General features: G+C 44.7%; 2 protein-coding genes and 2 pseudogenes across 8 annotated transcripts; 2 read left to right on the top strand and 2 right to left on the bottom strand.

The window, feature by feature from the left end:
• Nucleotides 1-28,820: 28,820 nt before the first annotated feature.
• On the top strand, nt 28,821-79,272 carry RAB4A (RAB4A, member RAS oncogene family). 2 transcript variants are annotated; one of them, XM_043477204.1, is made up of 8 exons: nt 28,821-29,140; nt 54,181-54,261; nt 56,297-56,411; nt 60,519-60,581; nt 61,658-61,812; nt 63,086-63,181; nt 66,552-66,684; nt 75,419-79,272. In XM_043477204.1, the coding sequence occupies exons 1-7, from the start codon at nt 29,110-29,112 to the stop codon at nt 66,665-66,667; spliced, it is 657 nt and encodes a 218-aa protein (XP_043333139.1). In that variant the 5' UTR covers nt 28,821-29,109; the 3' UTR covers nt 66,668-66,684; nt 75,419-79,272. The 2 variants fall into 2 exon arrangements, with proteins under 2 accessions (XP_043333139.1, XP_043333138.1); XM_043477203.1 differs by lacking the exon at nt 75,419-79,272 and adding an exon at nt 70,681-72,354 and having other exon boundaries at nt 28,853-29,140.
• Nucleotides 34,341-35,185, bottom strand: LOC122446707 (annotated as a pseudogene). Its single transcript, XR_006270982.1, has one exon. The product of XR_006270982.1 is annotated as a 40S ribosomal protein S6-like (transcript).
• On the bottom strand, nt 72,367-107,007 carry LOC122446706 (centriole, cilia and spindle associated protein). Of its 5 annotated transcripts, XR_006270981.1 has the most exons (5): nt 106,904-107,007; nt 106,015-106,419; nt 93,454-93,722; nt 86,211-92,218; nt 79,331-79,874 (listed from the first exon to the last, which is right to left on the bottom strand). XR_006270981.1 is itself a non-coding variant. In XM_043477199.1 (4 exons), the coding sequence occupies exons 2-4, from the start codon at nt 106,367-106,369 to the stop codon at nt 72,367-72,369; spliced, it is 753 nt and encodes a 250-aa protein (XP_043333134.1). In that variant the 5' UTR covers nt 106,370-106,419; nt 106,904-107,007. The 5 variants fall into 5 exon arrangements, 4 of the variants coding, with proteins under 4 accessions (XP_043333134.1, XP_043333136.1, XP_043333133.1 ...); XM_043477199.1 differs by lacking the exons at nt 79,331-79,874; nt 86,211-92,218 and adding an exon at nt 72,367-72,495; XM_043477201.1 differs by lacking the exon at nt 86,211-92,218 and having other exon boundaries at nt 79,319-79,874.
• An 8,102-nt stretch (nt 107,008-115,109) lies between these two features.
• Nucleotides 115,110-116,324, top strand: LOC122446709 (annotated as a pseudogene).
• The last annotated feature ends 27,855 nt before the right edge of the window (nt 116,325-144,179 follow it).

The raw sequence follows: 144,179 nt of genomic DNA, 5'->3' as shown, positions 1-144,179 counted from the left end.
TCTTGGCTCTCCTGGAAAAAGAAATCCAGCCTTAGAAATCTAAATCATCCAGAGATGCCCATGGAGCCTTTCCTGTCCTGCTTCTTATGACAGAAGAGATTCTGTTTCTGACACAGGGATGCCAGAGATGCACTGTGATCCATTGATTCGACTCAAGGGAGATGCTCAGGAGGCCAGGAGACTCCTCAACTTGCATTGTGGTTGGTGGGCTGTCCCGTCACTGTTTCCTCCAAACAGGAGGCTAGGGTTGGGACTTCCTTCAAAGGGTTTAGTGGCTGCCAACACCACCAACACGCGCTGCTCAGAGAAGGCACCTGGGCAATTTAGAGTTTTATTCTTTTATTATCAAAGTGGTAATTGAGGGGGCATTGTAAAATGGGGCTCTGATTAGGACTCTGAATTTATATTCCAGCTGGGGAAAAACACATGACAAACTGCAAAACTCTATGAGCTATTGAAATGAGTAAGAGACACATCATACCAAGAGTAATGGAAAGAGCAGCTGCTGGCAAACCCCAGACAAAGCAGAGGGCAGAGTGGGCAGGGGTCTTGGCCTTTTTGAGGGAGGATTGAGATGATTTGTGACAAGAAAAGGCAAAGGCATAGCTGTCAGGGGCACCTAACAAAGTGGGCTGAGATGGGAAGTGCACACAAAACCTACAGGTTTCTGAAGACACATGATCCACCCAGCAGGTGGGGAACTTTCCCTTGAGAAGGACAGAGAGGACGAGGTCATCAGTCATATGGGAGTCATTGGGCTCTTATGGAGGAGAATCAAGATATTGAAATCACCGTTTTACAGAGATTCATCTGGTATCAAAGAATAGACAGGATAGAAGACAGAAGAAAAACAGAAGGTCTCTAGGAAGCTCCCAGACCCTATGTCCTGAGGACCGCAGAGACAGGAAGAAGCAGCCAAGGTGACCGCTGCCCCACATCGCAAAGGGCAAGGCTCCGGGTCCAGGTGACCACAGCAGGCAGAGGGGAGGGAGGCATATGCACACACTGGGCTCTGTTTCCAAATAACTGGGTAGAACCTTCCATCGAAGCTTCTCTAGCTGCCACCACTGTCACATCCAAACTCTACCTGCACATTGGAATCTGCTCCTGCCAGTGGACTAAGCTCTGAGGCCCCTTGGGGCTGTTTTCATTAGAAAAAGTTTCAAGTGTTCTCACAGAGACCCCAAACATCAGAACTACAGGTAGACATGGATTTATCTCTCCTGTAATCATCCACATTTCATGCAAAGACAGGCACAATAAAGGACAAAAATGGTATGGACCTAACAGAAGAAGAATATTAAGAAGAGGTGGCAACAATACATAGAAGAACTATACAAAAAAGATTTTCATGACCCAGATAACCACGATGGTGTGATCTCTCACCTAGAGTCAGACATCCGGGAATGCGAAGTCAAGTGGGCCTTACAAAGCATCACTACGAACAAAGCTAGTGGAGGGGATGGAATTCTAGTTGAGCTATTTAAAATACTAAAAGATGATGCTGTGAAAGTACTGCACTCAATATGCCAGCAAATTTGGAAAACTCAGCAGTGGACACAGGCCTGGAAAAGGTCAGTTTTCATTCCAATCCCAAAGAAAGGCAATGCCAAAGAATGCTCAAACTACCGCACAATTGCACTCATCTCACATGCTAGTAAAGTAATGCTCAAAATTCTCCAAGCCAGGCTTCAACAGTATGTGAACCGTGAACTTTCAGAAGTTCAAGCTGGATTTAGAAAAGGCAGAGGAACCAGAGATCAAATTGTCAACATCCATTGGATCATTGAGAAAGCAAGAGAGTTCCAGAAAAACATCTGCTTTATTGACTATGCCAAAACCTTTGACTGTGTGGATCACAACAAACTGTGGAAAGTTCTGAAAGAGATGGGAATACCAGACCACCTGACCTGCCTCTGAGAAATCTGTATGCAGGTCAGGAAGCAACAGTTCTGGACATGGAACAACAGACTGGTTCCAAATAGGAAAAGGAGTATGTCAAGGCTGTATCTTATTTAACTTATATGCAGAGTACATCATGTGAAATGCTGGGCTGGATAAAGCACAAGCTGGAATCAAGATTGCCAGGAAAATATCAATAAACTCAGATATGCAGATGACACCATTCTCATGGCAGAAAGTGAAGAAGAACTAAAGAGTCTCTTGATGAAAGTGAAAGAGGAGAGTGAAAAAGTTGGCTTAAAGCCCAACATTCAGAAGACTAAGATCATGGCATCTGGTCCTATCACTTCATGACAAACAGATGGGGAAACAATGGAAACAGTGAGAGACTTTATTTTTCTGGGCTTCAAAATCACTGCAAATGGTGACTGCAGCCATGAAATTAAAAGACACTTGCTCTTTGGAAGAAAAGCTATGACCAACCTAGACAGCATATTAAAAAACAGAGACATTACTTTTCCAACAAATGTCTGTCTAGTCAAAGCTATGGTTTTTCCAATAGTCATGCGTGGATGGAGAGTTGGACTATAAAGAAAGCTGAGTGCCGAAGTATAGATGCTTTTGAACTGTGGTGTAGGAGAAGACTCTTGAGAGTCCCTTGAACTGCTAGGAGATCCAACCAGTCCATCCTAAAGGAAATCAGTCCTGAATATTCATTGGAAGGACTGATGCTGAAGCTGAAACTCCAGTACTTTGACCACCTGATCAGAAGAGCTGACTCATTGGAAAAGACCCTGATACTGGGAAAGATTGGAGGCAGGAGAAGGGGAGACAGAGGATGAGATGGTTGGATGGCACCACCAACTCGATGGACATGAGTTTTGAGTAGGCTCTGGGTGTTGGTGATGGACAGGGAAGCCTGGCATGCTGCGGTTCATGGGGTCACAAAGAGTCGGACACAAGTGAGGAACTGAACTGAACTGAATCATCCACGTGTGATGGCCCACGGTTGCCTGCATCGCAGACCAGCTCCCCCCTCCCCAGTGGCTCCACTGTCCCTGTGGTATTCTCTTCTTGGTTTTCCCCGAACTGGCTTGCTCCAGCCTCCATGGTCTCGGCAGCAGGATGGCGGAAGGTGTGGAAGGAGAGAGCACCATATCCTTTTAAGGAAATGACCTACAAGTTGCACCTACAAGTTTCACAGCCCTTTGGCCAGACCCAGTGTGTTGCCACATCCAGGGGCAGAGAATCTGGGAGATGGAGTCGGTGTCATGGGCAGCCTGGGTGAAAGTTCCATAACCGTGAAACAAGGGACAGATGGCTGTTGAGGGGTCACCTGCAGTTTCTGTTACAAAAGCACTTCACCTAAATTAATAAACCAGACCTTTCTGAGCAGTGTGGAAAGAATGGCCCAAGAAAGTGATGGGACCATTAACAGAAACAAGAGGAGTGAGGAGGGGCCAGCAAGACAAGTGAGATGATTAATTCGTGTGGGGATGTTGTTTGTTTTATTGAATTATGGTTGATTTACAATATTGCATTAGTTTCTGGTATACAACAAAGTGGTTCAGTAATACATAATTCTTTTTCAGATTTTTTTCCATTATAATTTATCTGACAAGATAGTCAGTATCCTTCCCTGTGCTACAGGAGAAACTTGTTGGTTATCTATTTTATGGAAGGTTGTATCTTCTTGTAGAAGCTTGTATCTCCTGATCCCACACTCCTAGTTTGTATTTCTCCACCTCCCTCTGTTGGTAACCATGTTTGTTTCCTATGTTTGTGAGTCTATTTCTGGTTTGCAAGAGAGTTCATGTATCAGAGTTTAGATTCCACATGTGAGTGATAAATCACATTTGTCTTTCTCTGCCTTACTTAGTAGGGTAAGCTCTAGGTGCATCCACGTTGCTATAAATGGCATTATTTCATTCTTGTCTGTGGCTCAGTAATACTCAATTATGCATATGTACCACCTCTTCTTTATTCCTCTGTCCATTCCTCCATCAATAGACAATTAGTTTGCTTCCGTGTCTTGGCTATTGTAAACAGTGCTGCTATGAACATGGGGGTGCATGTATCCTTTTGAATGTTTTCATTTTTTATGGATATATACCCAGGAGTGGGATTGCAGGATGATAGAATAGCTCTATTTTAGTTTTTTAAGGCACCTTCACACTGTTCTCCATAATGGCTGCACTAATTTACCTTACCACCAGCAGTATAGGAGGATTTCCTTTTCTCCACGTCTCACATGGGGTGTTCTAATGAACCTCCCCAGGGATACAGCTCCTACATTTGGAGACCTGGCCCTGGGTCTCAGGGATACAATGGGTTTGGAAACCCACAAGACAGTCATGATGGCAGAGACCATGAATGCCCTGCCCTAGGACTGAGAGATGAGCCTTCTAGAGGCCTGTCCAGCAGGCTCACAGCACTGTGGTGAGTTCCTAGATTGTCTCCAAAAAGACACCGTAAATCCTAGTCTCCATTACTGTTGCATGTTCCCAATGGCACTGGATCTTAACCTTGGGGGGAAAGAATCAGTATTTGAAACTCTGATGGATAATGACTCCTCCTTACTAAGCAAGCTGCTGCCTTCTTGATGTCAGTCCCTTGTTGTATGTGTACGTCTTGGTGGGAAAGAGACAAAGACAAAACAGAAGCACTGAGAATTTTCAAGCCACCTATGAAGCACCAGCTGCCTTTTCTTGTGGTCGCCAGCATTTTAAAGTTTCCCGAGTGTTTCATCCCCATGGCTCTGTCGACCCTTTTTAAGGTCTTTACACCAAAAAGTAGGATTAGTGTCAAATGGATGGATGCTATCACTTTCACTTGGCAGAAGAAAAGGATCTCTGGCTGGAATAAAGTTGGCCCCAGAATATAAAGTGGTCCCTGCTCCAGGCTGCTTAGCAAGATTCTAGCTGAACTGGGAGCCAGCAGCCCAGTGCTCTAGAAGGTCAATGTAAATGTCAAGTGCTAAGGGAATGTGTCAGATGTGGCAGAAAAGGGGGGCAGTTTTCTAACCCACAGATCTGCGGAAGGCTCTCAGAATCACAACTATAACAATGCTATTTTGTCTGGTGGCATTCTGTGCATCAAAAGATAAAGTTTATATTGAATTACAAGATCAGGAATGTCGTACAGGATGTTTGGATTTACCCTGTGTGCAGGGTAAACCAAGAGTAAAATGAAGTCAGGGTGATGCTTGGCAGTTTGCGTTTCTTGCCAGCCAGCAAGGTACAGTTAGCAGAGAAGTACGGTCATGCCCACTTTAGTAGCTCTGTGTACCTCTCAGGCAAATGTAGCAAAGAGGCACCTGATGCCTTTGCTTCCAGCACAGAAGGAAACTAAGACTGATGGAATACGTCATGCATGCGGGACACTTTACATATGCCACCTCATTTACCATCCCAACAATCCTAAGGAAGGGATTTTGTTACTCCTACTCTACAGATAGGGAATCCAAAGTTCTGAGAGGTTAAGTCACTCACCCAAGGTCACACAGCTAGTAAATTGTGTGGCCAAGATACAAGCCCAAGTCAGTCTTCACCCTGTAACTTGGGGAAAAAGGAGGTTTAAGAAGAGGGTCTTCCCTGGCAGTCCAGTGGTTAAGACACCACGTTCTAAATGCAGGGGAGCATGGGTTCAATCCCTGGTTGAGGAACAAAGATCCTGAAGGCAAAATAAAGAACAAACCATGCTGAATTTATTTCAGCTTAATATTTATGCCATGTCTTAAATAGGGCAGGATAAGACAAAACTTAGGAGTGACGTATTGGATACCACTTCATAGGATGAATGAGAAGTGGTAAAAACACATTGTCAAAAATAAATGTGCAGGATATACATGAAGAGGGGTACAGAGAAGGGTGAAATCATCATAAAGGGACTATACCAAGAATTTTTTACTAGGTAGTGTTGTATAAAATCCTGTACAGTGTTTCTATAAAATCTAATATCTATAGATTAGTAAGGTTAAAATCTATTTTAAAACTAAACTAAATAAGAACAGAAAAGTAAAAATACAATATGTGGCAGCATTCTAGCTTATTGAAAGAAATATGGAACCTACCAGGATGATTAAAAATAGAGGACTGAAAATACCAAATGTCAGTAAAAGTCTAAAGCAGCTGAACTCTCAGACACCACTTGGTCAGCAGTTAAACTGGGTCTTTTTAAAACTGTTTAACATTATCTACTAAAGCTGAACACACACCTGCACTCTAGCCCAGTAACTCCACTTCCAGGTAACCCAACACAACGCTTGTCTGCCAAACACCCAGGTGCTCATGGCAAGTCTGTCTGTGAGGCCAGTAACTGGGCAGAGCCCAGACGTCTCTTCAGCAGATGGACAGTTCCATCCCTTTGGCTTTAAAGCCATTCACTATTTCCTGCTGTTTCACTGGTCCAACTTTATCCTCCATTCCTTTTCCTTAAAAGCTCAAAGTTCCAAAAAGGCAAAGTACCTCAGTACAGGCCCCTGTGGGTGCTGCAGGGAAATGGTGCTGGACACCCTGGGGGTCATGCAGGCAAGGCAGCTGGGGTCAGAGGATGAAGGGTGCTGAAAGGACTTGGGAGTCACACTACTATATATAAAATATGAAATTAATAAGGGCCTATTGTATAGCACAGGGAACTCCACTCGATACTCTGTAATGACCTATGTGGGAACAGAATCTTAAAACCAGTGGATATATGTCAATATAGATGCATAACTGATTCACTTTGCTTTACAGCAGAAAGTAACCCAACATTGTCAATCAACTACACTCCAATAAAAATGTGAAAAAAGAACAAGAAGGCCTAGGGAGTCAGACAGACAATTCACTACCCTGGGAAGGTCTGCCTGTACTTACATTTCAAAGTGTAATAAAAACTGGATCCACCCACTTCTGTTCCAAAGGGCCATAACAATCCAAGGACACCAGTGTTTTGATTTAAAGAAAGAAGTGATTCACAAAAGGGCTAATAAACATATAATAATGTGCAAGCTCATCGATACTCAGAAAAGAAACAAACTCAAAGCCCAGCACAATGTTTTGCTTATCAATTTAGTAAAGAGTGTGTAAATGTTTTGACATGATGTGGTGGAAAGGTGGAGATAAGCCTCCCCACTCACAAGGGGAGGGAAGTGGGCAGAGGCACCTTGGTACTAACTGAACGCCTGAACTCACATACACACCTTGTCTTCTTTTCGAATCATCCAGGGAAATGACAGTGGATCCATGCAAAGCACAGGGTAATCTTGGTAGCAAACCTAATAGACCAACCACAGGAGGTCGATAAAATAAATTATGGTGTATCTATCCATTTTGAAATGCTGCAGGAAAATAATGACACAAAAACATATTCACAATATATCATTTGCAAAGTGTATTGAACATATACATAAATCTACGCATAGACACATGAACAGAAACACTCAAAGTCTGTACACCAAATTGGTGAGAATATGCAATGTTTAAACGTCCTTCCTTCTATGTTTTTTAAGTTTTCTAAAATGAACTACCATGTCTACTGGATTAAGAAGAACAATAAACATTATTATGTTCAATAATAGAGAGGAGTCAGCTGAGAACTGGATGCAGCCTCGTGGCTCCCGGGCAGGAAGGAGCCCACCCCACACCGGCTCCCACCCACCCACTTCCTCCTGCCCCTGGGCTTCTCCAGCCTCTGTGATGGGGGCTGGCGAGAGGGTAGGGAGCTTGTGACGCTCCTGGGCTCCTGGGGGAGGAGGAGTGAGATCCCGTCAATGTCTCCTGACCCTCCCCCCACACACATACACACACACACATGAACGCTCCCAGACGACTGGCCAGTCTTTGCAGGATTAATAGGTGAGGTCCCTAAGAGCTGAATCCGTGTAACTGAGCTGGCTGCCACCTCACCATCACACACGACATCGTTTCTAGGAAATACACTCCAGGTTCCAAAACACTGACTTAGTAGCAGTTTTTGGCAGCTGACACACGAGTAAACAGGAAAATGCCCAATTGCCTCTTCTGGCAACTGGGGCTTGTTCAGTGCCAGCCAACAATGATTCCTAGAGGAGGGCTGCCCTCAGAGGTTCCACCTCTTGCTACTGGCTCGGCAACCGTTAAGTGAGTCCCCGCTGCGTGACGGGGGAATCCACAGGTTCACTGCCCCTGGGTACGGGGTAGTCAGCTCTGCCAGGCCCCACGGAGACACCCGGAGGTGCTGAGGGTGACGTCACAGGACCCCACCGAGGCGGCTGTCTCAGGGGGCCATCAGACCCAGGGCAGTCAGGCTAGAAAGATAAGCATCGTGTGATATCACTGACATGTGGAATCCAAAACAACACAAATGAACATACCTGTGAAATGGAAATAAACTTACAGACAAAGAGAATGGACTTGCAGTTGCCAGGGGGAGGGCGTTGAGGGAGGAAAGGATTGGGAGTTTGGAGTTAGCAGATGAAACTCAAAGTATATACTACACTATATATAGTAATATAGCACAGGACACTAGACTCAACATCCTGTGATAATCCATAATGGAAAAGAACATGAAAAACAATATATATATATATGTATATACATATATAAAACCAAATCAGTTTGCTGTGCAACAGAAATTAAGCACAACATTCTAAATCTAAATAAATAAAAATATCAGAGCTATGTATAAAGTCATGTGTTCTTATAGCCACGCCGCTTTCACAGGGTACTTCAAATATATCCCTCTGCCCTTTTTCCTCAAGCGTCCTGACTTTACTGTTATTTATGTGTTTACTGTATTATTTTTATTTTTGGCTGTGGTGGGCCTAAAGTTGCTGCTCTCCAGTTGTAACTCTCTGGCTTAATTGCCCCATGGCACGTGGGATCTTCCTGGACCAGGGGTCAAACTTGTGTTCCCCGCACTGACAGGCAGATTCTTAACTGCTGGACCACCGGGGAAGTCCCCGTCAAGCTTCTTACAGCTACATTAAGGACCAGAGTCTGTAGCTCACGAATCTAGTTAATCAAAATGATTTGTTAAGCCCATTGATTGTCCAGAGTTCAGGTTTTATGAACAGAAGCCAACAGACTCTGGGCTATGGCAGCTCAGGGTAAGAGCCAGCCTCCCGATGACTTGGAAATTGGCGAGTTTGTAGGGTTCGCTCACCAACACCTATGAAGCAGGCAGAAATGAAGCTGAGTTTGGGGACAACACTGTCCTCAGGTCTAGGCCGTGGGGCTGCCCTACGAGTGGGTGACGGAGCTCAGCAGTAGGGCCAGGCCTCCCTCAGCAGCCACGCAGGCAAGTCTAGAAGGAAGACCAAGAAATGGGAGTGGAAACAAACTGCTTTTCTGTGCCAGAGTGCAGTGTTAAAGTTTTAGAGTATCCATTCCAAAAGCAAAACGTACAGTGATTTGACTGTTCTGGGCCCAGCTTTGCTGGGTGCCAGGGTGCTGAAAAGAGTACCCGGGGTTACAGCCCTGAAGAGACTGATGCTGCTTGGGACAAGCATTTACAGGACTACCAAAGACTATAGGGACACTTATTTACAGGGCAGGGAACATTTAAGATGAACTTTGAAGGATGTGTAGGGGTATGCCAGAAATAAAAAAGGGGAGCAAAGCCCTGGAGAGGTGAGCAGATGTGGAGGTGTGGGGGATCTGAGTGGAGTAAACAGAATATAATGGGGCTTAACGGGGGTTGCTATCACACGAGATGGGAAAGAGAAGGGTCAGATTATGGAATATTTTATGCATAATGCTAGGAAGCTTGTGTCAGTTCAGTTCAGTCGCTCAGTCGTGTCCGACTATTTGCGACCCCATGAATCGCAGCACGTCAGGCCTCCCTGTCCATCACCAACTCCCGGAGTTTACTCAAACTCATGCCCATCGAGTCGGTGATGCCATCCAACCATCTCATCCTCTGTCGTCCCCTTCTCCTCCTGCCCCCAATCCCTCCCAGCATCATGGTCTTTTCCAATGAGTCAACTCTTCGCATGAGGTGGCCAAAGTATTAGAGTTTCAGCTTCAGCATCAGTCCTTCCAATGAACACCCAGGACTGATCTCCTTTAGGATGGACTGGTTGGATCTCCTTGCAGGAAGCTTGTGTAGTCTGATCATAAAATAGAGATCTCCTGATGCTTTACTAGAGCCTTGCTTCTAAGCATCATCTGATCTCTTAAGGATGAAAAATGGCATTCTTATCTCATTTCTTTCTTCATCTTTTTAATCTCAACTGAGTGCTTTAACCATCATCATTTCTTGTTCTTTCTTACTCTGACATGAAGCTGCTCAACAATGGAATAATTCATTTCTTTATTTTTCAATATTGCCCTTTTGAAGATTTTAGGTTTTATAAGAATCTAAACACTCATGGCTATTGTTTCACAGGGGTAGCCTGTAGGTACTTCCAAAGCACAGCAGAGAGGCTAGTTTCCTGGGGACAAACGGGACTGCGTTAGATCTGATCCTAGGGCTCTGGCACCAGGGCACTGGGAGGGAGATTAAAATGCAGAGTTGGAAACTGAGCTGAAATCCACGTTAATATCAGCAGCGAGCCCAGCTGCACAGTCTCCACAAACCGTCTCCCACGACGCTGAGAATATATGTATTCACGGCACAGTAAGTATTGCCAGGCTTCATAACCCCCTTCCTCTCCACTCATCCCAGATAGCTGTGATACCAGCAGTATACAGCAGCCTCACATTTTATTTCTCTGACTCTGACCTCTTTTGACTCCTGAATCCACCTGCTTGCACAGCATCCCAATTCACACTTGACAGGTCTTGATCTCCGCATTCCTCCTGTGGCAGGATGTATTTCCCCAAAAGGGCAACAGGATATCCACCACCCCGTATACTCCTCTAGAATGTGATGCTGACACGCCCCATGGAGATCCAGGGTCCCTGTCCCCTGCCCTTGAGCTTGGCAGACCTCTATGACTCCGTCAAGCAATAGAGGAGAGTAGGAATGAGCCAAGGGACTTCGGGCTGGCGCATAAAATGCCACACCCTTCCACCTCATCTGAGTCTCACTCCTGGAGCCTGGCCTCCCGGCGGGGAGGGACGGAACACTGGTGCAGAAAGGCTAGGTGTGGGGGTTCCACCCAACAGCCCGTGTCAGCAGCAGGCGTGCCCGGAGCCTCGGCCCGCCCAGCCAGCACGCGAGCCGCCTCGCCCGCCAGGTCCCCGCTGAGCTCTGCCCGCACAGGAGGCTCGTGAGCAGAACTGAGTTCAGGATGGTCTGTCACTCAGCGATTGATTGCTAGAACCCCCAGTCCTGCTCCCTTCTCCCCGCCCACCCCAACCAGCAGCTTCTCTTTCTCAGATAATAGAAATGTTGTTTACCCCATGGCTCAGGCCAGTGCCTGGAGACACTGTTTGCTCACTTCTCACATCTAATCTATCAGCAGATTCAGTTGATTTTACCTTCAAAATACACCCAGAACCCATCTACTTCCCATTACTTCACTGCCCCTGCCCCACAAGCCTCTATCATCGTGGAGGATGGTGGCAACAGCCCCCGCTCTCCAGCATGTGGAACTACCCCCTCTTCTCCCAGAGAGGACACATTCCGTACTGACTTGTTATTTCCCTCGAGTTCTGTCTCCTCCAACATATAAGCGAGCTGCAGGGGGCAGGACCATGGCTTGGCGCGCTCCTGCAGCCCTGGGAACAGAACAGACCCGGAACTGACAGGCATACAGTGACCCCGACTCTGAACCCTGCAGCAGAGGGCACTGTCAGTCATAGGACATGAGTCAGCCAGAGGAGCCACCTTCGTTTCTGTCTCCTTAACTCAGATTTTTTTTTTGTAATGGACAATACAACCCAAATTGGCTTCTTTCCAAGATATGGTTTTAGATGAGCCATATCTCGGCTCTAGCATTTTCCTTGTCTCCAAAACAGGAAGAGTAAAACTCAGTTCTTGCGGGGGTCTTTGAAGGATGGGAAAGAGTGTGAGAAGTCCCCACCTACAGAGGACTGTGAGTGTGATGTTAGCACTGCTGCGGATATTAATAAAAGTAAGTGGCAATCAGATTGGGCCATGAAGGAGTTTTTATCCTGGGGGTCTGGGAGTCATGGAAGGATTTTAAACAGGAAGTCACCCAGTAGGATTTGTGTTTCACAGAGCTCTCTGTGGACCTTGGAGCCTCTCAAAACTCTCTCTGGGACATTCTGTGCTGTGGATGCTTGGGCTTCACTAGAGTGTCCCTCAGTGAGTCTGCGGCCCTGTTAAGGTCAGAACCACTGGGAAGGGAAGAAGGTGGTGAGGTAAGCAGGCAAGGGCGGTGGGAAGCATGAGGAGGTGCCAAGTCAGGAAATCATTCACGGGGACCTACAGAGACCACGTAGTAAGGGCCTGAGGCTTCCCATCAGCAGTCACGTGAGGGCGCCGCCCTGGCATCGAGCCCCAGCCCGTCTGAACTTCAGACGCTGCAGCCTCTCAGGAGACCCCAAACCAGAACTGTCTAGTTAAATTGCTCCAGATTCCCAAGTCACAGAATCTGTGTGCAGCAACACACTTATTGTATTAAGACACTAGTTTTGGTCTAATTCGTCACAGGGCAATAAATGACAGATCCCTTTAACTTCCTCCAACTCCATTCCTGGGCATCACTCCTTTGACTCATTTAATAATCCTGTCTTTATGATATTTCTGCACATGGACCAAGGCAAATGGACATCAGAGCCTAGCTCTTAGACTCTGCACTGCGCAACCTCCCAGCTTCCCTTCCATAACAATATAACATTTGCATCACACTCTAAAGCTTACAGATTGCATGGTCACACTTCATCTTCACAGGAAACTTAGGGTAAGGGAAACACTTGTATTTTCCCATTTCGTAGTTCAAAAAATTGACGCCCAGGGGAACTGAAATGATTTGTCCAAGGTGACAGAGGTAGTGAGTGGTAACAGGAATTCAAAACAGGTCTTCTGATTCCAATCCCAGCCTCTCTCTGTGTTAGTTTGCTGGGGCTGCCATAACAAAGTAGCATGAAGAGAATGGCTCAAAGCAGTAGAAAGGTATTCCCTCACAGATCCAGAGGCTGGAAGTCCAAACTCAAGGTGTCAGCAAAGTCCTCCTGGAAGCTCTGAGGGAAGATGTGCTTCACACCCTCCCGAGATCCTGGTGTTGGTGGCAGTCTTGCCCAGAAGTCCCCTGGCTGTGACTGCACCATCTAATCTCTGCCACCATCCTCACGTGACCCCAACTTACTCTGTGTCTCTGTTCTCTTCTTTTAAGGACACAGTGTTACTGGAGTAAGGGTCCACCCTAAAGACCTGATCTCACTTCTTAACTACATCTTAACTATACCTGCAAAGACCCTGTGTTCAAATAAAGTCCCATTCACAGGTACCAGGGCTTAGGTTTTCATCATATCTTTTGCAGGGACACAAATTAACCCAGAAAACCTTCATAGTTATTTTCTTGCCTAGTAGACAATCTACAGACAGTCACTGAACTGGGCCTAACCTGGGAATTCTTGGGATTCTCCTTGCCCTGAAGTGCAGCCTGGGAGAATTCACAAATGACCACGAGGGGGCACCCCTTGACCAGACAATAACTCTATAATATGTGTTGGTTTATTACTCTTTCATGAATTGTTTCTTAATTTTATTTCTTATATAGATAAATGGAACAAAATAGAAAGCCCAGAGATAAATTCACATACCTATGGACACCTTATCTTCGACAAAGGAGGCAAGGATATACAATGGAAAAAAGACAACCTCTTTAACAAGTGGTGCTAGGAAAACTGGTCAACCACTTGTGAAAGAATGAAACTAGAACACTTTCTAACACCATACACAAAAATAAACTCAAAATGGATTAAAGATCTAAATGTAAGACCAGAAACTATAAAACTCCTAGAGGAGAACATAGGCAAAACACTCTCTGGTGTAAATCACAGCAGGATCCTCTATGACCCACCTCCCAGAATGTTGGAAATAAAAGCAAAAATAAACAAATGGGACCTAATGAAACTTAAAAGCTTTTGCACAACAAACGAAACTATAAGCAAGGTGAAAAGACAGCCTTCAGAATGGGAGAAAATAATAGCAAACGAAGCAACAGACAAAGGATTAATCTCAAAAATATACAAGCAACTCCTGCAGCTCAATTCCAGAAAAATAAATGACCCAATCAAAAAATGGGCCAAAGAACTAAACAGACATTTCTCCAAAGAAGACAGACAGATGGCTAACAAACACATGAATAGATGCTCAACATCACTCATTATTAGAGAAATGCAAATCAAAACCACAATGAGGTACAATTTCACGCCAGTCAGAATAGCTGCTATCCAAAAGTCTACAAGCAACAAATGCTGAAGAGGGTGTGGAGAAAAGGGAACCCTCTTACACTGTTGGTGGGAATGCAAACTAGTACAGCTACTATGGAGAACAGTGTGGAGATTCCTTAAAAAACTGGAAATGGAACTGCCATATGACCCAGCAATCCCACTCCTGGGCATACACACCGAGGAAACCAGATCTGAAAGAGACACGTGCACCCCAATGTTCATCGCAGCACTATTTATAATAGCTAGGACATGGACGCAACCTAGATGCCCATCAGCAGATGAATGGATAAGGAAGCTGTGGTATATATACACCATGGAATATTACTCAGCCATTAAAAAGAATTCATTTGAATCAGTTCTAATGAGATGGATGAAACTGGAGCCCATTATACACAGTGAAGTAAGCCAGAAAGATAAACACCAATACAGTATATTAACGCATATGTATGGAATTTTAAAAGATGGTAACGATAACCCTATATGCAAAACAGAAAAAGAGACGCAGATGTACAGAACAAAGTTTTGGACTCTGTGGGATAAGGTGAGGGTGGGATGTTCTGAGAGAACAGCACTGAAACAAGCATACTATCAAGGGTGAAACAGATCACCAGCCCAGGTTGGATGCATGAGACAAGTGCTCAGGGCTGGTGCACTGGGAAGACCCAGAGGGATGGGATGGGGAGGGAGGCAGGAGGAGGAATCAGGAAGGGGAACACATGTAAATCCATGGCTGATTCATGTCAATATATGGCAAAAACCACTACAATATTGTAAAGTAATTAGCCTCCAACTAATAAAAATAAATGAAAAAAATTTTTATTTCTTAAATTAGGATCTTCCCATTTGATAGTCCAGAGAGATTCAAGGATTTACTGGTTTTCCAATTACAGGTTTCTGAGCAACTTTAAAACCCACCGCTCCCACATTTGGAGCCAAAAACTTGGAGACACCCTGTGCTGCCAGGCTCTTCAGGAAGAGGGTGTCTCCCTGGTACTTATTCGGGGCACTCCCTTGGGATGAGCTCAGTTAGAGGGGCCAGGAGCGCCCACTGACCCTAAGATTCAAGTGAGTACAAAAGTACATGGAGGAGCAGGAGGTCATCCCTCTAGGACTGGCTCAAGCTCCTATCTTGCTAAGGGAATTTCAACTCAGCGAAGATGCCCAAGAACAGAAGTGTGCTCTGGCCACTGCGTCCTCCCCCACCCGCCCCCTCACCCCACTCTCTTTCCTCATGTCCCACAGACTCGCTCCCAAGTCCATAACACACCAGGTCCCAGAAAGCCCTCAAGTTCCCCAGACCACATATCCAACAAAGAAAATCACCAGTTCCCTGAGGGTCAGTACTGAAGAAAGGCCCCTCATTACCCACATTCCATGTGCAGCTTGTAAGCTGAGCAAGAAAGGGCAGCAGGAAAACCCACAGAAGCAGCCTCAGAATAACTGTCCCTGAGTCCCAGCCCTGAGTGGTTCACCCATCCTGGAGATGCTGGCTTGCAGCCTTGGCACGGACTGGGGCTCCCCTGGGATGGTTTAAAGACTTGTCATGGTCTCCATGGGGCCTCCCTGGGGGCTCAGATGGCAAAGAATTCACCTGCAATGCAAGAGACCTGGGTTCAGTCCCTGGGTTGAGAAGATCCCCTGGAGAAGGAAATGGCTACCCACTCCAGTATACTTGCCTGGAGAATTCCATGGACAGAGGAGCCTGGCAGGCTACAGTCCTCGGGGATCGCAGAGTCAGACAGGACTGAGAGGCTAACACACTCACATAATCTCCACGGCCACTGTTCCTGTCCCCACACAGGTGGCACCAGCTTCCACTGACCCAGTCACTCATCCCACACACATTCGAGGGCATCTAAAAAGTGCCTGGACCCAGGGCCGGTGCTAGAGGGGGAAGGAAGGGAGCACAGCAGCGGTCACGTGGGTCCTCAGACACCCCTGGTCTGAGGCTCCAGACTCCCGGCCCAGTGACGCTGAGCCATTGCTCAATCACGGAGTCAGGAAACTAAAAGAAAGAAACTGAACAAATCGGGCTGTAAGAATGGAGATGGGCCATCTCAACAAAGGGGATCAGGGGAAGTCCTGAGTTTCAAGAGCCTCCTGAGGATGGTGAGAGAGCGAGGAGGGGGCCCTGCACGCCCACTGTCTCCCCACCTCTGACGGCTCACACGGCGTGGCTGCAGCCCTGGAGAGCTCTGCTGACTGCGAAGTGGGGGGAGCGGTCTTCAAGGGGAGAGAGCAGCCCCCCAAAATGGATAGCTTGAACTTTAGGCCACGGTGTATTTTCAGCTCTTCTATACTTCTAACCAGAGGACTACCTCCCTGCAAGACATCCTCACTTCCAGACAGGGTAGCCCCAACACCCACTGCATTTAAATACTCTACTTAGCCTCTGCCTGCTCCCTTGCGTGTCCCTTAGGCAGCTAGGGCCCAAGGCCTTCTGTATGGAAGCCCACCCCACCCAGCCCATACCAGGATTCCTCATGTGTAGGGACCACCTGTATCAGAAAACTGAGAAGTTGGTTAAAAAATACGCAGATCCCTGGGCCCTGATGCAGGACCAGTGAATCACAGGCCCTGGAGTTGGGATCCAGAATGTGTGTTCCCACCAGTCTCCTAAGTGTTTACAGTTTCAGACTCTGCAGAAGCAAGAAGACAGTGGGACCTACATACTGTGAACCCTCGTGCGGCACTTGGGTGATGAAAAGTGTTACTGATGGGTTGAATTGTGTCCCCACCCCCACACCCACATGTTGAAGTCCTAGCCCCTAGTTCCTCAGAAAGTGAACTTTTATTTTGGGTCAGGTTTGTTGCAGATGTTATCCATTGAGGTCATTGGGGTAGGCCCCAGGTGGTGCTAGCGGTAAAGAACCCCCCTGCCGATGCAGGAGACCTAAGAGATGCGGGTTCAGTCACTGGGTTGAGAAGACCGCGTGCAAAGGGCATGGCAACTGACTCCAGCACTCCTGCCTGGAGAATCCCACAGACAGAGGAGCCTGTCGGACGACAGCCTGTGGGGTCTCAAAGAACCAAACGTGACCGAAGTGACTTAGCACACATGCGGCAGTTTTAATTCTATGTGACGGGCGTCCTTAAAGAAAGGGAAAATTTGGACACAGATACACACACAGGGAACAGACCACATGAAAATGAAGATGGGGGGTGCCAATGACCACCAGAATCTGGGAGCAGCGGGAACAGATCCCCCTTCCCAGCCTCAAAGGGAGCCAACCCTGCCCACACCTTGATCTGGGTCATGTTGCTGCCAAGACTGGGGGACAGTAAACGTCTACTATTTAAGCCCCTGAGTCTATGGAATTAATACTTTGTCACAACAGCCCTGGAAAATTCATAGAGGAATAGAGGTGGTATTTGGCACAGTTTGGGTCCAAATAAATAGATGTGGAGACCAACAGAAAATTCCGAGTTTGGAGGAGGGAGGGCAGGCTGCAGATGGAGGATAAGGCAGGTGTCCTCACAGTGGGAAAATCTGCCCTCCCTGCCCCGCAGTTTCACAGAACACATTATATTTTCCCATAGGAAAGCCAGTAATTTTCTTCCAGAATTTCTTAAAAATCAGCCTAGAGAGGATTGGGAAAAAACATGAAAGAGCTTTTAGGGTGACATAAAGATTCTATATCATGATGGTTGTTGTTGGTTGTTCAGTCAGTTCAGTCCAGTTCAGTCGCTCAGTCGTGTCTGACTCTGCGACCCCATGGACCCCACGGCTTCCCTGTCCATCACCAGCTCCCGGAGCCTACTCAAACTCCTGCCCATTACGTCAGTGATGCCATCCAACCATCTCATCTTCTGTCGTCCCCTTCTCTTTCTGCCTCCAATCTTTCCCAGCGTCAGGGTCTTTTCAAATGAGTCAGCTCTTCACATCAGTAGGCTAAATTATTGGAATTTCAGCTTCAGCATCAATCCTTCCAATGAATATTCAGGATTGATTTCCTTTAGGATGGACTGGTTGAATCTCCTAGCAGTCCAAGGGACTCTCAAGAATCTTCTCCAACACCACAGTGCAAAAGCATCAATTCTTCAGCACTCAGCTTTCTTTATAGTCCAACTCTCACATTCACACATGACTACTGGAAAAACCATAGCTTTGACTAGATGGACCTTTGTTGGCAAAGTAATGTCTCTGCTTTTTAATATGCTGTCTAGGTTGGTCATAGCTTTTCTTCCAAAGAGCAAGTGTCTTTTAATTTCATGGCTGCAGTCACCATCTGCAGTGATTTTGGAGCCCCCCAAAATAAAGTCTCTCACTGTTTCCATTGTTTCCCCATCTGTTTGCCATGAAGTGATGGGACCAGATGCCATGATCTTAGTTTTCTGAATGTTGAGCTTTAAGCCAGATTTTTCACTCTCCTCTTTCACTTTCATCAAGAGGCTCTTTAGTTCATCTTCACTTTCTGCCATAAGGGTGTGTCATCTGCATATCTGAGTTTATTGATATTTTTCCTGGAAATCTTGATTCCAGCTTGTGCTTCATACAGCCTGGCATTTCACATGATGTACTCTGCATATAAGTTAAATAAGCAGGGTGACAAGATACAGCCTTGACATACTCCTTTCCCGATTTGGAATCAGTCTGTTGTTCCATGTCCAGTTCTGTTGCTTCTTGACCTGCATACAGATTTCTCAGAGGCAGGTCAGGTGGCCTGGTATTTCAATCTCTTTAAGGATTTTCCACAGTTTGTTGTGATCCACACAGTCAAAGGCTTTGGCATAGTCAATAAAGCAGAAGTAGATGTTTTTAAAGAACTCTTTTGCTTTTTCGATGATCCAACAGATGTTGGCAATTTGATCTCTGGTTCCTCTGCCTTTTCTAAATCCAGCTTGAACATCTGGAAGTTCACGGTTCATGTACTGTTGAAGCCTGGCTTGGAGAATTTTGAGCATTACTTTGCTAGCATGTGAGATGAATGCAATTGTGCGGTAGTTTGAGCATTCTTTGGCATTGCCTTTCTCTGGGATTGGAATGAAAACTGACCTTTTCCAGGCCTGTGTCCACTGCTGAGTTTTCCAAATTTGCTGGCATATTGAGTGCAGCACTTTCACAGCACCATTTTTTAGTATTTTAAATAGCTCAACTAGAATTCCATCCCCTCCACTAGCTTTGTTCATAGTGATGCTTTTTAAGGCCCACTTGACTTCACATTCCAGGATGTCTGGCTCTAGGTGAGTGACCACACCATCAGGGTTATCTGGATCATGAAGATCTTTTTTGTACAGTTCTTCTTTGTATTGCTGCCATCTCTTCTTAATATCTTCTTCTGTTAGGTACATACCATTTCTGTCCTTTATTGTGCTCATCTTTGCATGAAATGTTCCCTTGGTTGTTACATGACTGTATGAAATTTGTCAGGACTCATTGAATTCTATATAAAACTGGTGAATTTTGTTGCATGTAAATCATACCTCAGGAAAGCTGATTATTGGAGAAGGAAATGGCAACCCACTCCAGTAATCTTGCCTGGAAAATCCCATGGACACAGGAGCCTGGTGGGCTACAGTCCATAGCATTGTAAAGAGTTGGACACAACTTAGCATAAATGACAGTGATGATGACCTGGATAAAGCTGATGCTGAAGCTGAAGCTCCAGTACTTTGGTCACCTGATGCAAACAGCCAACTTATTGGAAAAGTCCCTTTTTCACTGGGAAAGACTGAGGGCAGAAGGAGAAGAGGAAGACAGTGGGTGAGATGGCTGGATGGCATCACCGATGCAATGGACATGAATTTGGGCAAACTTCAGGAGATGGTGAGGGACAGGGAGGCCTGGTGTGCTTCAGCCCCTGGGGTTATAAAGAGTCAACACAACTGGTCAACTGAACAACAAGAAAGCTGATAACAGCTTCCCAGGTGACGCTAGTAGTAAAGAACCCACCTGCCAATGCAGGAGACATAAGAGACGCAGGTTCAATCTCTGGGTTGGGAAGATCCCCTGAAGGAGGGCATGGCAACCCACTCCAGTATTCCTGCCTGGAGAATCCCTTGGACAAATGAACCTGGCGGGCTATAGTCCATGGGGTTGCAAAGAGTTGGACATGACTGAAGTGACTTAGCACACATGCACACAAAGCTGATTAAAGTAAAAATAAATCAGTCCAGAAAAGAAAATTCAGGTAAAATTAGTTTGGTGGTGATTGGGGAGAAAATCTGAAATAACAACATAACAAAAAATTTTTTTAAAAAGCACTTATTCTTGCAAACCATCTTTTAAGCAAGAAATCAGGCTACCAATAGGCCATGTGATTTGAAACATAGTATAGAAAGAGAGGGGCTTCCCTGGTGGCTGAGACAGTAAAGAATCTGCCTGCAATGCAGGGGACCTGGGCTCTTTCCCTTGGTCGGGAAGGTCTCCTGGAGAAGAAAATGGCAAACCACTCCAGTATCATCTATAGGGTCACAAAGAGTCGAACACATCTGAGCAACTAACACACATATGTATGCGTGCTAAGTCGCTTCAGTTGTTTCTGACTCTTTGCGACCCTATGGACCATAGCCTTCGAGGCTCCTTTGTCTGCGGGATTCTCAAAGCAAGATTACGGGAGTGAGTTGCTATGCCCTCCTCCAGAGGATCTTCTCAACCCAGGGATGGAACCTGTATCTCTTATGTCTCCTGCATTGGCAGGCAGGTTCTTTACTGCTAGCGCCACCAGGGAAGCCCCTAACACACACACACACACACACACACACACACACACACACAGAAAAGAAATAGAAAAATAGAATAAGTATAATTCCATGGTATTTTAATCAGAAAAATGGAAAGAAAAAAAGTTTTATAGTATACTCAGGCAGATAGTTAATCTGATATAGAAAATATAATAAAATGAGGAACAAGAAAATCTTCTTCTTCTGAAAAAAAAATTAAAAGAATTCATGAATAATCCCTGAATATAAATGTTATTAAATTCAGAAATAAGCAGAGAAGCACTACCATTAGAACTAATGGAAGATTCACTGGCAACTTTCAAATTAAAAGATGAAGGTGGGGAATAACCATGTCACTGAATTGTACCCACAGCTCCACCCTCAACTGAACACTGTCCACTGTGTACTCACATAGAGCATTTGCCATATAGCCTGGTCAGGGCAACAAGCCTGCGTGCTTCTAGGGGAAGTCCAAAGCCTTGAGCTTGGTCTTCAGTGTCTATTCTGTCTTGCAACCAGAAGTGCTCCCGTGAACTCTCTCCCTCTCACAGCTGCATACATTCAGCACGGTGGTGCCCAAGCAGAGCTGGATTGGCACGTCCTTGGCTACAAAGGAGGGTGACAAGAGCTGCCGGGCAGGCGTCGTGGGGGCCAAGAGACAGCCAGCACCCACACGGGGCGTTGTTCCTTAGGTTCCCCGACCTGAAACAGCTTAATGCCTTTTCAAGTCATGCTTCTGTGTTTTTGATTGCTTTTATACTGCATTTTTCCCTCTTACCCAGATTATAGAAAAAAGGAAGACATGTCTAGTTTAGTTTGGCTTTCAAGAAAAATCCCAACATTGATACATACTGGGGCAAAATATATACCCATTCAGACCTTTAATCCTGACCTGCAAAATGAGATGATACCTACCTTATGAGTTTGTTGTGAGCATTGGGCTCTATAATACATGTAAAGCACTTAGCACTACATCTGATGTTTAAGTCCTCAATAAGTAGCATTAGATGATACTTTCAAATGGCTTTCTTGCAGTCTTTCCATAATTACATGGTGGCATATAAAACACTGACTTTCAAATTTCCCATAAATCAACAAGTTTAAAATTAAGTTCATTATATTAAATTAATCCAAGTTAATAAAGAGCTTCTGAGTTTTATTCCAGTCATTCCTCATTCAACAGCTTTTTAATTATTGAAGCTATGTGACCAGTACTATTTTAGGTATGAGGACAGAACAGGGAATAAGACGAATGCATCCCCCTCCTTTACAGAGCTTACAGCCTAGAGGACAGCAGACAACATATTAATACTAATAAATGATGCACAGGGTAAATGCTGCGGTTGTGGGGGGGCAAAGTAGGAGATGTGTGAAGGACCGGGGAGGGGAGGAATCACTATTTGCATCTGAAAGTGAGGGCCCGAAGGTGAGGTGACATCTAAGCAGAAAACACGAAGATTCTGGAGATATAAGCATGGAGACGTCTGGGACAAGAGCATTCCAGGCAGAGGAAAGATCACTGCAAAGGCCCTGAGGCCAGAGAACGCCCTGTGTGTTCAAGCACAAGGAGAAGGCCTGTGTGAGCAGACCCAAGAGACCACTTGTGGGGGTGGCGGTGGGAGGAGAGCATCAGAGGAGAGGCAGACACAGAGCCCTGGCAAGTGTTGAGAGGAGGGTTCTGAGCAGAGAATGATCGCCCCCTAACCCCACCATTATCAGCTGCTCTAAAGGACTGTTTATGATTTGCTTCAGTTCAGTTCAGTCGCTCAGTCATGTCCAACTCTTTGTGACCCCATGAACTGCAGCACGCCAGGCCTCCCTGTCCATCACCAACTCAGGTCCATTAATCCAAATGAATAAAGAGCTTCTGAGTTTACTCAACTCATGTTTACTCAAACTCATGTCCATTGAGTTGGTGATGCCATTCAACCATCCCATCCTCTGTCATCCCATTCTTCTCCCACCTTCAATCTTTCCCAGCATCAGGGTCTTTTCAAATGAGTCAGTTCTTCGCATCAGGTGGCCAAAGTATCGGAGTTTCAGCTTCAGCATCAGTCCTTCCAATGAACACCCAGGACTGATCTCCTTTAGGATGGACTGGTTGGATCTCCTTGCAGTCCAAGGGACTCTCAAGAGTCTTCTCCAACACCACAGTTCAAAAGCATCAATTCTCTGGCGCTCAGCTTTCTTCACAGTCCAACTCTCACATCCATACATGATCACTGGAAAAAACCATAGCTTTGACTAGAAGAACCTTTGTTGGCAAAGTAATGTCTCTGCTTTTTAATAAGCTGTATGTTGTGCTTATCTACACTTTAATAGGCTTGCTGCAGCAGCTGTATAGAAAGTAGAAGGCAGGGAGGTCAGGAGAGACGCAGGGAGTCCAGTGAGGAGCAGAGGGCATGCGGGGAGGGCAGCACAGATGATAAAGGTGGAGCCCAGGGGACTTGGTGGGGATCAAATGCAGGCAGGCGCGACAGAGTGGAGTTGAGGACTACAAGGTTCTGTCCTGAGCAAACTGCCGTGTGCCGAGACAGGAAGGCCCACGGAGGGCACGGGTTTGTTGAGAACTTTGATGTTTCAGTTTTATTTTCTGGGTATTAAGAAACCTCATATGTGTTTAAGTGAGAGACACCAAGTAAGTGATTGTATACAAGAGGCAAGAGGAAGATCTGGAAGGATCAACTTGACAAGATATTTAAAGCCCTGCGACCGGATGAGATCAACTAATGAGGAAGCGAGTGAGGATAAGAGACCAAGTACTGAACACGGTACACACACACCCAAGACCCACTTCCAGAGATGAAACCACAATGTCTGAAATAGAAAATACCCTGGGTGGGGTTGACAGCAGATGAAACACTGCAAGAAAGATTAGTGACTTTAAAGACAGGGCAACAGAAATTACCCAAAATGGAACAGAAAGAAAGACTGGCCAGAAATGAACAGAGTAGCCACTAATGGAACAAATTCAAATATATGGGTGATCTGAGTCATCAGTGCAGAAGAAAGGGAGGGGCAGAAAGAAAACCTGAGGAAATAATGGCTGAAAAACTTCCAAATCTGATAAAAACTAGAAACACACACACACACATACCTAAAGAAGTTTAATGAAACTGGAGGACAAAAGCCATGAAGAAAACCACACCAAAGCACACTGTAGCATATCATAATCAAACTGCTTAAACCAGCAATGAAGATGAAATCGTAAGTATTGGCAGAGATAAAAGACACCTTGCCTACAAAGGTATAAAGATAAGAGTGACAGCAGACTTCTGACCAGAAACAACATAAGCCAGAGAATACTTTAATAAGGGGGAAAACACATCAATTTAGAAATCAAAATTTATCAAAAATATTCAAAAACAGAGATGAAATAAAGACTGTTTTAGATATACGCAAGCTGAAATAACTCACCACCAGCAGATCTGTGCTTAAGATCCGCTGGGCAAGTCCTGCAGGCAAAAGGGGAATCACAGCAGTGGAGATCTGCATTCTCACCAGGAACTGGGGAATCCTAGATATGCTACCTGTGGGCTAAGTATGAAATGCTTGCTTTTATTGTTGAACAAGGAATTTGCTGGAAAATGTGGTAAAACATACAGTGGAATATATAAGAAGGTGATTCTGACATGGGCTACAACATGGATGACCCTGGAAGACATGATTCTCAGTGAAATAAGCCAGTCACAAAAGGACAAATATGTGATTGCATTCACACGATGCAGTCAAATTTGTAGACAGAGAAATGGAATGGTCGTTGTCTGGGGTAGGGGGTAAGGGGAATGGGAGTCAGTGTTTAATGGGTACAGTTACATTTTTGCAAGATGGAAATAATATTGTGAATGAAGGATGTGATGGCTGAACACTGTAAATAGAGGTGACCCTTGAACACTGCAGATTTGAACTGCAGGGGTCTAATTATACATGGATTTTTTTTTCAATAAATATAGAGTGGACCCTCCATATGCATGGGTTTCACATCCACAGATTCCACCAACCACTGATTGAAATTTTCCTCTATGGTTGGTTGAATCTGTGGCTGTGGAACCACAGAAACAGAGGACCAACTGCACATCATTTTATCCAAAGGACTTGAGCATCCAAGGATTTGGGTATCCACAGGGGCTGCTGAGACCAATCCCCGACAGTCACAGAGGGCCTGAATGACTGAACTGTACTCTTCAAGTCAGATGGTTGAGATGGTCAATTTCATGAGAGGAACTTTATCACAGTTTTAAAAAGAGAGTAAACTGGCTGCTTAAAGCAAAAACAGTAACAACAACATCCATGGGGTGTATAAGAAATGTGAGGATAGAAGATGCACAGCACAGAGGGTGGGGAAGCTAGGGGTGAGCTGCTGGGAATGGAAGGTGGACAGTGATAAGGTAAAGAATTTACCATAAAATTGTTCTTTTCAGAAAATCTTTTATTTTTGGCTGTGCTGGGTCTTTGTTGTTACATGGTTTTTTCCCTAGTTGCAGCGAGCAGGGGCTACTCCCCAGCAGTGGTATGAGGGCTGCTCAATGCCGTGGCCTCTCCTGTTGCAGAGCAGGGGCTTTAGGTGCTCTGGCATCATTGGCTGTGGCTCCCGAGCTCTAGAGCGCAAGCTCGATAGCCGCTGCACACAGGCCCAGCTGCTCCTCGGCATGTGGGATCCTCCCAGACCAGGGCCTGAACCTGTGTCTCCTGTATTGGCAGGCGGACTCTAACACCAAGTGAACCCAAAGTGAAGTGACTGTTGCTCAGTCATACCTGGCGCTTGGTGACCCCACTGTACCCCGCCAGGCTCCTCTGTGCATGGGATTCTCCAGGCAAGAATACTGGGGTGGGTAGCCATTCCCTTCTCCCGGGGATCTTCCCGACCCAGGGATCGAACCCAGGGCTCCTGCATTACAGGCAGATTCTTCATCATCTGAGCCACCAGGGAAGCCCCAAGACCTAAAACAACCACTAAACTACCACTAGAGACCCTAAAACAACCACGAACATAATCTCACATGTACTTATTCCTAATAAGCAAAAAGCAGATGAAACAGAATCATTAAAAAATGCCTCTGTCCACCTTAAAGGGACATCCAAGTAGCAGTGACAACAGGTATACACAGACACCAAAAATCACTGAAGTGTGCAGTTTAAATGTCAGTTATACTTCAGTGCAATTGTTCAAAATAAAAGCAGAAAGAGCTTCCTGCACAGGTGAGAGTCCCAGGGGCGGAGGTGGCAAGGGAGGGCAGGGAAACGTCTCTCCACAGCCCTCTCTCTTCTCTCCCTCTGGAGCAAGAATGACATTGTGCTCTCCGCCTGAGCTGTAACCACACCACTTGCTTTGACCTGTGAAATGTCAATGAAAGCGATTCTGTCAGCTCCCAATCGGTCCTCACAAGCTACTCACGTGGCGCCATGTCTTTCTTCTGCCCCAGAGATGGTGGGAGTCCACGCACAGCTGAGCCTTGGGTCAGCCTGGGTCTGCCAACAGCACGCGGAGCCGAGTCTCTGCCAGGACGAGGGAGTGGGGCAGGCAGTCTGAGGGAGAGAGGGCCTTCACAGACATGTTGGGGCCTCTTTGTTACTGTAGCCAACTTAGCCCATGCTGACTGAATACCCCCTGACAGCACACACATCCCATTACAGAGGTAGTTCTGTTTGGCCCTAGAAGGCAAACCAGTCCAGCAGCTTCTGGTCTCCTCCACCTTCAAAATATGAGTTATATATGTCACAGGTGTCACCAGCCTGAGTGTTTAACTAAGGGACCTTTTCAAGCCTCCACCAACCTGTGCAGAACTTGGCACCTTCTCACAGTATCATCCAGATACTTCTGAGTCCCCAAACACTCAAACACAAGTTGGCTCCTGTTCTTCACCTCCAGTTAGCAAGGAAAGTTGCTGGGACACAGACTGTGACCAGTGCCTTCCGCCAAGCCTGACACTGCCAAGATGCCACGTCCTTTTGCTCCCAGTGTCACTGTCCCTGAAATGTCAGGGTCATGCAGGATTCTCACCCCTAGATCTTTCTAAGGCCTCTCCAGGGGATGAGGCCGCTGCTCCAGGTCCAGCCCTGTGCATAGGAGCCCATCTGTCCCGCTGTCCCCGCCCATGCGGGCTTCCGCCAGTCCTGGGGAACAGGACTTTTTGGGAGCCTGGCAGTCTCCAAAGCTCCTAATTGCTTGTTAAATGTGAGGCATGTCAGGGAACAAAAAGGAAAGTGCCAGCTGACCTGAGGAGGAGGTAGTATCCATTTTGGAAGAAATCCTTCTCCCTTCATTTCCCTCAGAAGTAGCTCCAGTGTGCCTTGGCTTATGGAAGCCTTCCCTGAGGAGAAAGGAGAGAAGAGCTGAAAAAAAACACAAATTAATTTTGTGGTAGTTTCCCTTACACACAATCATCAGTCCTCAGAATCAAAGCAGTCTCCAAGAACACTTAGGAGAAACAAAAGTTGCTGAGATGCAAATCACCTTTCACATTATTCAAGTAAGCCTGACTCCTTCAAACCTCAGTTCTTGAGTATTTCCCCTTCCAGTTGTGATGTTTGGCTTTATATTTGCAAACTAAAACAAAAATGGTTTTTCCAAAACAAACAGTCTTTCCTGAAGGCTCATCTAAGTATTCGTCTTCTAAGGAAAACTGCTCTCACTTTTGAAACAGTCATTTAATTTTTATTTCTGTCACCCTGTCCAGGTTTCACAGTTCATCAGGTCCAGTTTCAATAATTCGTTGATTTCTTTCTTGTCATCCACAGAAGTTCCTGACAAGAACACTTAGATGTAAAGAATGGGATCACCATCTTTCTTCTGAAATAGCTCTAAACAGAGGAAGACTACTATACTCAGCAGTGTAGATCAAACCTAACCTGAAGAAAGCAACAATGTGTTCCGGCCACTGAACCAGGGATACATACAAAATAATCCTAGAGAATTACAGTTCCTACCACATTGCTCAGCGGGGAGGGGGCGGGGGAAGGGCTCCTCTGTGATGTAGAAGCAGAGTATCTATTTTCTAGGAGAATCAGAGAGAGGAACCATGTAGAGCCAGACAGCCGCTGGGGAGGAGAGGAATGACCCTAGGGAAGGACTGATGCCAATTTGGAGGACATACTCAAATGGACTTGAATAAAATGTATTTTCTGGCATTGCCCCCACCATCCAAGTCACTTGGGAGCTTAGCCAGGGCATCCCCTCAGTATTCTGTGTCTTTTGAACAAGGTTGACTCTTATGCGATACCACGTGGTCCTGATCATGCTCCAATGGAGCACAATCCCATCCAAAAATCTCTTCCTGTTTATCCCTACATTGCCAACAGAAGGGGATTCTGAATTCAGCTGTGCTCCTTACATCAAAATATTCAACCAACGACTCCTACCCGTAGAAAATGCACCCGCGGCTGAGGGCCGAGAGATGCTTCCTGTCCAAAGGCCACACTCCCCTAAACTGGAGTGCAGAGGGGCGATGACTACAGTTTTCTAGGGACTCTTCGGAACAGGTACATCCTGAGATTGTGCCAGCTTTCCCCGAACGCCAGCTCAGCCTCACCGGCGAGGGCCCCGTAGGTGCAGGTGAGGAGTGAAAGCTCCGTCCCCGGCAGGTCAGCCTGCCTCCCAGCCGGCAGCGCTGGCCTCCCGCTGGACACCTGCGGCCACCGCCTCCTAGTTACACATTCCGCCCGACCCGGGTTGATTATTACAGCTCAGAGGAAGTCCTTCCTTGGCCGAGTGCCCCAGATGACAACGACCAAGTCTTTGCGGAGGCGGCCCGCCTCGCAAAGGACGGCCTTCCTCTCCAAGGCGGGCGCTCAGCCTCCTCTGTGAGGGAGCGGACCCTGCTGGCTCAGCCCCGGACCCCCCCAGCCCCTCCCTGTCACCCCCGGGCCTGCGGGCCGCCGGCTCCTCCCCACCCTTGCAGCCTCTGCAGGCCCGCCGCGCCCCTCCGGCCTCCCCGCGCGCCCCCGCCCCCGGCTCGGCGGCGCCCCTCGCCAGACCCGCCCCAGCAGTCCCGCGCGCGCGCGCCCAGCGAGGGCCGGGCCTCGCGGCCCCTCCGCCCCCGCCCGCCCCTCCGCGTCCCGACCGGCGGGGCGGGGCCGTGCGCCTGCGCGGAGCCCGCAGTCCGGCGGGGCCGCAGCCGCTGGGGGCCGGCAGTTGCCGTGGGGACCGCGGGCCCCTCCCTGCTCCGCTCCGCTGCCCCTCGCGTGCCCCACCGAGGCGCGGCCGACCCCTGGCCTCCCTGCGGCCGGTCCGGCGGAGCCGCAGCGGCGCCCCGCGAGAGGCGGAGCCGCTCCCAAGATGTCGCAGACGGCCATGTCCGAGACCTACGGTACGAGGCGGGGGGCGCGGGCCGGGGCCGGGGGCGCGGGCGGCGGGGTCCGGGGACCCGGATCCCAGTGCTGGGGCGCGGCCGCCCGAGGGTGGCCCGGCTCTGTGATCTGCTTCCCTGAGGGTCTGCTTGCTGCTTCTCCGCGTACTTGCCCGTGGGGTTTGCGTTTCTTGGTCTGCTCTTAGTTCAGGGTGTAGGGAAGCCCATTAGAGACTGCGATATTGTCCCCAGCGAGGGATGCGTAGGACTTGGGGCGACGCCTGCAGTTGAGTGTGTTCTTCGGCTCTTCCACGTTGAGCTTCCCTTGCTTCAAATCCCTTCCTTTGCACTGAAATTACAAGGACTTATGAAAACGCATTTCTTCCTTCGGAGACCTTTCAGGCTGTATGATAGCTGTTTATAAATGTGTCTTTGTAAGACTATAAACACCTCGGAAGCAGAGCCTATTCTGCTTGATCTTTGCTTCTTCTGTAGCACTCACACCCGAAGGTACCCAGCAGAGATTTTTTTTTTTTTTTTAATGAAAGCCTTCCCAATTCATAATCTGTCTGTTTTTGTCCTGCGTGGTAAAAATCAACAATAGAGTACATCTCTACTTTGTATCAAGGTTTACTAGTGTTTACCAGTCTGGAGTCACTCTCAGATGTGTGCATTCTCAGATTAAGTCTGATTTGGATTTTACAGCCCCAGGGAGGGGCTCGAGTTCAAAACCATTACCTCTAGTTAGATCCCTCATGTCTTCCGTGTGCCCGGGCGTCCGCCCCTTTCTGTCAACAGATAGGTGTGGGCCGGCTTTATGGGCTGCTGTGGTTTCCAACACTGCAAGGTACCCGCCTGCACTGCTCTGGCCTGGCAAGCTTACAGTCCATTGGGGGATGCAGTGTTAATCTACTTATGATACTAATGAATGTTAAAAACAAACCAACCCAGGCTGGAGTTCTGAAGGAATGTGGTCTCTGAAGGTATGTTAAAAAGAAACCTGACTCAGACCTGGGGCACGGAGGCGTTAACTGGTCTACAAGTGCCCAGGCCCTGAGGGATCCAGAATGCCTGTAAGAGGACTGTGGTCCCTCAAGCACTCAGGCATTTGCTCCACCTTCAGCCACTCCTATGCCTGCTACCTGCCCTGTTCTTGGTAAGGCTGGGAGCAAGACAGCTATTCCTAGAAGGTGTAGGAAGTCCAAAAGGACCCTGGCTTGTAAGGATCGGTGTCAGAGCTTCTGATGCTACTGCACTTACCACATCCACGTGGTCTGCCTCTCTGTAGAGAACCATAGTCAGATTTCCTAAAAAAAAAAAAAATCCCTTTCTCCAGCAAGTGTTGGTTATGCTTTTGCTTTTTCTTTATTTTCAAGTGCTCCTTTCCCCACACTTTTTTTTCCTCTCTGACCTGGAGAAGGAGCACATGGGCGCAGTGGGAAGTCCAAGTAAGAAACCAGGTGGGGTTATGAGTTAGGAGGCGGACTGGAAGATGCAGTTTCTATGTTTCTTCTGTCTCATGTGAAACATGCGTGCTAAGCTGCGTCAGTCGTGTCCGACTCTGCGCTTCTTGGACTGTAGCCCTCCAGGCTCCTCTGTGCATGGGATTCTCCAGGCAAGAATACTGGAGTGGGTTGCCATGCCCACTTCCAGGGATCTTCCCGACCCAGGGATAGAATCCACATCTTTTATGTCTCCTGCATTAACTGGCGGGTTCTTTACCACTAGCACCACCTGGGAAGCCCCCATATGAAACAGTGTTTGCGTGCTAAGTCACTTCAGCCATGTCCAACTCTGTGGGACCCTATGGACTGTAGCCCGCCAGGCTCCTCTGTCATTGGGATTCTCCAGTCAAGAATTCTGGAGTGGGTTGCCATTTCCTCTGAACTGGAGACACCATATTTTGTATGAAATGATAACCTTGATAAAATATGGTGTCGAGCATCACAGGTCAACTGATCAAATTCTGTTCATCAGGCTTTGACCTTTAGTACTCTTATTTCATGGTATCTTCCAAATATGTTTTACTTTTTACTAGTTGTAGTCCTTCCCTCTAATAGAGGAAATTAAGTGAAACACATAGAAAATTAGTTTTAGCAAGAGCAGGTGTGGTACTTTACAGTGCTAACCCAAAATATGTCACCCCAAACCAAGCTGTCACCTTCTCTTATCATTGGTGGGTTTGCACAGCATTGTCTCCCAGATGGAAAACAGTCCCCCTCCTTCCAGACGTTTGCCTGTTAGGTAGGTGGTTTGCCTAATCTTTAAACTTCTTTGCCTAAAGGAATGTTTGCCTCGTCTTTAAACTTCTTTGTACTCTGTGCTCACTTTCTTTCTTCTGGAAAAGGAATCTCTGTAGCTTGACAGGGGTATGATGAAAAATGAAGAGCTGTTGCTTACCAGTATCCTGTTAATGAATATACGTTCATGAGCTGTGTCTGCATGCCTTTTAGCTTATTAAGGCAGTATTTCACCTTCCAGTGACTAGTGTTCAACATTTTGCTGCACCAGAAGCACCAACCACATGAATACCATACCTTATATAATACTTTATGTAATATTGCAATACAACATTGAAATCTCAAACATACAGGTTTCTGACTGAAAGCTCCTGCTGATTATCCCTGAACTGAAACAGTGCTTCACAAATACTGTTAGATTCACAGCATTCTTAAAGGCCTGGCCAGTTGGTGTGGCTTGGGACTTCCCAAGGAGCTTGATTGGCTGATCACAGATTGGCTTTAGGTAATTCCTGATACCAAGATTTGTGAGACAAAAACTAACAAATCAGATATTAATATCAAGCAGTGATGTTCAGAAAGGAGCTAAAAAGTGTAAGTGGTATAGAAGGCGCTAGAAATTAAAAAAAAAAAAAAAGATTTAAGGGCTGATGCAGTTTGGAAGTGAGGGAAAAAATCTAAGCCAAATCTCTATACACACTGTAATTTATGCATTCTACCGTGACAGCAGTTTATGAAGCAAGAACACAAATTCTTGGTCCTGTACTAGCTTTATTACAGTATACTCTTAACATTTTTATTTTGTGCTTTAGTTTGAAAGTATTACAGCATTTACCATATAATTTTGAGAACTACCAGGATATTTTCTTTTTAAAATGTTTGACTGTATGCTGCTGTGGGTTGCATTGTATCCCCCAAAAGGTACGTTCAGGTCCTAAGCCCAGGCACCCTGTGAATGTGACCTTATTTGGAAACAGGGTCTTTACAGGTGTAATCAGGTTCAGATGAGGTCATGTCGGGTTAGGCTGAGCTCTCATGCATTGGAGTCCTTGTAAGATGAGAGGAATTTGGATGTGGACTCACTCAAGAAGGAATGTGGTATGAAGACAGGCTGAGGTTGAAGTGATGTAACCACAAGCCCAGGACCATCGAGAGTGGCCAGCAGCCCCCAGAAGCTAGGAAGAGGCAAGGAGGGAGCCCTTCCCTGGAGTCCTCAGAGGGGCTGACTGGCAGCTTGACTTTGGACTTCTAGCCTAGAACTGAGACTACGAACCAAGCGATCCAGTTTGTGGTGTTTTGTTGTGGCAGCCGTAGGAAGCCAATGCGTGGTAGTCACACTATGGTTCCAGGAGAGACTTAGGCTTGATAAGGCAAAGTGGAGTAAGCAGAATATTCTAGGCACAGGCCATGCGTCTTCAAATTCACCTTGGTTCCAGTGAAGTACGAGATGACTCGCTGTTAGGGAGATCACTTAAATTGCCTTTACTGTATTTTGTTAGGGCATATGGGAAAATGTCAACAGAGGAAGCACATGACCTCAGAATAAAGGGTGTTTCCCTAAATTGGATGAATTTGTCATTTTAAATGTTTGTATTTTTGTCACCATGGAAAATTGGTGAACAAAGACCAGAATTTGGGGAACACTGCCACCGTGGTTCTCAACTGCACGTGCCACAGCCCGCTGGTGTGTTAAAGACGCAAATTCTGGCTTTGCATATTCACTTCTGCACCTGCCCAGCTCCCTGGCCATGCAGGTGCTGTTGGTCTAAAGACCACAGTTGCATATCAGGGCACTATTCTGTGTGCTGCCTCCAGGCCATGGAATTTTGAAAACATTGATCTTTCAGAAATCAAAAGTTTATGAGAACTTTTCATGGTCATTCAAACTATAAGGCATTCCAGTCCTTGCTGTTACTTGCCTTTCTCTGAAGTCTCCTAAGTATTTCCAGCCACATCAGTCCTTCAAGCTAAATACCTTTGTTTTCAACTTCCTACCTACTTCTTCCCTATGGATGGCCTAGGGGTAGCCTGTCCTATGTCCCAAATCCAGCCGATTACCCACTGCTATTCCACAGACTCTTGTTTTCCCCATTTGCCTAGGAGATAATCTTAGCTCTGAATATTTTTTGGCATAAGAAGGAAGCCAAAGTTTGTTTTTTTCCTTTTCTCTTAAACCATCCTCTAGAAATTGCTCAGACCAATGTAATAGATTTTTTCCCCACTTCTAATAACCATTAGAATACTCGCCACTGAGAATAGTTTGAGGGAAAACTTTTGATTCCTATGTATCCTGTAACACTTGTCTTTGGATGTCACAGCTTTCCCTGCCAGTCTCATCTTAGTAATGGACTGAGTTCTGTGTGTTTGAAGAATACTTTTGCTTCTCTTTAGCTGTGACTATGAATCAAAATCTGAAGTGATGTGCAGGGTACTATCATTTAAAAGATGGATCAAGAAACAGATGTAGAGGATAGTGGACTTCAGCACGACACATAAGTCAAAGGACTCTGTCTCTACAAATTGTCTCCCTTGGTAATCCCCAGTGAGCTTTCTAAACAAAAATAAGTTTGCATTGAGAGAAATTTGGCCAATAAACAAACCCCTGATAATGAGAGATGTGATACCTGGAGGAATCACACTTGGTTGCTCTGCCACAGCCACATGCAGCCCTGCACTCAGAATGGTACCTACTTATGTGATGACATTTAGTGACCTTGGCCTTGTACGCTTTCTGTTTCTCTTATGTGCTAGGTTTTGGGCATTGAAGAAGTCTTAAAAAGTGGCTGATGTTTAGATATGGAGGGAAGGACACCATTTATAAAGCACTAATAATTTACGGATGAGAATATTATGTTATTAGTTAACTTTATTTGGCTGTGTCGGGGCCTAGTTGGGGCACACAGGCTTCGTTGCTCCTTGGCATGTGAGATCTTCCTGGACCAAGGATCAGACCAGTGTCCCCTGCATTGGCAGGTGGATTCTTTTTTTTTTTTTGATGTCTGATCTTATTTATTTGTTGCTCTTAGAACATCTCATTTTTGACTGGACTCAGACTTAGAAGTAGAAGCTCTCAGAGAGGACAGCCTCCGTCTCTTGGCAATCTGTTCCTGCCGTTTTTCTTTGGCCTCCTTCATTCTCTTGGCCAAAAGTTTAGCATATTCTGCAGCCTCTTCTTTGTTTTTCTTAGTACGCTGTTTCTTCAGAGCAATACGCCGGCGTTTGTGTTGCAGAACTCGTGGAGTCACGAGACGCTGAATCTTGGGTGCTTTAGTCCTAGGTTTCTTACCTTCTTTGTTTAGGGGCTTTCGCACAACATACTGGCGGACGTCATCTTCTTTAGAGAGATTGAAAAGTTTGCGGATTCTGCTAGCTCTTTTGGGACCCAGGCCACGAGGCACTGTAGTATCAGTGAGTCCAGGAATATCCTTCTCCCCTTTTTTCACGATGACCAAGTTGAGAACACTCAGATTGGCATCCACAATGCAACCCCGTACAGATTTGCGCTTTCTCTCTCCAGTCCTCCTTGGTCTGTAACAGGAATGCCCCTTACTCAGTAGCAGGCGAACTCAGCCATGGGTCAAGACACCCTGCTTCATGGGGAAACCCTGCTTATCGTTCCCGCCACTGATTCGGACCACATAACCCTTCCATTCTTCACCCAGAGCGTCAGCAGCAACTTCTGTGGCCATACGCTTCTCGTAGAAGGTACGAAGTTTTCGTTCATCGTCCACTTCAATGAGCTTCTGGCAGCCAGTGGCCGGGAAAGAGATGTTCAGCTTCATTCTGAAGTGGCCGACAGCCTCCGGGGCGCCACGAAAAAGAGCTGGCAGGTGGATTCTTAACCACTCGACTCCACGGAAGTTGAGAGAGGATGTACTTTAGAAGGAGGTTTATCATTTTTAAATATGAATTTTTAATCTTCCAGAAAAGAGACTGAGGACTTAAAAACACAGCATCTCCCTTCTTGGTTGTAATATTACAGTATTATTATGTGCGATGTGCTCACTTCATTACAGTTGTTTCTCTGGCTCACTTGCTTACATGGGTTATGACAGCTGTCCTCATAAAATAAACACTCTTTGCTGCCTGTGGGGACTTGGCAGATCTGTTTTGCAATTCAGTCAACTGTCAGTGGTGACAAAGCTCATCTCTTTTGAGATCAGACCACAGACTCTTTGAAAGTAGGGGATTGCTTGCGTGACTGTCTGTCCCGCATGCTGTGACCAGTCCCTGCAGGGAAGGCTGAATGAGCCTTTGCTTTGATTCTACTAGACAGGTGGTCTGTTTCCCTCTCCACTACAGAAGATGAGACAGAAGGCCAGGGTGAACAGAAAGCCAATTTGAAGATTAGTTTAATTCTTTTCCTTGTGGTAGAAGTCTACCAGTGTTTTACATTGTATGTGATATAAACGCAACTTGAATTAAGACGTCCCCTAAAGAGGTTACCCAGGCATTCTTTTTGTAAATAGACTTCCCTCAAGAAGTCACAGGTGAAATCAGCTGCCAGTGCCTTGGAACTGAGGGTGCTCAGGCACCTTTGCTGTGCTTCTTGGGTGCCAGCACTTGACCCCTGCCCAATTGAACGTAGAGAGAACACAACAAGTTAGGTGGCAGCTGACTGGCTTGGAGCTACGAGAGCCCAGAGGCAGGCCTTGGTGTGCCATCAGGCGCTTCAGGGAGCCGGGCGCCCTGCCCCAGAGCCTGGGGCACCCAGGCAGACCTCTCCCCACCGAAGGGATGGACCCCAGGTGACCTGAATCTGTGCTCACAAAATATTAAAATACCTAGCAGTTGGTAGTTATTAAATATGTATTTGTTGAATGTACTCCCCTGGTTTTATATCCATGTTTACTTAACCACCTTCTGTTTATAAATTGACTGTACATGACCAAAAATTAAAAAAAAAATTTTTTTTAATTATGCTTAAAAGAAAATTTCTGTTCAATATATGTAAATAATTAGCTCTTTTGGTGATTTTATCAAGTAGGTTTCCAACTGCAGGTGGCATGGATGATAAGAAAATGTGTTTTTGCAAATAGCTATAGATGAGGTTTCAGGGCTGCTTGATTGGGAAGCACAGTCATATTAGCAGGAACCTAAATTCTTAGCATCTCTCTCCTCTGACCCTGTTTCCTCTTCCCTCATTTCCTGGGTCATAAACGGCTACTGCTTGTAATCTGGTACCCTTCCTTGTTTACATCCACAGAAAAGAGTGCCTCCCCATGTTTGTGAAATAAAGTCCTTCCTTCCTATGTATTTGGGCCAAGTTAGGTCAAGTGCCTGCCCTGGACCAGTTACAGTCAGGTAATGTCTGGCTCTGATTGTCTTAACCCTGTGTTTCTGGCTTCCCAGGTGGCTCAATGGTAAAGAATCTGCTTGCCAGTGCAGGAAACAAAGGAGATGCAGGTTCGCTTCCTGGGTTGGGAAGATCCCCTGAGTTAGGAAATGACAACCCACCCCAGTATTCTTGCCTGGAAAATTCCAGAGGAATTGTCTGAGGAGGAAAATTCCTCAGACAGAGGAGCCTGAATGTTAGGCAGACATCTACTGCAGTAGCGCCTCTTAGTCTCCAAATAAATGTCAGCTGCAGTTCAGTTTGAACTTAATTTGTTCCATTAGTAATCTTACTGAAGTGGATGACAAACTTAGATGTCTCTTCTCCAGTATGGAAGCTGCCGCAGAGCTGTGGAAAGGGCATGGGCCCCGCCATGGGTGTGTACAGGTCAGAATCCCTGGTCTTCGTAGGAAGAGTGAAATTTTTCTTATTTTGCAGACACAATATACTTGCATTTAATCTTAGTTCTTACTGTCTTTGTGAACCTGATAGAAGTATTTGGTATTTTGAAGACTAACATTCACCTTCAGAACCATCTTGACCATGACAATACTTTCGAGGGGAAATGAAAGTCAGTTATTTGGTGACCATTGCTGTTTCCCCACTTTCCTTAAATTATCACCATGAGTAATTCTGTCATAAATACATAAGTAAACTAGGATACTATACCTGTCACATACCTTTATAAGAATGAAGTCCTTATTTTGGATTGTCTTTCTAATATTAAAATTCATAGAGACCTTCCTAGTCTAAACATCAATAAAACTTTATTGGTAAAATTGATATTAAAGTTTGTTATTACATAAACAAGTTCAATAAATATTCACAACTATAAAAAGCATTATAAGTTAAAACTGTCCCTCTCTGTATTTCTTCTTATATGTATTATTTAGTAATAAAGTAAATTTTCCCTAGTTACATTTCCCAAGAACAGTGTCATTTCTAGCAGTCATGTGACTAAAGTACCTTTCAGGTCAATATCGTTGAATAAGATTCTTCTCGTATTGACCTGTTACTGTTTCCCTTGTATTATGAAATCTTTCCTTTTATTAAGGAAGCCATGGGTATGTCAGCCTGAATTATAATCTTAATCTCTAGATAAAGGGTGAAATTAGAATAATCTACACAAAGTACTCTCTGTCCTCATTAGGTAAGGTAAACCCTGGGACCCACTTACAGGTGAGGGAACTAAGAGGCTAGGTGTCTGCTCAAGGTCCCAGAGCTGAAGGCAGCGGGGCTGGTGTTTGAACTCATTCTCAAAGGTAGTCAAGTTCTTACTCTGTTTTTCTTTCCCATACACAAATCTGTCTCCTCCTCATACTCTTTGATCAGTGATGACCCCCTGGATCGCACAGCTCTAGGGCGTGTTCTCCACAAACACTGGATATTTGATATGAATCAAAATCTAACTCTTAACTCAAGGCAGAATTGGGAAGTGGGTGCTAATGCTGGAAACCTCTCCCATTTGGGAGGGGTGCTTTCATAGATCTGTGTGATCTCTAAAGTTGCAGGTACTGTTATGTACTCAATGCTTGCTTCAAACTTGTGGTTTGGAGAGATACACTGTGTGAATCCTCAAATACAAAAATAACAGTTCAGCTTCTCCCTTTTTATTACCCTAGTTGTAGTGTTCTTTAAAACTTTTTGACAAACAACTTGCCTTTATTTCTTTAAACGATTGTTTCCTTTCAAATACCTCAATCAGATTTAACATTCTACTCCTTAAAGGATCCTAACTTGTTTCCTGGTTAAGGATAGTTGTTTTTTATTTAGTTCTCTTCATTTCTATCTACTTCACCAGCCACCAGCTTCCTTTTCTGAGTCATTTTCTACTTCAGGAGAATAATTTCTTTTCTTTTTTTAAAAAAATACTGTTACATCAAGTAGAAATCACCTAAAAACCTATGGTTTTGATGCTGGGTTGCTGGCTAGGCTTCCTCACCTGCTGAGGAACCTGGATGCACACCTCAGACCCGCAGTGTGGTGTCAGGTCCACACAGTACAGAGCCTGCCCTCCACCTGGAGCAGCACTGGGGGCCCGTGCCTCGGACGGGAACTCACAGCGTCACGGTCCTCTCTGCGGTCAGGTGGCTCAGGCACAGCCCAGCACCCGGGCCTGAGCCCGGCCGCCGTGTGTGTGTGTGCATGTCTGTGTGCGTGTGTGTGCATGCGTGTGTGTGTGCATGCATGTGTGTCTCTGTGTGTGTCTGTGTGTGTGTCTATGTGTGTGTATGTGTCTCTGTGTGTGTCTGTGTGTGCATGTCTGTGTGTGCATGCGTGTGTGTGTCTGTGTGTGTGCGTGTCTGTGTGTGTGTCTCTGTGCATGCATGTGTGTGTCTCTGTGTGAGCATTTGCATGTGTGTGCGCGCACGTGTGTGTGTCTCTGTGTGTCTGTGTGTGTGCGCGTGCGTGTGTGTGTGTGCATGTGTGTGTATGTCTCTGTGTGTGTGTCTGTGTGTGTGTGCGTGCATGTGTCTGTGCGTGTATGTGTGTGAGTGTGTGCGTGAGCGTGTGCATGTGTGTGTGTGTCTGTGTCTCTCCCTGCCACTTGCAGCTCACTGCTCTCCCACCGCCACACTGACCACCTGGCCTCAGCCAGCGCTCCGCTGGGGGTTCTGCTGCTCGACTCCTGCCCCCCAGTAGATCAGAGCTGTGTTTGAAGAACATGTGGTCTGATGTTCTGTGCCTTCCCAGCTCCTCCCCGTTGCTGTTCCCTGGCGTCCTTGCGACTGTTCCTTAACCGCGCCCCCCGCAACGTCCCCTATCCTGGGGTCCTGCTCGCCACCCCAACTCCTTGCCCAACCTGGGCAGCCGCAGGGCCCCCACGCAGGAGTCACTCGACAGCTCTGGCGTCTCGCTTCCTTGATGTCATCGCCAGTCCCCTCCCAAGCTTCCCTTCTGCCCCACTCCCAGGCTCTTAGCTCTCGCTCCCCCAGTTGCTCACTGGCTCGGGGCCCGTGCCCCTCCGGCCCCTTCTGTTCAGGAGGTGAGCCGCTGTCTCCAGCGATGCCGCCCGCAGCCCTGCCTTCCCTGGCCCCTCCTCGGCTGCCCTCGCCCCGGGGCCCCGGCCTGGCTCTCCACCAGCTGCCCTGCCTTCCCTGGCCCCTCCTCGGCTGCCCTCGCCCCGGGGCCCCGGCCTGGCTCTCCACCAGCTGCCCTGCCCGCTGCCGGTGGACAGCGCTCCGCTCCCACCGAGATCCTGCGGGCGGGTGGCCTTTGCCTCGGGCAGGGGGCTCGGTGGTGCCCGGCCACCCGCCCCCTCTGCTGGCCCTCTTGCTTTTCCTCTGCATCAGTTGTTTCCAGCCTTCCCTGTGATCTCCCTAAGCCCCAGGCTCCCCTCCGCTGGGTGACTGGGGGAGAAGGGGGCCGCACCGAGGAGCCTCCCTGCTCTCCCGCCCGTTCTCCGCCTGTGTCTGCCTCCACGCCTCACCTCCACGCTATTCCTGCTGCCTCTGTCCCAGCTGAGACTCAGCCCTGCCTTTTGCTCGGACCGCGTCTCTCAAGTCTCAGGGACGGGTGTCACCAGTCATCCCCTTTTCTTGTGGTCTCTTCTTGTCTGCTGGTGTCCACACCACCCCCTCACCTCACTGCCCCGGCTCTCCTTTCCATCCTACCTAAGCTTCTGGTGAGAGCTGCTCGTGACGTTTCTCTGCATCCTCTCGCTTCCCCGGCTCTCCTGCGGCCTCTCGCGGCCCCCACCTCAGGTCACCTGGCTCCCCTCGGGGTCGGGCCCTGGGCATTTCACGGCCGACCCTCCCGGCCTCCCTTCACACTCGGCCCTCACAGGCCCTGCCTCCCCAGAGCTCCTCCGCGGTCACAGGTGTAGGCTGTGAGTCTGCTTCTGCCACAGGGGTGCGTCCTCCGGACCTTCAGGCTTCCTTATCTCAGTCGCTGGTGTCAGAGGCCAGAAACCATTCTCAGATGACCCCACTGACCCAGGAAGTGAAATACATGGAGCCGATCCCGCAGTCAAGGCCATCTTCCACCTGTGCTTCCTTTCAGATCTTTGGGAACCTTAAAAGCAGAACCAGTGCTTCTGGGAGAAGCTAGGAAGGCAGAGGGCATCTGGTCTACCAGCATGACTGTCTCTGAAGGCCGGGGGCCAGCTGTTGGCTGTGCGGTGCTGTCTCTGAAGGCCGGGGGCCGGCTGTTGGCTGTGCGGTGCTGTCTCTGAAGGCCGGGGGCCGGCTGTTAGATATGCTGTCTCTGAAGGCCGGGGGCCGGCTGTTAGATGTGCTGTCTCTGAAGGCCGGGGGCCGGCTGTTAGATATGCTGTCTCTGAAGGCCGGGGGCCGGCTGTTAGATGTGCTGTCTCTGAAGGCCGGGGCCGGCTGTTGGCTGTGTGGCGCTCTCAGCGCCCCCTCTTGGCCCAGCGCCCTGCCACTGGCCGCCGTTGTCCCTGTGGCCACCGCCCTGCTGTAGCATGTGCTGCCAGCCTGCCGTGCTCCAGGAAATTGGAGATTGCTTGAAATGATCACTAAAACGAGTCAGTACATTCCAAATGAGGTTTCTCCCTGGGGTTACTTCCCTGGCTTTGTGTTAGCTGTTTCAGTGGAGGCCATTTTTTTCCTGATGTGAATTCGTCTGTGTTCCTCAATGACTGACTTTTGCCCAAGACTGATTTCTAATTATTCAATACCTTTCCTGTTATTTCATTCAACATTTATCATGCAAAATTAAAAATATAGGGGCTTCCCTGGCAGTTCAGTGATTAAAACTCTGAGCTTCCACTGCAGGGAACTAATATATCCTGCATGCCATGCAATATGCCCCCCCCCCAAAAAAAGTGCATTAGTAGCATATATCTATTTTAGATTTTCTGTTTTAGAATATGGTCTTTCCCCCACCCTACAGCTTAACTCATTCTGAGGAAACCCTCATCAGGTGAATATAATGATCATAAGTTGTATGCAGAAAATCTTTGTAATTTTGAGCAAAGTGACATCCACTGTAATAAAACAACATCAATCCCATTAAAGTGGACATAACTATTTAGTTCACACTTAGTTATCATATACAACCTAACAATGTATCTTATATCCCTCCATTAATTGCTCTGTAACACAGCTAGTTTTCTGTTCCTGGTGAGCCTTTTTGTAGCTGTTAGGCACTGTGCACTTCACATGTAAAACATACATGACCTGCAACATGTATGCCATCCAACTTCAAGCAAAGAAAGAGAAAAAAATCCCACAGATCGTAAAAACAAATTAATTGGTAAAATCAGCACGTTTTCTACTAAATCCATGGCTGTGTGCCTGGTGTGTTAAGAGACTTGCTGCTGTGATAAGCCACCCAACCTCATGCTCCAAGGGGAGAGCGTTTGTATGGGAAGGCACTCAGCTCTGAGAGAGGCTGTGAAATTCACATCCCGTTGTGCGCAGGAGGAACTTAGTAGAAACTCTTACTAAGTTGGATTCTTGTCACCTACAGGGAATGAACTGTTCCCCATTGTGGCGCTTGGTTGTGTTTGCATTACCCAAACACATGCATCCCCAGACTGGAAGACATAGGACACACACCCCGCGTCTCACCTGCTCCCTTCCCTCTGGGTATGACTTCTGTGAAGCCCACCCTTCAGTAGTCCTTTCAGTTTGGGATGTGCAGAGTAAACTTACAGAGTCATTGTCCTTTTGAGATCTTCATAGATTCATAGCCAGGTTTAAGAAAAATAGAAAATTTTCCCGTCCCCCCTGCAAAACTGTCCAAGGTAACCAGGATGTTGATGTTGCCATAACTGCTGATACATATCACTTCTATCAGCAGAAGTATCTCTCCTGTGCCCCCGAATACTCTTTCTCCCTGTCCCCATCCCTCCCTGTCCCCTGGCAACTACTAATCTTTTCATCTGTTTCAAGACTGTTTTGTAAATGGAATCATGTAGTGTAGAATCTTTGGGGATTGGCATTTTCACACAGCATAGTTCTCTGGAGATCCATCCAGCTTATTGCAGTATCAACGGTTCACTCCTTTTTATTGCCGAGTAGTGTTTCTTGATCTGCATGTATAATTTGTTTAACCAGTCACCTGTTGAAGAACATCTGGGCCCTTTTCAGTTTTTGCCTGTTATAAATAAAGCTTCTATAGACATTCATGTACAGGGTTTTGTGTGAACATAAGTCTTCATTTTTCTGGGTAAATGCCTGGAAGTTCAGTTGCTGAGTCATCTGGTGGTTGCGTGTTTAGTTTTTTGAGAAACTGTCAAGCTGTTTCCTAGATTCACTGTTCAATTTTATATTTCTTCCAGCAGTGTATGAGTGATCTAGTTTCTGTGCATCCTGGTCAACATTTGTTGTTGTCATTACTTTTTATTTAAGCCTTTCCTGATAGATGTGTAGTGACACATCATGATGGCTTTATTTACATTTCCCTAATTATTGGTTAATGATCTTAAACATATCTTCACATTCTTATTTTTCATTTGTATATTCTTTTAAGTGAAATGCCTCTTCATAATGTATGCCCATTTTCTAACTGGGTTTGATTTTTTAATTAATTAATTATTGAATTATAGTTCATTTACAATGTTGTGTTAGTTTCAGGCATCTAGCAAAGTGATTCATTTACATACTTTTTGCAGATTATTTTCCCTTCTGGGCTATTATAAGATATTGAATATAATTCCCTGTGCTGTATGGTAAATCCTTGTTGCTTATCTATTTTTTGTATAGAAGTTTGTTAATCTGATACTCTAAATTTATGCTTTCCCCCCACCTTTCCCCTTTGGTACTTAAAAGTTTGTTCTTTATGTTTGTGAGTCTGCTTCTGTCTTGTATATAGATTCATTTGTATTATTTTTTTAGGTTCCACATATAAGTGATATCACATAGTATCTGTCTCTAACTCACTAAGTATAATATTCTCTATGTTGCTGCAAAGGGCAATATTTCATTCTCTTTATGACTGAGGAATATTCTACTGTACATATATACCACATCTTTTTTTTTTTAATGTCCTCTTGGGTCAGTGATGCACCACTTCTGTGGACCTTTGTTTTATTTTTTAGCTACACCACGAGGCATGTGGGATCTTAGCTTCCAAACCAGGGATAGAACCCACACCCCCTGCATTGGGAGCACAAAGTCTTAACCAGGGAGCACCAGGGAGGTCCCTATACCACATCTTCTTAATCCAGTTGCCTGTTGATGGACACTTGGGTTGCTTCCATGTCGTGGCAATTGTACTTAATGCTTCCATGAATATTGGGGTGTATCTTTTCAAACTAGAGTTTTTTTGTCTTTTCTGGATATATACTCGGGAGTGGTATAGCCAGATCATATGGCAACTTGTTTTTAGTTTTTTAAGGAACTCTTCTCTGTAGTGGCTGCACCAATTTACGTTCCCACCAGACACATAGGAGGGTTCCCTCAACCGTCTCCAGCATTTGTTCTCTGTAGACTTTTTGTTGGTGGCCATTCTGACCAGAATGAGGTGGTACTTCATTGTGGTTCTGATTTGCATTTTCCTGATGATCAGTGATGCTGAGCATCTTTGCATGTGCCTGTTGGCCATCTGTTAGTCTTCTTTGGAGCAACGTTTATTTAGGCCTTCTGCCCATTTTTCAATCGGATTGTTCATTTTCTTTATATTGAGTTGGATGAGCTCTTTTGTATAGTCTGAAAATCAATCCCTGGTTGGTCTCATTATTTGCAAATATTTTCTCATTATTTGCAAATATTTGCAGCCGATAGGGTGTCTTTTCATTCTGCTAATAGTTTCTTTTCCTGTACCAAAGCTTCTTAGCTGATTAGGTCCCATTTGTCTATGTTTGCTTTTATTTCTTATTTCTAAGAAAATATTGCAACCATTTATGTCTGAGTTGGTGTTGATTCTTTTTTGAATGTCTATAGGATTCTCTAGTAGAACCATCCTGGCCTGAATATTCTTTTGTTTTAAAATTACCAATTCAGTTTCCTTAATATCGATATTTAAATTACTTACTTTACATTGGTGAGTTGTAGCGCTCTTTGTTTCCAAAGAATTGGCCTGTTGCCTGTGCTGCGGCCGTCAGATAAAGTGTGCGCCGTTGCTCCTTCGCTGGCCTGCTGGGTCTGGTGCTGCGCCCCGAGACTGGCTGTGTGCCCTCTCTCTGTTGCTCTTGTCAGTGTTTGGTACATAAATGAGTTAAAATGGCCCTGCATGTCGGTCCCTCTGTGGTTTTCTTCTTCATAACCGGCCGAGACGATAGTTCGAAGCCTGCCAGCACCAAACTCTGTTCTTCATGAGAGGGTAACAGGCAGGAAGGCCAGGGATCGCCAAACAGAGGAAATAGGCTGCAAGTGTTAGACATGTTTTTAATTTCTCTTCTAAGCGGCAGGAGGCAACACTTTTACAAGTGTCAGATTTTTTTCCTTCTCTATACAAAATTAAAAGGAGATTTCTTTTAAAATCCTGTGTTGCCATGATGACACCTGGTGTATTTACCCTAGACTCTGTCTTCAAGTTCCTCTTAAGAACTTTAAGATTGTGCTTAAGACTCAGAACCTATAAGGGCTCAACAAGCCAGTATGTTTTACCCATACATTGTTCTCCTAATCTATGTTAATGAGACCGTGTATCTGCCTGGAAACCTGCCTTTCTTCAAGATTCATGTCAACTGTTTTATGGCCCGGGATGACTCACCTAGTGCCAATGTTATCTCAAAATGCATGTTGTGGGTGAGAGGCCTGGTGCCGCTCTGAGTTTGGGGACATCTCCTTTCTTTAATTAACAGCCTGCTAATAGGTGTATAAAGTATGCTAAAGGCTAGCATGGGGCACGCTTTCTGCCCCCTTCTGATGTCTATGTCAGAAGCTTTCTCTATCTCTTTTATACTTTAATAAAGCTTTATTACACAAAAGCGCTGAGCGATCAAGGCTCGTCACTGGCCCCAGATTGATTCCTCTCCTCCAGAGGCCAAGAATCCCAGCGTCTTTCATGGCTCAGCAACAACCTTTTACTTATACACTCGGTTACTTTAAGTGTAGCCCCAATATGCATATTTTTAGCCATTCAGAGGCTGCCTGCTTTGAATACCCTGTGAAGCCACACACTCATCCACTCATCTTTGCTTAAACAAACTGGGGCTGTGACAGAGCTCCCGCAGGTGCTGCCAGCCCGGCTGCTGAGCAGCGTGACGTGGACACTGAGTTCCCTGGGGTGCGATGCTGGATGTCTGGGCGCCCCTGGGCCCTGTTCCCCCTTGGGAGACAGTAGGAAGGTCTCCTGTGATGAGGGGTTTCCCTCCCATGCACCCTGTCAAAGTGCTACCAAAGCAAAGCTGGTGTGTGCTGTGACCATCTCAAGGACCCCTCCTTTTCCTTGATCAACTTCCAAACCTTGAACTCATCAGTTATGCTAGACGTTTGTCAATTTTATTGGCCTTTTCAAGGAACCTGCTGTATCTTATAGATTTTCTTTGCCTTTCATTTCCCTGATGTCTGCCCTTTATTTCCTTCCTCTGTTTGCTTTACATTTATTTTGCCCTTCTCTTGCCAGGTTCTTCAGGATGGGTGCTTAGATAATTGATTGAGACTTTTCCTCTTTTCTAATATGTGCGTTCAGTGCTCTGAATTTTCCTTTCAGCACTGCTTTAGTTGTAATCCACAACTCTTGATGAGTTGTAGTTTCATTTCCTTTTGGTTCAGTGCATTTTTTGATTTCCCAGGAGACTTCCTCTTTAAATCATGGTTTATGTAGACATAGATTGGTTAGTATCCAAGTATTTGGAGATTTTCTTTGTTGTTCAGTCACTCAGTCATGTCCGACTCTTTGCATCACCATGGACTGCAGCACTCTAGGCTTTCCTGTCGTTTACTATCTCCCATAGCTTGCTCAAACTCATGTCCTTTGAGTCGGTGATGCCATCGAACCATCTCCTCTTCTGTCGTCCCCTTCTACTCCTGCCTTCAGTCTTTCCCAGCATCAGGGTCTTTTCTAATGAGTTGCCTCTTCGAATCAGGTGGCCACAGTATTGGAGCTACAGCTTCAGCATCAATCCTTACAATGAATGGAGATTTTCTTATTGTATATATATTTTGAATTTCTGTTTTCATTCCCTTGTGTTTGGAGAACACATTCTACATGATTTGTTTTATGGCCCAAGGTGTGGTCTATCTTGATACATGGGTCGTTGGAAAGAATGTGTCCTGCTCCATCCTGTTGGTTTTCCATGCTGAATTCTTCTCTATCTTTGCTGATTTTCTGTCTAGTTTTTCTATCAGTATTGAGAGAAAGGTGTTGATGTCTCTGCCACAATTTTGGTTTTGTCCATTTCTCTTTTTAGTTCTGTCAGGTTTTAGTTTAATGTGTTTTGTAGATCTGTTTTATGGTGCACACATTGAGGTTTCCTGTCTTATTGGTGGATTTTCCCTTTTATCGTTACAGTGACCATTTCTGTCTTTGGTCATTTTCTTTGCCCTGAAGACTATTGTATCTGATAATGATAATGATTTACTTTGATTAATATTTGCATGATAGATCTTTTTTCATCCTTTTACTTTCACTCTGCCTGAACATCATAACTGAAGTGAGTTTTTTGTAGGCAACTTGTAGTTGGGCTTTTTTTTCCTCTTTTCTGCCAATCTTTGTCTTTTAATTGGTATATTTATGTAGTTTATATTTAATGTAATTATTGATCTATTAGAATTTATTTTTGCCATTTTATATTTTTGATTTCTGTTCTATTTTTCATTTTTCTCTTTTCTTTTTCTAGTCTTACTGGGTTTATGTGACATTTTTTAGAATTCTTTTTGAATTACCTGTAATGTTTTTGAGTATATCTCTTTGCATAGCTTTTTTAGTGGTTGCTGTAGGTATTACATTATAGGTACATATTGCAGTCTACTTGTGTCCTTGTTTTACTAGTTCAAGCGAAGTGTAAAACCGTCCCTTCTCTTACAGGCATACCTTGTTTTATTGTGCTCCGCAGAGACTTTTTTTTTTTTTTTAAACAAATTGAAGGCTTGTGGCAATGCTACATTGAGCAAGTCTGTTGGCATCATTTTTCCAATAACATTTGCATACTTCTTGTTTCTGGGACATGTTTTGGTAATTCTCAAAATATTTTAGACTTTTATATTATTACTATACTTGTAACAGTGACCAGTGATCTTTGATGTTACTCTGGCAGAAGATTATGAGACTAAGACTTGCTGAAAGTTCAGTTAATGGTTAAGGTTTTTCACCAATAAAATACTTTTAATTAAAGTGTATGCATTTTTTAGACATAACGCTGTTGCACACTTAATAGGCTGAAAAATAGTATAAACATAACTTTATATGTACTATTTGTGTCACTCATTTTATTGTGATTTTTGCTTTGTTGCAGTTCACTAACTGGGACTGAACCACAGTATGTCTGAGTTGTACTTGTGCATACCATTACCCTCCCTCACTCATAACGGTCTTAAATATTTCCTCTTGTTATATTTAGAGTTACATCAAACGGTGTTAACCATTTTTGCTTAAACAGCAAAATGTGTTTGCCTATGTTGTTATTTACCATGTTCTTCCTTTGTATAATGTTCCACGATTATAATATTATAATTCCTTTTATCACTTCCTTTCAGGCTTTATTTATTTTATTTTTTGGGGGGGGCATGGCTTTTGAAACTGTAGTTCCCCCACCAGGGATTGAACCCTGGGCTCAGCAGTGGAAGCACTGAGTTCTGACCACTGGACTGCCAGGGAATTTCTTTCCTTTCAGTTTGTAGGACTTCCTTTAGCCATCTTCTAGGGTAGATATGTTGGTGGCAAATTCTGTTGGCTCCTTTTTTCCTCTAAGAGTGTCTCAGTCCTTCACTCTAGAAGGATATTTTTAGGATATAAGATTCTGGATGGAGCACTCTTTACTTTCAGCCCTTGAAAAATAGTGTGCCCCTTCAGGCCTCCATGGTTTCTGATGAGAAATGTGCTGTCCTTGGTATTGTTTTTTTCCCTGTAGGTAAGGTATCGTTTTTCTCTGGCTGCTTTCAAGATTTTTTTGTTATTTGTTTTAAGTTTAATTATGATGTGCCTTGGCATGAATGTATTCAGATTCTTGTTGGGAAGAATCTGGCTTCCCTGATAGCTCAGTTGGTAAAGAATTCGCCCCCAATGCGGGAGACCTGGGTTTGATCCCTGGGTTGGGAAGATCCCTAGAGAAGGGAAAGGCTTGCCCCCTGCAGCTTTCTGGCCTGGAGAATTCCATGGACTATACAGGTCGCAGAGTCAGACACAACTGAGCATCTTTCACTTTGACTTTGGAATAATCTAGCTTTTTGAACTGCCGTCTTGCTAAATTTAGAAAGTTTTCAGCCATTATTTCTTTTGAGTACTTTTTCAACCCTATCCTGTTTTCTCTCCTTCTGAGAGTCTGGTGACATGAAAGTTAGATTTTTTTTTTTTGGTAGTCTGAAAGGTCCATGAGGCCTATATCAGTACATTTTCAGTCTGTTTTCCCTTTGTTGTTCAGACTGGATATTTTCTATCAGTTTGATGCTCAGTTCATGCTTCCTCTACCCCATTTTGTTTTGAGCGCATCCACTGAGCCCCGTACTTCAGTTATTTTATGTTTTAATTCCAAAACATCCATTTGGTTCTTTTATGTGCTTGCTTTTTCTTTGATGATACTCTCTCTTTGGTGAAGAGTTCTGCCTTTCATGTGTTTCAAACATGTCTTACTGCTAGTTGAAACATTCATGAGGCTGCTTTAAAATCTTTGGCAGAGTTTCCACATGTTTCTGTCATCTTGGCATTGGAATCTGTTGATGTTCTTCCTTTGTTTGAGGTCTTCCTGGTTCTTGCTGTGATGAGGGGTTTTTTTCCGAAACAGGGACATGTTTGTATCATGTTGGAGACCCTTGATCTTAAAGTCTCGTGTAGCTCATCTCTGCTCCTAGCCGCCCTCGTTACCGCCAGGTCGAGGTGGAAGTCCAGGCTGCCGTCTGAGCGTCCGCGGACGTCCGGGCGGAGGGGCTGCTCCCTGTGCTGCCGAGTGGGGATGAGAGCTCTTGTGACCTGCGCCCTCTGCCCCCTACCGCTGCCGTGTCTCGCCTGGCGTGTGGTGGGGGCAAGGACAGCTCAGAGCTGGCTCGCAGCCCCGGCCCTGGTCTCTGAGACACCACCCTGCTGGTGCTGGGGGACCCTCATTACAGCCTCCAAAGGGTGGCTGTCCGGGTTCCCACCCATCCTTTGCTGGCGTGGGTAGGGTGAGACCTGGGGTGAGTTCTTCCTGTAGTGTTTGGAGTAGAGCAGTTTTGTGTTAAGTTTTCCGTCTTGCTAGGCTGGCCTTTCCTGGTCCTATGAGTAGAGAGACCAGGCTTTTGCTGGGGCTTCTTAAAATCTGCCTCCATTGGCTGTTAGCTTGTTCAGCTCTCTGCCTGGGAGAGAGGAGAGAAAAGGAGAAAACCCACGGAAAAACCCACTGTGTCATTCCCCAGGCCCCTGGGTCTCTGGCCAGCTTGTCACCTCCTCTACACTTTCCCAAGGCTCCTTTGGTTTCTTTTATGTGTGATGCCTAGGATCCTTGGTTGTACTGAGCAGGAGGAGTGAGGAAAAGTGCGTCTTTCTGCTCCCTCTTTTTGGAAGCAGAAGTCCTCCTTGGTGTTTAGGGTGATCATTGCATGTTGAATTCTGCATTAGACACTGTGTTGTTTCTGTGCTCCTCTCTCAGCACTGAAGACGATGACCTTTGATTAACCCCAAAGGAACCTAGTTTCTTCTAGGGAGTTTTCCCTTTCTTATTGATTGTTGTTACAGTTTAACATTGACTTTCTCTACCGCATTCTCTCTCGCGCTCTCTCTTTTTATTCCAAAATACATATCAGACTTGTGTTGGACCCTTTCTTTCAATTCTGCATTTTTCTTAAACTCTCACATTTTCTCTCTCTTCAGTTCTCTATTTTGCCTCATGGTAATTTTCTCCAGTCTCTATTCCAGTTCACTAATTTTCTCCTTAGTTTTGTTCATTCTGCTCTTTAACTTATCCATTGATTGTTTCTAATGACTGCAGCTTTTATTTTAGACACATTCCAGAAATTGATCTATTCTTTCAAATCATTTTATTCTTCACTTATGGATTCAATTCCTTTTTTATGGTATTAATCATGTTGAGTATATTTCATCACATTCCTTTTTTTTTTTTTTTTTTTGACCATGAGGCATGTAGGATCTTAGCCCCCCAGTCAGATCAAACCTGCATTCCCTGCATTGGAAGGCACAGTCTTAACCACTGGACCACCAGGGGAGTCCCTTACCAGGTTCTTTTTAAAATCAAATTCTTAAGGGTGTAATATCTTTGGACTGCTGACTCACTCATGATGGATTGTTTCCTGGAGTGTTTTGTTGTTTTAAATTGTGAGCTCATCTTCAGAGAAGCTATAAGTCCGGGACTCCTGAGTATCCTGGTTGGAGGATGTGTCCTTCCAGTGTGCTAAGTCCCTTCAGTTGGGTCCAAATTCTTTGCAACCCTATGGATTGTAGCCCTCCAGGCTCCTCTGTCCATGGGATTCTCCAGCCAAGAATACTGGAGTGGGTTGCCATGCCCTCCTCCAGGGTATTTTCCCAACCCAGGGATTGAACCTGAGTCTCTTATGTCTCCTGCATTGGCAGGCGGGTTCTTTACCGCTAGCATCACCTGGGAGCCAGTGTGATTCCAGAGTGATCTGCAGAGTGATCTGCTTTGCTTCTTCCAGGCATCCTGGTGACATCACTGTCTAGGGCCATTTTTACTGTTTTAAATTTCTTGACTTGGAGTTCCACCATCCACATGTGTTTTGGTTTTAATTTCAAACTCCTGTGGAGCCAGCTCATAATAAATTTTCAAAGGGGAATGGGTTTTTTTTTTTTTTTTTTTTTTTTGCTGAGAGGCCAGACAGAGTCAGAGAAGGCTCCTTGTCCCCCTGAGCTGGTGAGAGGATTTCCCAGCCTGTCCTCCACTTCAGGCCGAGCCTTGAAGAAAGTTCAGGTTGACCTCTGTCCTCCGTCCTTCACATGCGTACACTCTTGAACCCTGTCCCACATGTCTTAAGACCCAAAACTGACAGCCTTCCAGGGCCCCTATTGCTTTTTCCAGTCCTTCTTCCTGAAAGGTCAGCTGTAGAGTTTTTTTTAAATGTGATATGTTTTATCCAGCATTTCTAGATGTTTGACTCCAAAAGCATTTTCAGACAAAAAGGTTTTCTATTTTAAGTAAGAAAACTTACCTCTTTGAGCTACAAGATTCAGAGTGTGAAGAGTTTTCTGGAGAATTAAATATTTTCATATATGGAAATTGCACATCTTACTTGTCTTTTGTCCAGCAAGGTGAAATCAGTTGACATTGTTACCCTTTTACCTGTTGAGACTGTGGTGTAATCTGGAAAGCAGTTGCCGTGTGTGTGTGTGTGTGTGTGTGTGTGTGTGTGCGCGCGTGAGCGCGTGCACGCACACGCGCTTAGTTGCTCAGTCATGTCTGACTCTTTGCGACCCCATGGACTGTAGCCCACCAGGCTCCTCTGTCCAAATGAAGTCCATTTAAGCAGAACTTCCAAAGCAGAAAATAATAAGGGAACAAGCTTTAAGTCAAAGTCTGTGCTTAGACATGAGTTTTGTTCCAGGATTAGATGGATTAGTGAAACTCCTTTTGCTGTGTACATATGAAGCATGAGAAACACTCCCATTTGTGTTTGCAAATTACTTTCTCAAGACTTACTTTTGCCTACACGGTGGCAGCATTCTTACCTGGTTCTCATCTTCCTGTGGTTACAACTTATACAACAATGTATTGGGCTTTATTTCTCAGAGAGGACATTGAACAAAATTGAGAAATTTTAGTATTGTCATTTTAACTTGGATATTTTAATTTCTTGGGCTGTAAAAGCTGTTCAGTGCAAATGATCGGACCTGGCATGTTTTATTTTGTGTGTGTGATAAAATGCGCACATAACATGAGATTTGCCATTTTAAAGTCAGTGGCATTGAGTACATTCACATTCACTGTACAGCCATCACCACCATTCCTCCTCAGAACTTTTCCAGCTTTCCAGACCGATGCTCATAACCATTAAATGCTGACTGCACATTCCCTCTCCCCCAGCACTCCTACAACCACCATTCTACTTTCTGTCTCTCTGAGTTTGAGCACTCCAGGCCCCTTATGTGAATAGAATCTTCTGGTATGTCTTCTTTTGTGTCCTCTTATTTCACTTAGCACAGTGTGAAAATTCATCCATACTGTAGCATGTATCAGAATTTTCCTTCCTTTTCAAGGCTGAATAATATCCAAAGTTTATATGTACCACATTCTGTTTACTCTATCTGTTAATGGGTAGTTAGGTTGCTTGCATCTTTTGGCTGCTGTGAATAGTGCTGTCATGAACGTGAGTGTGGCATGCTTCTAAAACAGTCAGTGAGATGCATAAAAATGTATTTGTAAATGCTAACAATCCTAATAGCACTGTCTTATAAGTTTAAATGCCTGTAAATATGAGAGGTGGAATAGGCTTCATCTTTGAGTGATAATGAATGTAGTTCTTAGGAACAGGGCTGGGCCAAGCACAAGCTAAGAAATGGACTGCTTGGGCTTAGCTGGGGGAGAGAAGGAGCCAGGGCTGGGAGTGTGTGGTCAGGTCTAAAATGGGAGTGTGGAGGTGATAGCATCAGAGGTGCAGCCACGGGAACCAGGAGCACAGAGCAGGGCCTTCAGAGCCGCTACAGGTGAGCCTTGCAGCCTGGGGGTGGGCAGAGGTGGGTGGCCATCAAAGCGTGAGGGTGGGAGCTGTGCTCGCAAGGCTAGGCTGAGAGAACTAGACTTCTTTGCCATCAGAAAAAGCAACATGAATCACCAGGGCAGTGTCAGGCTACTCGTGCCCCTCATTCTGACTCACAGGTTCCATGCTAGAAAGTTTCTCTTTACAGTTTATGCAAAATAAGATCCCAAATTAAATATATTCCTCTGTGTAAAGAAGTGAAGAGCTCTCCCTATATTGAATGAGACAAACTTCACACGTGGAATACTGACCAAATTGGGCAATACTGACCAGAAGCAGCCTTCCCATGAGCCCTGGGTGCGGGGACAGAGGCCAAGCCACAGAAGCAAGGGCGGGGAGAAGTTGGACCTGTTTTTTAAAAGAAGAAAGGAGTGAACTTCTCAAAGCCCATGAGTCTACCAAGTTTTTTCCTCTGTATAGAAAGCATTTGAAATTTCTAAGTGATTTTTTACTTCTCACTGGATATGCATATTTATTTGAATAGCAAAGAGAGATTTTAGTCACTTTTGTCATTATAGTTATTACATTTCAAACTTGCAGTATCAAAACAAATTATCCCCAGAGAAGTTAGAAAAGGCACTGGGTTAGCATGTAAGCCAGGTATTGAAAAGGTGGAAAGGTAAGTCAATATGTTTATTGCCATTTTCTCAAAATATTCAGTTACCTCTTTTTTCTGTGATGTTAACAACTACAGTCTCATTAAATTTTATAACTGTAGTCTTAAGTTCATAGCACCTGTTTTAATGTTACTGTTCACAGTCTCTTTTTGTGTTTCAGATTTTTTGTTTAAATTCTTGGTTATTGGAAATGCCGGAACTGGCAAGTCTTGCTTGCTTCATCAGTTTATTGAAAAAAAATGTAAGTGACATCATGTGGTCAGGGCTCCTTTTATGTCGTCTTCTGAGAGTGTGCTCCTACACAGATTTGTTTACGGCAAAACTTCTGAATATGTTTGCAGGAAGAAAGTTGTAGTTTACAGATATTTTTAAATGACAATAAAAGTTTATGTTATTAAATGTTTAGTAATCTGATTTTTATTTAGCACTTCAGTTTCATAGTGGGTCATTGTTCATCATGTAGTAAATTGTCCTGTACATTTTCCAGACACTAAAATACCTTATAATGCTGTGGAATTCCATTTCCTGACAGGGAGTGGCCCGATAACCCTAGTTGTACACTTTGGATAAAGTAGTGTTTGGTCCCCAGCGGCCTTGTGTTGTCGTTAAGGCAGCTGTTGTGATCAATCGTGTTTTACAGGTAAAGAAACAGGTAGTGATTGTAGATGTAAGACTCAAACCCAGGCCTTTTGCCCACAGAAATATCTTTTGCCATTGACTTGCCCCACGTTGTAAGAGAGGTTACATTTTGTATTCCGAACTATTGTAAAACATGGTAGGTTTGAAAGGCCCTTAAAATATACTGTTCTTTTATAATTATCGAAAGACTTGTGGAGAATGACCTGTCTATATTACTATAGTCAGGTGAAGGCACAAAAACAGAATTAATTTCATTTAATGAAGTTCATCCTAAATAAGGGTGTGTGAGATATGTTAGATGGTGGGTAAAATGCAGACAGAGGGTGTCCTGGGAAAGAACTCAAAGACTAAGACTCTAGGATGTTTTCTGCTGCTTCCATTTCCATCAACCAGGAGCTCATTGGAGTCTCTGTGTGGTGACGGAGACGCAGCGTGGCTTAGTCACAGAGCCAGTGCCCACTGCATTGACAAGCGTTCGTCTGCTGGGTGGGCCCAGGGTTCTGAACCAGCCACTCAGTCGTGTTGTTCCATCTTAGAAGAGAGCACGCTGGCCAGATGCCAGGCCGGGGCAGGCACTCCCCTCATACAGCCTTCCTTCGCTCCTCATGACCACAGTGGTGGTATTTCTCTCAAACGCGTGTTAACCTGGCTTTTAGCTGTCACCTTTGGAGGCGTTTCCCCCCAGGCTGGCCCAGTAGCTGGGTGCCGGTGAGTGTCCACACTGGCTCTGCATCGTCCAGGATGAGACAGGCTGCTGGACTCAACCTTCTCCTACCCCCAGGTCCCCAGCATGGAGGGAACACAGCTGTCAGATGATTTCTGTTGCAATTAAATTCTATCCTATGGTTATGAACCATAACCAGTCAATGGACTGTATAGCCAGGATGTTTGTTTTATTCCCTTTTTATCATCACAGATATTTTCTTTTATAGATAGCTTATTCCAGTTGGGTTTGGCAAACTACATATTTTGCCTGCATCCCTGCCCATTCAGACAGTATTGATTTTGCCAACAAATTCATTCCAAATGATTGCCACACACAATGCTGAAGTTCATGAAAATCGACAGCTGTAATAATGTGCATAGAGGTCTTGGTTTGGGGGGGTTTATTTGCATTTTTTTACTCTATCTTTTCCTCTTTTCCCCTTAATATTTGGTATCCATCGAGTTTCCTTCTTGGGCTACAGTGCTTTTCCTTCCCTTCACTTTTTTTGTTTAGAATATTTGTCCAAACAGTTGAAACCATCACTGGCCGAGTTGCAGCCTGTCACTGGGCAGGAAGCCTCTCAAGATGGTGCCCAGTATTTTGTGCAGTTATCATTCTTGAGAACCTTAGCAGTGGTCAGGTAGATATGGCCTCATGTGGCAGGGTCATCACGCGTTTAAAGCGTTGGCTTTAAAGTATAAGGCTTGTTTAGGGGTTTTGGGAAAAAACTTGATTGGCTCTTTGAGAACAGAAACTGTATGTATTCTATTTAAAGCAGTGAGCGCTTTTTATCATTTTACTTTTGGAGAAATGAATGGCATAAGTAAATTACATTCTGCATTGACTTAACTCTTGATTTGAATGTTACTTGTTTAAATTTATAAGCTTGTTACCTTAATGTCCTAAAATTAAATTTCTTTTTCTTTTGCAGTCAAAGATGACTCAAATCATACAATAGGAGTGGAATTTGGTTCAAAGATAATAAATGTTGGTGGTAAATATGTAAAGTTACAGATATGGGACACAGCAGGCCAAGAACGATTCAGGTAGCTTTTTCTCTAACTTAATAATAATATTTGAAAGTTTGGTTTGAAATAATCAATTATAGTCTGTTAATGTATATAATCCCCTCCTCCCCACCACAGGTTTTAGAAACGTCACCTGTGAAAGTGTTAAGACAAGCTAAAACTCTGTTTTTCTCCACTCAGCATTGATTTATGGAAGAATACGTTAGAACAGTGGTCCCACTCAGCATTGATTTATGGAAGAATACGTTAGAACAGTGGTCCCACTCAGCGTTGATTTATGGAAGAATACGTTAGAACAGTGGTCCCACTCAGCATTGATTTATGGAAGAATACGTTAGAACACTGGTCCCCAACCTTTCTGGCACCAGGGACTGGTTTCACAGAAGACAGTTTTTCCACAGACGAGGAGGGGGTATGGTTTAGGTGGTAATGTGAGAGATGGGAAGTGATGGGGAGTGGCAGATGCAACTTCCCTGGCTGGCCCAATTATCTCCTGCTATGTGCCCTGGGGGTTAGGGACTCCTGCCTTAGAATCACTTCCAAATGAACATTTTCTAATTTGGAGGATAATTTATTCTTTGAGACCTAGTGGCACATTAGGAGGGTGTAGCATTGCACATAAGGAATTTTTTAAAATCTCTTTGGGAGTTGGTTTTGCTTTACATTAAACAGTCCACAAAATATTCTCTCCTTAGCACTTTCGTTACACTCAAGTCATAATCAACATTTGGAATAACAACCGCCAGATCACTGCAGATAAGTTCCATGTTTGATATTCCATAACTACTGAAGTGGGCTCAGTGGTCAACAATCCACCTGCCAGTGCAGGAGGCGTGGGTTCGATCCCTGGGCCGGGAAGATCCCTGGGGGAGGAAATGGCACCCACTGCAGTATTCTTGCCTGGAAAATTCCATAGACAAAGGAGCCTGGCAGGCTGCAGTCCATGGGGTAACAAAAGAGTCAGACACAACTTAAACCCTAAACAACAAACAATAATTGCTAAAGCAGGGAAGTAAATTAATATTCTGGTTGTGTTTTTTGAGTCGATATACAAACAAGATATTCGTAGTTTCAAAATTCAGTTAAATAAAACTCAATCCCAGTGCAAGCATTTCACTTAAAGTCAGGTATAGTATTTTAAATGCTTAATAATTGTTTGCTTCAGAAAGTATCATAACTAGACTTCAGGCAAGAATACAAAGCTACAGTAATCAAAGCAGCTTGGTATTGCACCAAAACAGACATACGGATCAATAGAGCAGAACAGAGAATCCAGAAATAAATCCTCACAATTAATCTTCCACAAAGATGGCAAGAATATACAATGGAGAAAAGACAGTCTTGTCAATAAGTGGTGCTGGGAAAAGGGGACAGCTACATGTAAAAGAAGAAATTAGAACATTCTCTAACACTGTACACAAAAATAAACTCAAAATGGATTAAAGACCTAAATGTGAGACCAGATACTATAAAACTTCTACAGGAAAACAGAGGTAGAACACTCTCTGACATAAGTCACAGCATTTTTAATGGAAATAAAAGCAAAAATTTTAAAAATGGGACCTAATTAAAAGCTTTTGCACAGCAAAGGGAACCATAAACAAAACAAAAAGACAACCTACAGACTGGGAGAAAATACTTGCAGGTGATATGACTGACAAGGAATTACTAAATTCCAAAATACACAAACTCATATAGTTCAAAAAAAAAAAACCCGATCAAAAAAATGGGGAGAAAACCTAAATAGGCATTTCTCCAAAGAAGACATACAGATGGCCAACAGGCACGTGAAAAAATGTTCAGCACTGCTAATTATTAGAGAAATGCAAATCAAAATTACAATGAGATATTACCTCACACTTGTCAGAATGGCCATCACAAAAAATCTACAAACAGTAAATGCTGAAGAGGATGTGGAAAGGAAGGAACCTTCCTACGCTGCTGGCGGGAATGTAAGTTGGTGCAAACACTAAGGAGAACAATGTGGAGATTCCTGAAAAAACTAAAAGTAGAGGCCCATTCGGAGAAGGCAGTGGCACCCCACTCCAGTACTCTTGCCTGGAAAATCCCATGGATGGAGGAGCCTGGTAGGCTGCAGTCCATGAGGTCACTAAGAGACGGACACGACTGAGCGACTTCACTTTCACTTTTCCCTTTCATGCGTTGGAGAAGGAAATAGCAACCCACTCCAGTATTCTTGCCTGCAGAGTCCCAGGGATGGGGGAGCCTGGTGGGCTGCCGTCTATGGGGTCGCACAGAGTCAGACACGGCTGCAGCGACTTAGCAGCAGCAGCAGCAGCAGGGGCCCATTAGAGGGCAGGGGTAAGTGAGGCCAGGACTGGAAAGGTGGAAGTTAATTGAAAACTGCTGACCCTTATCTCTTCCCCCACCTCCTCTCAGTTACTGGCAGCCAGGTGTGTATTTCTCAGGCAGAGTAAACGATTCTTCTCCACAGAAAAATAGCTGCAAGGAAAAGGCTTAAAGGTACTAACATTTTGGTTTCTCCAGTGAAATAGCCCAATCTCTGTCCAGCCATCTCACAGTAGAGCCCCCAGCCCCACAAGTAAAGAGCATCTTTTACACTTTGGTATTCCTAGTTCTGAATATAAATGATCAATATAAATGATCTGTGGCTCGCCAGACAAGTGAAGAAGGTTTCCAAAAGAAAGAGCCCAAAATAAGTAAGAACTCTCAGGGAAGAGACAAAAACTAAAAACTACTATATCCTCACAGGTAAGAGCAAAGGTTGCATCAAGGAAATAAAAACAAAATTAAAATGTAAAAAGATAAATTATAATAATGTATTAAATAGAGTAATACTCTTCCAGAAAGTTAAACAGTAAACTCGAGGTGAGAAAGAGAAGAGAGCATGGAGAATCATCCAGAGTTAGTCCAGGAAGGCCAAGACCTGACCAGTGACACCTTCCTGAAGGCAGAGGAGGAGAGGAAACAATAAAAGCAACAGTTGAAAATTTTCCACTGAAGGAAATGAGAGTCTATAAAATTCTATCTTACACCAAACACAGATGAGGCCAGGGTCTGCCATGTGAAATCTCAGAACGCCAGGGGTGGGATGGAGATACCGGAGATGCTAAGAAGGAAAAGCAGGCACGTCTCAAGGATCAGTATGACCATTGCACTGGGCTGTCCAGCAGCAGCAGTTGAAAGCTGGAAGATAATTACAACCTTGACTTCAAAACTCAACATGAAAATTTTTTTCCAACCTAAAATTGTACGCTCAGCCAGACTCTCCATTAAGTATGAGAGGGAAATCAGAGTGTCTCCAGTGATGCAACTGGAGTGGGCTGTAACGCAGAGGGAGGGGGCAGGGGGTCCAGGCAGAGGGGGAGGGCAGGTGGCACTGGGTCATCTGTCCGTGCCGCTGCGTGGCCCAGACGGGCTGTGTCGTGGAGGAGGAGGAGGAAGAGGCACTGCTGAAGCAGCCAGGAGAAGTGTGGGTGCAAAAGAACCCCCTTTGGAAGAGTAGCAGGAGCACCCTGCTGCCTGCACCATGCTTGTTCAAGACGGGAGGTGCCAAAAGCACATTTTATTCTGCCCCTGGGAAAATCTCATGAACAGGGAAAGAGTCACGATTCAGGCAAGTGTTTACTGAAGGAAAACTCCCGGAGGTTGTGAGAATGGACGTGACATACCTGGGTGGACACTCGGTTCAGACTGGTGTGCCCCCAGGAGGGAGGGAGCATGAGCTGCACCGCCGGGCCTGGGGCAGGGCGTGCGATGGCCCGTGTCCTGGAAGACGTGGACCCGAGGCGAGCGGAGGAGCCACTGAGGGCCTCGTGCGCTGTAGCCTTGCTGCCTCCTTCTGCCTTTCCCCTACATGTTCTCAAAGGTCCCCTCAGTCCTGCAGGGCCTCCCCCACTCCATAGAGGGTCACACTCGTCCCCAGCCTTGTGGCCCCACCCCCTTATCACTACTGTGATACTGTTTTGGACACAGCAGCCCTTCCTGTCTGCTTTCAAATGTCTTTGTATCATTTCTCTTTAGAGCGGTATCTGTCACTGTATTGCAGTTGTCAAGGCAGAAAATGGGTGTTTTGTGTGGGAGGCTGCTGCTCATGAGCAAGGGCTCTGCTCCAGTGAAAGTAAAAGCCTGTAACTCTTCCAGGTCTGTGACGAGAAGCTACTACAGAGGTGCAGCGGGAGCACTGCTTGTCTACGACATCACCAGGTAATAACACCCCTACTCAGCCTGTGCTCCCCGGGGTCCGCACCTCCCCATAGGCGGCCGGTGCGTCAGCGGACAGCAGAGGTGGGACTCAGCAAGACCCCCCGCCCTTTTCCTGAGGGTCTTGCAGGTTTTCAGAGCAGCCCCTTTCACCCCTTTACCCTGTGAAACGTGTTCCCAAGTTTCAGATAGATAAAGCATCTCCAGTGTCATTGTGTTTCCTTAAGGTCCGCAGCTTGAAGCTTGGCACGTGGTAAATTGTTAGTAATTGTCCTCCATCAAGCACGGGCCATATGCTGGGATGGCCTGGGTCCACATCCTGGCTCCTGTCCCCAGGCAGTGTGAGCCCTCTGGACTTTAGTTTCCGTGTTTGTCCCACTGAGCCATGATGACCACACAGTACTTGTGAGGCTGTTGGGCGGTTAAATTGGTTCCTATAAAGCTCTTGGCCCAGCGTAAGGATCTGAGTGCATGGTCCTGCATGGAGCTGGCACCTTGGTGTCACAATTAAATTCAATTAAAAATTCAGTTCCTTGGTCGGTCCTTAGAATATACAAGGATTTTGTCCTTAGATAAATAAGAGCTGAACACAGTCCTGGAGGCAGACAGACCTGGTCACGTCCTGGCTCTGCATGTGTGACTTTGGACAACTTAACTAGTCTCTCTGGGCCTCAGGTTTCTCGTGTAAATGGGAGATGATAAGAGGGCGTCACAGAGAATCAGTGTGATAAATTCCTGTGAAACAGAGGACCATCATGTTGCACGGATTTGTTGAGTGACAGCAGTTAGCCTTAGGTCTTACTCGCATGTTGCATGGACCAAGACCCCAGCGCATACTGCACGCTGCTTGGGGAAGCAGCAGGTGGCAAGCTGTCCAACTCGCTGGGGCATCTCCCTGGAAACAAGGTGGAACACACCCTTAGCATGTGGTGTGCCCTTGGGGCGCCCAAGTCCTGAGTGCTTCGAAGGTCGTGGGCACTGCCCTGTGTGTAGAGGCGGTGTGAGTGGTGTGAGTGACTGGAAAGAGTTGCTAGCTTTATAAAATACATGTACTGTTCTCACAATCTTATATTACGCAGCCGAGAAACCTACAATGCGCTTACTAATTGGTTAACAGATGCCCGAATGCTCGCGAGCCAGAACATTGTCATCATCCTCTGCGGGAACAAGAAGGACTTGGACACTGATCGGGAAGTCACTTTCCTGGAGGCCTCCCGATTTGCTCAGGAAAATGGCAAGTGGCCTTTCACCTGTCACAGCTACTGGAGGTTTAAGATGAAGCTGTATTTGGGGAGTGTGGAACCTCCTATTGTTTTTTTATTATACATTTAGACATTTAGCATACTTTTAGCCTATTGCATTGTGCCTGCAGAGGTTCCTATGATGATAAAAGCTAATCTGTTTCATTCTGTGATGGTGTTTCAGTTTAGGGTCTTTAATATCACAGCTCTTGGTTTGAAGTGAAAATTATAACAATTTTTAAAGGCCCTAATCAGATGATGTTATCATTTTTAAAATGTAATTTGAAGTTAATTTGGTGAAATATTAGATCTAAATATAAGGTGAAGCAGTAGATGAGATACTGGACTTACTGGCTTTATTTTGCTTACATTAAATTTAAGTCATTTGGCTAAAGATGCCTTTGAAACTTGCTGAATTTTTATGTAGAATACATAAGTATGACACATAAAATGAATGATTCCTTATGGACAGCAGAGTGACGAGAATTCAGACATTTTAAAATAACTTTAATTTTTAGAACCAGTCAGGAAATAAAATATGCTAATAGCAACTTTCAACAGGAGTCTAGGACTGCCAACTTACACTCTCACAAACAGGTTTTCTGCTAAGAAAATAAGCATGCAATAACAACATAAGCCGTTATGAGTTTGTAAAGAAGCTGTTTAGAAGTATGTAAGCTTAGAATGTTAATGCTCAAAAGGAATTTCTCTATCATTTACATGCACCTCATTTTTGCTAAAAAGGAAACAGGTGTCTGGAGAGGTGGTGGTTTGCTCACAAAAGCAAGGAGAGCAGCCTTCCCCTGGGTGAGTGACCGCCTGGTGGAAAGCAGAGGGCTCGCTCGTGTACACGCTCTCGCTGTCAGGGACCACACGGCCTGTGGCCCCCGACGCCAGCACTTGCAGGCTGTGCTGTGGCGACGGAAAGGAAGCTGCTGCTTTGTCCTAGGTCAGCAGCTGGGTGCCTTCAGCCAGCCTGCTTCCCTGCCAGCATCCTGCTTGCTTAGTTTCTTCTTCAGCACATGTAAGTGCTGGCACACACTGCTAGTTACTTTTCAGAAGAGTTAGAGTTCTTTTAAGACTTAAAAAATATGTATGTATTGACATTTATTGATTTTATATTTGCAGAAATACCTGGTTTTAAGGACAAAATTCTCTTTTGTCTGCTATTCTAAGAGAATAGGATACTAAGCAGGTGGTTATGAGTTGAATAATTGTGATTATCTTCTAAGTATGGCTTCCTGTTTTGTTTGATGCTGGTTTTAGAGCTGATGTTTCTGGAGACAAGTGCGCTAACAGGGGAGAACGTGGAAGAGGCCTTTGTACAGTGTGCAAGGAAAATACTCAACAAAATTGAGTCAGGTGAGAGCTTTCCGTTAATAAACTTTCCGGGAGCACGTTTTCCTCTCTAGCTCGGTTGTGTCACTTTGCAGTATTTCCAGGAGTGATTTGGTCATGGAGTTTCCTCTCTCACCTGCCTACCTGCAGTGGCCTCTTACGGGTTTGAAGGTCTTGTCTGCAGTGGAGGTGGAAGCCCAGGCCTCCTTCACAGGGACTTCTTCAGCTCTGTGGTGGCAGGGAAGCAGCTGTGTGACGGGAAATGAGTTATGGGCACCTCGCCTAATGTTGCTGGTTGTAAATCGGGCATCGTGGAGAATTTATTTCTGAAGCTAACTGAGCATGTCACAGTAGTAACTGGTCTCATTATTGTTCTACTTGTTGCTTCAGTAAAAATAAGCTTAAAACAACCCTACTATAGGCAGCTGACACAATAATATGTAGTTGTCGTTTATTAGAGTTAATTTTTATTTAAATATCACCAAAATCACATGTGGACATTACATTTTTTTTTTGTTTTTTTTCTTTGGACATTACATTTTTAATTGATTCATTTAACTGAATGCCTTTGTCAGGTGCTGGGATACAAAAATAAATTGATCCCAACCCTTGCCCTCAAGAAACTGTCTTTCATGGGAAACAGTGAAAAGATAATTATAACAGGGTGTGGTGAGTACAGTGACGGAGAAGCCGCCAGATCTCGGGGCCACAGAAGGAAGGGGAGCCCTCTTGCTGAGGAGGTGATAGCCGGAAGGGCTTCTAGGAAGAGACGCTGACTGGGCTCAGGCTGTCAGTGTGAGGAGGAGGACGGGCCATGGGGTGGGAAGGAGGGCAGGCCATCAGAGGGCAGCACGGGTGAAGACTGGGGGGAGCTGCAGTTACTGGAGACTGCAGTGGGGACTGCAGGAGAGGAGATGAGGAGCGGCAGCAGCCAGGCCAGTGATCGTCACCCAGGCTCTGGACTTCACTCCGCGGGTGACTGGGTCTCCACCTTGGCTGGACGCAAGAGTCGCCTGGGATACATACACATTTGAATTCTAGGCCCCACCTCTGGAGATGCTGAATTAAAGCCTCAGCATCATCATTTTAAAAGCTGTCCCATGTGACTCTCATGTTCGTCCAAGATAGAGGACCACTGCTGTAGGGCTGGGAAGCCTTGTGATCGGGGAGGCAGAGAGTGATGTGGTCAGGCTGTGCCTGGAGACTCGTGGTGTGTGCAGGCGGTCACATCAGAGACGGACCAAAGGGAGCCCAGGGCTGATGGCCAGGATACCAACCACGCATGTTTGAGTGATTCAAGGAAAGATGCCCGATGAAAGCTGTAACAAGGATTGGAAGCAGAGATGAAGGGACATAGATGAATCTAAGAAACACATTGGCAGTGGCATCCTGGCTCAGATGCAGCAGGGCAGGGCCTTTTGACTTTGTGGGGTGTTGGGAGAGCAGGGGTCAGAAGAGAGGAGGAGCCACAGGGAGCTCCATGTCACAGCTGGGAGACTCAGCAGGAGAAGCCCGTCAGGGAATCAGGGTGGTTGTGCTTTGAAATGTTCCCTGGGTGGCATCACTGGAGCAGGCTCAGGGCGCCGTCCAGGGACCTGTGGGAAGAATCCAGCTGGCGGTGCCCACTTGGGAGCCGTCGGTCTATAGGACCAGGTGCAGCTGTGGAGGGAATGTGATCCTCCAGAGAGCAGTGCAGAGTGGGAAGAGCAGTGGCCCAGAACAAAGCCTTGGAGACGAAGAATGAAAGAGAGGAGGAGGGGAAAGGCCAGAGATGCAGGAAGATACCCAGGAACACGAGTGGCACTTCTGCCCACGTTCAGCCAAAAGGCTGTTCCTTATCAAATACAAGGGAGAAAAGTCTTGTCAGCTCAGACTTGAGCTGAAAAGTATCCAGTGGGGTGGGCAAGAGGAAGTCACCAGTCTTTGTTACCAGCAGAATGATGCAGGGAGGAGATGGAGCAATTGAGCACAGAGGAGATGAGGAAGCAGAGCCTGGCGCCTCCCTGGAGGAGGAGGCAGAGGGCTAATTTAACATGAGAGGTTTCAGGAATGGAAGAAGTCTTAGCACCTGTAAATGCTGAGGGAGAAGAGAGAGGAAGGTAAGGGAGAGAAGGTGAGAGGGGGACTGACAGAGAGGGTGCGGCAGGGAAGGTGGTGGGAGAGTGTCAGGGCCCAGACCTCTGGTCTCAGCAGATAGAGGGGTGCTCCATCCCTCTGTGGGCTTTTGGTCTGAAAACAGCAACTATAAAATAGTTACTCAACTTGGTACAGTACTGTTATTTTTTTTAAGAGTCTATAGCCTAAGTAGATAGCATTAAAATTGGCATTGTGTTGAGTACAATCAGGCTCAAGTTATTTAGATTACCTTCCCCTCCTTTGGTATCCACCCATGAAGACAGTGCATATAAGTTAACACACATAAAGCTTTCAAGATCTTTTTCGCCTAAAATCATCAAAATCATAATTACATCAAGTGAAAAAATATACAGATGTGTTAGAATTCTTCAGCAGTACTTTTTCATTGTAATCTTCTAAATAGGCAGTATATTCATATGGTTCAAAAACCTTTATTTTCTCTACCACTTTATACAGAAAGGTTAGCATACTATACATTCTGCACTTACTGTACCTACCAATCATTACAAATCAGTATTAGAGACTTCCACATACACATTATGCTAATGTATATATACATGCATAGTGTGTATGTATAATATTCAATTTTGTATATTACCATAATTTATCTAACCAGTCTGCTTTGGACATTTGAGTTGTTGCCAGATGTCACAAACAATGTTGCAGTAAATAGCCTTTTGTATATCATTTCACATGTGTGTGAGTGTATATGTAGGATAAATTCCCAGAAATGGAGTTGTTGGGTCAAAGAACATAGGCATTTGGAATTTATGTAGAGGCTGTCAGATTCCCCCTTTCAGGCTTGAAGCAGTTTATTATCCCACTAGTATGAATAAAGGTGTTTATTTCACTAAAGCCATGTCCACAGGGTGTATTATCATGTTTGTGTCTTTACCAGTCTCATAGTGAAGAATGGTATCTTTGTGGTTTCATTTCAATGCTTTTTGTATACATTATATATTCACATAATTCCAGATTCAAGTAAAGAGGATACAGTAAAAGTCACCCTCTGCTTCCCCCATCTCCTATCCCCTAGCATCTTGAGCTCTTTCTTGAAGTCAGCCACCATTACCAGTTTTTTATGTACCCATCCAAAGATATTTTTATGCCCATGCAAGCAAATATGTGTGTATTTTTCCTCTTTATTCAAAATAATGTTGTATATACACAGTGTTCTGCACTTTGCTGTTTTCACTTCATATATTTTGAGGATCACAGAAACATAAAAACTTTTTCTAAAGACTTGCTTGATCCTCAGGTGAGCTGGACCCAGAAAGAATGGGCTCGGGTATCCAGTACGGAGATGCGGCCTTGAGACAGCTGCGGTCCCCCCGCCGTGCGCAGGCCCCGAGCGCACAGGAGTGTGGCTGCTGAGGCAGCTCGGCGCACAGGTAGGCGCCCACGTTGCGGCAGTCCTGTCGCCCTCAGACCTGCCCTCTCTTTCCCACCCAGAGCCCACACGGGCTTCCCAGTGGAGGTTGTTGCTTTTTGGAGCTGCATTATGAAAAGGAGAGGTGATTGTATAATTAAAAGTTTATTCTCAGCCGTGGAATACACATTCTTCTCCAGCTCACATGGAGCACTTGTCAAAACAGACCACATCCTAGGCCATACAACACATTTAAAAGAACAGAAGGCATTCCGTGTCTTCTCTCAGAGCACAGTGGAGTAAAACTAGAAATCTGCAGTGGGACGATAACTGGGAAATCCAGAAATGTGAGCATTATGCAGCATACTTCTAAATAAGTGGGTCAAAGAGGAAGCCTCAAGAGAAATTTAATAGTACTTTGAACTAGATGAAAAAAACACAACTTATCAAAATTTGGGGGAGATTCAACACAAATAGTACTTAGAGTAAAATTTGTAGCATTGTATTAGAAAAGAAGAAAGATCTAAATGTAATCATATGTGTCCTCCATAAAAAAACTAGAAAAAGAAGAACACATTAAATCCAAAGTAGAAAGAAGAAAAGAAATAATAAAAATTAGATCAGGAAATCAATAGAAAAAAATTAGTGAAACCAAAGTTGGTTCTTTGAAAAAAATACAGTAAAGTCAATGACTCTAGCCAGGCCAAAAGAAAGAAAGAAAGAAACCAATATAAACTACTAATATCAGAAATGAAAGCAGGGACATCACTGCAGATTGTATGGACATTTAAAGGATAATAAAGGAACACTATGAACAACTCTGTGCCCACAAATTTGATAACATAGATGAAATAAACCAATTCTGTTTGCCAAAACTCATACAAGAAGAAACAGATAATCTGAATAAGGCCTATATCTGTTTTAAAGAACTTGAACCAATAACTAGTAACCTTCCAAAACAGAAAGTACCAGACCCACGTGGCTCCACTGGTGAATTCTACCAAACATTTAAAGAAGAGATCATACCAGGTCTCTGCAGTCTCGTTCACAGAACAAAAGCAGACAGAACACTTCCTAACTCATTCTGTGAGGCCAATGTTACCTTAATCCCAAAGCCAGACAGAGATGTTACAAGAAAAGAAAACTACAAACTATTATCTCCTGTAAACATAGATACAGAAATTCTCAACAAAATAGCAGATTGAACCCAACAATGTATAAAAAGAATTACATACTTCTAAGTGGGATTTATCCCAGATATACAAGGCTGGTTCAACATTCCAAAATCAATTAATGTAATTAATCATCACATCAACAGGGAACAAAAATCACATGATTTCATCAAAAGATGTGGAAAAATCAGTTGACAAGTTCCAATATCTTTTTGCGATGAGAACTCTCAGTAAACTAGGAATAGTGGGGAATCACCTCAACTTAGTAAAGTCTACCAAAACCTACTGCTAAAATTAGACCTAATGGTGAGAAAGTTGAACTTTCTTATCAATATCAGACACAAGGCAAGATTGTGCCCTCAGCAGTCCTTTTCAACATCAAACCAAAGTCCTAGCTGATGCAATAAGAAAAGGAAATAAAAGGTATACAGATTGGGAAGGAAGAAATTAACTAACTTTGTTGGCAGATGACATGATTAGATAGAAAATCCAAAAGGGTCCACAAACTCCCATATAAGTGATTGTATATTAATAGCACAGTTGCAAGATACGAGGTTAATATACAAAAGTCCATCACTTTTCTGTATGCCAGCAATGAACAAGTCCAATTTGAATTGAAAAACACAATACCATTTACGTTAGTTTCCCCAAAAAGGAAATGCTTAGGCAGAACTCTTAACAACATCTATATGAGGAGAACCAAACTGATTCTAAAGTTCATGTGGAGAAAAGACAAAAGACCCCTAATAGCCAACACTGTATTGAGGGAGAACAAAAATGAAGGACTTTCACTACCCAACCTCAAAGCACTGTAAAGCTATCGTATTAGTCAAGACAGTATGGTGTTGGTGAAATAAGAGATCAATGGGACAGAAGAGAGCCCAGAAATAGACCCACGCACTGATGTTTGACAGAGGAGCAAAGGCAGTACAGTGACGCAGAAATAGTCTTTTCAGCAAATGGAGCTGAAACAATTGGCCGCCCATATGCAGAAAATGAATCTAGACATCAGACCTTATACCCTTTACAAAAATTAGCTCAAAATGAATCATAGATCTAAATGTAAAATGCAAAATCTTAAAACTCTTAGAACACAAAATAAGAGAAAATGTAGATGTCCTTGAGTATGTTGATGATTTTTTAGATACAACACTAAAGACACAACCCATGAAAGAAATAATTAGTAAGCTGAACTTCATGAAAAGGAAAAACTTCTGCTCTACAAAAGACAGTGTCAACAGAATTAGACAAACTACACACCAGGAGAAAATGTTTACAAGAGATATATCTGATAACTGTTACTGTAATTATACAAAGAATTCTTAAAACTCAGTAGTAAGAAAGAAAACAAACCGAATTTAAAAATAGACCAAAGACCTTAACAGATACCTTGCCAAGGAAGGTATCCAGATGGCAGTAAATACAGGAAAAAATACTTCATAAATGAGCTGTCACTAGAAGCCTATTAGAATGGCCAGAATCTAAGACAGTGACAGCAGCAAATGCTGGTGAGGATGCAGAGCAATAGAAATTCTCGTTCATTGCTAGTAAGAGTACAAAATGGTGCAGCTACTTTGAAAGACAGTTTGACATTTTCTTATAAAACTAAGCATACTCTTACTATATAATCCAGCATTCTCACTGCTTGGTATGTACACAAAGTAGTTGAAAACTTATGTCCACACAAATGCCCACACATGGATGTTTATAGCAGCATTGTTCACAATGGCCAAAACTTGCAAACAAACGGGATGTACTTCCGAAGGCAAATGGGTTAACTATGGTCCATCCAGACCATGGAATATCATTCAGCACTGGAAAGGAATGAGCTATCAAGCCATGAAAAGACTTATAATGCATATAACTAAATGAAAGAAGAACCTTCAATGCATATAACTAAGTAAAAAGAAGCCAGTCGGGCTACATGCTGCCTGATTACAACTGTGTGACATTCTGAAAAAGGCAAACTATGGGGACAGTGAAAAGATTGGGGATGAGGGGGATGAGGGATGAATATATGTCTTCTTGTATTTGTCCAAACCCATAGAATCTACAAAAGTGAACTGTGGTTTAACTGTGGGTTTGGGTGATTGTTATGTGTCAGTGTAAGTTCATCAACTATAACAAATGTTATATGTTGATGTTGGGGATGTATGATGTATGGGGATGTTGATAATGGGGGAAGCTGTATATGTGTGAGAGTTGGGGGTGTTTGGGAACTGTATATAATTTTTTCCTCCTCAGTTTTATTGGGAACCTAAAACTGCACCAAAAAAAATAAATCTTAAGAAAAAAACCCAAAGCAACCACTGAAACAACACAACAAAGAGTTTTGGCAAATTTAAGTCAACATGGGAATTAAAATGGAATAAACACATAATTAAATAATCTGAAAGAAGACAGAAAAGGAAAAGGACATAGGACAAATGGGGAAAATATGAAACAAAATGCTAGAGTAAACCTTCCCAATTAAAAAAAAAATTAGATATTCTGCTTGAAATAATTTGTAGGAAATCCGTATGCTCTTGCTCAGAAAGAAAGGAAAGTTGATGGGAATGATTTGGGTTAGAGACTCTTCTGCCTTCATGTCAGTGACGAGTCCTTCTTGGGTTAGTTGAAGTTTAATCGAATGTGCCTCTCGCTAAGGCTCGTTTATAAAATTTGCAAATTGAGATTTTTAACTTTCTAAAGCTTCCTCTTTTTTATGTATAGTCAACATTATCCAATAGGCATAAGTAAGTTTAAATAAAAGTTGGAAGTATTCACTGGTTCCCTTTGTGACTTTAAGCTATGTTTGGACATTTATAATTATGCATATTTCTAAATCGTTCTTAATATTTTTTTAGGTATTCGTACAGTGGTATTTGGGACACAATTATTGAAGCTTGAAGAAGGTTTTTTTAACCACCATTTTTTTCTACTTTATATGGAAGTAGATCTTTGTGCAAAAAATAATAATAATAATTTGGGATGTTATGCAAACTAGTAGATGTGGCACAGCAAACTGTATAATAAATCCAGTTCGAAGGACGAGACCGTTAAATGTATACATGTATGTAAAAGTGTTCTGTTCCATATTCACCCTTTCACTCTGGTTTGGATCCTGGCTGTGTACTGTATATATGCTTGTCCAGCGCATCTCCACAGCATGGTATCTGATGTATGGTATGATAGAGCACTGCACTAAATGCAGTCTAATACTTTATTTTTTTTTAATCATCTGAACTAAAATCTGTTCATTGTGAGGTGTGCTTTGATCATTATGTTGGTTATATTGCACAGTTGATTATGTTTGTGACCTGATATTCAGAGATTCTGGCATTGATGGCCGATGCAATACTTGGTTAATTCCATTTACCACAGTCCACAAGGTATTACGTGAGCCACACTGGAAATACTAGATCAGAATTTACTCACATACTGAAATAAATCAGTAAATGAAATTTTCTCATGAACTTTACACTGTCTAGCACTCTGATTTTAAAGCATCTTCATCAGATCAGTTCAGGAAGTAGAGCTGAGCACCTGATGTGTTTCAGGCACTAAGGATGCTGGTACCTTTCACCAAACTTCCTAGGCAACGGATGCTACTCTCAGCATTGGTCAGTGCAATAGCTGAACCAGGGCTGTTTACCAGGTCTCAGTTTGCTGATCCATCTGGTCTTCCTGTTAGAAAACACATTTTTGCTACTGTGCTTTTTCTGGGATTCAGTATTGTAGCATCACTGCCTCCTTTTTAGTCTTTTATTGTTTTGCATTCATTTTAAGGACACCCACTAAAGTTAATATTAAAGGGACACCTCTAAGAAATTTCTGTACACTTTTGCTGAATACTTAAATGCCTTACAACAGTTATCAAGTTGACATGTTTTTAATTCACATGAGTTAATGTATATTGTATTACAAAGACGTGTTCTAATATTTTAAAATGTTTATGCAAAAATATATAATAGAACTTTTCTTTAAAGCTAAAATACAGTACTATTTAAAACTGAAAGGTTTAAGTAGTGTTCTTCACCTTACACGTGTTCTTCCACTGTGACTTTTAGCTCAGACTGGTAAATTTGATCACCTTTAAGGCAGAAGCTGCCTACTGCTTCTGTTGTTTTGTTTTAACCAATAGAACACAGCAGCACTACAAACTCTGGAAGAGACTTGGATAAAAATATCAAGTTGTAACTGTTTTAGATATTTTAATTTTGCTTCTTTATATCTTGAATATTTGATTTTTGAAAAGTCAGAATATAAAGCAAATTCTCAGACTGATCTGCTTCTAGGACCTCACTGGAAGAATGTTTCATTTAGTGTCTTGTTAACAGTGGGTTTGCAAGCTGCTCATTTTGGAACAGCTTTTTGCATGGGGTAGGAGCATGTCTGTTTGACCACATCAGTTTATGCAAAAGCAAAATTTTTTAAAAATAAGATAAATGTTGGTTTATAAGTGAGCCTGTTAATTTAAACCCCAGGTATTGCATATAATTCCACATACCTTGACCAATAAAATTTGCTGGAGAACCAAACCATGGTGGTTCTTAATAAAGGCCTCTAGGAAAAAAGGAAGAGGAGAGAACATTTGGTATTTGGCCCCTGGAGTGTTTTCTACCACCAGCCAATCCTCTGATTCTTCTGACACCAGATGGTTCTGTTCTGACATTGTCTACCTGGAAATGGCATCAGATCACACAAGTTAAAGCCTGAGTCAAGACCTACCACCACCCAAACCAACACATTTTAGACTCCAGTCACAGGTCCAGGGTGTCGCCTCTGCTTTTCACCAGCCGGCCCTAAACCTGAGGTTCCTGTGACCCACTCCTTGGGTTTGATTAATTTCTAGAGCAGCTCACAGAACTGAAACAGTTTCCTTATGAGCTTCTGGTGTATGCTAAGTCGCTTCAGTCGTGTCTGACTCTTTGCCACCCCATGGACTGTAGCCCACCAGGCTCCTCTGTCCATGGGATTCTTCAGGCAAGAATACTGGAGTGGGTTGCCATGCCCTCCTCCAGGGGAATCTTCCCAACCCAGAGATCAAACCCATGGCTCCTGCATTGCAGGCGGATTCTTTACCGCTAAGCCACTGGGGAAGCCCATGAGATGACTGGTTTGTTACAAAAGGTACATATGAACAGCAGATGAGGAGGCACATAGGGCCAGGCCTGGAAGGGTCCCAAGCACAAGAGCCTCTGTCCCCATGGAGTTTGGGGTGCCCCACCCTCCTGGCTCATGGCTGTGTTCCTGTTCACCAACCAAAAGGCTCCTCAAATCTTGTTAAGATTTTTTCTAGATCTTAATCTCTAGCACCCCCTTCTCTGAAGTCAGTGGGTGGAGCTAAAACTTCCTTAGATCTTTCTGGTGACCAGCTGACCCTGAACCTCTCTAGGGTGACCCTGAAGTCATTTCATTGGCATAAACTGTGCTCAAAAGGGACCCCTAAAACTCAGGAAATTCTTAATCTTTTAGGAGCTTTGTGTCAGGAACCAGAGATAAAGACCAAATATATCTAATAGTGAATGTTATGAAATGTGTCCATTTCCCACAATTTGTTAAGTTTGCAGGATGCCCTTAATTTACCTTTCTAGAAAAGCATTTTCTCAGTCTTCCTAGAAGATTCTACACTCCATTTAGACTTGAGATTTTATTTTTTCACAGTTCCAACATCTAAGTGAAAATGAAAACATTACAAATTGGGGTACTGTAATGGTTTTATTGAAAACATAATAATTGTGACTTATGTAAGAGTTCTTAAAATCTTAGGAACATTGATTCCTAACAGATCAATATTATTCAGAATGAAGAAAATGCTAAAATTAGTCATCTATATGATTTGCATTTCATACTGTGACACGGTAGATGGTACTTTATTTTCTGTCAAATTTGTCCTGTTTTTTTGCTTTTTTTTCAGAGGGGAAGGTTAGCCTTTAAAACACCTGTACATTTTAAGTAATTTTTTGTCCTAGTTATAAAGTGATTTTACTAATCAATTGAAGACAGTCCAGGTTTGTCCCAGTTGTCACTTGGTTGCTTCCTGATTATGTTTACTTCTTTAAGGAGTTGTTTTTAGAAATTTTTAGAGGGATTTATTTGAGAGCAGCCAACTGCCAGGTTCAGGAAGAACAAATAAGCTGTCAGCCATCACCCTCTGAAGGTAGAAACTAACTGCTGGAAAATAATGTGATCAGGGAGTCTTTTTTCTTTAAGAATAGAATATATGTTTCCTTTTTTTAATTTTTATTTTGAGGATTTTTGAACATACACAAGTACGAAGAAAATAGCTTATAGAACCACTACATCAACTAGTTTCCACAACTGTCTATTCATTATGCCAATCTTGCTTTATCTACCTTTGCCTCACTTTTTTTACACGGTAGTATTTGGAAACATCCAAAACCTCTGTCATTTCACCCAAAAATAGTTCAGCATACATCTCAACAAGAATATATTTTTTAAATTTTTTATTGTTGACATACCATTGGGAACTTCAGAAGAGATGCTATTACAAGTCAAGAATGGTTATGGTTTTTTTTTCTGGGAATTATATAAAGTTGTTTTTCTGGATGTACTGAAGAAGCAAGATACACATCCTTTATCCAGCATTACTAGAGGTGACTTCCCAGCATGTGGCTGATTGTCCTGGAAGTTCTGTCTCCGAGCCCGGAGGACAGTGTACCTTCAGGAGGGACGTGGGGCAGCCAGCCTGCAGCCACAGCCAGTGCAGCCTCAGCCGCGGGAGCCCTTGTCGGGCTGGCTGTTAGGACGCTCTCAGTATCACCCCTGCCACTGTCGTAATGCAAGGCCCTCTTAATTGATCCTCAGTGTGTCCCCATGAGGGAATGTACCGGACTTGATGCACACATCTATGGAACTTAACGCTAACCAAGTGTGACGTGGTTGAGTCTGCAGTAATGTCAGCTTGCTCCTTCACGCTAAAGGATGGGTGTTGTCCTTCACCTGTGGGAACTGGATGAAAAGTAGCCTGTGCTCTGAAAGCCCCCTTCTCTGATTTCTTGATGTCATGTGTAAATTTCATTTTAAAGGAAAACTAGCATTTGAAGGAAAATTTTAAGAAAAAATGCTAAATTTCTGAAAATGTCACATTCCAAAATACCATAGAAATAATTGGATTCATTAAATATTTATGGGCCAGCTAACTCTGTATGAGAGTAAAAATGCTGATTTCTGTATGTTGGGTGGGGAGCCCTGAAATCATTTTACACTGGTTAGGAAATTTTGTGATGTGATTATTTCTGGGTAAGTCTACAACATCTGAAAAGTCATCGTATTGGTTTCTGTGGTCATAAACATTGGTCATAGGCCCTCATGCTGTGCCTGTTTCCTGGGGAAAATGGTGCTTTTATAGGACACTCGTGTTTGAACGCCCCTTGATTTCTCATCACCTCTGTGCCTTTGTATGGACTGTGTTTTGTTATCCTCACCTATACTGCACGCTGCTGTTTGTCCAGGTCTTTCAGGCTGAAGCCCCCTGTCCTGACAGGTGCAGCTGGGTGCTGTCCCCAGCCCCGACCCCTGACGCCTGCAGACACACTGCTCCAGTTTCTGTCCTGACCTTTCCTTTGCTCTTGGTCACAGGGATCCGGGTACCGTCTTTGTCTTCTCTGCTGGGCTGAGATGTCCTTTGAAAAGGGTGCCTTCTGTGTGCCCCGGGCCTGGCACATAGAAGGGACTGAAGTGCTTGTGAAAAGAACAGATGATCGGAGTTCGGTTTGTTCCCAAGTCCTTCTAAAGTACATGGACGTCAAGCCTATCCACTGCAAGGTGCCTGTTTTACAAAGTCCCCTAAAAAGTGGTCATATGATCCCACTCAGTCCCTTCCTTCCTGGGAGGGAGCCTCTTAACTCCTAGAGCTCATTTTCAATTGACATCACCGAGATGGTGAAGTAGGAGGCCCCAGCCGCCATCCCCCCACCCACCCGCCCAAAGACCAACAATTAGCTATCTGCAAAGATAAACAGCTCTGAGAGAGCTCAAGAGTCTACTTAAGAAAATTCAGCAACTCAGTGGTACATAAACCTGAGAATAATGACACAGAAATGGAAGGAAAAAGAGCTTCGTTTTGTCTGCAGTCTCCCATCCCCTAGGCAGGCCCTGCTCAGCCCCAAGAGGAACCCCCCAGACTAGGAAGAGTTCCCCACCCCAGGAAAGGGCGTGGGCATGACCAGCTTCCCCAGCCTTTTGGGGCATCACACAAAGGACCTGTTGAGTTTATCCCACTCAGAGACCAGCAAAGCTGAGACAGAAGAGTGTCAGCCATGCAGCTGTTAACAACTCTGGTTCCCAGTGCCCTGGTCCACAGGCCTCTGCAGCTTTCCCCATGGGAATTCCAATCCCCAGCCATCTGCTACCTGCTCCCCACCCTCCCCTGGCCCCACCCAAGCCCAGGATCTGGACTGGCAGCCTACCCAGACCTCTGAAGCTACACGGTGCCAGATACCAGCCTAGGCCCCTGAGGTTGACCTCCCCTGCTAGATGCACACTTGTGACCTGCCCCTTCCAGCCGTGTACCTGCACACGCCCAGGCTGATCCCCATCGCCAGCTTCCACTGCTGGGTACATGCCTGTGGGAAGACGCTGCAGCCCTGGGGGAGCACACCACCTGCCTGACGGGCCTACACTTGGCCCAGACCCTTGCTACCGGCTCTGTTCCCCACCACCGTGTGTGTCTACAGCCAGCCCCTGCCACTACACGTGCACCTGCAGCGGGCCTCCCCAGCCAGATGTGTGCGTGCCTTGAGCTCCCGGTCATCACTGCTTCCTGCCCTGATCAGCGGGCCTCCCCAGCCAGGTGTGTGTGTGCCTCGAGCTCCAGGCCATCCCTGCTTCCTGCCCTGATCCCTAGATGCTGAACCTGGAGGTGCTGCTGGGGAACCCACCGGCCCTTGCAGACACTGCAGACCCCCCACAGTGCTTGTCAGGAACCACACAGTTGATGCTGTGACCCTCCATGACCTGAGTCAATGACACAGTATCCCTCCCACCCAGACACAAGCCTGCACTTGACACCCTGTACCACTGGGCCTGGGTCACAGCATGTTCCAGCACATCCCCACCTAAGGTGAAGGTCTTATACCAAAATCAGCTCATAAAGTTTGGGTGAGGTAACTGTATACACACCTATGCAAGACTTCAGGGATCACAGAGAATCAGGGAGTCATGAGACCAGCAAAGGAATATGGCAGACTTCCAGCAACTCTCCCTAAAGAAATGGGGATACATGAGTTGCCCAACAAAGAACTCAAAATAATTGTTCTAAAAATGCTCAGAGAGCTACAGGAGAACATAGATAAAACAGTTAACAAAATCATGAAAGCAAGAACAAAATGAGAAGTTTAATAGAAAGCATAAAGAAGAACCAAACAAATTTTGGAGCTGAAGAGTACAATGACTGAACTGAAGAACTTAATACAGAGCTTCAACAACAGACTAGATCAAGCAGAAGAAAGAATCGGTGAGCTTGAAGACAGAGCATTTGAAATTAACCAAACAGAAGGGGATGGGGGAAGGATGAAGAGAAATGAAAAGCTTACAGGACTTCTGAGACACCATCAAGAAACAGTCTGCACATCAGTGGAGCCCCAGGAGAAGAAGAGGGGGAGGGAGGGGGGCAGGAAGCTTGTTTGAATAAATGATGACTGAGAACTTCCCAAACCTGGGTAGGCATTGGGACATCCAAGTTTCAGTCTGAAACACTCTTCTCCAAGACACATTTTTAACAAAACTGTCTAAAATCATAACTCCCAGAGCAGCCTCTTCATTTGTGACTGTTGGCTTCAGTGCATAGTTATCCAGTTGTTTACATTCTAGGTCAACAGCCTTACTGTTTAATTTGGATCAGCATTTCTTGGAAACACTATCTGTACACTCTTAGTTGGCCTCTTGTTATGTGACAGCACAGCCTGTGGGCAAGCAGTTGTCCAGGATGCTGTGTTGTCTGCGCTGACCTGTACATGAGGCTGTGAGGGGCAGCTGAGGAGGTAATTGTCAATAAATGTCTGCTTTCAGGCCTAGACCCACTTAGCTATCCAAGACTTGCAGGATGGGTCATCAATGCTTGGGGTGAAATGTGTGAAACCTCTCAATTTTGTTAACACACACTCTGTTACAGTTGACAAGTCCTTGTGTTGAAGCAGAAGCCAGAGCTATAAAAACGAACTGCTGCTCTTTCAAAGCAGCAGTAGAGGAATGGCAAATAGTAGTTTCCCTACTCTAATTTTAAGATAAAATGGTTTCACCTGAAGCTTTTAAATTTGTTTTTCTATTTAGGTTGTGTATACTTGTTTTTAGCTGATTTTTCCAATGCTAGTCCTACCTGAGCTGTGAGAAGTCTACTTTTGCACTTGGAGAAATTCAGTACCCAAGTGCTGCTTTTGTTATTCACTGTGTCTCTGATCAAGGTATAGGATTTCGTGCCCACTTTTCTTTTCTTCCTTAAAAAAAAACAAAAAACAAAAAAAAAACCAGTTTATTGAGAAATTATGGGAGAATTTTTAGTTTAACACTCATTTTTCATATTGTCATTTGAAATGTCTTTAACTGAGACCTGAAGGGGCATGGCACTTTTTACACTTTAAAAGTGTTCTCACATGTAACATCTGATAGAACCTTCAAAACAGCCCTTTGCAGTGGCACAGAACAGAAGTAGGCCCATTTCACAGCCCAAGTGCCTGAGATGCGGAGACAGGGGCCACCACCCCGAGGACATGGACGGCAGGTCCAGGGGAAGCCCTGGACTCCCCCGGGCGGCACCGTCAGACAGAGCACTGGGTTTTCTGTTGACTGGAATCTTCTTTTTTTCCTTCAAAATTGATGGCAATTTCAAACACATGTTTATTGGAATTTCAAGAGCCATAAAACATTCTTTTTTAATTAATTTATTAGTTTTAATTGGAGGATAATTACAATGTTGTGATGGTTTTTGCCATACATCAGCATGATACAACAGGTATACATCAGTCGCCCCCACATCCTGATCCCCTCTCCCACGTCCCTCCACACCCTAACTGGTAAGAGCATTTTCCATGTTTAAAATGCCTTTAGTGCTAAGCCATTCGAGGTGGGAAACAAGTTGAAGCCATGCTTTAAAGAGAAGCTTGCAAGTTTGATAACTTGTTTTATCGTCCTTGCCTTCAACACATTGAAAATACCATCAATTGAAAATGCACGACTGAAAATGCATGCTGACTGGTTTTCAGAACGCTTGTGACAATGTTCTTGTGTTTTGTGGTGAAAGCTATATCGCGGTTGCTGTGGGTCAGATGTTACTCTAACGGTGAGGCCCTGCCTGAGGGCCTGTGCTGCGGCCATGGCCTTCCCGGCCTGGGGGTGGTCTCTGCCTCACAGCCCTCCCCGCTGCATGCACTGTGTGTGGTTACTGTGGCCGCATCCCTGTGCCGTCTGCCAATAAAGTCCTGCCGCCGGCCCTCATCTGAGCTGCCTCTCTTCTCTGCTTATTTAACTTGGTCCTTGAGCAAGAATAGAAGAAAAATGTCTCTACGCACTTATTTTTACTTGATTTGTAACCACCTGATTGTTCTACTCTGGCCTTCCTTTTTTAATTTCCAAGAGTAATGTTGGCTTTAAACACTGGTGGGTGACTTCAGACTTTTACCCAATTCAGTTACATTTTGGGATCCGTGTATTGACCTCAGCTTTAGGCCCAGTCTACTGTTTGTCCTCGGGGACGTCCCAGGGGGTGGTGTCTCACTCATTGTCAGAGCTATTCTCATGGGGGGACCTCACACCAGCAGAGTGCTTGACGGGGTGTGGGTATAAGTCTAGTTCATAGAAAACACCGTTGAAGGCACAGCCAGCAGTGTTGGGTGGGAACCGTCCCCGAGGGACCAGGCGCAGTGCCTGGCGCGGGGCCCCAGCAAGGTGGGGTGTTGAAGGGGGCTCTTGGCAGGAAGCAGGCATTCGGTCCCGACCCCCAGGGTTCCTCTCAAGGGGCAGAAGGCAGCATAGAGACAGAAGACTCTCCCTCCGCCCCATTCTTGTGAAGTCCTCGGTGATCTCAGGCCACAGTCAGCACCTAGATCATAAACCCAGTGAAGGATGGATTAACAGCGTGACACTTGTCACAAGTGCTTGTGCGCTTAGATGCTCACCGTGTCTGACTCTTTGTGACCCCACGGACTGCAGCCCACCAGGCTCCTCTGTCCATGGGGTTCTCCAGGCAAGAATGCTGGAATGGGTTGCCATTCTCTCTCCAGGGGATCTTCCTGACCCAGGGATTGAACCTGGGACTGCTGCCTTGCAGGTGGATTCTGTACCATCTGAGCCACCAGGGACGCCTAGTTGTCACAAGTAGTCACTCTTAACTAGTTCGATCTACCTCTCATAGTCAACATGGCCAATGTTTTGGCTTTAAATTGAAGCCACATTCACACCAAGATCCTAGGCAACAGGCATAGTGTCCCCTCCCCACAGGCCACCAGGCTTCCTGCCCCTGTGCAGATGTGAGCAGAGGAGATCTGCTGGACCTTCCTGATGCTGAAGACACCCCGCACTTCTCTTTCTTCATTGCATCCCCTGTAGGTAGCTCCTGATGGGCGGAGGGGGGTAGCATGTGAAGGCACCCCCTTCTGCTTGGGACGCTGCATTGTCATCAGCTCCCTGGGCCAAGGAATATGCCCGCGTATGGATGTGGGGGGAGCCTAGGAGTGGGGTTGCCCCTCAAAGATGTGCTCATCTTTAAGGGCCATAAAGCCAAACTGCCCTCCAGAGAGCTTGTGCCAGCCTACCCTCCTACTAATAGTGCGGGAGTGCTATGCCGTGCTTAGTCGCTCCATCGTGTCCAGCTCTTTGTGACCCCGTGGACTGCAGCCCACCAGACTCCTCTCTCTGAGGGGATTCTCCAGGCAAGAATGCTGGAGTGGATTGCCATGTCCTCCTCCAGGGGATCTTCCAACCTAGGGATCAAACCCAGGTCTCCAGCATTAAAGACAGATTCTTTACCTTCTGAGCCACGAGGGAAGCCCAGGAATACTGAAGTGGGTAGCCTGTCCCTTCTCCAGGGGATCTTCCTGACCCAGGAATTGAACCAGGGTGTCCTGCATTGCAGGCAGATTCTCTACCGGCAGAGCTACCGGGAAGCCCAATAGTGCAGGAGACCCAAACTTAAATTCATGCTGCTTACCAAAAAAAGCAGTGTTTTTCTTTTTTTTTCAATTAAGGTTTACATTTTGTCTTTATTCAATTTTAACCTTTGGCGGTCGTGAAGAAGGTATTGTTTAATCTATAAACAGCTGTCACAGGCTAGGAGTGCTGTCGTCATGCAGTGGACACCAGTCATTTCTGGGAAGTCAGTCCTGCTATAGGGGAAAGTGGAGCAGAGTTTGTGTGTCCAGAAGGGAACGCTTGAAAAACCAGCAGCCTGGCTCACCTCAGCAAGCCCTGGTTCTTCTGAAAAACTTGATAAGCTTCTATTGTTACTGTAATCAAGTTAAAAGTTTTATTCCTAGGAAAGGTTAGTCTATTTGGTGTCAATTCAGGGCTTATACCTCGCTACCCAACAATCTCCATGTTTTGAATATGGTAAAGAATCTGCCTGCCCGTGCAGGAGACTCGGGTTTGGTCCCTGGGTCAGGAAGATCCCCTGGAGAAGGAAATGGCAACCCACTCCAGTATTCTTGCCTGGAAAATCCCATGGACAGAGGAACCTGGCGGGCTACAGTCCGTGATGTTGCAAAAGAGTCGGACACAACTTAGAGACTAAACAACAACAAATGTTCAAGGTATGCTTCCAACCGGTTCAGGCCCAGGACAGGAGGCTGTGGTCCACGGCCCTACAGGCCCCAGCTGGCCCTGCTGTCAGCCTGGCTTAACCATCACAAGCTTGCTTTTCAGGGGGATGCATGGTTTCAAAGAGTGGGTATTTAGTTTTTGCTTTTATCTGTTTTCTCATATGTCAAAAGTCAAAGCAGTGAGGAAAGTCACCCAGGCTGCCTTGCCTCCCTTGGCTCCCCTCTTCCCCTGCACCTAATAGTGACCACTGGCTAGTCTGTGTATCCTTCCAGAGCCTCTTGACATGGATACAGATGTTATTCCTCCTAGCTGTCTTACACAAAAAAGCAACATGTTACACACATTGTCTGTTTCCATATGCATTGCATCTTGGAGTGAGCTTTCTCCTCACTGAAGGCTGCAGAATGTCCCATTGTGTGGATGTGCCATGTTTTCTTTAACCAGCTCCTTACTGATAAACAACTGTGTTGTTTCCAGTTCTCTGGTTCTCATGAGGTAATTCCAAAATATATGATTAATGACAGCATCATCAATTTCTATCTTCATTCACATTCATTAGAAAAGTAACATCATTCCTCCTAGTTCAGCCTCTTCTTATGCAGAGGCAAGAACAATTTACAAAATCAGGTGGAAGGGGGAAAAGAAATCCAGCAAGAAATATGAAAGACTTTTTCAATGAAAACTTTATTAAATAAATACATGAAGACCCAACTTAAATGGAGACATATTCTATTTGGGGATACAAAGACTCACTACTACTATAAAGATGTCAATCACCTCAAAATTAGTGAATTCAATACAGTTTAACAAAATTGCCAAATGGAATGTTAAAATAGAAATCAACAAGCTCATTCAAAAGTTCATATAGGAAAGAAAAGAACCCAGGAAAGTAAAGAACAAGGTAGGGGAGGGGAGACTTGCCATACCAAATATTAAAATGCACTGCAAAATTAAAACCTTTGAGCTCAGGTGTAGATCCACAGAGGACCAGCATCTAGAACCTTTCCCTTGTATCTGTTGCAGTTTACAAAAAAGTATGATGTGACATTTTAAGTCAGTAAGAGCTCTTCACTGGATGGTGTTAAGTCCTTTTTCTACCCATTTCATTGTTTTTTTCTAAAAAAACATTGATCTCAAATTCAAATTCACCAAAAATTAATTCTAGTTGGATTAAAGGTCTAAAAGCGAAAGGTGAGATTTTTTTTTTATTTTAAGACACTGGAAGAACATACAGAATTTTCATTAAGACCAAACAGTGAATCTTTCTGTAGGTGATGCTAAATACCTCACCTGTAAAGAAAGTGTTTGAGCTTTGACATCACAAATTAGTATTTCCTATACAACAAACAGAAGCAGAGGAGATTAAGAAGGTGGCAAGAATACACATAAGAACTATATTTAAAAAATCAATGACCTGGATAACCACAATGGTATGGTCACTTACCTAGAGCCAGACATCCAGGAGTCTGAAGTCAAGTGGGCCTTAGAAAGCATCACTATGAACAAAGCTAGTGGAGGTGATAGAATTCCAGCTGAGCTATTTCAAATCTTAAAAGATGCTGCTGCTAAAGTGCTGCACTCAATATGCCAGCAAATCTGGAAAACACAGCAGTGACCACAGTACTGGAAAAAGTCAGTTTTCATTCCAATCCCAAAGAAGTGGACAATGCCAAAGAATGTTCAAACTACCACACAACTGTACTCATTTCACATATTAGCAAGGTAATGCTCAAAATCCTTCAAGCTAGGCTTCAACAGTATGTATGTGAACCGAGAACTTCCAGATGTACAAGCTGGATTGAGAAAAGGCAGAGGAGCCAAAGATCAAATTGCCAACATCTGTTGAATCATAGAAAAGGCAAGGGAATTCCAGGAAAACATCTACTTCTGCCTCATTGACTACACTAAAGCCTTTGACTGCGTGGATCACAAGAAACTGGAAAGTTCTTAAAGAGATGGGAATACTAGACCACCTTACCTGCCTCCTGAGAAACCTATATGCAGGTCAAGAAGTAACAGAACCGGACATGGGACAACAGACTGGTTCAAAATTGGGAAAGGAGTATGTTGAGGCTGTATGTTGTCACCTGGCTTATTTAAGTTACATGCAGAGTGCATCATGAGAAATACATCTAACATGTGTTGGATGGATCACAAGCTGGAATCAAGATTGCCAGAAGAAATATCAACAACCTCAGATATGCAGATGATACCACCCTAATGGCAGAAAGTGAAGAGGAACTAAAGAGCTTCTTAAGGAAGGTGAAAGAGGAGAGTGGAAAAACGGGCTTAAAACTCAACATTCAAAAAACGAAGATCATGGTATCTGATCCCATCACTTCATGGCAAAAAGGTGGGGAAAAAATGGGAACAGTGACAGATTTTATTTTCTTGGGCTCCAAAATCACTGTGACTGCAATCATGAAATTAAAAGATGCTTGCTCCTTGGAAGAGTAGGTATGACAAAGCTAAGCAGTCAGTGTATTAAAAAGCAGAGACATCACTTTGCTGACAAGTTCTGAATAGTCAAAGCTATGGTTTTTCCAGTAGTCATGTACTTATATGAGAGTTGGACCATAAAGAAGGCCAAGGCCCAAAGAATTGATGCTTTCGGCCCAAAGAATTGATGCTTTCGAATTGTGGTGCTGGAGAAGACTCTTGAGAGTCCCTTGGACAGCAAAGAGATCAAACCAGTCAATTGTAAAGGAAATCAACCCTTAATATTCATCGGAAGTACTGATGCTATAGCTCCAATACTCTGGCTACCTGATGCAAAGAGCCAACTCATTGGAAAAGACCCTGATGCTGGGAAAGATTGAGGGCAAGAGGAGAGAGGAGCAACAGTCTTGATTGCTCCAGAGATGGTTGGATGGCATCACCAACTCAATAGACACGAGTTTGAGCAAACTCAGGGAGACAGTGAGGGACAGGGAATCCTGGTGTGCTACAGTCCATAAGCTCAAAAAGAGGAGGATACCACTTAGCTACTGAACAACAACAAAAGAAAGCATAAAGTTAGCATTGGGCTAAGTTTAGTGAAATTCAAATTCATATAACCACACTTTATTTCTGATATTGCTAATCTTTGGCTTGTTCTTTTTTGTCAAGCTTGCTAGAGGCTTATCAGTTTTATTGATCTTTTCAAAGAAACAGCTTTTGGCTTCATTTGTTTTTGTTCTCAATTTCCTTGATTTCTGCTCTTTTTCCTTCATTGAAGATGTGGTCTTGCTTTGCTTATTCTTTTCTAGTCTAAGATGGGAGCTTAGATTATTGCTGAGACCATCTTTCTTAACATAAGCTCTCAATGCTAATCAGTTCCTTCTAAGCACTGCTTTAACTGTGCCCAAAATTTTTAAAATGTTGTAATTTCATTTTTCTCCCATTTAAAATATCTTCTGATTTCTCTTTGAGATCATCTTTTTGGTGGATTATTTATGAGCAGGTTATTTAATTTCCAACTGATTGAGATTTTCTCTTCTTTACTGATTTCTAGTTTAATTCCATTATAATCAGAAACATGAGTTGTATGATTTTTAATGTAAGATTATTTTAATAACCAGGATATGGACTTGTCTTGATGAATGTTCCATGTGCATGTGAAAATTTTTTGTTCTTCTTTTTTTGGGTAGAGTGTTCTATAAATGTCAGAGTGAGTTGGTTAATGGTATTGTCTAGCCCTTCTAATAGCTTTACTAATTTTTTGTCTACTAGTTCTATTACTGATAGGTCTTTATAATTGTAAATTTGTCTAGTTCTCCTTTCAGGGGTCAGATGTGTTCCTTCATAATATTTTGCCTTAGGAAAATTTGCTTTGTATTTTTTTTAATAGAGTAATAATTTTTATTTTGTTGTATAATCCATATTAAAGACAGTGATTTAAATGGCTCCTGTGATGTATGGAGTATTCGATATATCAAAGGCCCTGAGTCCAGGCTATAAGAACCTTAGAACTTTATAAGATGATTCGCATGCATTTTTTAAAAACTATTTACTTTTTCCCTTTTACTGGAAGACCAGTTTATGGGACCACACTAGGAGGACAGAGGAAGGGGGAGTAAACCCGCCCATCGAGCCACCGCGTCTCCTGTGACAGTGCCGCTCTCCCCATGCGTGCAGAGAGCCCCAGCCCATCTTGCATCCTGTCAGCTTGTAGAGACGCTGTCTGCCACACTTCCCACAAGTCTGCCAGATTCTAGGGACATGCACAGCTCACTCTCACTGCGGCACAGATGCTCGTCTCTTGGGAAGCTCTGGTGTCGGGGTCTGAGTGAGAGCCCGCTGCTGTGTCTCCCCCACTGTAGCACTCTTCCGCCTCTGCCCAACTCTGACCCCAGGTGAGAAGAGGCTTCCACATATCAAGCAGTTTTTCAGCCTCAGCTAAGTGTCCTTCAGTTCAGCTCAATTCTGACAACGTACTTGGAGAGAGTGGCAGGTCCCACGAGTTAAGTGCTCAGCCCCATGAGCCTGCCCCCATCCCAACTGCAGATGCCAACCACAGGTCCAGGCTGTCACCCGTGCTTCTGAGCAACCACCTGTAAACTGGAGGTTCCCAGGACCCCCTCCTTGGGTTCAACTAATTTGCTAGAGCAGCTCACAGAAGTCAGAAAAACAACTTACTTACTTGATTACTGCTTTATTGTAGAGGATATAACTCATGAACACCCGGAGGGAAGCCATGTAGGGGCATGGTAGGGGGAAGGGTGCAGTTTCCTCTCTGGGCATGGTTCTCACATCTCCACACCTGTTCACCGACCAGAAAACTCCGTGAACCCTGGGCTTCTGGGTTTTACAGAGGCTTCAGCACATAGGTGAGAGTGATTAAGTCATTGGCCATTGGTGACTGACTCAATCTCCAGCCCCTCTCTCCTCCCTGGAGTCAAAGTCCCAACCCTTTCCTCCCAGTCAGTTTCCCTGGCAATCAGACAGCATTCTTAGGGCTGGCCAAAAGTCACTTCAAAATCTGTGTTGAAAAGGGGGCTTATGAATGACAAGGCACGCCTTCCACCTTTCTGGCTCTGGAGCTATTTCTGAGACTGAGAACAAATGACCAAATTCTAGAACTGCTGTTTTCATTCCCCATGCTCCCAGCCTCCTTTGGTATCACTTCTCTCCTGTCTGAATACATCCTTTGGCTGTTTCTTTAAAGCAGGTCTTCTGGCTATCAATTCTCTTAGTTTTCCTGCATCTGAGAATGTCTTCATTTCACCTTCATTCCTGAGGGATATTTCACTGGATACAGAATTCTAAGTTGACAGTTCTTTTCTTTCAGCACTTTAAGAAATGTGCCACTTACTTCTGGCCTCCATAGTTTCTGATGAAAAAAATGCATGGGCATATGAATTGTTCCCCTGTAGGTCATCTCTCACTTTTCCCAGGCTGCTTTCAAGATGTCTGTTAGTTTTCGACAGTTTATGATGTATCTGGGCTTGAATTTCTTAGGTTTATTCTGTTTCAGCTTCACTCAGCTCTCCTGGAAGAATTTTAGCCATCATTTCTGCAGATGATTTTAAAGCACTACACTCTCTTATCTTTCTATGATTCCTATAACACAACCTGGAAACTTTTCTTCAGCCCTTTTCTGTTGTTCAGATTGGATGATTTGTATTGATCTATTATCTTTTGTCATCTTCAACCTGTTACTGGGTCTATCCAGCAAGATTTTTTAAATTTCAGTTGGAGCATTTTTCAGTTCTAATATTGTCACTTGGTGTTCCTATTATCTATTTCTCTATTGATAATTTCTATTTTAATACTTATTTCAAGAGTGTGATTGTTCATTTGAATTTTTCAATAATAGCTTCCTTCAAGTCTATGATGGCAGCTACTGACTGCCTTTTTCCATGACAGCCGTTTTCATGGTTTCATATGCTGAGTAATTTGGAGTGCCTCATAGGGATTTTGAGTATTACATGATGAAACACAACCAAGTCCTATGGAGTATGCTGGCATTTTTGTTTTATCAAGTAATCAATCTGTTTAGGCTCAGGCCCCAAGTCCTGGGGTGCTTCTTCCAGTGCCAGTTCAGCCTTCAAAGCTTTTGCAGTGCTCTTTGGACCTGCCTCACACATACAGAATTTTGTGGTCCGTCTGAGACCCGAGGAGGGGTCTGCCCGGCGGCCCACTCTCAAAGGTGCTCGGCTGGCTAATTAGGATCGGGGGACAGTGTGAACAAGGAGAGCAGGTGAGGGAAAGATGGGGAGTTACAGAATATGTATAGCATTATTCCATATTTGTGAATAAAACAAACAAACAGTGTATATGTACCTCCAAGTGCCTGGAAAAAAGGTCTGGTTTCCTCTAAGAAGGGATGTAGAATATTGGTGAGGGGGTGGTGTTGAAAGGAACTTTGACTTTTTACTCTATACTTCTCTTTGAGTTAGGGCTTCTCTGGTGGCTCAGCAGAATCTGCTGCCAGTGTAGGAGACTTGGGTTTGATCCCTGGGTCAGGAAGGTCCCTAGAGAAGGAAATGGAAACCCACTCCAGTATTCTTGCTTGGGAAATCATATGGACAGAGGAGCCTGGTGGGCTATAGTGCATGGGTTCACAAAGAGTTGAATGCAACTAAACAACAAATCTCTTTAAGTTACTTTTGTCCATGCCCTATCCCTTTTGTAATTTTTAAAGCAATAAGGTATGTGGGAAAGACTGGGGGAAATGTGGAGTTTAATTCAAAGTGTATACACAGAAAGTATCTTTTCCTGGATGTAATACACCTTACTAAATATACCTTACTAAATATCTATCTAATGAAAAATACATTTAGGAGTCAATATAATCATTGAATTCTCTTCAACCATTAATGTACTAATCAGAATTACTGCCCACAAAACAGAAGCTTAGCCTGTAGTATTAATGAACTTTATTCACATTTTTCCAAGTAACTGCAATATTAAGTACAAGCTAAAAGCAACATACAGTTCTTAGAAAACACAGCCCCGAGTTCCCACCGCCTGAGCGCTGTGACTGTGGGTGCCCAGCCTTAGTACCTTCAGAATGTTAAAGTGAGTGCAGTGCTCAAAATACATACCCAGCACAGGGGGACAGCTCTTAAAAACAGTTCTGCTAATTATAAAGAAATCCAAAAAGAGCCCTCTAGTGTATCACGCAGGTGTCCTGACTTTCAAAATGGAGATAATGAAGGAGCGGCTTTCCAGGCTGGGAGGAAGCCTGGGCCTCAGCCCTGGACATGGCTCCTTTCACAGAATTTGGTACTAAGTGGACAGCTCCCTATTCAGCCTATTGCACAAAGTCCATTTCAAATATTATACATGGTCACACTTTTCGGATCACTTTTTAAATACTGTTTAACTGATCACAAGACTATGGTAAGGACCCATGAGTCAGGCTTTGGCAGTTTGATCCCAAACCAACTACAGAATCAGACTGTATAAATATTAGCACCATTTTTTAACTAGTCCAGTGAAATGTAAAACTGCCCACTAAGCTATTTTTCACTGAAGCAGTCAACAAGACAGTTGTTTTCACTTCTAACATATGCTTGGCCCCTCTTCCTCTTTGCCAGTAATACATTTGAACACTTTGATGAGCAAGTACTAACATTTCCGCTGATAGTTTATGTTCAGCACAGCCTCAGCACTCAAAAGCCACCTTTGTGTTATTTTAGCTGGGTCATGCAAACTCAGACAGCTAAAATGCACAACAGAAAGGGGGCTTTTGGGTGCTGAGGCTATGCTGGACATAAACTTTATCAGCGGAAATGTTAGCACTTGCTCATCAAAGTGTTCAAAGCTTTCAAATTACTAGTAATCTACATCTGATGAATCAACGACAAAGCTATTTCATAAAAAGCACCACAAATGTGTGCTTACATTAATTCAGATAAACTATACCCTATTTTACTTTTAGTAGACTTTAAAAGAAATGTATATAGGTACTTGGGAATTTTCTGGCAGTGGGGGAGTACAAGCATTTTGACACCTCATAAATAGAGCAGTCTTTTAGGTTTTAAAAGGAAGAAAAAGGACAGATTCCTAGTCTCATTCACCTCAGCCCAGCAGAAGTATTCCGGTGTTACTTAATATTCTATTATTGCTTTTAGTAAACACAGGAAATATGTTACAACAAGTTGTTTTAATTAAGAACTTAAAAGGTAAAATTTTAAAAAGAGACTCTTATGCAGCAGTTATTTCAATCTATATTTTAAATATCAGTGGATTCTCAGTTTCAAACTTTTCAACATGAAAGGCAATTTTAAATTACCTCACTATTTCATAAGTTGTCTCAAGGAATAAGAACATGATCACAATGACATTAGTGAGAAGGAAAAAGTAGGACATCAAGTTGTTACAACTTAAAAATTTTGTAGGTTCAAAAGGTCATCTTTACCCCTAAAGAGAAAGAACAAAATGAAACCCTAACCAACTAATGGCTTGGACACAGGAAGGGGACTCCTAGTCACTTCATATTGACTCATTCATTGTTCACGCACATTAAAAACACTTAAAAAAATCTTGTTCATTGGTCTTCTACTTAAAAGGGGGAAAATACTGGCCAATATCACCTTCTAGGTTCTTCCAGATCTGCATGTGGAGTTTGCAGTAGTAATTAAGCATATTAAATACAAGTCTGTGTTTTAAAGGAGAGAGTCGGGCTTGCTCAGGACCCTGAGGGGTCGGGTCTCTAAGGCAGTCCATCAGCATGGACCTGAGCTACTCCCCACTTCCTAAGACTGTCAGCTACAACGAACAGAACACTGGAGCTGGTGGTTGAAACTATACATGCAGGAAGTGGTTTTAAAGGAACAGTTTCCACCACCACATTACCACAGAAATTTCATCTTTAGGTACCTGCAGTGTTTAAGGACTATAATAACAGCAAGATTCACCAGAATCCCTAGCAAGGACATTTTGGACAACACACAGACCTTTCTCTTACCAAACATACATCATAGTGACTAGGAGGGCTCTCTATATATTCACCTCAAAATAACGCACACATTTTAAGTTTTTTTAAAAAGCTCATGATTCTTCAATATGAATTTGCAAAGCTTAATATGATTATGTAAGATGATACTGTGAAGATTTTATATGGAATGAAACATCTTTGTAGAAATCAACCATAATACTTCAAAGACCCAGAGTAAAAATATCAAGGAAATGCTCAAATGCATATCAAACACCAAATTTTCATTCATACATCTCTACATGGTAAGCTGGCAAAGTACTTTTTTCTCTCATCAGGAATTTAGCATTCATCCTTACTGTAGATTCCTACCTCTGCTAAATGGAAAAAATGTTTCTCAAAACCACTTTCTACCCCAGAAGCAAATGTCCTGGAGAGAAGGAAACACTTCATTGAAATGCTTGCATCTACGCCCATACACATAGCAGCATCCCCTCACATTAGCTTCTACACAAAACCTACCAGCTAGGAACCTATGAGGAATGTATTTCAACCAAAAGTCTGAACAATGTACATCATCAAGCCTTTGTTATTGGTAAGTTCCATGGAGGAGAAAAGTAGAGGTGACCCACATCTCTAATAGGTAGCTTAAAATCTGTCCCCCATCCCCAGTAAGACAATGTCAATTTACTAAGCGAAATTTTAGCTTTTAAATTCTAGTATCATTGCTAAACTCTTCTAGCAGAGGCAAAACTCCACAGTGGGTGAGTGCCAAAAGGCCAGATTGCAGCAAGTGACTGGTACCCCATTAAGTGTCCTTAAAAAATCTCAATAAAAAGTGACAGTCTTTGACTCAAAAGAAACTTCAGTACTACTTCTAAACATTTCATTTGGAATGCACTTGAACTAAACTATTAATAAGTGCCTAGATGACAATTTAAAGAGAAAGGATGACCCTCACCCAGTCCAGATAGTTCTTAAATATCACAGTCCACATGAAGTGATGCTTGAACTGAAACGCAAAAAAACATTTAACTGTTTAGGAACTACCAATGTTCTACAATGCTTTCACTATACATGGTATCAACAGTAGTGCTGAAATTCACTTTTAACTTGATGTTCTTTCCCAAAGCAAACTACACATAAGGAAAAGGAATCTTCTGTGGCAAGCTGGCGTGAGCTTGCCAGCTCTGGAATCTGAGGAGCTGTTCAGAACAGGAGGAAAACAGGCTTCACCTAACCTGAAGCTAAAAACTGAAGTTAAGCATCTGTCAGCCATTTAAAGGCATGTGGTGTCAGTATCTTAAAAGATTAAGATGCTTTAAAACAAAACCCTTAGAAGAATATCAAAGATTTAGGGAATTCTCATAAATAACCGAATGTCTATGGCTTCAGTTGTCACCCTGCTCCTGAGGCGGGTGACCAGGATTCATCAAAAGAGACAATCTTTTGGAAATTCCCCAAGAAAAACCTTGCATAATCAGTTGGTTTCTTAAACCTGTGTCCAGTTTCTTTTGGTAGTTTTTGTTTTGTTCTTTTCTTTCATTTACACTTTTAAAAAGAGGTTGTCCAAGCAACTGTTCCTTCCCTCAAGCTCTGGCAGAGTAGCATCTCATATACTCTGTCATCCATGGGTTCTCTGAGGAGGCAGGCTTGACCCGCCTATTTTTCTCCACATCAGCAGAGTGAGCCCGCTGCCTCTGAGCCGCCAGCCGCCTCTTCTCCACCTGCCTTCTGCTCTTGGCTCGCAGTGCCGATTCATGGATCTAAGGGGAGTCAGAATGAATGAACAGTGGCTTTGGCACTAACTTCCCAGAGTATTCACAATGAAGCTTCCTCCAGGTCACCTGGAGCAGGGCAGAGGCAAGTCAGTCTCACCATATTCAGGACTTCTGTGAATAAAAATTTCTCCAGAAGATCCATTTCCCTGAGTTCTCTCTTACCCATTGTCAGAAGTAAAGAAACTCGGCAACAGAAAATGTCCACCAGACTAAATTTCAGTTTAAATGGTAAGCAACTAATCTACACGTGCCTTGAGAAACTGGCTCTGGAAAAGGATTGGAACTCCTTAGCATTAAGCAAGAATAAGTATTCCATTGAAGGAACTTATATATTTTACAGCAAAATACTATCAAATTTCAAGATTTTACCACCTAAGATGTTTAATGAACCTCATTCAACTTAACTCCACAGGATTGCCAGAGGACAACTCTGTTGTCCTCAAACAGAGTTATTTGAGATAACTCTGTTATCTCAAATATCACTCCAAAGACCACCATCTGCTAGAGTTGAGAAGTCTGTTCAGTACGAGTTGAGAAGTCTGTTCAGTAAGACTTGGACCGTGGCACTTAATCACTGCATCTCTGCTTCTCTTCAGGCCCTCTTTGCTTTGGGCTGGTGGATGCCGTTGGCACTAACACAGTCATTGCTCTGTGACCCCACAGGTGAGGGGCCCTTGTCGGCCCTTTGACTAAACCTTGGGGGAGGGATGAGCAGGGGACATGCAATCACTCTAATTTAATCCAAAGAGAAAACAGGAGTCTAGATAGATGTGCAGAACCAAAGCAGATGCGATCTGATAGACAGACAGCAAGAAAGGGGCTGAGGCGCGAGATGCGAGTTATCAAGTCCAACAGAGCAGGAGCCTCTCAGGAGGCCAGACGCAAATCTAGACGGGCAGCTGCCAGCCCTGGCTATGCCCCTCGGCTGTACCTCCTGGGCCCCAGGAACTTGAAAGCCCCGCGTCCTGCCCCTTCTCCACCCGGCTCGGTGTCAGTAAAACCTTCCAGCTACCAGTTAACTCCCAGCAAAACCCCAGTCTCCAGGTAGCTAACATCCTGCATCCTGTTTGCGATCAGATGCCCAGTCCCGGGCTTTCCTTGGCCCACCTGAGACCTCCCACGTCCCAAAACATCACAGCAACCACAGTATGATGGCCAGTGCCAGCCAGGCCAACCCCACCCCCAGGGGAAAGCAGAGAAGCCCGTTCACCGGCACCTACCTCCCGCACGGGGGCAGAAGCGCAGACGTTGTGAGTTTTCTGGCTTCCTGTGTCCGTCTGTTTCTCTCCCCACCCATAGAGGGCAAACGGGTGCTTCTGTTCTTTTATCTTAGTGGATGACCTCTGAGGACTCTTGATGGCTCTCCTGCTTCCTCGGGCAGCTAAGGCACTTGGTGGTTGCTGAGGGTCAGGACCGCTGGCTGATTTTTCAGGGTCTCTCATCCTGATCTGTCGTTCAGGTTTCTCTTTTACATCTTTCACTGGCAGTGCTTTTTAAAAAAAGAGATAAAACAGGATGGATGCTTTAAATTCAGGTTTACATATAATTACACATAATTTAAATATTTGGGATGGAAATTCATAATGCCTAGTTAAGTCAGTAACTTTTTTACTTACAGCTCAATTCTACAAGTTTCACTTAAAATGGATGGACAGAAATAAATTAGTCTATCCTATTTTAAAATCAACAATAAATACACCAAGATTGAACCAAGCCTATTCAAAAGTAACAACCATCATTGGCATTCTGAGGTTATGAGTCTCAATTGAATACTAAAAGCTAAAAAGCTAGAAAACACCAGGGCCTACTGGCTTTCCCCATGATAAATCCAGTCATTTTACCATCTTGCTTCAGGGACAGATCTGGATTTGTGACAATCATTCATCAGCTGCAAAAGGTAAGTTTTTAAGTTACTCAACTGGAGTTTCGGGATTGTACTGCTTTGTGATGCTCCATGACTGTGGAAAATGCTCCTTTCAGCTCTCCCGAGCTCCTTATAAGAGCTGGCTGGTGACCTTAACATGAAAAGCCCTCCATCACAATAAGGAGCGGTTTCCATAGCTCCTCACCTCCATGTACAGCTGGGTGCATTCAGGGGGAGAGCTGGGAAGAGGGCTCTTATTCCTGACAACATGAACCAGGGCCCCTGGCCTACACAGTCCTAAATCTGTCAGCAAGGCTGGTAAAACTCTGGTGGGGAACAGACTGCCCACCTGAGGTGTACTCTGATATTCAGGACACACTCGAGAACATAGCCATTTCCCCTAATTACCCTTTATGACTGTCCAATCATTACTTCTATAACCATCTGTATAATCCTATATGATCTTATAATCTTATGTGATCTTACACAGGTTGTATTCCTTGTGTAAAGCCCGAGTGAGCCTACGTTTTCTGAGTAAGAGCCCCTTGTGCATCCAGGGCACCACCTTATAGACCCACTTGCTCCCGAGGCTCCAGAATTTGGCTCCAGACACAGTGCACATGTGTGAACCCTGACGCATCACCTGCATTTCTGTCTTCAGCAATGACCTTTATCTACCAAATCATTTCCTTTATTACTAAGCATTTTAAATAGACAGCATGCGTCCAGCCCTGGGGTTCAGCGCTTCACACTGCTGTGCACCATATCTGTAAACCCAGCACTCAGGCTATCTGGGGACACATGAGATGCCAGTCTTACACTAAATCCTGAGAACCCAAATCCCCCCATCACTCACTCTTCTGAGTGATGTGTCCACACCTCATCCTCTTTCCTCCCCTGGATTTAGGAAGAAGGGAAAGAGCCCATCAGGACCAAGACAATGGGAGGTAGAAGGGAGTCCAAGCCTGGCGTAGTTACAACACAGAGAGGGGGAAACAACTCCACTCATCTTCAGGGATTCATTTCCTTCTCTTCCTCTCCCAGCCCCCATATGTCTAACTCAGACCTTCCAGAGAGCATGTCCACAGGAGATGATAACAATTCGGTTCTCGGGACAAGCTGAAGCCAATCAAGGAGGGATTAGGAAAGAATTCCAGCAAGTGGGGAACTGGCTTCTACAAAGACATGAAGAGAAGAAAGAATAATTTAAAATGACAGGTACATAGTCTATGGATGAAGGCATGAGTGGGTAGCAGTGGGGAGATAAAGACCTTCTATGCCAAACACAGGAGTTTTATTTTTCCTAAAAATGAAGAAGAATCACTGAAGGATTTTAGGCTGAAAAATGCTATGGTCCTATCTGCATTTCAGGAATGAGGCGCCTAGCAACAAACATGCCCCAAAGAAGTGGGGGTAGAAAGGATGGAGAGTCCAGGGTAGTGGGTAACCCACAATGCTGGCAGGCGCAGAACAGGGAGAAAAGGCCCAGATAGCGCCCACCACCCCTGGCTGGTGCTCAGACTCACCTGGGCACCTGTGAACTGGGAGGTGGTACCCCGACCTCTCCAGAGAGCCCAGCCACAGAGGGCTGAATGGGCAGCTGAGTGGGTGATGCTGGGAGGCAAAGAGGAAGCTTGGGCCCCTACAGGGATTGGGAGTGGACGGTCACACTATCCTCAGAAGGCCATCAAAGATGGGGAAAGGGTATTTGACGACTCAGGTATAAGACACCCCTGGGACCACCAAGCAGGCCACAGCAGGACCCTTAATCAGAGGCCCAAAAGAGAACGTGGAATTGGAGAGAGTCATAAGCGGGCAGGTGGGGGCTGAGGCTCAGATGCAGAGCAGATCCCCCAGAAGGAACGCAGAGTCAGGGGAAGGGGAGCAGAGGTTGGCCCCCTGGGACACCAGCGCCTACTGAGCCAGTAGAAGGGATGAGGAGAGCCAGAGAGGGAGCCAGGGAAAGAACAGCCAGCAAAGTCCAGAAGCTTCCAGGAGAGAGGCTGGAGAAGGATGTTCAGAAAAGCACAGGGCAATTAACAGAGCCAAATTTTACAGAGAGGGCAGGAGAATGAGGACAAAACAACACTGGGCATTCTAGGGTTTAGGAGACACAAACGACCATGTGAACACAAACAGCTACAAGGGCACGCTGCAGGGCGCAGGGGATACGGCCAACACTCTACTCTAGACGGAAACTATGAGTCACCATGTTGGACACGAGGGCTTCCCTGAGAGCTCAGCTGGTAAAGAATCCGCCTGCAATGCAAGAGACCCCGGTTCAATTCCTGGGTGGGGAAGATCCACTGGAGAAGGGATAAGCTACCCACTCCAGTATACTTGGGCTTTCCTGGTGGCTCAGCTGGTAAAGAATCCACCTGCAATGCAAGAGATCTGGGTTTGATCCCTGGGTTGGGAAGATCCCCTGGAGAAGGGAAGGCTACCCACTCCAGTATTCTGGTCTGGAAAGTTCCATGTATAGTCTATGGGGTTGCAAAGAGTCGGACATGCCTGAGCAACTTTGACTTTCATGTTGTACACCTGAAACATATAAATCAAATATACCTCAATAAAAAAATCAGATGGTTAAGTTTTATGTTAGGTGTACTGTACCACAATTAAATAAAATAAAGCAACATAAGATAAAATATCTACACAAGTTTTTTAAAAGACAGACTTGGCTCTGGGCAGTCAGGCTGTCTCACATGACAGAGAGGAGCATAGGGGATGGGGAGAACCAGGTCACAGCAGGTTGCAGATCAGGGAGACCCCAATGATCTCCTCACCATGGATCACTGAAAGGTCTGACATTAAAAACAGTAGTATCCACCAGTACCCAACACAAGAAACTAAAATCCTCTCTAGGGAGCCTGGGTCTCAGATTATTCCTACAGATAATTTTCTAAACACAGCAGTGAGTGTCGTGGGGATAATGACCAGTCACACAGGAGACAAGACAGTAAGGAAGTCCAGCAGGAGCAAGAGACTTGGGAAAATGGGGTTATCACTGACAAACCATAAAACTAACATGTATTTAAAGAAGGAACACAAGCTCAAAAATATCTGTAGCAGGAGAAAAAAGATGGAAAACACAGAAGAGAGAGAACTTATCACTATAAAATTAATACTTATAAAACTCTTGAAACAGTGCCTGGTACAAGATAAGTGTATATACACTTCAAAATCCCATTCAAAGTTTTAAATAAAGTCATTTCCAGGCAAATAAAAACAGTGTCATCACCAATTATTGTGGAAGATTCTAATAGCACCTTTCTCAGTAACTGACAAAAATCAACTCAGCCTTGATTTAGGACTATGCTGTTCATTACAAAAGCCATGAAGCAGAGGTGACTTACATATAATTTTACATTAATCAAAATTAGCTAGAAACAAACTTTCACTCCCTCAGTTATACCAGAGTTCAAGTGCTCAAACATGTGGCTCATGGTTAGCATGTTTCACAGTCCAGACAGAGAAACTGCCCATCATTACAGGAAGTTTGACTTGAACAGACTGATACAGACTGGTACATACAGAATACTGCACCAAAACCACAGAATATACAATCTTATCAAGCACATGCAGAACATTTACAAGAATTTACCCAGCCAAAGCTATAAAGAAAATCTTAATAAAGTCACAAAACTGGAATCATACAGTATATAGTCTCTGACTCGTGTGCAATTAAGCTAGATCATGCTCATCCTCAGTCACTTGAGTCGTGTCCAACTCTTTGCAATCCTATGGACTATATAGTCTGCCAGGCTCCTCTGTCCACAGGATTCTCCAGGCAAGAATACTGGAGTGGGTTGCCATGCCCTCCTCCAGTGGATCTTCCCCACCCAGGAATCGAATCCCCTGCTTACAGATGGATTCTTTACCGCTGAGCCACCAGGGAAGCCCTAATTAAGCTATATACAACAGCAAAAATATCTTTTACAATCTCCAGCTATAGGAGGATCCCCTGGTGGTCCAGTAGTTAGAACTCCATGCTTTCACCACTGAGGGTCAGAGTTCAATCCCTGGTTAGAGAACTAAGATCCTGTAAGTCTCGTGGCATGGCCAATAAATAAATAAATAAAATCTCCAGTTATAAAATTAACATTTCTCTTTTTTTCTTAAATTGAACCACAATATGGTATTAGTTTTAGGTTACAGCCAAGTGATTCAGTTATATAAATATATTCTTTTAGGTTACTTTCTACTGTAGGTTATTATCAGATATTCAATATAGTTCCTTGTGCTATACAGTAAATCCTTGTTGCTTATCTGTTTTATATGTGGTAGTTTTTATCTGTTAATCACATACTCCTAATATATCCCTTTCCTTAAAAAATTTCTAAATAATGCATGGGTCAAAAACAAATCATATGATTTCACAAAAATGTAAGTGTTCTCCATGTCATTGAGCTATACACTTAAAAATTGTTAAAATGATAATTTGTGTAGTGTGTTTACCACCGTTTTTAAAAATAAAAAAGTAATGGCAATAGAGAGCATCAACCCATTCTTATTAGAAATATTTCTAAATTTTTTCATTAAGTATGATGCAGCTAAAGCAGTAATCAGAAGTAAATCTAGAGCCTTATATCAATATATCAAGAAGAAAAACAGGCAAGGGAAGAAAAAAAAATCAATGATAAGCAATCCATCTTAAAATGTTATAAAAAGGGCTTCCCTGGTGGCTCAGTGGTAAAGAATCCGCCTGCCAATGCAGGAGACATGGATTTAATCCCAGTCCAGGAAGCTCCCACACGCGACAGAGGAATGAAGCCGGTGCGCCAAGCTGCTGAGCCTGTGCTCTGGAGTCTGGGCACCACGATGCAGAGCCCGTGCGGGACAGCGACTGAAGCCTTCGCACCCTCGAGCCTGTGCTCCACGAGAGAAGCCACTGCAAGGAGAAGCCTGTGCTCCGAGAGAGAAGACACTGCAAGGAGAAGCCTGTGCTCCGAGAGAGAAGACACTGCAAGGAGAAGCCTGCACACTGCAGTGAAGAACAGCCCCACTCCGCAACTAGAGAAAAGCCCAGGCAGCAAAAAAGACCCTAGCACAGCCAAAAATAAATTTGAAAATAAAAAAAGAATATTAAAAAAATTATAAAAATAAGCACTAAAAAATGAAACTAAGGGGAAAAAATCATGAATTAATAAACACATAATAAACAAAATGGACATGGCCAAGGGTTAGCTTGGAACAAAAATTAACAGAATTCACAAACTTCTAGCAAGTCTAACAAAGAAAGAGGGTAAAAAATAAAAATAAGTAAAAATAGAGCGAGTGAAGCCGTCAGGTTAAATGTGCACTGGTGACCCGTGATCGTAGTCCTTTCCTCTTCAAACCCCACTACAGTGAAGGAAGAAAGGCCAAGGAGCAGAGGGAAAGGACAACGAGCAAGCAGGCAATGACACCAGACAGATTCTGGAAGGTGCAAAGTGATGAGGAGAGAGGAAAGACTCATGGGACTCAGCAGGATGATGCAAACTCCCTGCAGGAGAAGGGCCCACGGGACACAGTGGCGCCGTGCAGTAACCGGCATTGAGGCACCAGGCTTCCCAGAAGGCGAGGCCCAGCCTCAGTCAGCGCCCCAGGCCATGTGCTCCAATGACAGGTTAACAAGAACGCGCCTCGGCTGAGAACCAGGGTCCACACTGCCTGCCCGTGAAACTGGGCAGATGTTTGTGAGCAGAGAATGGGGTGAAAGAGGTGCCCCATGGCTCCTGGAAATAAGCCATGATGGGCAATACAGCAGCTGCCCAGCTCTCTCTCAGGAGTGCTCACCACTGGAGGCCGGCCTGCAAGAGATGAGGAGGGCCAGGCACACGAAGAGGTCGCCTGCAAGTGTCTAGCAGACAGCTGCAGTCAGCACGCAGCAGAGACAAGCCACGCCCTGTGCCCTAGCCAAGTTCTAATTCACAGAAACCATGAGCTCACAGGTGAGACCTGGAACCTGAAGTACTAGTTTCCAGGGTAAGCCTGGCGTGCAGCAATGGATACTCCCTCAACAGTCCTTCCTCTGGTCCTCAAGGCCGGTGGCTGACCCCCCCCCCCCCCCCCGCCCCCAGCCCAGGTCCCTAAAGGAGGAGGACCAGAGGGCAGCAGACACAGGAGAAGGGAGGGGGGCAGGATGAAAACAGGATGAGGTAAAGAACGCGGTCCCTCCTCCTCTCCCCCAGCTGTGCCCAGGATGCTGACAGGCAGGCTTGGGCCCCCCGGCAGGAGGACGGAGGAGCAGGGTCTGGCAGGCTGACACAAACAGGCAGGCACCGACGTGGGCAGCCCCCGGAAAAGCAGCAGAGTCCCCCCTACAATCACAGTCACAAGGTCCTCCACGCACAGCTCCCAGAAAGCCCTTCAAGCTTCCCTCTTAAAGAAGCAGACAGGCTAAGAGCAAGCATTCGAGTACCTCCTTTAATAAGAAAGAGACCAAAATATAGAGGAAAAAACTAGGCTTGGAATATAAGAGATCTCTCAAAGGATATTTATGGCTTGGGGAGGGTGGGGGGCAGGGGGGCTGGAGAGAGGAGTTAGAGAAAAGGATGCTATTTTTTGTTAATTTTTAAAAGAACATTTGGGACAAAAAAGCAATCTCTTTGAAATTAAAAACCAGAATGGAAGAATTTAAAATTTCAACAGAAAATTTAGAAGATAAAATTGAAGCATTCTCAAAACAAAACCAAAGTTCCAATTTAAAAAAATAAATAAATAAAAATATTAGGGTTTGCTCCAGGAGGCATACAAACCAGCTAAAAATAGCTATCAAGAAAAAAATGAATAGAAATTTTTTAAAAGTTTTTTTAAGTCTTTTTTGGCCTCTCTGCATGGCTTGTGGGATCTTAATTCCCTGACCAGGGATCAAACCCATACTCCTTGCAATGGCAGTATTGAGTCATAACCACTGGACCGCAAAGGAAGTCCCCAGAACAGAAATTATTTTAAACAGTACTAGAAAATATCACTGAACTGAAAGAAGTGTTTCTAGATTTAAAAGGCTCACCACGGGATTCCGCTAGCAGTCCAGTGGTTAACTCTGCACTCCCAATGCAGGGAGTATGGGTTCAATCCCTGGTCGGGAAACTATATCCCACATGCCATGAGGTGTGGCCTAAAATAAGTTTTTTTAAAAACCTAAATAAAAAGTCCCACCAAGTTATCAGCCCAATGAATGAAAAATAACACACAGTATTTTAGAATACCTAGGATAAAGGGACTGTCCTAAAACTTGAAAAAAGAAAAAGGTCACATATACAAAACAAGTGTCAGAATGACATGGCACTTCTCAACAATAAGACCAAAACCTAGGATTCAATATAATACCTTCAAATACTGAAATGTCTAACCTAGGAAGGCTCTATCTTGCCCAAATGGCAATCCAGCCTTGGATAAAGGCATTTTTAGACTTCAAGATGATTTTTACTTCCCTTTCAACATTTCTCAGGACTTAGAGAGGATGTGCTCCACCAAAAGGAAGGGAGATTGGAGGCTTCTAGAACAGGGATCAGATAAAGGAGGTAAGCAAAAGGAATACTCAGCTAACATGGACAGAAGTCCCAGCTTGACAGCAGTGTCAGACCTGGACAGCATAAAGTCTAAATTAAAACAAGAGAGTCAAGGGTTCCCCAAAATTATTTCCCCAAGGAAAATAATGCAACAAATAGAACACCAAATGTGCCTGGCATATAACACATTTTACAATCCCACTAGACTATTTCAGGCTAAATTATAAAAGAAAAAAGAGAAGCAAATATAAAAGTAAAGCAATAATTACCTCTAGGAAAAACATAAATAACAAAGAAAATATAATCAAAATGTACTGTATGGATTATCTGCAAATAATATTTACAGAGCCATGATCATGCAAATATAGAATAGTACTTAAATGAAATAGTCATATAGTTAATACTGTGGGACAAAAGAGGTGCTTGTGTATATCTAGGTGGGAGGAAGGGAGGGTTTGAGGAATGGCCAAGCTAAGATCTTAAACTAAATCATTTCCCATTATGGGATGTCAATATACAATTTTCAAAATAAAAAAGCCAACATTAGTCTGAATCATTGGCCACAGCACTGAAAAGAAAGGTAAAGAGTTACTCCAGGGAGCAAGGGGCATGGATGGTGAATGGACCAGGATTACTTTTTCATTTTAAGCGTATTTTAAAAAATTATGCATATGCATAACTGGTTTAAAACTAAAATTGAATTTAAAAGGAAATGTAAATATGAAGAAAAGAACTGGAGACATTCTAGACACTCTTGAAAGTGTGTTGGCTACAGAGAGAAGGCACTTCACAGTGAACAAGCATTCCCACACCCACAGCCCACACACAGGCGACTTCCCAACAGCTTTTTAGTACCATCTCTCAAATGAGAACAAGAAGCCAAGAATCATTAGACATTTGAGGAAAGTTGCTAACTTGAAGTACAGGATTACAAATTACATTAAAAAAAAAAAAAAAAATCCAGAGAGGGAGGGGAAACCTGTGCCAAAGAAACATGCAAAAACTAAAAATTCCTAGTCCTCAGCAGGACAAGTGAGGATACTATACATACAAATCAAGAACAGAATACTGTTTTTTTAAAGAGGATTAAAGAGAAGGAGAGAAGGAAGGAAAACCCAGAAAACAATTCAACAGGTTCTTAAGACAGATGGAATGGAGGCCAGGGTAGAAAATTAGATATGTTTGTGAAGTCTAACATCCAACTAAGGAGTTCAGAAAGAAAAGAGAAGAGAAAAAAATAGTAATAAGAAAACAATTCAAGAAAACTTCCCAGAATTACAAGATAGGAGTTTGACTGCAAGGACTCATGAAGCACATTAGAGGAAAACAGGCCTAGACAAGAGGAAAATTTTCAGAAAGAGAAGACCCTAGAAGCTTCCAGAGGAGGGAGCACGTTATCTATGAGGGATTAAGAGTGAGAACAACACGGGAGTGTAACAGCTACTTCACAAGTCCCAGTACCAGACAGCACCGCCTCTAGATTTTGTAGAGACAAAAACTTCCAACCTAGAATTTCATGCCTATTCACAAACTTGCTGAATTGTGAGGCTAGAATCTTTTGACATGCAAGATCTCAGAAAATTTAGCGTCTCACACACCCTTTCTCAGGAAGGTCAGGCAAGAAGATGATGGGAGAGCCACACAACAGAGGGTCCTACAGAGGGAAGGCAGGTGTCCCTGGGGTGGCAGCCAAGAGCCCTCCCAAGAGGCAACAAGGCAGCAGGCTGCCAGGACAGCGAGCAGGCCAGGTGGAAGTAGGTCAGAGGCCCCGAAGGGATGTCTTAAGATGGGGAGGGCGACAGTAATCCTGATGCGTTGGTGGCATTGCAACAGAAAGAAAAGGGAGTCACAGCAAACAATATGGGGCCGCTCTAAGCAACCTCGTCCACAGCCCTAACTGAATCTAACTAATTCTCTGACGACTACACCAGAGGGTGAGGATGCACCGCGTGTACCGGTTAGGAGGTCACTAAAAGGAATGAAGGGCTTCCCAGGTGGCTCAGTGGTAGCGAATGCACCTGCCAGTGCAGGACATGTGGGTTTGATCCCCGGGTCAGGAAGATCCCTTGGGAAGAGGAAATGGCAACCCACTCCAGTATTCCTGCCTGGGAAACCCCATTGACTGAGAAGCTTGGTGGGTTACGGTCCATGGAGCTGCAAACAGTCGGACACTGGGCAACTGAGCACGCACACAGAAAGAATGAGAGCCAGTAGATAGTACTAAAAATCCAATCAAAAATCAACAATCTCAATAAAAGCCATGTTGGAAAAGCAGACTTACACACCAAGGAAAAACCAGAGGACTGGGAAGGGGTCACCTAGGGAATAGGTAATTGGGATGGGGGAGGAGGGCTGCTGTATCTCCGTACTAAGCCATACATAACCATATGATTCTACGTGTACATATGGCTTCAGTTAAGACAGGAACTAAATGTTCATGTTTCAGAGAAACTCAAAAGAGTGCTCCTCATTCTGTCCACTTAAACACAAGGACTTTCAATCCTGCCAGACATAGGGATGAACAGAGGCTGTGATAGGCATGAGCAAAGCAAAAAGATCCTGGGATGGGGAGTCCTGAAAGAAGAAACACTTTTTCTTCCCAGATTCCTAAACCAGAAATATTAGCAAAGAAGAAATTACCTCAGCCAGCCCCTGGGAGGATTCAGTGTCTCTAAGGGAACCACAAAAATCATGAACTCTTACAAACACAAGCCCCATACTCCATACTACAATGCTGTCTAAAAACTGCATTTATATACACCTGGAAATAATTGACAGCTCTTTCATAAGCAATGAAGGGAAAGAACGAAGGAGAGAGAAAAGCTCATGCAGTCTGATAAAGTGCATCTCATAATTGAGCTAGTAGCTCAGTGCCCCATACCCTCCCCATCTTCTGTTATTCAAACTTCTAGCAAAGGTCAGGCAGAGAAGGCAATGGCACCCCACTCCAGTACTCCTGCCTGGAAAATCCCATGGATGGAGGAGCCTGTTAGGCTGCAGTCCATGGGGTCGCTAAGAGTTGGATACAACTGAGTGACTTCACGTTCACTTTTCACTTTCATGCATTGGAGAAGGAAATGGCAACCCACTCCAGTGCTCTTGCCTGGAGCATCCCAGGGACGGGGGAGCCTGGTGAGCTGCCGTCTATGGAGTCGCACAGAGTCAGACACGACTGAAGTGACTTAGCAGCAGCAAAGGTCAGGAATCAGTGGGAATTCATAAGTAACATGTGAGGATGGAGGGGCAGCCCTGCCACATGATGAACTGAGAACAGCTGGGAACAATATAACAAGACTCAACTTCCTCTCCTCCTCAGCATCTCACAGACAAGCGAGGATGAGAATCCTGAGAAAAGTCTGATCAGAGTACCACTGACAAGGTGGTAAACAAAAATAATCATCGATCATTGATTCTGAGCTTCTATTTCTTCGTCTATAAAATCCAGGTAAACGAGGTGAAAACTACGGTCCTACCTCTTAGAATTGTTTTTGAGTGTTGACTAAGAAAATATATACTTTAAGATCGGTGACTGAATGCATGACAAGCTCTCAGGCCATTTTAGTTATTTGGCTCACTGGGATCTCTTTAAAACTGAGTGACGTCGGGTGGTGCCTGGTCCAGGTTGGAGTAGAATAGAACCCCACGGGGTTCCTCCAGGCTGTATCTGGGGCATTCATTCAACTGGGCCCTGAGCACCAGCGCCCACTCGGCCCGCCTCACACTCCGAGAGCCCGCCTCTGCGATCCTCCGGCAGCAGAGAAGGTGCAGGGCCCCGCTGGGAGCAGCAGATGCACCACCCCCAAGAGCCATTTTCCAGCTGCCGCTCCTCAAGCTCACAGTAGCAGCTGGAGGAGAGGAGGCGAGCGAGCAGCCGACAGTACCCGGCATTTAGAAGGATTATCTCCCAGCAGCGGGGATTTATGCAACAGTCTGCGGAAACAAATACAAAATATTCCTAAGGGAAAGCGCGGTCAGGTCAGGGTGTTAACACAGAAAACAACAGCCCCAATCACAAGACAATGCGCTTAGTTAGTTCCCAACCTCTGGCGGTCTGATGAAAGCTGGGCTCCTCTCATAAAACAAATGAGCGTTTAGAAATAAATAGATGGGAGTTCAGTGGTCCAGAGGCCATCAAGGTTACCTGGTGAAAATCTGGACTTCGCCAGCGGCACGTCTACGGCGTTCACAGCTGGCTCAACCCAGAGACACACGTTACGGAAATACAGGGTGGGACGGCGGGGGCGGGGCCGCCACCTTCCTTATTTTGTCAAGGGTGGCGGAGAATACGCCACCCTACCAAAAATAGATTAAATAAAATCAAGAGCTCGCCGGGAGCCCTCGCTGCGAGAAACGGCTGCGCAGTTCAGGAGACGAGCGATCCCGCGAGCTGGCCCCTCGCCGCCCCCTCCCCGGCCCGGTACCTGGCGGCGCCGCGTCCTCCGCGTCCACGGCGTCCCTGGTCTCCGCGTCCCCCGCGGCCTCCACGCCCCGCTCCTCCGGCCCTACGCGCGCCTCAGGCTCCGCGGGCGGCGGCGGCGAGGCCGGGACGCACTGGGGTGCGGGGGCCCCGGTGCCCGACGACGCCGACGACGCCGAGTCGTCCGAGGCGCCGGCCTGGCCCCAGTCGTCCCAGAGCCAGGGCGCGTGCGCCTGCTCCAGCAGCCGGCGACCCAGGCGGTAGTGGCGCAGCGCACGGTAGCACGGCCCGTACTCGTCCCAGCGCGGCTCCTGGTAGCGCTTCATGTACTCGCTCTTCACGCCGCTCCCCGGGGACATGGTGCCCCGCGCCGGCCCCGAACGCCCAGCCTTCCGCGCCGCGCGGTCGCCTACGGAACCCACGACACGACACAGAGGCACGCCACACCCCTCCGCCAGCCCGGCCCGCCGCGACGTTTAAACCCAGCGCCCCGCCCGGACGGGGCGGGCTGGGGCGGAGCGTGGGAGGGAAAGATGGGGGAGGGGAGGGGGAGGGGGAGGGGCGCGGGGGCGGTGGGGCGGGGGCGGGGCGTGGGGCGGGGCGGAGGGAGCGCGCGGCCCGCCTGGGGAGGGGCGGAGACCTGGGGGGGCGGCCAGGGGGCCAGGGAGGGCCGGGCGGCCGGAGCTGCCGGGCTCGGGGGTCACCTGGGCGGGCGGCTCGCGAGCTCAGAAGCCAGAGGCCGCGGGAGCCCGCGGATGGGAGGGGAAGAGGCAGGCGTGGGCGCGGGGAGCCGGGCGGCCTCGGGGTCTTGGGCGCGGGGAGCAGGGCGGCCTCGGGGTCTTCGGAGCGCCCTCCGAGCGGGACGTGTGGGCAGGAGGGGCAGCCCCGCTTACCTCCTTCTTGTGCCTCCAGCCGCGCGCCTCCGGCGGGTCCTCGGCGCGAGTGGCGCAGCAGCCCAGATTCGCCCGCTCTCCCAGCGCTTTCCTGCCGAGCAAGATGTCGCTCCTGCAGCAGCCGGTAGGGGAAGGCGCCGCCTCAGCCCCGGGAGCAGTCGTCTCCCGCGCGCGCTCCCGGCCCCCGGCCCCCACCCCTCTCTCGGTGGGGGCGGCGACTTCGGCGCCGGGCGTGGGGTGGCCCGGCGACTCGGCTGGCCCAGCACCCTCGCCAGGTCCCCGCCCGCCCGAGGCGCCCACGAACCTTGTTGTGGGAGGCGCTGCCCGGGGCCCCCGCCGCATCCCGAGGCGTCGGGGAACGGAGCCGCCCACAAGCCCGCGACGCTGTGTTCTCTTCCCGACACTTGCCAGGGTCGCGCTTCCCAGAAACAGCCCCAAGTGCGCGCGTTGGCTCTTGCTTTCTGTCCTCTGCTCACAACACCTGTTACTCTGGCTTTTAACTCCTTTCACTGCTTTAGTGCAACTCCTTTCTTGTCTACACCCCGAACATTTTGTGAAGCTATTGGTTAAAACTGCCAAGCCACCCTCCCAGAGGCCCAGGTGCACCGAAAGCCTTGGCGGACTGGGTTGCGGTGTGCTAAGTATACAATGTTGCGCTGATTGTTACAGTTTCCAGAGTGGTCCCGTGCAGATACTTACCCTTTATGAAAAGGAGCCCGGATACATTAGTAACAGAAAGATGTGAAAGAAAAGAAGTTGGGGGAAGTCAAAACATTAGCAGTTAAAAAGCAGGCCTAGGTTCTGGCTTCCATACTGGATTTCCACCGACTCGCGTCTGTTCTCCCTTCTGCCTCCGCGTCCTGCCCCGCTCCCCATCATAACCAAAAGATCAATAGGTAGACACTGCCCAAACAGGACGAGTCAACCTGTTCTGAGAACTTGAAGGTAGTTGTCCAGAAGTCATTAACACTAATTGCTAACGGCAGTTTTCTGGAGAAACGCTTGTGATCTCCGCTGATGACACCCACACGGTGGCCCTGATTTCTCCCCTCCTCAACTTTATCTTCTATAGCTTGAAATATCCCAGGAACCTGCTAATGCATTTCTCTTTAAACTGGTTTCCCATGGCTGCAAACAAAAGAACCTTAATAAATATATTAATAACGTGGGGGGAATGACGATGTGTGGCTACATCAAAAATTCAGAACACAATCTGTTTCAGTTAGCCTTGGTTGCATAATTAAGCACCCTAAAACTTGTGGTTTAAAACAGAGATGTATTATTTCTCACAGTTCTATGGGTTGAAGTGAAGTGGCTCAGTCGTGTCCACTGTTTGGGACCCCATGGACTGTAGCCTACCAGGTTCCTCCATCCGTGGGATTTTCCAGGCAGGAATACTGGAGTGGGTTACCATTTCCTTCTCCAGGAGATCTTCCCAACCCAGGGATTGAATCCGGGTCTCCTGCATTGTAGGCAGATGCTTTACCATCTGAGCCACCAGGGAAGTCAGCTAGGCCATTCCAAAGCTGGTTTCACTCTGCTGGTTTAGACTCAAACAGTTGCATTCAGCTGGAGGGAGAACTGGTCTGGAAGGTTCAACATGGCTTTACTCACATGCCTGACACTGGGGCTGGCTGTGGGCTGGGCTGTCTTGATACCCTCCCTGTATTCTTGTCCTCCAGGAGGTTATCCTAGCTTCTTCACCTGGCCCTTTCTTCTAAGCGGTTAATAGCATAAGTTGGAAGGCCTCTGAAGGTCATATACATCTCTCCTGCTGCAAGCTAATGCTCAAATAAGTCCCAAGGCTAGCCCAGATTCAGAGAGCAAGAAACCCCACCTCTCCCTGAGAGGAGTAAATGCAAACTTAAGTTGCCAAGTGGTGTGCATACTGGATGGAAGAATTTGTGGCTGTATTTTACAATCACACAACCACGCACACACAGTATAGAAGGTATGACACCATTTTCTGTATAACTGAAAAATAGGGTTAGGAATGATTTTTTTGCTTTACATTTCTCTATTGTGCACATAGGTGCACGCCATTCATTCTAATTTTTTAAAGTATTATTATTCAGGGCTTACCACTTGGAAGTGACAAAAACCTGATTCAACTAGCTTAAACAGAAAGGGTATTGATTGGCTCTGGCAAGCCTAGACCCATGAATCCAGTCAATATCATCGGGACTCACTTCTCTCTCTTGGTCTCTGAGCCTTCCTCTGGGGGCTGGCCTTTTCTTCCACTACAGTGGACTTCCTCTTCACAGCTGGAGAAAGTGCAACTTGTACTCCAAGCTTGTGTTGTCTTAGCTGAGGACCACCAGCAACAGACAACTTCTTAGTATTCCAGTTATAGAGAAAGCTTCTTGGCAGTCGCCAGGGGTAGGAGGTGATATGACTGGCCAGGCATGGGTCATGTTTCCATGCCTGTGAGTGGGGATAGGGTGGGAGGCTGAAACTGACAGCCCCAGGAGACACAGGGAACAAGGAAGGGCTGGCTCCCCAGAGGAAGGAGCAGTAGGCAGACAAAACAACATATGTTCATCCATATATTCGTCTTTGTGTTTAAAAAAAAAAAAAAACAGGATGAGAAAGATCTAATTTGACAGCATGTGTGGGGAGAACCTTCTGGGACCTAGCTGACCATAAGTAAGATGCAACTGTTAAGACGTTGAATACAATCATAAGCAGTAGCCACAAAGTTGTATTTCTTTATCAGGGGCAGTAAACCTTTCCTGTAGAGAATCCTCTGTTCCCAGAGCACTGAAGGACTGCCTGTGTAGAAGACAGTGTTGTTTTGTTTTACAGATAGAAGTAGGACCGACAAGCAGAGATTAAAAGCTACAGCTGTGGCAAATATGGACCTGCAACTGGTTTCTGAAGCAAGAGGGAGACTTTAGGGCTGGCCTGTGGCGCTCACAGAAGAAAGAGCGTAGAAAACAGACAGACACCAAAGGGACATCAGAGGCCGGACAGCAGGGTCCCCAGAAGGACAGGAGAGGGCTTTGGTAGAAGGAACCTTCAGTGAGAGGCAGCCCTGAGTGGGTCCATCTACAAGAGAGAGCGGGAGCTGATAGAAAGGAAGGTCAATGCTAGACTCCGGAAAGGTCATAGAAAGATAATAGAGATTTGCTACCCAAATATACAGATTCCAGGTATGAAAACCTGCTAGTGACCAAGTCTGACAGCCTCACAGAGTGGTAAGCCCCGCAGGCTGGCCTCCTTCGGGGTGCTGGGCTGAACTTCCCAGCTCCCTGCCTCCAGAGTCCTGCATCCTGAGGCCCAGACACTGCCACTCCCTCCCCTCAGGGTGCCATCCCATCTGTGTCAATATCTGTATCCTTCTGAGCTAAGAGAGGCCATCTTCCGAGAACCCCCCAATTCACCCTTCCTTCCCCCTGAGGTGTTCTTTCCAGGCATGTGCCTCCTGCCTTTCCTGACCCCTCCCAGCCGGTGCTCCATCAGCTTTCATCTTCCCTTTTGTCTCTGGATTTTGCTTCTTTATCTATTTCCCTCTCCCTTGCCTTTTCCCTCACCTTCTGTCTCCAAACACAGACTTGGGAATCCACTATTCACTCTACCCTTTTTATAAACCCACCCCCCAGTGTAGAAGCTCACATGCTAATGTGCTAAGTCGCTTCAGTCATGTCCGATTCTTTGTGACCCTATGGGCTGTAGCCTGCCAGGTTCCTCTGTTCATGGGTTTCTCCGGGCAAGAGTACCTGAGTGGTGTGCTGTACCCTCCTCCAGGGGATCTTCCCAACCTAGGGATAGAACCCATCTCTTATGTCTCTTGCATCGGCAGGCAGATTCTTTAGCATGAGTGCCATTTGGGAAACCCCTGGATGCTACAGATGCTAGGTATTTTCCACAGCATCCTTTGCAGCTATAATGTAGGCCTGTGACCTGAAAGTGAAAGTCGCTCAGTCATGTCTGACTCTTTGTGACCCCATGGACTATACAGTCCATGGAATTCTCCAGGCCAGAATACTGGCCTTCTTCAGGGGATCTTCCCAACTCAGGGATCAAACAGGTTTCCCACATTGCCAGTCGATTCTTTACCAGCTGAGCCACAGGGGAAGCCCAAGAGTACTGGAGTGGGTAGCCTATCTCTTCTCCAGCGGATCTTCTTAACCCAGGAATTGAACATGGGTCTCCTGCATTGCAGGTGGATTCTTTACCAAATGAGCTATAAACTGCTAATCAGATACTCCTGCCCTAGGCTTGGAATCAGGGTCTGATGGTGCTGAGAAGCAAGGACCAAGAAGGTTTCTCTTTGGCTGAAATGCCAATTTCAGAGCCAGGTTCCTGGAGCAGTAGTGACCCCAGCACTTGGACAAATGCCTTTGTCCAGAGCCAACAGTGTCAGGGATGTAAGCTCCATTAGTCTCCACTGGTGTTCTTCCTCTCAGAGCCCCAAACCTGTTCCAGAGACTCTGGAAGCCACCCAAGCAGTGTTTAAATATTAATATATGTCTTTTCTCCTAAAATTAGCAGTGTTGATTTCTCTGAGCAAGCGCCCTGATGCACTGGACTGTCCTAATTCCTTCCTCCTCACTGACTGGTATCTGGTTTCTTTGGCAGCTTCCTATTCCTCCTCCTCTGTTTTCTTAAATGTGTCTATTTGTTTATTGAGAGGTGTGCTGGGTCGTTGCTGCTCTGGCTTCTCTCTAGTTGTGGTGTGCAGGCTTCTCATTGTGCTGTCCTCTGTTGTTGCAGGGTCTGGGCTCTGGGGCACACAAGCTTCAGTAGATGTGACTCCCCAGCTCTTGGGCACAGGCTCAGTAGCTGTGGTATATGGGCTTGGTTGCTCCATGGCACGTGGGATCTTCCCAGATCAGGGACCAAACTTGTGTCTGTTGCATTTGGCAGGCAGATTCTTTACCACTGAGCCACCAGAGAAGCCCTCCTCCTCCTCTTTTTAAAATTCAGGATTCCTCATTCTTTCTGCACCTCTCCCCACCTACATGCAGAGTAGTGATGCCTGTGTCTGCTATGGCATCAATGCCTCTGTGACCCCCAACCCCCAGGGCCAGACCACTGTGCAGCTCACTGGCCATTCCCCCTTGATGCACAGCTTGCCAAAAGCTCATATTCAGTGTTCATATTTACCATCTTACTCTCCCACCAAGCCCTTTGTCTCTGTTCCCCATTTCATTAATGGCATTTTTATTCTCCCAGTCATAGAATCAAAATGTCAGGGTCATCCTAGAGCCTTGGTGCCCACATGCTAGGCTAGGGTGATCTTGTCCATCAGACAGTGCCTCCTGAGTTCAACCCCCTTATCACGTTGGTCAGGGATGGGAGGCACAACTCAGGCATCGTGCCCCCTTCGTGGCCTTGCAGAGAACAAGGACCTGATCCAAACAAAGGGTCTGCAGCAAGGGCAGACCCAGCTGTGTCACCGCACCCTCAGCCCCACCCCCATGCATGACTGCCAAGGGAAGCCACTCCTGCGGCTCGGGATGGGATGGGGCTGTCAGAGCCACAGGCTGGTCCAGACTGCTGATTGTGGGCAGAGAAAAATCATACTTTTAAAAAATCATCAAATACAACTCAGTACTGTTTAACTGCCCTCTTTTTCTTCTTGTCTACAATGAAGGTAGTCAGGGACTACAATATAGAAAAATACATATGAACAGTTCCCTTTTTGTGGATAGGATCTGGGTGAAACATTTGTTTCACTGGATCAGTCCTGGTGGTCATAACCTTATGTCTGAACACCGTACCAGCAACAGAAAAAAATCAAGAATATGCATTGAAAACAACAAAATATTTAGCTTGAGTTCCTGCCAAGAAGCCTGGGGAAATACCCCCAGCTTGATAACCTGGAGCCTGTTCTTCAGAAGAGGATTCCCAAACAGCAAACCCCAACCTGTGTGCAAAACCGTCTGTCTATGCAACAGTGAGGTTGCCCAGACTCCTACTTATCTCTAGGGCTCTGGAGTTGTTCACTTCCTGAGAAGAGGAAAAGAGAGGTTCTGCGCCAGGACCCACTGACCGCAGACCCTGGCCTGGGCCCCCAGTTGACCTCTGGCCTGAGAGGCTACTCAGCCCTGGGCCGGCTCTCAGGTGAAGACGCATCTCAGTCTGATCAGGTCACTGTAACAAAGCATCACACACTGGGCAGCTTATAAACAACAGACCTTTATTTCTGACAGTCCTGGTCAAGCTGCCAGAATGGACAAGTTCTGGGGAGAATCTAGTTCATCCCTCACAGACTGTGTCCTCATATGGTAAGAAAAGGGGTGAGGGAGCTCTCCAGTATCTCTTATGATAGCAGAATCCCATTCATGGGGGCTCCACTGTCAGGACTGAATGGTCCTCCAAAGGCCTTACTCACCCCTTAGTATCATCACCTTGGGGGGTAGGTTTCACCATATGAACTAGTGAAACAAGGACATTCCGTCCATAGCAACCCCTTGCTGCCTCTTATCTTCTAAGGCCTTTCTGGAACAGCCCCCAGCTCCTCCCTCCCTCCCCCTCTCCACCCTTCCCCTTCCAGTTCTGCCTGTCTCCCATTCCTTGGTGTTCCCACTCTTGCTTCCATCTAACAAAGAAGCAAAAATATCCCCAATTACCTTGACTACTTGATAATAAGCCATCAAATCCAGAAACAGTGTGATTACCATGGCAATTTGTCAGAACATGGAATTCTGTGTGCAGCTCTCTGACAGCAGCAGGAACGCCTGTTTTGAGAGTGAGCCCAGACTCATATCCCGACTGTCTTGCTCTGTGTGGGAATGCTGAGCCCAGGACCACCTAGCTGTGTAAGTTTCTGAAGACACTCTTGGCCAGACTGCCTGTATTGCATCAGCCCATCACCATGCATGTAAGGATATCTGTCTTTCTCTGAGGCTTCAGAATTTTCATGAGAGGATGACATTCTTAGTTAAGCAGCACAGACTCCCTACATTTCAATCCCCACCCCTCTCCGCCCCGCCAGGTAACAGAGTCTCTAACTCTACCAGGCTGGGGAGCAGGAAAATATCTGTCCTGGAGGATTCCCTATTGAATATGCACTCTCTCCATGGCTCTAGAATTCCAAAATCTATGTTTTTTCCCCTGTATTCTAGCCAATTTAGTAGAAAACCATGTACTTCAAGAGCACCGCTCTGGCCCCTCACAGAACTGCTTTTTTGGAATTGCATCTGGACAGGAAACAGCCAGACAGAACTGTTGGATCTGGAAAGGGAGGTGACCTGGTCCTCACTTTGTGCATAATCCTCTGTGACAACCCATGGCAGAAAGTCATCTCAGTCTTTTATTGACAAGCTGACTAGTTTTTACATCTTGAACATTGGAAATTCTGATTTTTTTTTTCTTTGCTTCAGCTGCTATTAAGTATAGAGCCAAATTCGTGGTGCACTTTTGGGCATTAACGTACTGGGGCTGTATTCTTTTCCTTGCTCTAAATTCCTCTCTTACAGATTTGATCTTCTTGTATTTCAGAATCACATGTATTTCAGAAGCTGACTTAAAATTTTTTATTTTTGAAAATTGTTATTCTCCAAAATTCATGTAAAATGTGAACCTTTTAATTCAATGTGTTTTGCAGGAAATATGTAATATTTAATGAGATGTAATATGAGATTAAATATGTAATATGTAATGAGATCCTACACAGATCTCACACTGGTGTATAAGATACATGCTGCTGCTGCTGCTGCTGCTAAGTCACTTAAGTTGTGTCCGACTCTGTGCAACCTCATAGATGGCAGCCCACCAGGCTCCTCCATCCCTGGGATTCTCCAGGCAAGAATACTGGAGTGGGTTGCCATTTCCTTCTCCAATTCATGAAAGTGAAAAGTGAAAGTAAAGTCTCTCAGTCGTGTCCGACTCTTTGAGACCCCATGGACTGCAGCCCACCAGGCTCCTCCATCTATGGGATTCTCCAGGCAAGAGTACTGGAGTGGGTTGCCATTGCCTTCTCTGATAAGATACATAAGAGATATTAAATAGCTTAATTGGAAATCAGTATCTAAATACACTTGAATCCTGAATATAAATATATATATGTATATATATATCCATTTATACACATATATATGCATGCATAAATGAAACACTTTGCTATACACTTAACACAACATTGTATTAGGTTGGTACAAAAGTAATTGCAGTTTTGGACCCATGAATTTTAAGTCATTATAACTAGGCTCAAACACATTTTTATTCATCAAAATAGGAACCATTAAAATCAGCACATCTTGCATATGAGAAATAAGTTTGTTTATCCCTGCAGCATAAAAATCCATGCTTTAAGATTCGACAAACTCTTGGAAAGCATTTTCTGCCTCCTGCTGGTTGTGGAAGCATTTTCCCTGTGCATCCATGGGTGCTCCAGGCAGAAAGATCAACCGGCCACGACCTGAGCTGAAGAAGAAGCTGTTCAAATGACAGCAGATTTTGAACCAGGATCAGCGACTGAAGCACCGGGTGTCAGAGCTGTGAGCGTGTTTATGCAGTACCACCTCAAGAAGTGGGCATCCAGTGCCAGCATGACTCTGTCTGGGAAGAAGCACAGAAAACTCCAGCAGATCAGGCTTGCCTGGAAAGAGAAAGCAGCCATGGAAGTGGACTAGTGAACCACAGCCCAAACAAAAAAGAAGACAAAAGCTCCCTAGAATGTAGGCATGGAGGACTTTGAAGATTAAGAGCTAACTCTGAATCTTACCCTTCTACTGGATTCTTAGCTGGAGCCAGGAGGACTTGATGGTTGTTTTAGACTGGAGAAAGCATTGCTCCTTTTCAGTCTCCACATATTTCTCTTCCATGATGGCCTACTGCCCTGTCCTGAAGGGATGCATTGAGAAGAGTGTAGAAAAGAAAGATTGGAGAGGGAGTTCTAAGCAGTCAACTGCATTTGTAATAAAGCCCTAGCAATCTCACTGAGATGTGTGTGATTAAATGTAGGAATGGGGATGGGCCAGGAAAAGGGATGGTGAGCATGGAAACAACAGTTGGGAAACAGGACCCACAGTGCTTATTTGAGCAGAGGCAATAAGAGTTAACCTCTTGATGGCGCTGTCTCCCCAGTGAGTGATACTGCAACTTTCTATTTCTGACAAAAATAAAGATTATCATGGAGATGGCAGAGGAGGAAAGGTTCTTGATACCAGCCCTGCCACTTCCCTGTGTGACCAAAGTGGACAAGTGACTGTGATTGTCTTTGCTTCCTTTGCTGGATTATATTTTTAATAAAATGAACAGTCTTTATCACTAAAAAAAAAAAAGTTGTCAAGATGCTTGAAGAAGTGGTAGTCAGTTGAAAGCGGTCAGGTGAATACGGCAGATGGGGTAAAATTTCATAACCAATTCATTCAACTTTTGAAGGATTGGTTGTGTGACCTGTGGTCAGACAGTGTTGTGGAGAAGAATTGGGCCCATTCTGTTGACTAATGCTGGCTGCAGGCTTTGCAGTTTTCAGTGTATCTCCATCTATTAGCTGAGCATGCTTCTCAGATATAATGGTTTTGCTGGAATTCAGAAAGCTGTAGTGGATCAGATGGGCAGCAGACCAAACAGTGACCATGACCTCTTTTTGCTGCAAGTTTGGCTTTAGGAAGTGCTTTGGAGCTTCTTCTCAGTTCAGCCACTGAGTTGGTTGTTGCTGGTTGTATAAAATCTACTTTTTGTCCCATGTCACAAATTGATCAAACAATGGTTCATTGTTGTCCCATAGAACAAGAGAAGACAGCACATCAAAACAATGATGTTTTTATTTTCAGACAGCTCATGAGGTACCCACATACAAGTTTTTTCACCTTTCTTTCAAATGCCAAATGTCCATAGAATGGTCAACGTTGAGTTCTTGGGCAACTTCTTGTGTAGTTGTAAGGAGGCCAGCTTTGATGACTGCCCTCAATTGGTCGATGTCAATTTTTGATGACCAGTCACTGTGCTTCTCATCTTCAAGGCTCTTGTCTGCTTTGCAAAACTTCTTGAACCACCCCTGCACTATACATTCATTAGCAGTTCATGGGCCAAATGCTTTGTTGATGTTGCAAGTTGTCTCCATTGTTTTATGACCCATTTTGAACTTGAATTTTAAAAATTGCTTGAATTTACTTTTTGTCTAGCATCACTTCTATAGTCTGAAATAAATATAAAATAAACAACAATAAATCAATAGCAAAAAATAAAGTGAGGAATGGACATTAAAGTGATACAAAAATATTAAATATATATATATATATATATATATATATATATGTATGTATGTATTGTTGTTGTTTAGTTGCTAAGTTCTGTCTGATTCTTTTGCAACCCCATGGACTGTAGCCCACCAGGCTTCTCTGCCCATGGGATTTTCCAGGCAAGAATACTGGAGTGAGTTGCCATTTCCTTCTCCAGAGGATCTTTCTGACTCAGGGATTGAACCCACAACTCCTGCATTGGCAGGCAGATTCTTTACCACTGAGCCACTTGGGAAGTCCCATGTATGTGTGTGTGTGTATATATATAATTTTTGAATTGTGGATGAGTATAACAAACGACAAGTAGAATGGTAAAAATTAAAATAAACACTTTGTATTTCCACTCTTTACACAGCAGTGATAGCTTATGGTGAATGATGTCAGATTTGTGATCTCTGAAGAAGACGATTTAGCTTGGGGATGACCAGCTTTGATCATCCAAGGAACCAGGTTTGATCACCCAAGAGCTTTTGTATAGCAGAGTTGGACAGAGAAAGCTTCTGACACAGACATCAAATGGGGGGTGGAGAGTGTCCCCCTTCCTTACTAGTCTTAGCAAGGAGCTATATACTTTTTCAGTTGGTTGTTACAGTAAATAAAAAGAATGTCTCTAGGTTGTAAAGGTCTTAACAGGCCCACTCCCACAATTTACATTTTAAGATAACAGGATTAGAACTAACAATAGAAAGATCTTACCAGAAAAGCAAGAGAGTTCCAGGAAAACATATATTTCTGCTTTATTGACTATGCCAAAGCCTTTGACTGTAAGGATCACAAGAAAGTGTGGAAAATCTTGAAAGAGATAGGAATACCAGACCACCTGACCTGCCTCTTGAGAAACCTGAATGCAGGTCAGGAAGCAACAGTTAGAACTGGACATGGAACAACAGACTGGTTCCAAATAGGAAAAGGAGTACGTCAAGGCTGTATATTGTCACCCTGGTTGTCTAACTTATATGCAGAGTACATCATGAGAAACGCTGGGCTGGAAGAAGCACAAGCTGGAATCAAGATTGCCAGGAGAAATATCAATAACTTCAGATATGCAGATGACACCACCCTTATGGCAGAAAGTGAAGAAGAACTAAAGAGCCTCTTGATGAAAGTGAAAGAGGAAAGTGAAAAACTTGGCTTAAGGCTCAACATTCAGAAAACTAAGATTGTGGCATCCGGTCCCATCACTTCATGGCAAATAGATAGGGAAACAGTGGAAACAGTGACAGACTTTATTTTGGGGAGCTCCAAAAACACTGCAGATGGTGACTGCAGCCATGAGATTAAAAGATGCTTACTCCTTGGAAGAAAAGTTATGACCAACCTAGATAGCATATTAAGAAGCAGAGACATTACTTTACCAACAAAGGTCCATCTAGTCAATGCTATGGTTTTTCCAGTAGTCGTGAATGGATGTGAGAGTTGGACTATAAAGAAAGCTGAACGCTCAAGAATTGATGCTTTTGAACTGTGGTGTTGGAGAAGACTCTTGAGAGTCCCTTGGACTGCAAGGAGATCCAACCAGTCCATCCTAAAGGAGATCAGTCCTGGGTGTTCATTGGAAGGACTGATGTTGAAGCTGAAACTCCAATACTTTGACCACCTGAGGCGAAGAACTGATTCATTTCAAAAGACCCTGATGCTGGGAAAGATTGAAGGTGGGAGAAGGGGACGACAGAGGATGAGATGGTTGGATAGCATCACTGACTCAATGGACATGAGTTTGAGTCAACTCTAGGAGTTGGTGACGGACAGGGAGGCCTGGCATGCTGCAGTCCATGGGGTCGCAAAGAGTCGGACACGACTCTGCGACTGAACTGAACTGAACCAGACAGACACTGTAAGATGACAGGGTTACTCAGAAGTTTCTTAAGAAGGAGAAACATGTCCTCAATCAGGATACATTGTTGTTATATAATCACTGGCACAGAGTTGAAGGAAGAGCAGACCCTTGAGCAAGATGAGTTGTTTTGTTGTGTAATCATTAGCTCTGGGCTTAAAGAAGAAAAATTTGTCCTTTTCTTCTCTTGGAGAACCCCAGACCCCTTTCTCATCCCTGGGGATCCCGGACTTCTTTTCAACCTAAGAACTGACTCTCATTTTCCCCTTTTTCTTTTAGGACAATTATGTTGCCAAGGAAAAGGGGTGGTGTTTTCATTCCATAACTACTTCCTGCTGGCATGGGGCACTGTCCCTAAATTGTTGAGGCAGCATATTCCCCTAACCCTCATATTGAGAGTCTCTGACCCAGGGGCCCCAAGTAATAGTTGAAGGAGGCTGTGGCACTCTAGGAGCCTGGACAACCATTTGTAACTTAAAAGCTTTCTCAGGGTTAGAAACAAGTCCAGTTACACAGTTACAGATGCAGGAAGCAAACAGTAAAAACAAAACAGTTAGAATTGTTACGATTAAGACAGTTTTCCACCATGGGGGCTAGTTAACATTTCCCAAAGTGAGGCGACTGAGGCTTCGGGAGAATCCATAGCCTGAATCATCTTGTTCATGTGTTTAGTAAAGTGGGTAACATTAGCGCTCATATCTGATATATATGTACAGCACTGGGTGTGAATAATGGCACAAGTTCCTCCTTGTGCAGCCATTAGAATGTCTAAAGCCAATCTGTTTTGCAAAACCACCTTTCTAATTTGTATTTGTTCAGCATTAAGGGCTGAAATAGACTTTTTGAGAATCTTGTAAAGTCCGTTGAGTAAAGTTAGTCAGAGCATCAACTTGTAGCATAACCTCTGTAGTTCCCAGAGAGGGAAAGAATTGCAGCCAGATAATCGTACCAGTGAAATACATACCTGGTCCAGTGAGTTTTAAGGCGTGGCAGATTAGCAGGCTTCTCTGGAAACTGAAAACATGAAGTCATGAATAAAATCTAGACCTAGGGTGCATCTCCCTATCCAGCCAGGGGGAAGCCATGCCCATAGGTAAGAGCCACACATCCAGTGGGTCCTGTCTGGAGCAAGCCAGCATGACTGAGGGATCCAGTCCCAATTAGCGCCTGCCAGGCAAAAGGAGGACCTGAACTGGGGTTGGAACACATAGGAATGATTACACTGCTTGTTTCTTGGGGCAAAAATCCCAATTGTTTGTTATAATTAAGTTGTTGGCTCACTTCCGGGGATGGCTCTATTGGTTCCCAGCATATGGGGGTGTTAGATAGTAGGTGTCCCTTTCAGGAGTTAGCCATATGACCTCATTCCATATTTGATAAACATAAGAGAGAAAACCACCAGTTCTAGATCCATTTACCTACTTATGTGAAGCAAAATAGTCATTAAACCAAGATAATGTATAATGAAAGTTAAAAGTCAGACAATAAAGTATAAGGATTAGGTGCCATGCGGTGTAAAGAAACCATAGCCTCATTTATTATTCATAAATCTTGAACTAGTCTCCATTTATCATTTGACTTTTTTTTTACACTCAAAATAGGAGTGTTGCATGGGCTGTTACAGGGAATTAATAGCTTTTGTTTCTTTAAATTTTCAATGATGGGTTTTAACCCTTCCTTAACCTCAGGTTTCAGTGGATACTGCTTTTGATATGGAAATAGATGAGGGTCTTTAGCTTGACAAGGATAGGAACAGTATTTTGTGCTCGACCCACAGTTTTTCCATCAGTTCACACTCTAGGATTTACATTTTGTTCAAATAATGGGAGAGAGCAGGCTCCATACTATGAAAACAGAGGCCTGGACCTTGCTCAGTACATCCTACCCAGAAGGCATGAGGGAGAGACTCCAGCACAATCAGAAACTCATGAGAAACAGCGTAGAGTCCCAGTTACAGCTTAAAGGATGACTGAAATAGTGTTTGGCTCATCCAGACAGCCCCAGTAGAGGATCGGGAGGAAAGCAGGCTTCAGTGAGTACAGAGAAAGTTGCCCCAGTGTCCAAAAGAAAATCAACTGACTGGCCCCCCACAGTTATTAATACCCGGGGTTCCTCAGGTGTTATTAGGATGGGGACTCACGTGGGGACCTCCAGGCACCTTCAGTCCTGATTGTCCTGAGTGTCTGACCCCTGAGGCCCACGCCTCTGGGGGAAGTCTCTCCTCCAGTGTGGTCCTTTACAGACTGGACAGGGAGCGGGGCGGCTTCAATACCTGAGGGCAACCTCACTTGAGATGGCCCTCCTTTCCATCAGTAATAGCAATGCTGTCCCTTTTCACCTGGGTTCCTCTGGGCATTTTTGAGGCTATTTTAAAACGGACCTGAAAGCCATTGTTACGGCTTCAGTCTTCCTGGTCTTTTTCTGCCTCTCCTCCTCCTCCTCCCTCCCATAGTAAACTGAGCCAGTTGCAGCAGTTTATCTCAAGACTGATTTGGTCCGAATGCCTGTTTTAGTAGTTTACGGTGGATGTCTGGAGCTGACTGAGTGAGAAATCTCTTTTAAGATCATTCCTCCCTCTGTACTTTGGGGTCAATGTCAGTAAACTTGTGGAGAGCCTCCCATAGTCTCTGTTAGGAGTTTCCTTTTCTCCCAGTTCTATGTCAGCCAACTTAGCATAGTTTAAAGTCTTAGCATGTGCTTGCTCGAGTCCTTCAAGAGTACATCTGACAAAGAAGGCTCTGATCCCATCTTTGTTTAGCTATGTTATAGTCCCAGTCTAGCTCGGTTACGGGAACTGCTCAGCTCCCAGGAGGGAGGAGGGCTATTCTGTGTTCTCTCTTTCCACTTGTCTCACATTAAGTCATTCATCTCCAAAAGTAGTAGCTTCCCCCAAAACTCGAGCTCTTGAATCAGGAGTCAGCATCTGTCCCAAGACATATGTTACATCTCTCCAAGTAAGGTCATAAAGTAAAGTTAGTCCCATAAAGGCTTCTATGTACTTTTTGGATCCTCAACCACAATTGGGACTGTTTGAATTTCTACTGAGGCTGAGGCAACCCCTCCTGGAAGGGTGGCCTGATTCTCAGTCTGTTCAATTGGAAGCTCCAGATCCAGGGGCAAAGTAAGAGGACAGGAGGGAGCTGACTGTTTCACACCCAAATCTGCACAAGTCTGGCATGTCTCACAGAGAGAAAAAGAGCAACACATACGGCACGTCTACCCATTTCTCTTGTTTTCTACAGAACCAGTCTAATTATAAAACAATATTATAATTAAGATACCCTCCAACCAGCTAGCGTTCGCCTTCTTCCAAAGGATACTGTGGCCATTCAGTATCACAGAAGATCAGACATGTCTTTTTTAAACTCTGGGGATCAAACTTGTCCCAGTTTTTTTAAAAATACTTTTTAAAGGAGTAGTTCTTGGAACTGCTAGCTCCCATCTGTAAGAGAGAAAAAAGCAGCATCCACGGCCATGGCTTTTTTCCACCGGAGGTGTCCCTCCCTTCTTTAGATGAGGGTGGAGACACTTTCCAGCAAAGCTTTTCTTTCCTAGTCTGACTTAGTCTGTCCCTTACTGACACAGGCACCTTACTCATTCCCATCAGCCCGCTCGTTCTACCATTGAGGCAGGGCAGAGATGCACCAGGGGTAGACCTGGTGCATCCCAAATTGATTTCTAGTTTCTTACCACTAAGACCTTTGTTTGATTTGCCTTTTTCCTCTGATGCCACCCAGAGTGTAACAGAGTAACTTTCCAGAATATTTCCCAAGCTAGGGCTACAAGGAGAAGCTTCCGTGTTCTGTGTGCCCATGCACATTCCCGAGTACAGTCCTGACTGCAGTAAAAGTGGTGAGTCATAAAAGGATAAACAAAAAACCCAAGATGTCCCTCCTGAGTGTCGCCACACCAGTACATATGATAGTAAAAGAGGTGGTGAAGGGGCAACCAGCTAGGAAGAAGTGACCTCTGTCCTCATTCCCAAACATGCTCCTAGCAAGTGTGGGTTCCTCATGACTACCAAGTTTGGGGTCTAAGTAAAGGTGCATGGTAATGGCATGGATCACAAGTCTGTTGAAACTATGATCCAACAGATTAGGTTAGTAGTTCTAATTCCCCAGGCAGTTACAAAATGGTCAAAGACACCAGGTAAGGTGACTGAGAAAGGACAGCTTGGTCCACACACTTCACCCATTTCTGGCTGCTCCCCTTGCAGGGATGTTGGGTGTCTCTTGGCATTGGCAAGCTGGTATAAACCCCCGACAAGGTTCCCCTCTTGGGGCTGCCTTCAGTCATTATGAGGCACCACGAAACTGCAGAGCAGGGCTCAATGCTCACTTGGTACTTATTTCCGTACGTATCAGGCTCTCCGTCAGTCACATACACAGACACACCACAGAGTTAGTAAAGTAAAAGGACAAACATGTATACTAAAAGAACAGGTGAGCTAGAGCTCTGCGTGTCCTTACCTTGTCCTGAAGATCCCAGACAAGCCCCCAAGATGATAGCTTGCAGTGAATGATGTCGGATTCATGATCTCTGAAGAAGATACAGCTTCAGAACCAAGGACCAGCCTTGATCACTCAAGAACTTTTGTAGCAGTTTTATTAAAGTATAAAAAGGGACAGAGAAAGCTTCTGACATAGACATCAGAAGGGGGATGGAGAGTGTCCCCCTTCCTCACTAGTCTTACCAAGGGAGCTATATACTTTTTCAGTTTGTTATTACAGTAAATCAAAAGAATGTCTCAAGGTTGTAAAGGTGTTACCAGACCCATCCTACAATTTACATTTTAAGATAATGGGATTAGAACTAACAATAGAAAGATCTTACCAGACATACACTTTAAGATGACAGGATTAGTCAGAAGATTCTTAAGAAGGAGAAACATGTCCTCAAGCAGGATACATTGTTGTTATATAATCATTGGTACAGAGTTTAAGGAAAAACATATCCTTGAGCAAGATGAGTTGTTTTGTTGTATAATCATTAGCTCTGGGCTTAGAGAAAAAAAGTTTGTCCTTTTCTCCTCCTTGAGAATCTCAGACCCCTTTCTCCTCCTTGGAGACCCTGGACTTCTTATCAACCCACGTAAGAATTGCCTCTCGGTACCTGCTATTATTTTAAGGACTTGAGTGAAGGCAGGGCAAAAAGAGGTAACACAGACTTCCCATATAAACAGTCACCCCCTTCCCCCACGTAGCAGTCAGCTAGCAGTAAAGGTCATGATGCAGCTTGGTTGATGTCATCAGCCTCCTTTTCCAATGCAGCATTTGGGATACCCAGTTTTGAAATATTGTTATTGGATTAAAGATGTGATTTGGAAATCTTTTAATAGTGAGCATTTTTTCCCCACATTGCACAGCTTGTGGAATCTTAGTTCCTGCAGGCCATGACAGTGAACGTGCAGAGTCCTAACCACTGGGCTGCCAGGGAGGTCCCAAGTGGGCGTTTTTGAATGGAATGAAGACAGGTTGGTAACATCAGGGATCTCACCATCACGGGCCTTGACTTAGCTGCTAAATTCCAGTGGGATCCAATTCTATGCCCCCTGCTGAAAGCTTTCTGTGTGCCCAGCACTGTGATCAGGGGAGGAAACCTAAAAGACCTAAGTCCTGCTGTGGCCCAGCTGTGCTGAGGGCAGGATACATGAACAACTCAGGTTTCAGCCTCGAGACTCACTTGAAGTTCAGTGGTTCCCAACTTTTGGGGAGTTCCATATTCTCTTGGGAATATAGTAAGAGCTATAGGTTTTCTCCCCAGAAAAAAATCAACGTACACACAAGATATTTGCCTGCCTGTCAGCCTCTCCCCACGCTGGCTTGTGGATCCTAGGACAAAAGTCTCTATCCTGCATTCAAGAGAAGAATAATATATGATTAGCTGGCTAATAGAACTAGCATCAAATGTCTGCTAATATCAGGCATTTTATTTACATCATCTCAATTAATTCTCACAGAAACTTTTTGAAATAGAATCTACTATTGCATCCATTTTATAGACAAGGAAACTGAGGATTAGACCTAATAAATAACTTGACCAAGATTACATGGCTATTCAGTAGCAGAGATAAAACTGGAACCCAGGTATGACAGTCTCCAGAGTTAATCCTCATGTTGTTAGAAGGACTGGTTAAAACAAAAAGAATTTGGCTGAGCAATAATCATCCAGGTGCTCTAAGACAGAGAGAGAGTAGTGAGGATGGAGATGACATGATGTATAGGTAAGTATACCAGATTGCCTGAGCTTGAATCTTGACTTCGCCACTTACTCTGTGACTTTGGTCAAGTAACTTGTTTGTGCATTAATGTCCCAAGGTATAAGATAAGTTTAATTGCAGTTTTTGTGAGGATTGGACAAAGTTACAGTTTACGAAGTAGTTAGAACTGTGTGCATTTAATAAGCAATCAATAGATGATAGGTCTCTCTATTAGAATAACATTGCAGCATGTATATTATCCTGTGTGAAACAGATCGCCAGTCCAGGTTTGATGCATGAGACAGGGTGCTCAGGGCTGGTGCACTGGGATGACCCAGAGGGATGGGATGGGGAGGGAGGTGGGAGGGGAGGTTCAGGATGGGGAACACATGTACACTCGTGGCTGATTCATGTCAATGTATGGCAAATGTCATATATGTCAATGTATGGCAAAAACCACTACAGCAATGTAAAATAATTAGCCTCCAATTAAAATAAAGTAATTTTTTAAAAAAAGAAAGCAGCACAGCAGGATGACCCAGGGCCTTGAGGATGAATCCAGGCCCATCATGCTGGGCCCTCATTGAAGGGCTAAATACATCTTTGACACTTGTTCTCCCTGTATTTGTAAGTCATGCTGACAACTTTGGGGGAATTACACTGTTTGAGCCTGCTCAGCTGTCATAACAAAATACAACAGATAGAATGCTTAAACAACAGGAATTTTTCCCTCAGAGTTCTAGAGGTTATGAGTCCAAGACCAGGGTCCAGTATGATGAGATGCTGGGAGAGCTCTCTTCTGAGCTTGTAGGTGGCCGCCTCCTTGCTGTGTCCCCAAGTGGTGGAGAAAGAGCTCTGGTGTCTCTTCCTCCTCTCATAAGGATACCAGCCCTGCCAGATTAGGGCACCCTTATCACTTCCTCACAGGCCCTATCTCTAAACACAGTCATAGTGAGGGTGGGGCTTCAACCAATGCATTTGGAGGGGGCACCATTCAGTCCATGCGATATATTTGGACAGTTTTGGAGATCCCAATGTGATGTCGAAGTAAATTCAACTTTCAGCACATCATTGCCCCAAAAAAGTGCACCCCTTAGGCCGGGTAAGCCCAGGAACGTATTTTGTTAGTCCCCGGAGTGAATCCCAAGTGGTAATAGGAATCGTCTGTTTGACTCTGCTTCTCTGCCCTCCATCCCTGCTCCGTGGTTTTGGTTGTTTCAGGTCCTTAGACAAGCTTGCTTCTGGCTCTGATTTGGACATGGCTAATAATGTATTCCTCATTGCAGCAATGATTAGGAGTCTAGTCTAACCATATGGGAGGATGCTGATAAACTTTCTCTACCACATGAAATACAATGGAGACTTGGGTTAATAGTCTTGTTTGTCTATTTATGAACTCAAGTCAATTACATAAATATTTCATGCACACCATGAAGGAGGTCAGTTCTCTGAGCTATGAACTTGCTCTGCTCTTAACTATTAATACAGACTCTGGAAGTTGGATTACAACAGGGAATGATGGTCTTAGGATGTTGGTAGAAAAGATTTTACCAGAAATGTCTAACAATCGATACCTCAAGGAATAAATTTATAGCTATAGACTTCCAAGTTGATGCTGCTTGGACAACTCTCAGTATGAGATCAAGTCAAAATTTCCAGAACTCTTACTAGTAATTCCCAACCAGTAAGGATGTGGCATTTGCCAATGTCTGGGGACAATTCTGGTTGTCACACAGGGGAAAGAGTGCTAGTGGCATCTAGGACAGAGATGCTACTAAACACCCTCCAAGGCACAAGACAGTGTCCACAACAATTAATCATCTAACCCTGCTCTAGTGATATGTATCTTGCTTAATTATTGACTAGACATTTTTAAATTGTGTAAGGAAGTATCAGTGTTAACTTATAAAAATGCAAATGATTTTTTATTGTGGTAAAATTTTATACATAACCCCAAATTTACCATTTTAAGTGTACAATTCTGTGACATTAAGTATGTTCACACTGCTATGCAACCATCACCACTACTCACCTCCAGAATTTTTTCATCTTCCCAAACTCAAACTCCATTCACCCTAAACAGTAATTCATCTCTCCTTCCTCCCCCAGACTCTGGCAACAAGCATTCTGCTTTCTGTCTCTACGAATTTTGACTATTCTAAGTACCTCATATAAGTGGCTCCATAGGGTATTTATTCTCCTGTGACTGACATACCAATTAGCATGATGTCTTCAAAGTTCATCAATTTTGTAGCATTTTTAGAATTTCCTTCCTTTTTAAAGCTTAATAATACCCCATGTTTTGTATACCACATTTTGTTCATCCATTCACCTATCAATAGACATTTGGGTTGTTATCATCTTTTGGCTATTGTGAATAATGCTGCTGTGAACATGAGTGTTTAAGTCCCTGCTTCAATTCTTTTGAGTATAGACCTAGAACTGGATTTCCTTCATCATATGGTGATTCTGTGTTTAATTTTCTACACAGCAGCTTCACCATTTTACAGTCCCACCAGTGATATACAAGGATTCCAGTTTCTCCACATCTTTTCCAATAATTCTAATGTGTGTGAAGTGATATCACATACGGGTTTTGATTTGTATTTCCCTACCAGTCAGTGATGTGAAGCATCTTTTCATGTGCTTATTGGCCTTTGTACATCTTCTTTGGAGAAATATCTATTTAAGTATTTTACCCATTTTTAAATCAGGTTGTTTTAATTGTTGTTGTTAAGTTGCAGGAATTCTTTATAATTCTGAATATTAACCCCTTATCAGATCTATGGTTTGCATATATTTTCTCCCAATCTGTGGGTTGTCTTTTCCCTCTGTTCATAGTGTACCTTGAAATGCACAAAACTAAATTTTGATTAAGTCCAATTTATGTATGTTTTCTTTTGTTACTGTGCTTTCTGTGGCATAGCAAAGAAATTGTTGCCAAAGCTAACGTTATGAAGTTTTTCCTGTTTTCTTCTGAGAGTGTTATAGTTTGAGCTCTTACAGTTAAGTCTGTGATCCATTTTGAGCAGACTTTTTGTATATGTTGTAAGGTAAGAGTACAACTTCACTCTTTTGCATAAGGATATCCAGTTTTCTAGCACAATTTGTTGAGGAGTCTGTCTTTTCTTTATTGAATGGTCTTGGCATCCTGTGCAAAGGTTTATTTATGTGAAAAGATTTGTTTGGGATCTCTCTATTCTATCTCATTTGTATATGTGTATGTCTCTATGTCAAGTATCTCACTTTTTTAAAAAAATTACTGTAGCTTTGTAATAAGTTTTGAAATCTGGAATTATGAGTCCTCAACTTTGTTTTCTTTGGCTATTCAAGGTACCTTGAATTTTAAGATAAATTTTTCTATTTTTGAAAAAGAAATCATTGGGATTTTGATAAGGATTTCACTGAAGCTGCAGATCACTTTGAATAGTATTGCTTCCCAGGTGTTGTGATAAAGAAGCTAACTGCGATGTAGACCGGGGTTCGATCCCTGGGTTGGGAAGATCTCCTGGAGTAAAAAATGGCAACCCACTCTAGTATTCTTGCCCAGAAAATTCCATGGACAGAGGAGACTGGCAGGCTACAGTCCATGGGATTGCAAAGATTTGGACACAACCGAGCATGCACACATTGGGTAGTATTGGCATTTTACAACATAGTCTTTCCAATCTGTGAACAAATGATGTCTTCCCATTTTTTAGTGTATTCTTTAATTTCTTTTAAGCAATGTTTCACAGTTTTCAGGGTACAAGACTTTTGCCTCCTTGATTGTTTATTCCTAAGTATTTTATTTTTTTCTGATGCTATTATAAATAGAATTGTTTTCTTAATTTCCTCTTTGGATTGTCATTGTTTTTGTATAGAAATGCAACTGATTTTTTTTTTTTTTTTTGCCTTTTATGTATTTATTTATTTATTTTTATTAGTTGGAAGGCAACTGATTTTTGTACAATGATTTTGTATCCTGCAACTTCGCTGAATTCATTTATTAGTTCTGACAAGTTTTATGTATAATCTTTTGGATTTTCTACATACATGATCATGCCATCTGTGAACAGAGATCATTTTACTTCTGCAAGAAATTGCAAAAGATGTGCATCCTTTTCTTGTTCCTGGTCTTAACAAAAACAGCTTTCAGTCTTTCACCATTGGATATGAAGGTTTTCTTATGTGGCCTTTATTATGTTGAGGAAATTTCTTTCCATTCCTAGTTTACTGACTCTTTTTTATCATAAAACGGTGTTGAATTTTGTAAAAAAAAAAAAAAAAAACTCTGAATCAATTACCATAATCACGTGATTTGTTTCTTTCATTCTATTAACATTTATTACATTAATTGATTTCCATATGTTGAACGATCATTGCATTCTGACAGTAAACCCCACCTGGTCCCAGTGTGTAATCCTTTTAATATGCTGCTAAATTCAGTTTGCTAGTTGAGGATGTTTACATCATATTCAAAAGTAAGGGTGTATAGTTTTCTTTTCTTGTAATATTTTTGTCTGGGTTTGGTATCAGAGACATGCTGGTTTCAAAGAACAAGTTAGAAAGTGTTTCCTCCTCTTCAATAGTCCTCTTTAGATGAATTTGAGAAAGATAGGTAGAAATCCCAAGGGAAGCAATCTTATCCAGGGCTTTTCTGTGTTGGGAAATTTTTAATTAATGATGTAATGTCCTTACTAGTTAGGGGCCTATTTACATATTCTATTTCTTCATGATTCAATCTTGGTAGGTTGTGTGTTTCTAGGACTTTGTAAATCTCATCCAGGCTATTCACTTTGTTGGCCTACAATTGTTGCTACTACTTTCTCATATTCCTTCTTACTATATTTCTATAAAGTAAGTAGCAATGCCTCCATTTTCATTTCTGTTTGTGGTAATCTGACTTTTTCTTCTCTTCCCTTTTTTCCCAAATCAATTTAGCTAAAGATTTCTAAATTTCGTTAATCTTTTTCAAGAACCAAATTTTGGTTTCACTGACTTTTTTCCGTTGTGTTTCTATTTTCTATCTCATTTGTCTCCACTCTAACCTTTCCCCTTCCTTTTGCTAGCTTAGGGTTTACTAAAGTTAGGTTGTTGAATTGAAGTCCTTCTTTTTAAATGTGTTTGCAACTGCAGATTTCCCTCTTAGCACTGTTTCTGATACCTCACTTAAGTTTTGACCTAATATAATTATGTTTTCTTTTCATTTTCATTTGTTGCAAGATATATTCTAATTTAGCTTATAATTTTTTCTTTGACTTATTGGCTATTTGGAAGCAGTATTTAATTTCCATATATTTGTATATTTTCCAGTTTTCATTTTGTTATTGACTTCTAGTTTTATTCCATTGTAATCAGAAAAGATATTTTATATGTGGTTTAACAGAAATAGGTATAAAATAATTTTGCTAATATCACTCAAAAATTATTGTTATCCAAAGAACTTTGTCCTATAGAGATGTAAATGATTTATATAGCTTATAGAAAATAAAACTCCAACAGTTATTATTCCTCTATGGAACATTAAACAATTTGTATGGAATTTTGTAATCTTCTTCCAGCTTCTTTGCTGCTGCTGCTGCTGCTAAGTCACTTCAGTCGTGTTTGACTCTGTGTGACCCCATAGACGGCAGCCCACCAGGCTCCTCCCTCCATGGGATTTTCCAGTCAAGAACACTGGAGTGGGTTACTATTTCCCTCTCCAATGCGTGAAAGTGAAAAGTGAACGTGAAGTCGCTCAGTCGTGTCCGACTCTTAGCGACCCCATGGACTGCAGCCCACCAGGCTCCTCCGTCCATGGGATTTTCAAGGCAAGAGAACTGTGTTAGAAAACACCACGGGAAGAAAAAGCCACCTCTAAGGACCGTTGATGGAGGCCTTTATTGGGCGGTCGCTCTCGGGCAGAACTCCCGGGGGCGGGTGAGCGAGGGGACAAAGGGAGTCTGCGAGGTATGAGGGGTGGGGAGAGGTTTTATAGCTCGGGCCGGCGTCCAAGCCAGGTCTTCCCATATAAGGAAGAAAGCGCGGGCTACAGCGGCGGTTGGTGTCCAAGGGCTCCGTGTCGGCATCTGATTGGACCAGGCTGCAGGGGGCCGGCCCCTGGAAGTTTAGCCAGCCTCGGAACTCGTCTGCGGCACTTTTCCGAGGCATGCCTCAACATGCCCGACCTTTCAAACTGGAGTGGGGTGCCATTGCCTTCTCCAGCATTCTTTCTGTGCCAATAAACATTTCTGTATCTCCCATAACCCTTTGAACTAGCTCTCTCAGCTTACTGGTTCCTTTAGTCATGAATTAAATAAATCTTTGGCATGTGTTTAATCTAATAAATAACTCTAACAGAAAACTGGGATATAATTAGATGAAATAAAATTGTTTATCAAAGAAAAAAAAAGACAGGTGTAACTTGTTCATATTTGGTGAAGAAGAAAATCTGCAGAAAGAAATGGGTAAAAGAGGGGTAAATGAGACCTCGTGCACAGGCAGAGGTCTTACCCTTCGGAGCCAGAGTGTCGTCCGTTTTCTGAGCCTGGAGAGAAGACAAAAGTGGTGTGTGAAAGGGAATTGAGTGGCAGTGACAAGTCAACTGCAGCTTCTGGGGCTGCTGATACAGAGTTCAGGGTGAAAATCAAGAATGAGACACTCGGTGCTCTGAGAAAAACGGGCAGAACAGGCCTTCAGATAGTTAGATCTTGTCAGGAGATTTTATGAGTCCCAATTCTTGCATCTTCTCATACCTAGAGAAACACTGACGTCATTAATAGTGACATCTGCTTTGGCTATTAAGGAAAAATTTACAATTAAAAGTCAAAATAGAGTACTCAGCTATGGTTCAGACATCCTGGGAAATAACTAGATGTTACTATGGGTGTAATTTCAGATCAGACGTTGTATTGCTAAACACTTGAGTTTTCTGAGTCGTGTCAGGCTTAGATGCCACCATTCTCAAAACAATGTCTGCTGGAAGCTAGTAACTTCTACCTTACTTTTTATAAAACTAGGCAACTGGCCACCTGGCTACAAGTCTCCCTGAAGTGCCAGGTCCAGACTGGGTTTCAGGCCTATTCTTCTAAAAGAAAGAGATTTATTTTGTCTATTAAAACTCCAGTTATCCCTCCTCCAGCTACTACTAACTGGGTATGTTACAACAAAATGGCAGACCAAGGGACTGAGATTTTAATCATACAAGGATCAGATCTAGGACTTGGAACTCAGGAATACTTCCAATTCAGTGTCTCTTCTCCAAGCTGAGGCAGTCCTATGCCTCATTTTGACAGGAAGTTATCACAGTCATAGTTGCCCTGTTCCCTAAATTAAAACTGAGCAGGACTCTGTGGGGTGGCGACTCTCGAGTACAGATCTGCTGTGTGTTCTCCATTTCTTATCTGTAGGATATAGGCTTCATTCAGCCTCCTTGACCTTCCCTGAGTTCCAAAGGGTGGATTCAAATAATTGCTAATCAGGGAAGGGAGGGAATACAGAAACAGAGGGGAAACAATCAAATGGTGGTACAGCCTTGAGATGGGTCCTCGTTCCTACTCAAAGAAATATGCATAACAATGTCTTTTGAGTTCTTCTACGGAACAGGAGCCCCCACCCAGGTGGAGGATGGTAACTTCAGACTAAACACAAGATTCCTGGAGCACAGCTCTGTTGCTTGACCACCAGCCAACCAAAAAAAAAAAAAGTCACAAACCCTGCAGCCCTCACCCCAAATGTTGCCTCCTGTTTCTGGGGACCAGTGATGACCATCCTGTTAGGTCTCCTGTTTGGCCCCTGTCTATTTTATCTCTGAGAGGCACCAACAGCTTCAAACTAAATTGCTGTTATTACAAGAGTAAAAGCTGGTTTCAGATATGGAACACCCCAACTTAGGTCAGGTATAGAGAGACTTCTGCTCTGCTAGGCAGGCCTACACCCAGGCACAGCAGGAAGAAGTTATAGAAGAAAGAGACCTCCGCCCCAATTCCCAAGAAGCATCTTGAGTATCAAGTCTCTCAGGGGGGAGTTGTTAGGAGAAGCACACTGATTGAAACCGCCCACCCTGGCCAGGCACCATAGTAACCATTTGCATGAGTTGTTTTATGACAGGAGATCCTGATAAGGAATAGGGAACTAATAAGCCACCACCAGCTGGAAGAGTTCGGGAAAGGTCGAGAGGAGACACTGCCTGTCCGTCCATTTCCCAGAATCCCTCTTGCTAGCATCCATCTTGGCTGAGTGATGCGTGTACCACCAGGAGAGACTCTGAATTAGATTGATTGGCCAAAGACAACCTGGAAACTAATCTTAACTGTAGGTCCCTGTATATTAAATAGAATTATGTCTTTTGTAAAAGATAGATTTAATACCGTCCACCTAATGTTACTCAGATCTCAGTGTTCGACTGTCTCCACAGATGATATAGTTGACTATGTAGAAGACCCATGATTGGGCCTTCCATAGGAACTAGAAGAGGGGGAAATGTGAAATGTGAAACCCAAACGACTCCATTTTAGGATAGCACCTCCATTTTGAGTAAAACCCCCTCCCGAGAAGAGAAAGAAACTCAACGAGCCAATCAGGGGAGGACAGGAAAGCCCCTCACCCCCCCTTACTCTAACCCACCAATCAGTAGCTAACAAGACATCCTTAGTTGAAGAATTAACCAATCCCCTTAAGCTTCCCTTCCCGCTTCCCCTGCTATACAGTATAAAAAAGATTCACTGCTTTCACTCGGGGCTCCTTCACCATTGTGTGAAGAGAGTCCCTGCTCGAGCTTGTAATAAAGTTCTTCACTGTTTTTGCATCGATCTGTGGCTCCTGTGGTGTTTGGTGGGATTCCGCGATCCGGATACAACAAAACTGGATGTGGTAGGTAAGTCCAAGAATTTCTTGGTTGACATGGGGCTAACTACTTTGTCCTGACCTCCTGTTCCAGAGCCTTCTCTCCTCAAACCTGTACCATTTTGAATGCTAGAGGAAAAACAATTACAAAAAGATTCACTTGAGCATGTCTTTGTTGCTGGGATGGACAAACATTTTCCCACCAGTTTCTAGTGGTCCCTGAGTGTCCTACTCCATTATTGGGAAGAGTTCTTTCCCTGTCTTTGAAATCTTGCAGCTGTTGCAGTCCTGATAGAAGATGTTTTAAAATTTCCTCTTGGGGGGTAAACTAACTATTTTTACTAGCCACCAAGTGAAACAACTCCTAAATGGGAGAGACTATTCATGGATGTCTGATCAAAGGATCCTCAGATATCAAGTACTGCTGATGGAAAATCCAGGCCTGACTTTATCCCCTTGTGAGGTTCTTAACCCAGCCATCCTCCTGCCTACCGCCGAGGGCTCTCTCCCCTTTCACTCTTGCCTAGAAACCTTGGACCACTGGACAAAACCGTGAAAGGGATTGTCAGAAGATCCTCTGGCCAATCCTGAGGAAATCTGGTACACTGATGGAAGCATCTTTGTCTTAGATGGAAAAAGAAGAGCTAGATATGCAATAGTTTCCAATTTCAAGACCATAGAGACTAAATATTTGCCACCAGGTACTTCAGTCCAATTGGCTGAGCTCATAGCCCTGACTTGAGCTTTCAGTTCAGTTTAGTTCAGTTGCTCAGTCATGTCTGACTCTTTGCGACCCCATGAACCGCAGTACGCCAGGCCTCCCTGCCGGGAGCCAGCACATGAGATCCCACCCATGACAAGGTCATGAGGAGAAGACCTGACAAGCAAGGCAGATCAGGACTTCAGGAATTTTGAAAAGCTGCCCCGGCACTCACCTGATGATCTCTGTCTTTCTGATGCTTGCTATATTAGACTACTCCCTAATTTCTGTGACACAGGTAGAAGGCCTTCCCCAATCTCTCTCCAAACAGAATCAACTTAGAACTTTAATCAATATGTCCCCTGGAAGGCGGTATCCTATAAGATTATCCAGGATGAAAGGAGTGTTTCAATTTAGACCCCTTTGCTGGCATTCTAGCCTGCTTGGCAAATGCGTACTAATGTACATGACTGCTCACAACACCTTAATCATGAACAGCATAAAGAACCTGATCACACTAAAGGCCCTAATAGGCACAGAGCCCTTCGGGGGGTGAGGAAGCCCTATTAGAGAACACAAGAATATTATTTTTAAAGTGGTTAGGATTGTTCATTTTAACCAGGAATGCTAAACAGGGGCTGCCTCACCGGAGCTGCAGAGTCCTTGTGTTGTAAACCTTTTAGATAAATTTAACTAATAACTTCTGCAAAAAGACTGACCTTTGTGTTCATTAAAGAATAGATTACAGGAAAACAGCTTTGCATTCACCTAGGTCATAAAATGTCAATAGGCCCCGAGGCCAGAAGATAATGTATAAGACTCTCACAAAGAAGTTGCAGGAAACACCCTGCTTTCATGAAGAACAAGATGATGTAATATTAAACTATCTTCCCCTTAAAAATGTACTAACTTAGAATATAAAAGCTACAGTAAAAAATAAAGATTTGCCAGACTCTGCCAGACTCTACTACACCCCCCCCCCCCCCCCCCCCCCCCCGCCAGTCTGGTCCCTCTCTCTCTCTCTTTTTCTAGCCGACGTCATTCATCCTGAGGGTACCCCCTGGATCCTGCTGGGGCTGGACCCCGGCACCTCCCTGTCCATCACCAACTCCCGGAGTTCACCCAAACTCATGTCCATCAAGTCGATGATGCCATCCAACCATCTCATCCTCTGTCGTCCCCTTCTCCTCCTGCCCTCAATCTTTCCCAGCATCAGGGTCTTTTCCAATGAGTCACTTCTTCACATCAGGTGGCCAAAGTATTGGAGTTTCAGCTTCAGTGTCAGTCTTTTCAATGAACACCCAGGACTGATCTCCTTTAGGATGGACTGGTTGGCTCTCCTTGCAGTCCAAGGGACTCTCAAGAGTCTTCTCCAACACAGTTTAAATCATCAATTCTTCAGCGCTCAGCTTTCTTTATAGTCCAACTCTCACATCCATACATGACCACTGGAAAAATCATAGCCTTGACTAGACGGACCTTTGTTGGCAAAGTGATGTCTCTGCTTTTTAATATGCTGTCTAGGTTGGTCATAACTTTCCTTCCAAGCAGTAAGCGTCTTTTAATTTCATGGCTGCAATCACTATCTGCAGTGATTTTGGAGCCCAGAAAAATAAAGCCAGCCACTGTTTCCACTGTTTCCCCATATATCTGCCATGAAGTGATGGGACTGGATGCCATGATCTTAGTTTTCTGAATGTTGAGCTTTAAGCCAACTTTTTCACTCTCCTCTTTCACTTTCATCAAGAGGCTCTTTAGTTCTTCTTCACTTTCTGCCATAAGGGTGGTGTCATCTGCATATCTGAGGTTATTGATATTTCTCCCGACAATCTTGATTCCAGCTTGTGCTGCTTCCAGCCCAGCATTTCTTATGATGTACTCTGCATATAAGTTAAAGCAGGGTGACAATATACAGCCTTGACATACTCCTTTTCCTATTTGGAACCAGTCTGTTGTTCCATGTCCAGTTCTAACTGTTGCTTCCTGACCTGCATTCAGGTTTCTCAAGAGGCAAGTCAGGTGGCCTGGTATTCCCATCTATTTCAGAATTTTCCACAGTTTTTGTGAGCCACACAGTCAAAGGCTTTGGTATTGTCAATAAAGCAGAAATATATGTTTTTCTGGAACTCTCTTGCTTTTTCGATGATCCAGCAGATGTTGGCAATTTGATCTCTGGTTCCTCTGCCTTTTTTAAAACCAGCTTGAACATCTGGAAGTTCACGGTTCAAGTATTGCTGAAGTCTGGCTTGGAGAATTTTAAGCATTACTTTACTAGCGTGTGAGATGAGTTTTGGAGCTGGGAAAAGGAAAAAGATTAGCCGTTTACACTGACTCCGAGTATGCCTTTCTGATGCTACATGCACATGCTGCTATTTGGAAAGAAAGAGGCCACTTGACCACCTGAGGGTCCCCAATCAAATATGGTGACCAAATCCTTAGACTCTTGGAAGCAGTCCATCTGCCCGCTGAGGTTTCAGTCTCCCACTGTAAAGGACATAAAAAAGGGAGCGTGGAAGTGGCATGAGGGAACCAAGCAGCTAATCAGGCAGCTAAGAGAGCAGAGTTACAGAACAGTGGCCTAATAGGGATTGCCACCTTAGTTCCACAGACTAATTTGCCAGAAACTCCTTCATATACTGAAGGTGAGACTCTTAAAGTTAAGAGTTAGGGCTTTCAAGAAGATCATATGGGGTGGTTCCAAAAGGAGGGATTCCTTTTTCTGCCTGGAAACCTCCAATGGAAGTTGGCTAACTCTTTACATGCCACCATTCAATTAGGGGAAAAGGCCCTCCAAAGATTACTAGAAAGTTCCTTCAGAGGAACAGGCCTCCAAACAACTATAGGGCAAGTGGTCTCCTCTTGTCCCACTTGCCAATTAAACAACCCCCAAGGAGCTCCAAGACCCCAGCTGGCCCAGCCCATCCAATGGCGTGGGACCAGGAGAGGACTGGCAGATGGACTTCACACAGATGCCAGTTTCTCAAGGGTATAAATACCTATTAGTCATGATAGATACATTCACAGGATGGATTGAGGTCTTTCCCACCTGGACTGAGAAGGCTGAGGAGGTGGTAAAAAAACTGCTCCATGAAATCATTCCAAGATTTGGGCCTGCCCAGGTCATTACAAAGTGACAATGGGACATCATTTACTTCTAAGGTCACCCAAGGGGTCTCTAAAGCATTGGGCATTACTTATTATCTCCATTGTGCCTGTAGGCCTCAGTCTTTAGGAAAAATAGAAAGAGCCAACCAATTCTTAAAATCAACAATAAAAAAGATAACCCAGGAGACCTCCCTGGATGGAAGGAGGCTTTACCAATAGTTCTCCTCCACACCTGTATTGCCCCCAAGGAACAGGTTGGTCTTAGTCCTTATGGGATGCTATATGGGAGGCCTTTTGTTTATGTCAATGACCTCTTCCTAGATCCAGAGGTTCAGACCCTCCAGTCTTATACCATGGCCATTGGGCAATTCCAACAAGAAATACACATGTGGGGTGTCAACCAGGACCCAAAAGATTCTAAAGAGCCACCACTATATGCTCCAGGGACTCAAGTCCTAATTAAAGTCTGGAAAGATGTGTCCCCAAAGGCTCAGCTCTAGCCCACATGGAAGGGCCTCTACTCTGTAATACTTTCTACCCCCAGAGCAGTCAAGGTACCAGGACACAACTCCTGGATTCACTACTCATGAGTCAAGCCATGGAAGAAAACAGAAGAGGACACTCAATACACTTGTGAGCCCCTGGGAGATCTCAGATACCTATTCAGAACTACAAGTGAATGCCATTCCAATGAACACCCCCAAAATTAAGTTTCTGGGGATAAGATTTCTCAGGATACCTCTATCTCTTGAGTGGGGAATTTTAGATAGTTAGAATAGGAAAAAGGAGTCCAAAATAGTGGTGGCTAAAAGACAAAGATAGAGAAACAAAAGCTACTCCTACTGTTCTTATCATTTGGGAAATTATGTGGGTTTTAGGAGTTCTATGCCTGGAACCAAGGACAGAGACTATATATGTGTGTGTGTATGTGTGTGTATATACATACATACATACATATATATATGTATGTATGTGTGTTCTATAATTTCACAGGAATGGAGGAGACACACCAACTCTTAGTATCCATGGCCACTGAAGTGACATACATCAATTTTAGATTTGGTCACATGAACTTAACCAATTGCAGAGGAAATTGTAGGGGAGCTGGTAGGGGACTATTGACCATGTGTCTGCCAAGGTCAGCCACCTGGACCTGCAAACACGACCCCTCTGCATCCTCCACCTGGAGCCACTCTGCTGTCCCTAACTCAATGCAGGCCTTTGTTCTCCCAGCCCTGCACTGCCTCTCAAAGAGACCCTGAGCGCTTCTTCTGGCCTGCCGGGACCTACCTTGCGGGGTCGGGGCTATCTCCTCTGCCCCGAGCCCACAAGGGCTGAGGCAGGAGCCAGCAGCAAGGGCTGAGCTCCCAGTGTGTGCCTGGCTCTGGTATAGGAGCAGGTGTGACAGTGTGAACAGAACCTGCCCTCAGTGAGGGCACAGCTTCTCCAGGCAGGCAGGGCAGGCTTGTGCGTGTGTTTTAGTCAAATAGCACTGTGGTTTATTTAACTTTCCAATTACTTTTCACATGAATTGCCAAGATGTTTCTCCCACACTTAAAATTTGTTTTGTTTTGTTTTTAATTTTTATTAGAATATAGTTGATTTACAATGTTGTGTTAGTTTCAGATGTACAGCAAAGTGAATCAGTTATATATATACATACACCTCCTTCTTTTTTCATATTTAAAATTTTAAATCCAAAGTCCACATTCATCTTGGTTGGTATTTTATTCACTGATCTGATCTAAGTAATACTTTATATTTCTTTTTTTATGACATTGCAAAAATGCTCCTTGGGCTTCCTCTGAGGCATTAGCTGAGCAACACTACCTAAACAAGTTGGGGTGTGAGGTTGGCATGACCTGCAAGTTCTGAACTAGCTCAGACCTGCAGCCATCACCATGTCCATTTCGTGACAGTCACAAATCATTCAACAATCAATTCCAGGAGTGTTCTGGGGAGCAATGCCAGGCAGCCATACTGTTTCTTAGGATCTGTTATAAATTCCTTTAAAAATGCTTTTCTTACCTTTTTGTTTGATTTCTACCATTCTGAATGATTCTTCAAAATCAGCAAAGAAAAGGGGGTTCCAAGTGACATATAGGAGCATCTACAGAAGGCTCAGCTGTAGGCTCACTGGGTCTGGGGTCTGGGTGGTTTAAGCATCATGCTCTGCCCTGGGCCGTGCTGTTGCCTAAAAAGGACAAGGCAGAGGATGGCGAGGCAGAGGGAAACCTGATTTCCATTAAAATGTGCGAGAACTGCTCCAAGGGCATAAATTGAAAAAACCGAGTGCTGTAGCATTCCCAGCACCACTGCCTTTGACAGGTACAGAGTTTTCCAACCTACCAGCTGGGGTCCTCAGGGACTGAATTTCCCTTGGGGCCCTGGTTCCCTCAAGGGCTCAGATGGCGTCCCCGGGCAGCAGGCCACCTGGAATTAGAAGGTAAATGACATCATGGCCGGATTCAGACTGGGGTATCTGTTCCGACCTCCCCAAACTTCATGCTCTGTATGAGCCACTTGCCAAAGCAGGCATCATCATGTGTCATATTTATAAATAGCTCCAAACACCTAGGGGCTTGGGGCCCCGGGACATAAAAGGGATGTCTGTCTTTCTTCAGTGGTTGCTTTGCATGAAATAATCAATGAGCCAAGCCCAGACAGAATTGAGGATTTTCAGATCAAATCCTTTTTGAAGTTAGATTTGGGGATTTAGGACAATAATGGTCAGCACCTGACCAGAAGTTTTCTTGGAGGTTAGGGAACTAAGTTTGGGAGATGTGTAAGAACTGAGATACTAAAAAGAAGACAGCTCCCAAAGAAGCTAATGGCTTGAATTTTTTTCTTTTCTTTTTTTTTTTTTTTTGAGAAGCTGAAACCTGAATCTCTGCTTTCTGGTCTGATGCTGCTTTCGGTCTGGTCCTCTTCGGGCACTGTGGCCAGGAGGGCAACTCTGTACCAGCTCACTGATGGCAGCTGAAGGTCCCGACCTGGCTTCTCAGATCCGAAAACAAAGAAGCAAAGGTGGACTGGACTGGGGAGTTCATTTGAAGAGTGGCCAGCAGAATTGATCGATTCTAACTGCCAAAATCCTTGCCCCATGGCATTCTACACAAACTCAGGCAGCTTGTAAAGTGCGCAGGACTGTGGTCTGGAAGAGAAGCACTTCACCCGTGGAGGAGGGAGGGGCGTCAAAGATGCCGAGTGTCCGCTGAGTGGCTGCTCGGCTGGCTTGTGTGCCCAGCAGGAGGCTGCTTGCAGTCCAACCCACAGAACGTGGCCGTTCTGGGTCAGCATCGCAGTTTATCATTGAGCACAGACTCACAGGTGTGAACCAGAGTGTGGGGGTGGGGCACCGAGGTCCATCTTCAGAGGGCGACAGATCTGGTTCTAGCCTGTCCCTTAGTCCTGTGGGAGGCAAGGGCATGCCTGGGCTGGATCAGGGTGGGGAGAGGCCCCCAAGGAGGATGCGGCCACCCAGCTGAGGAGTGAGGCAGGAGCCAGGTGGGTCCAGCTCCCAAAGAACAGGATCCATCCAGTGGGGATCTTCAAGGCCACCCCTCACAGGGGCCGGAAGAAGAGTCTTGATTTCTAGATGAGCATCTGAAATTGCTTTCCCACCAGCAGGTCAGACAATGGGGTTCACTGGGCAGGTGGAGACCAGCCAAACTGCATGGGTGAAAACAAACAGCATGGCTTTCCTCCCTCAGGTCCCCCAACCCCTGACTCCTCTGCCCCCACTACAGTTAACATGTGATGGCCATCCACCTAATGAACTTGGTTCCCAAACCCACACAGTGGGGCCACAAAAATACCTCCCCTGGGATCTGTCCCTTATAATCCAAGGTCCCCATTCTGATTTCCACTCAGAAACCTGAATCTGCAGACCTCAGCAAGCATACTGCCTCCCCACCTCCCCTTCCAGCCACCACAGGGATTGAAGAAGTAGGAACAGCAGCCCCCAGCCTAGAAGGCGGAGTTCCCAGATACAAGTGTGAGGACCCGCCTTGGAGCAAGAATCAAGGCCATGAGGGAGCGCAAGTACCTCTTGTGAACAGTGTTCCACATCTGAGTGCCCAGGCCTAGGCTGGCTCTGAGGTCAGCTCCAGGGTCCCTGCTGCCCAGGCAATGCCCAAGAAGACTCAGGAATCCATCCTGGACTAGATGTCCCAGGTCTCTGCGCTGGAACCAGAGCTCCTCGAGGGCAGGTGCAGCTCTGATGATTCTAGCACTGAGTCCAGTGTAGGAGTGGGAGAGGTGCTTTTCCCTACACCACCAACAAGCAGGGCTCTGACCCCAGCTGGGGGTCCTACAAGTCAACTCGGTTCTGACACTCTTCACCTGGAGAGAGCATCAGGTCCCACAGGCTGAAGGCTCATCCCCGCAAGACCACCCCTACTTCAGATGCCAGTCACAGGCCCAGGCTGTCACCTGTGCTTCTGACCAAATGCCTATAATTTGGAGGTTCCTAGAACCCTCTCCTGGGGCTTGATTAATTTGTTAGAGCAGCTCACAGAAGTTAGAGAGACATTTTACTTACTAGATTACTGGGTTTTTGTTGTGTTGTTCAGTTGGCAAGTTGTGTCCGACTCTTTGCGGCCCTATGGACTGCAGCACATCAGGCTTCCCTCTCCCTCACCATCTCCTAGCTTTTCTCAAGTTCAGTCCATTGCATCAGCGATGCAATTCAACAATCTCATCCTCTGTCACCCTCTTCTCCTGCCTTCAGTTTTTCCCCGCATCAGGGTCTTTTCCAATGAGTTGGCTAAGTATTGGAGCTTAGATTCAGCATCAGTCCTTCCAATGAATATTCATAGTTAAATGGAGAAGATGCAGATAGCAAGTGAGTCAGGGGGAAGGACATGGAGCTTCTCTGCACTCCATGAGGGCACCACTCTCACCAGATCGCTAACTGTTCCCCAACCCGGAAGCTCTCCAGACTCTGTCCTTTTGAGTTTTACGGAAGTTTCACTCCATAGCCTCTATTGATCAAGCCATTGGCCACTGGTGACTGAGTCAATCTCTAGCCTCTCTCCTTCCAGGAAATCAGGGGATGGGGCTGAAGCTTACACCCCTCTATTCATGGTTGGTGCCCCTGCAACCAGCCCCCATGTGCAGGCACTTCCAAAGGCCTCCTCACTGACATCAGCCCAGCAGTGGTGGAAAGGAGCTCGTTGTGGGAACAGGACACCCATTTCACCTTGTGGATCAGACGACAAGAGCCCGAGCAGAACAAAAGATGCTTCTGTGGCTCTTACTGCTCAGGAAGCCCCAAGGGTTTGGGGAGCTGTGAGTCAGAAACAGGGACAAAGACCAAATGAGTATTTCTCATTATAAATCACAGGGTCACAGTGTCCTTTACTCAAAGCAGCACATATTTACTAAGCACAGAGGTGGCCTTTCACTTCGGGGACCCCCCCACTCACCTTGTTCCTATCAAGGCTGCAGGAGCGATTCTACTGACACTTTCAGAAAGTCATAGGTTTTGGTAAAATTTGCCAAGTGAGATATTTTAACCACAACTTTCCCAGTGCATTTCCTTTCGTAGGTGATGGGGGTGGCTGCTGGTAATTTGGGGCCTGGCTAGTGGGATGTTGAGACAGCGATACTTAAGTTAGAGTTGGGGGTGGGGGCTTATGTACTTGGTTGCCCCCATCATCACCATTCATCCCAGGGCTGGCTCAGACCCTGCCCTCTGCTGACCAGCCAGGGTCCCGAGGCCACCATGTAGCCCCAGGGCCACACTGTGACCCTTACAAGCCTCACTGAGCCCAGCCCTGGGAGATGTGGAGCCACAGCCTCAAAACATGTGGCAGTGGGATTTCCCTGGTCGTCCAGAGACTAAGACCTGTGCTCCCAATGCAGGGGCTCCAAGTTCAATCCCTGGTCAGGGAACCAGACCCCCACATGCTGCAAGTAAGAGTTCACATGCCACAACTAAAGGTCCCACGTGCTGCAACTAAGACCCAGTACAGCCCAATAAAACTGGTCTGTGTGAATGTGTTACAGATGAGTCAGTCAGCTAGTTAATGTGATTATACTATTTTCCTGTATCTTGTATATTTGTGGCCTTTGTAGGCTTTTAAACTCTTAGAATTTGCTGTTTTCTCATGCTAAATAATTTATTTTGAACCAATTTTTCAAAGAGTTTTGAATTCTTTTTCTTAAAGAGCCTCTTCCAAATCATGCAAGCTTCAGGCCCATACACCCTGTGCTGACCATTAACTTGGTCTGGCTTGTCTTCTTCCAGGCTCTAAGGGTATGACTGTGAGAAAAACAGACAAGTCCCCTGCCCCATAGATTTGCCAGCACTCAGCACATGCCTAATAAATACTGTCTAAACCCAATTGCACCCTGGAAAGAGTCTGCTCCTTAGCGGGGCCGAGGCTGACCCCAACCGCACCCAGCGTCACTGGGACAGGCTCCCAGAACCG

The sequence above is a fragment of the Cervus canadensis genome, chromosome 8 (assembly GCF_019320065.1).
Source record: "Cervus canadensis isolate Bull #8, Minnesota chromosome 8, ASM1932006v1, whole genome shotgun sequence".
In the NCBI taxonomy this organism is placed as follows: Eukaryota; Metazoa; Chordata; class Mammalia; order Artiodactyla; family Cervidae; genus Cervus; species Cervus canadensis.
The sequence above is the reverse complement of the archived record's forward strand: the minus strand, read 5'-3'. Positions and strand labels throughout refer to the sequence as shown.

What these genes read in the sequence shown, in the direction of transcription:
- RAB4A (XM_043477204.1), top strand. Translation starts at nt 29,110, where the DNA reads ATGTCGCAGACGGCCATGTCCGAGACCTACG. An exon ending in CCGATTTGCTCAGGAAAATG is followed by an intron (nt 61,813 to 63,085) that starts GCAAGTGGCCTT and finishes TGCTGGTTTTAG; the next exon opens with AGCTGATGTTTCTGGAGACA. An exon ending in ACTCAACAAAATTGAGTCAG is followed by an intron (nt 63,182 to 66,551) that starts GTGAGAGCTTTC and finishes CTTGATCCTCAG; the next exon opens with GTGAGCTGGACCCAGAAAGA.
- LOC122446706 (XM_043477198.1), bottom strand. Translation starts at nt 106,369, where the DNA reads ATGTCCCCGGGGAGCGGCGTGAAGAGCGAGTACATGAAGCGCTACCAG. An exon ending in GGAGGACGCGGCGCCGCCAG is followed by an intron (nt 93,723 to 106,014) that starts GTACCGGGCCGG and finishes TTTTTTAAAAAG; the next exon opens with CACTGCCAGTGAAAGATGTA. An exon ending in CTTCTGCCCCCGTGCGGGAG is followed by an intron (nt 92,219 to 93,453) that starts GTAGGTGCCGGT and finishes GACTCCCCTTAG; the next exon opens with ATCCATGAATCGGCACTGCG.